The 134,279-nt window shown below is 44.3% G+C and overlaps 1 protein-coding gene across 3 annotated transcripts; it reads right to left on the bottom strand.

Moving 5' to 3' along the window:
• Window positions 1-15,064: 15,064 nt before the first annotated feature.
• On the bottom strand, window positions 15,065-124,436 carry Trim9 (tripartite motif containing 9). Of its 3 annotated transcripts, XM_052185711.1 has the most exons (10): window positions 123,468-124,436; window positions 64,216-64,311; window positions 62,192-62,314; window positions 52,137-52,247; window positions 50,875-51,028; window positions 42,769-42,926; window positions 38,857-38,995; window positions 21,461-21,764; window positions 18,809-18,971; window positions 15,065-16,950 (listed from the first exon to the last, which is right to left on the bottom strand). In XM_052185711.1, exons 1-10 carry the CDS (start codon window positions 124,287-124,289, stop codon window positions 16,888-16,890), a joined length of 2,133 nt encoding a protein of 710 aa, XP_052041671.1. In that variant the 5' UTR covers window positions 124,290-124,436; the 3' UTR covers window positions 15,065-16,887. The 3 variants fall into 3 exon arrangements, with proteins under 3 accessions (XP_052041671.1, XP_052041674.1, XP_052041673.1); XM_052185714.1 differs by lacking the exons at window positions 15,065-16,950; window positions 18,809-18,971; window positions 21,461-21,764 and adding an exon at window positions 37,190-38,323; XM_052185713.1 differs by lacking the exons at window positions 15,065-16,950; window positions 18,809-18,971; window positions 21,461-21,764 and adding an exon at window positions 37,190-38,047.
• Window positions 124,437-134,279: the final 9,843 nt, after the last annotated feature.

Raw genomic sequence — 134,279 nt, 5'->3', positions numbered from 1 at the left:
GTGCACAGACATGTAGAGGTCCAGGGTTGGGTCTCTCCTTCTATCACGATGGTTGCTGGGATCGAGTGGTCAGGTTTGGCAGCAGTGCCTTCACCTGCTGGGCCATCTAGAGCTACGTTTGCCTGCCTGCCTAACTTCATTCCTTCCTGTCGGTCACTCCTTTTCTTCTTTCTTTTCTTTTTTCTTTTTAAAACAAAGCTAATTATTTTGAGTAGATGCCAGAGTAGAAGTTTGGTTATTTAATTCGTACCAAACCAGCCATTACCCTAAAAATGAAAGTTCTACTCTCCCAGATCTGGCTGTGTTTTCAGATCCCGATCCTTCCAGCTTCCAGGGTTTTGGCTCCAGCCTTCGGGGCAGATGAAAACTAAGTGGCTTCATGCCATGACTTTGGGGACAGCATGGCTGTAAGAGGGTAAAAGTTGGATCTGAAGGACCCAGAAACACCCACAGCAAGAGTGAATGCGGAGTTTGGTCAGAATGCTTGACTTAAAACTAAAAGCCACATACAAGGTGAAGTGTGACAGGAACCGGAAAGAGCCGGTCCTTTGGTGGATTGCAAAACCTGCAGGGTTTTTGGTTTTTTTTTTAGTTGATGTCTTTGGAGTCTGTGGTAGTGAATCTTCCTTGTGAACTTGACTGGAGTTGGAATAATGGGTTACCAGGCATGCCTCTGGGCACGCGACGGTGTTTTCAGAGATGAGGAAGGAAGGCTGACTTTGAGAGTAGCAGGCGGCATCCCGTGGGAAAGGGTTCTGGAATGAATAACACAGGAGAAAGCAAGAGTGCTCGCCCCTCTCTGACTGTGGTGCAACGTGGCCAGCCCCTCATGCTGCCACCACCGAGATCGCCCTGTTGTTATGGACTATATCAAAAGTGTCCAAGCTTTGGGAGATTCCGAAGGCAAAGACAACTTTCTAGCTTTGCCGGGGATGTTCTCATGCAGGTGGATCCTGCTCTCCTGTCTGTGGAAGGAGACAGGATTGTTTCAGGAAGCAAGGATGACAATGGACAGATTATTTTCTTGATTTGGTATCTAGTCAGTGAGTCCACCCTGTCCCCGGGGTTGAACATTTCTTCTACATGGGAAAAAAGTAGACCTCATAATGTTCCAGCCAAAGAGTCCTATGTCCTAGGCTAGAAATTCAAGATATGAGAGTTAACTTACCAGACCAAGGAGATTACTATTTTTAAAGAACTCACCTTTAAACCACCAAGGTTTTCTAAAGTGCACCAGGTTTACCTTGCCCATAAGCTCACAGCAGCGACAAAGACCTACCTGTTTTCTGCTCTCTTCACTGCCTCTTCTACCGCCATTATGAAAAGGCTTCTGTGAATGGCTGAGCAGCCTCTCCAGACCTCTCAGGATAAGCACAAGTTGCTTATTGTCAGAACAGAACCACAGAACCTACAGTCTTCAGAGAAGCAGACACCAAGGGCAGGATTAGACCTGCAAGGCTCTTCCTAGGGCAAATGGCTGTGGGAGACCCAGCCAGGGGGGAGCCGGGCTGGCCAAGTGAGTGCAGTTCAAGTGTGACCCCATGGAGGAGAAAGAGAGGGGGCTTGTTCCAGACTGCTGAGTCCCAGGAAGACCTCCTCCCCTCGAGACCTCAGGGCAGTTCTGAGGCAAGCCAGCTGTAGAGGAGTGTTTGGAATGTGCTCAGCCATCGGCATGCAACCTCTGAAGCCCTGCCTCTGTGCAAACTCTACTGGGAGGGAAGGCTTTCAGAGCCCCAGGGTGGTTCTGCCCACAGTAGCAGGCCCATCCCAGAAAGACACAAGATAAATAAAGAGAACTTGATATATTCCACGTCTCAGGGCAGGGTTATAGACCATATTCAGAGCCACCAAAACTAGAACTAAAAGATTGCCAAGGACTCTGGTTTAGACAGCGTTTCTGTCTCTCTTAGGCAATATCTCATACACAGCGTACACTGGCCTGAGATGCATCGTTTAGACCTCCTGCCTCAGCTGCTCCTGGGGATGAAACATAGCATCCAGCTGCTACTCCCAGTGTGCCCTGCTCCATGAGATCTTCTCAGCAGTGCAGTGGGGCGATTTCTGCCTTTCTCTCTACTTTACCAACTGAGAGAACTGAGGCTCAGAGGTTCTCAGGTCTGTCAAGACCACTCCCTAAATCCACTGGAGAGATTTCAAATTCCTGAGTCTTTTGAGATCTGAGTAAGCCTGAGTTCTAACTGAGCCTCAGCTAACCATGTCCTCTCTTCACTGCTCTGTGCTCTAGATTGGCCTTTTGACCTGTTTTTAATCAGTTCTGAAGCCAAGGGAAATGGCCCGAAGTAGCCCCACATGCAGGTCACATGGCCTGTGGAGAAGGACAGGGTAATATCATAGCCGCACTTTATGCTCAGAGAGCAGAAGTAAGTACACTTTAATCCATGCATTCCATGTCTGAATGTGACAGCCAATGCTCATATCTACACCCTGCTGTTTTAAACACTTAGACTACCGAGAGCCTAGGTTTATTAGACTGCTCAATATCCCTTGGGCACACAGCGCAGGTGGCTGTCTGAATTGTCTTCTCTGTAATTGGCCGAGACCAGTCGTTGTTAAACTTGAGTGTATCTGCTTATCTTGGAGCAAACCCACTTCCTGGTGCTTTCATTTCCTGTCATATTTAATTTGCTCCTTAGTACAGGAGCTGGGCTTGTTAGATGTGGTCCAGTGGACATTTCTGAAAAGCTGGAGAGATGTACAACCTGTCCCTCAAATTATGAATGGTTTTAATATGTCAGTACAAAATTTGGTGACCCCCGGGGAATCAGGGTCCCAATGTCAGATGATGAAAAATCAGGAAATGTTCTGGCCTTTTATATTACATAGTCAAGACAGTTTAGTTTGGAGGAGAGATGGGTGGCCAAGGGCCCAGAAATGCTAAAGGCATTACTGAGATGGAAACTTGCCTTTTGTAACTCTAAACAGTGCTCATTTTCTCTTCATTGCCTTTCTGTGTCCCTTGAGGAGCTATGCTAGTGTGTGTGTGTTTGTTTGTTTGTGTGTGTGTGTGTGTGTGTGTGTGTGTGTGAGAGAGAGAGAGAGAGAGAGTCTGTGTGTTTATTTTCTATTTTTTGTCAGGAAGGCATGGCTTCCCAGGTTGGAATTGCAAGTTAATCTGTGGGGCCAAGCATTTGGAGAGGATAGGGTGAGATGACACTGGGCTGTGGAGGGAGTAGATACACTACTAGTTTCTGAGTGAGGAGTCTGGAGCCTGCTTAGAGCAGAATCAATAGGTAGTCCGGGCGTGCCAGAGAATCCAGGGACTAAATACTGAATTCCGGAAAAGCCTGAGCAGGTGTAGAACCCCAGGGAGGAACCTCAGGGCGCACGCACACATATACATACATGTATATATATATATATATATATATATATATATATATACTACTGCATGTCATGCACAGCTGTAAAACACACACAGTTTGGCTTTACCCTCTGTTATCACTAGGAATACAATAAGATTTGGACTTCAGAAAGAAAGAAAGAAAGAAAGAAAGAAACAAATAAACAAGCAAACAAACAAACAAACAAACAAATGAAATTAACAACCCCCTTCCCCCCAAACCTCACTTAACTGTGTAAGGGAACAAATGAGAAGATTAATTCTGGAAAAACTGTGCTAAGCGACATGATGAACAAATCCTGACCAGGGAAGGGAGCGGCGAGTGTGGTAAGCTCAGGGTTTCCACAGACCACGGTGATGCAACGCGTTCTGAGCTGACCTCCCTGTCTGCTTGTCTCAGGACCTTTGTGAAAGCAAACTGCCCCCGGACCCAGACCTCGACGTGATCTTTGCACTCGGTCACTCCTGGGGCTAGTGATGGAACAGCTGTGACTGAGCATGTGCCTAGCATGGGCTAGCCTGGAGGATCGACCCCTCACCTCGAGGAAACAAACAAAACAACAACAATTAAAAACAAGAAGCAGAAGACCTCTAAGACCCAGTGCTGCTGCATAGGACCTTGCTCCTCGGAGGGAGAAAATCTAAAGGCTTGAAAGGCCCAGATTCATTAAAATCAAATATTTTAATCCCGCTGGTTTGCTTCTCTTTAAAACCTTAACAGGAAAGGGCGTAGCTATGGAAGGGTCATCTTTGCTAGCTTAAAGGTTATAGAAATCCAAACAGAAAGTAGTTTCCTCTATATTTTCAGGGATCAAAGCTGAGAGTCGGAAGGGTCTTTCCCTATACACGTGCGGGATGTTTTACTTCTGAATGTGTCTGCTCGGTCGTGGACCTCTCTGCACATCTTGTCTTTGAGTTCCTTGATCTTGAATGACACTGACAAGTCGTTAATCACAGTGTATTTCCAGTTTAAGATAAAGACAAGAGGCTGCCTTCCCCTCTGCAGTTTCACCGGACATTGTTTTAGATTTTTGAGGAAAAGATAGATGATCCTTTGTGTGTGCGAGCTGCAGCAGCGGCCTGAGACCAGCAGGTGGAGGACTTTGTCCTTTGAACACACACATGCGCGCCGGGTTTCAGCCCGGATGTGGCTCTCATTTTAATCGCACCTTTTTTCCCCCTTTGTCCTGGATATTCACACCCACAAAAAATGACCCATAACCAGAAGAAGAGAAACAAGGCTTTCCTTTTTGTTTATTCCTCCATTCATGGCATACCGTAGGCGGCAGGCTTCCTCTCTCAAAATCTTAGATATAAATATATTGAAATCGAAAGAAGTAATTTATTCTAATGCAGGGCATGGGGGGGGGGAATTAAATAAAAATAAGAATTCGATATGTTATGCTAGACTTAGGAGATGCTCAACGTTTGATGTCTAGCCTGTCTGAACACATCTGGGAACGGGTCAGATGTGTCAGAATGACATCAGTGAGCTCAGGGACTCCCGAGGAAAGACATCAGGTCCCACCCGGTGCCGGGATTAAGAGCTGTGGGTGGCTGTGGAGGGTTCAGAAGCTTCTCTGGTGAGAACTCACCCTAAGGGCAGGAGTCTAATGACTTAGCCTGACCACAAGGAGGTCTTGATTGTCAGGGGAGCCCTAATTCCGGCTGCGGCAGTTTTCTTGATTCTGTTCCGTGGCTCAGCCGCCTAGAAGCCCCCCCAGGGCTGCGGGGGGCAGCCAGTAAACACCGAGAGACCTTTCCCACGGAGCCTTATAACAAATACTCGGATCCCACAAACGCTGATTTACCTTCAGTCAGAAACCGGAGGGGAACCGGCCTCCTACAACACTTTCTGTACTGTTTAGGAAAGAGCCCAGCCAAGCTGCGGGGCCAGGGGCCGGGCTTTGCAGCGGAGTGGGAGCTTATGGGGACACCTTCTGGAGATCCCTGGAAATGCAGCACATTGTACGCCAAGCTTGGAAGTTTGTCAGAAGTGGGAGCAAGAATTGGAGATATCCAAACCCATACGGGGAAGTGCTTGTGGATGGGAACCCGATATGGGTGCTTCCTGAGAGGCTCTCCCAGAGTCTGACAAATACAGAGGCGGAGGCTTGTAGCCAACCATTGAACTGAACGCGGGGTCCCCGATTGAGGAGTTGGAGAAGGGACTGAAGGAGCTGAGGGGGTTTGCAGCCCCATGGAGGGAGCAACAGTGTCAACAGGCCAGACACCTCCCCCCTCCCCCGCCCCCCCCCGAGCTCCCGGGGACTGGACCACCAACCAGAGCGCACATGAGGGACCCATGGCTCCAGCCGCCTATGTGGCAGAGGATGGCCTTGCTGGCATCAGTGGGAGGAAAGACCCTTGGGCCTGAGGGTGTTCGATGCCCCAGTGTAGGGGAATGCCAGGGCGGGAAGACTGGGTGGGTGAGAGAGCACCCTCATAGAGGCAGGGGAAGGGGGGATGGAATAGGAGGTTTCCAAAGGGGAGACCTGGAAAGGGGAAAACATTTGAAATGTAAATAAAGAAAATATCCAATAAAAAAATCATGCTATAAAAAAGAATTGGTGATATTTGTGCTGGTATTAATGGGGTATCCTTATCTTTGCACTCATAAGGACTTAATAAATATACAATATATATATATATATATATAATATATATCAGGTGTTAAATATCACATATGTTATCATCTAGGTTCTTGATATTTCATTTAATAATGTATATTTATTTGTAAACTCGCTTTTGGGAGGCAATTCTTATCAGCAAAGTGTGTCTTCAGATAGCTGTAAAATCTTAGGTTTGTGTCACAGTGAGTATAGGTTAACTCTTAACTAATGTCCCGTGGCATCTCCTTCTAGTCACTGTCCCTTCTATAGACCAAGGCTACCCCAGTCTCAAGTGCTACACATGATTTTTTTCAGAAACAGGGTCTTCTACTCTAGGATGGCCTGTAACTCATTGCAATCCCCCTGCTTCTGCCTCCTGAGTGCCAGAATCACAGGCATAAGCCACCGAACTCAGCATAAATGACTTTTATGCCCATTTTTTGTTTTTCTCTTTTTGTCTTGTATAGCTGGACTCTCTCATAGCATGTCTCTCTTCGTCTGGCTTAATGAATTCGGTATTGTGTGTACAACTTTTGTTTCCCTGTTAAATTCATATGCTCTTGTTTTATTGCATAGTTTTCTATATATAAATGTGGTGCGGTTTTACTGTTGTTAGACATTTGAGTTGTGTGATGGTTAGTTTTGACTGTCAACTTGATGCCAAGGATGTCGGCTTCCAGGCTCATCTGAGAGGGACTGGTTCTCAACCTGTGGGTCAAGACCCCTTCAAGGTCATATATCAGATATTTAGATTACAATTCGTAACAGTAGCAAAATCACACTTATGAAGTAGCAACAAAATAGTTTTATGGTTGGGGGTCACCACAACATAAGGAACAATATAAAAGGATCGCAGCGTTAGGACCTAGAGAACCACTGTTCTAGATTAAGGTTAGCTGTGAAAATGTTGGCAAGAGATTGTCTTGACTAAGACAACTGATGTGAGAAGACCCATCTTTATTGTGGGCAGAATGTGGAGAGGGCTTGCTGAGTGCAGAAATGCAAGTATTCTAGAGAGACATGTTCTCAAGGTGACGACATAGCCTATGGAAACAAGGGATCCCAAAGAAATGGAAATTTCCTCCAGAAACCTCATGGTGGGAGAAGAAAAAGGCAGCTGCAGGGTGGGGTGGGGTGGGGTGGGGTGGGGTGGAGGGTGGGGGTGTGTGGGTATGTGTGTGGGGAGGGTTGTCTCTCAGAGAAAAAGTTTCAAGTAACTTGTCAGCTCCCCTGAGTCTGAAACCCAGACAGGAAGTGTGCGTGGTGGGTGGGCCCACACTTTGACAGGGACTGCCTGGCTGAGCAGATCCAGTCTCAGTTCCAGACTTGAGGGATCCACTGGATTTCTTTGTTCCTTTTCCCAATGCGGCCATGTTGGATGAATCTCTTTTATTCCACTTTCCACTTTTAATTGGCTTATTGAGGACTGGTGGTCAGACACAACTTGGGGCACAGTTGTAACACCCCCAAGACTGATAGCATTAATTCATCACTCTACTCTCTTAAGCGTGGATGTAATGTGACCACCGATCTTAATCTCCTACCACTGAGCTATCCCTACTATGGACTGTGACCTAGGACTGTGAGCTCAACGGAACCCTTGCCCTTAGGCTGCTTTTTATCACAACAGAAGAGAAACTAAGGCAAGTTCTGTCTATGTGGGGTTTTAGCAAAGTTGATGTGAATACTTTTGTGCATACTTTTTTTTTAATTGCATGCATGCATTTATTTCTTTGGGGACTGTAGTTGCTAGATTTGATATATTTGAATGAATTTTTTAAAAAATCTTTTGTGTGGAAAATATAGTTTAGTGTTGTAATTTGGACGTAGCTTGAGTGTGTCCCTCAAAGGTTCATGTTTTGGGAAGCCGGGCCCTCTGTGTGGTGGTGGGAAAGTAGGGGAACCTTTAAAAGGCAGGGCCAGCGGGTGGTGGCCAGGCTATTAGGAACGCTGCCTGTGGAAAGGACCAGTTCTCTCAGGACCCCGTTAGTTCCTGGAAGTGTCACTTTTGCTTAAAGAGGCAAGGCTGCCCTCTGAACCCCTCTTAACTTCCGTAGACAGCGTTCTTCTTGCAGAAGCCAAGAGGGCCTTTACAGGGGCCAAAGAGATGGAGCTGGTTAATCTGGGTCATCACGTCCCTAACCTGAGCAAACGAGCTTTTTAAAATTTATAAATACCCGGGCATTTTGTTAATAGAAACAGAAAACTCACTAAAACAGTTTGATTGAGATATTCAGTCTTCGGAAGGAAAGGAATTAAATAACAAAGGAAAAAAAGCAGTTCGACCAGGAGACCAGAAAGAAAAAGTGTGTCGCTTAGAATAGCTGCATAATAGCAATCTTTTATTTGCCAGTGTTAAATCCTTGTCAGTCACCCTAAGTTAAGTGATAGCAGTTTAAATAACAAGTTGCACATCTAAGTTAAAGAAAAGAAAACTGGTAGGTTGGTTTATAATTTTCCAGTGTATGGCCACTTGTTCTAGGCCTTCACACGGTCTCTTTTTTGTTTTTTATGTTGCATTGTGATGGAGGGTGTGTGTGTGTGTGTGTTTATGTGTGAGTGTGTGTGCACATGTATGAGCACACATGTGCTGACGTATGCTGTATCGTGATGGAGGGTATGTGTGCGTGTGTGTGTGTGTGTGTGTGTGTGTGGGCATGTGTGCATGCATGTGTGCGTGCATGTGTGTATACACATGCATGAGCACACATGTGCTGATGTATGCTGTATCATGATGGAGGGTATGTTTGCGTGTGTGCGTGTGTGTGTGTGTGTGTGTGTGTGTGTGTGTGTGTGTACACATGCATGAGCACACATGTGCTGACGTATGCTGCATGTATGGAGGGGTGTCTTCCTCAATTGCTCTCCGGCTTATTTTTGAGACAGTCTCTCACTGAGCCTGTTCATCTCTGCCTCCTATCCTGCCACTGGGATTATGGCTGCACACCACACAGCTAGCTTTTTATCTGGGGCTGGGGTCCAAACCCATCTCTTCCTCATGCCTGTGCAGCGAGAACTTTATCACCAAGCCGTCTTCCCAGCTTCATAATGGGACGCTTTAGAAGCCCCGTTAAGTGGCCGTTAGGAAGTGAGTTTAGTCGTCAGCCATCAATGCAAATGACACAAGAAGAGTGACAGACTGATGTAGCAGCACAGTCCTGTTCTGCTATTTTTGTAAATCACAGGTGGTGATGACTGCTGCCAAATGCATGTCACCGCTCAGTCCTCACCAAGAGGCCTGCTAGCAGCGTGTGCTACTCAACCCGCTGGAGGGACCTGCACGGCCACAGACTCTCCGATGGTCATATTGCACTCCAGAACAGTTAAATTGATGGTGTGGCATTAGTGTCTGTCTGTCTCTGTCTGTGTGTGTGTGTGTGTGTGTGTGTGTGTGTTCATGTACATTCAGGTGCTCGTGCACGTGTGTGGAGATGGGAGAATAATCTTAAATGCTGTTCTTTAAGACCCTGTTTTATCTGAGCTCCTTGGCTCAGAGCTTGCGGACGAGGCTGGATGGGCTGCCCAGTGAGCTCAGGGATCTCCCTGTCTCTTTCGCCCCAGTTCTGGGATGAGAAGTGCAGCTTGTGCCTGGGTTTTTCACACGGGTTCTGGGGCTTACATCCTGCTGCTGGCATGGCTCAGTACTTTGCCAACTGAGAATCCCCCTGCCCCAGCTTTAATCTCACAGGTGATTTCAAGGGACAGCACAGGTTGAGAACCAGGGTTGGTTTTTTTTTCCTGTGTGTGTGTGTGTTTCACTGGGTATCCCAGATTGGCCTCAAATTTATGATATCTCTGCCTCAGCCTTTCATGGGCAGGGATTAAAGACATGGACCACACAGTCCAGTTGATAAAATGTGTCTTCCTTGGGAAGATGCTAAATATGAAAAACAACAGGAAACACACATGTTCTTTACACTTGGGAAATAATGAAGCACAGGAGTCTGGGGTCTGGGGTCTGAGGTCCTCTGGGGTCCTCACTACTGTTGTGTCTGCCCCAGGAGGTTTTAGACCACAGCAAAAGTGACATGGGGGCAGACAGGTCTTGTGGGAGAACCAGTATTCCTGAGTTTTTCTATTTTATGGTATCTTTGAATGAATGTTTCTAGTAACACAGCCCAGTGGTTATTAAAGTTTCTTGTTGGTACTGTTGAGCCTTGGATGAATGAAGCCTGATCCTGAGACTCCCAGATGGTAGGGGAACCAAATAAAAGAGGACTGTGCAAAATGAACGTGAATTTGTCACCGTCTATGCTCCTGTCTCCTGTCGCCTGTCGCCTGGTGCTTCCTTTGGGGCCCTGGGTTGACATCTCAAAGCTTTGAGGTCAGGTCTTCAGTGCTTCATCTGATTTACTGTTCTTCATCTGCTATCAAGACACACTGAGAGATAAGTAGATGCTCTGAACATCAAGGGAAGTCCTCTCAGCTAGAAAGACGGCAGCTCGCTGACCAGAAGCATATGTGTCCAAGGTGAAAACTGTGTTGTCCTTCCAGTCACTCTTTTTTTTTTTAGACAGTTTCTCTGTGTAGCCCTGGCTGTCCTGGAACTCACTCTGTAGACCAGGCTGGCCTCAAACTCAGATCTACCTACCTTGCCTCCAAGTGCTGAGATCAAAGGTGTGCGCCACCACCACCCGGGCTGTATTTTCATTCTGGGATGAAATTTCTGAGTTGAAATCTTGATGTGGAGTTTGATTGAGGCATGGAGTTGTCTTTCCTTCTGAAGGACTGAGGGCTGACTTGTTTCTGATGAAGCTGTTTTTACATCTTTCTGCTATGCCTAGGTCAAGCTTGCATAGTCTGCAGAACTGATCACATCTGCCACATGCTAATGATGAAACCAACCTCTTGAGAAGTGGAGATTAACCTTCGCTCACTCCTCACCTTCTGCCCATGAGGCCAGAGTCTTACTTCACACCAACAGCTGGGGGGGGGGGGTTCAAAGGCAACCAGAAAACGTGCTGAGCTCCTGGGACACGCACACCCCGCTCATCCTTTGCTGCTGCTCCCGAGCCCCTGGTTACACACTAATTACCCACTCGATTGAGAACAGTCTAGAAACACAATGCATGGTGGCTCGTATAGAATACCACAGCCTTTCAGAGTTTGTTCAGTGCTCAGCCGGCTGGGTTTTTCTCTGTAGCCCTGGCTGTCCTGGAGCTCTTAGTAGGCCACGCTGGCCTTGAATTCACAGAGATCCACCTGCCTCTGTCTCTCGAGTGCTGGGATTAAAGGTGTGCACCACCACCGCCTGGCTAAAGTTTTCAATATTTTATATTTGACATCTTGATATCTTAAATGTTATGTGGTGAAGAATACGGGTTTGCTTTCTACTTAACCAAATGCTAATTTTTAAAAAGGCCATTTGTTTATTTAGAGAGAGCATGGATTATTTAGAGAGATCATACCGTGGGTGCCAGTATTGATGTCAGAGAACAAGTTGTGAGAGTTGGATCTCCCCTCCAATGTGTGGGTCCTAGGAATCGAACTCAGGTCTTCAGGCTTGATGGCAAGACCCTTACATACTGAGCCTTCTCTCCCATCCTAGCCGACCAATTTCTGAATATTTTTTCACCTTTTGAAATAATCTTTATTTTCTCCTTTTGTGATTCTCTGTTTAAACTACTTAAAAATTTCAATCAATTTTTTCTTTTTAAAAAGTGATGCTGTAGTTGTTTTTAGGAATTATTATACTCCTCTGATTACTATTGTGAGCACTCTCCTCGGGTATGCATTTTGTCAGAATAGGATGGTAAGAATCGCTACCAACTCTCAGTTGAGATCTCACTGATGGTTGAGAGCTTTGAAGCGTGTGTTACAAAGACATTAGTGAACACCTGTTCAGCAACAGATAAGGTGTGAAGGAAACGATTCCAGCCAAGCCTACTCCAGTGAGGCGGTGAGCCGGTGAGTTTCTCAGGGTTACTTTTAGAAGCATGAATGACTCCAAGGTCACTGAAAAGCCCAGTAACCTCAGAGCTCCAGGCAGAGCTGCCAAACGCTTGGCAAGGGAGAGAGGCTCAGCCCCTCAGCCCCTCAGCAATTGTTCACAGTGTGTATACTCAAGTATAGTCTCAGAATCTTGGGACCAGCTCTGGGAATCTTTTGTTTCCCCATTTTTTGGACTTGCCAGTTTTGTTTACTTCTTGAGTCTCAGGAACACCCTCCTCTTTCCAGGAAGTTGTTTCACTTTGCTAAGAAACAGCCTGGCACTCTTTTGAGTTTTGTAGCTAACATCATTTCATTAAACCCTCAGAACGATTACATGATCATTGCCACTTCAGGGATATGGACGCTGTGGTGAGGGTCATCAGTTGCCTGGGCATGGGTAGCTCTCATGATACGAACCAGAGCTGAAGCAGTCACCGCTGGTGGCTGCACCACTGCCACTAGACTGCCTTACTCTCCAGTCCTCTGAGGGCAGAGGGTAGTGGCTACTCAAGAATTCACCTTCTGCTTGGCTGTCTTTCCTCGTACCGCTCGAAGCGCTTTCTTAAGCTTTTCCTCATATCCCTTTGCTCTGCAGACACGTCCGCCTCCTGCTTGCTATTCACAGCTTTTTCGCCTGTGCTTTTAGTCACTTCTGACCAACCACAGTCTGAAGATACCAGATAGAAGCTTTTAGAAGCAAATAATTCATAAGTTGGAAATTGTCTGGCCTGGGCATGGTTCTGTGCGCCTGTAAACTTAACACTGTAGAAGCGGACGCAGAAGGATCTTTGCAAGGCCAAGGCCAACCTCGTCTACAGAGTGAGTTCCAGGCCAGCTAGAGAAATATAGTAATAAAACTGTCTTACAAAACAAAGAGACTGAGAGCTATGTCCTCTGAACACTGTGCTAACACCACAGGCCCTCCTAACCCACCCTCCCGGTGAATTGTCTCTTTTCTCAGGGCATCCCACACTGTTTCGCCCCTGTTTGTTTGCCCATTACTCTCCTACTAGCTGCCTTAGACAGTCAGACACACTGTCTCAACGTACTGCAGTTCTTCTGTTAAAGTAGGTTTAATTTTCCTCAACATCAGCCCCCAAATGCAAGAGTAATGATTTGGGAAATGCTAGAGGGAAGCCATGGGGCTTCCTTTGGTTAAACACATGGATTCTCCAGGGCATGCTGGGGTGGCTAAGAATGAGCTAAACACGGTTCTCCTTTTTGTCAAGCTGTCTGCCGGAGCCCTGGGTTTAAATGATGCTGGAATGGAACCCAAAGCTTTGGGCTTGTGAGAGGGGCACACTTACTGATGGAGTGATACCCCTAGGCCCTAACGATTCTCCCCCAGAGTGTACATCCTCACTGCTCCTCAGACAGTGACGTGCTTGAACAAGTTTGTCGCTCTCTGATTCCATGACATCTAATTTTAGAAAAAAAATTTGACAGAACTTTGGTCCCCTCACCCTCACCTCTCCCCACCCAGAGAAACAAACCGCATGTATTTTCAGTGTCCCTTAGCACAGAAGAGTGGTGACGTCTCAAATCAAAAGGCCTGGGTGCTGTTTTCCCAGGTACTTGTATTGCTCAGCCATATTCAGCACTCGAAGAACATGGCTATCCCCAGAAGCTAGATCTTCAGATACACAAAAGACCTCAGTAGTCAACGCTAGGATGATTCACTACAAGATCTGTGACTAAGTCCCAGGCATGACAGGAACAGCTGCAGTGCATACCTGAGAAATGTCTTCAGTTGTCCTCAGTGTCCATGAAGTCTGTTAAGACATGTGATCTGAAAATGTATTGTCCTCTATATTCTAATCAGAAATCTGGATACAATAGTGACCCCCCCTCTTCTACTTCTGTGAATTGAGTATGTGGATGAAAGATAAACATATACATTGGAGGCAGAAGAAAGGACACCATTTCTGGAAAATAGGATGATTTCTAGCAAGTCACTTTGTCATTCCTGTGAGAAAACACTGGGAAGAGAAAGTCCATTAACCTTAGCACCAGAGAAGAAATGGGTGTCATTAAGTAGTGAGGAGAAGAAAGCCTCGCAGGGATGGAGGGGATGAGTAAAAGAAGCGGGGAAAAGGTCCCCTACGAGGGAGCAAGGAAAAGTCAGGCAGAAACTAAATGGACCAAAGGCCACAGCTGCTGGCTGGGCGCCTCATGCTGCTCTGCGAAACTAACTCAGACCAGTGACTTTCATAATCTCCCCATCCTCCCAATCCTCAGTGTGTGTGTGTGCGTGTGTGCGTGCGTGCGTGTGTGTGTGTGTGTGTGTGTGTATGTGTGTGTGTGTGTGTGTGTGTGTATGTGTGTGTGTGAGAGAGAGTGTGTGTCTGTGCGTGTATGTGTGTGAGAGAGTGTGTGTATGAGAGAGAGAGAGAGAGTGTGTGTGTGTTCACACATGTGTGTATGTGCATATGTGTGCAGGTGCACGTACACATGTGTATATATCTGAATGGAGACCAGAGAACAGCTTCAGGAATCATTTTGCAGGGAGCATCCAGCTGTATTTTTTTCTTTTTTTGAGATGGGGTCTTTGATTCTCTTAGAACGTCAAAGCAGGCTAAGCCCTCGGGGACGCTCCTATCTCTACCTCCCCTACTCAGGGGAGTAGACACTTATCAGACACTGATAAGCCACCGTGTCTGCCTACTTTTAGTTGGGTTCTGGGGACAGGACTCACTCAGGCACTTCACTGACTGAGAAATCACTTTGACTCCTGCTTTTCTTTTCAGAAGAGCAAGGATGATAGTTCACTGAACAGGGTTAATAATGATGCAAGGTGATCAGTGATGTCACAGTTACATGGAAATAACTGTGTTGTCTAACCACTTAAAAAAGTCATGGGCGCCAGGGACACTATTTTATTCTGCAGCACAAGTTTGTGGCCATTTGAGAAATCTCAGTGTTTGGAGGCACACGCCAAAGTATTCCACATGAGCACACTTCATACCAAGGCCGGCTGGGGCATGTGTAAAACCCAGAGCAGATGCGTGCTTTCAAGGAAATGGGCAAAGGGTGGGCTCCTCCAAGATCTCTGGGGGCTTTACACTGGCACTTCCTTACACTGCCCAGGGGAGGTGAATTGTGTCCCCAGATGTGTGCAAACTTAGAAAGAACTTCTCCAGAGACCTTTTTTTTCCTCTCATCAAAACGCTTTATTGGCATACCACGAATGACCTCTTTATTCTAGTACAGTAGTTGTATGCATCTATAGTTGTAGTTCAGTGTAAACTATTTGTTACAAGTCACTAGAACTCTAACCTGGGGGGTGGATTTAATAAAGAGTAACTAGCGGCCCAGCCATGAAGTCTCATTGGAACAATGAAAGATCAAACTAGTATGGTCTCACAACAGTGTTCTGTAGTTACAGCAACCCGAGACAGACACAGACAGGATAGCACCCATTCAATAAATTAGGTTCTAACTAGAAGACCACGAAGACAGTGATGATCTAAAGGAAGCACTCGAGCAGAGAAGGAGCTATCTACATAGATCACTTTTAGTCGAAGCCCTGCCAGCTCCCCCATCCCTTCTCTGTCATTTACTGTTATTCTAGTGGGTTCTCGGCTCAGTGGAAAGTATTTACACAACTAATCAGAGGTCCCCCCCCCATACAGGTCCTACATTCTCTAAAAGTTCGTGTCTAATGGAAACATCTGAAGGGTGTCTACTCCGTGAGGAGTCAGTCGTAAGTGTGGTTGTGCCAGAAATGACAGCCATACTTACACTTCTCCAAACCCGATTTGAGCTTCTTTAGAATGTCAAGCTGTGACAGCAGTGAGCGATGGAGTCTCACTTGTGACAGGCACAGAGTACACGTGGAGATGGCGTGTTTGTCCTGAGGATGTAAATGTTGTGGCTTGAAACTTAGCAGGCCCAGGGTTGTGACTGGGTCCTGCACCTTCTGGTCATTTCGGGTTTTGTTTTAACATTCGATTTTTTAAGGCTTGTTATGACCACAGCACTAATGAGTAACAATGCTGACATCAATTCTGCCAAGGAAGGGCTCTGTGGTGAGTGACAGCAGAGACCATAGTTGAGATAGTGCGGTGGCGAAAGCATTGGGTTGATTCTCATCTGGTGTGACGGCCAGAGTGTGTGGGTTCAGCATCAATCTCGGGGTTTGTCAGTGACACCTTCTCTGATGTGTTTCCTTACTTAGAACAACTTGAAGTTATTTGTTGCTTTATTACATAAGAATATAGGTTCCAGGAAGACAGGCTGTTCATGAACACAGCATTCTAGTGTCCTGAACAGTGCCTGGTCCATAGTAGTTCTTAATTAAAAACTTGTAATAGTCAAATAAATCAAATCATTGAATCTCCTGGTTTTCCCAGTGCCTAGAGCCTGTTTGAAAGGTCCATACCCTGCTGGGGGCCAGTGTAGCTGATGCATTTGTGCTTCAGGGTGTGGTAAGACTTCTGGACCCCAAGTGCACTCTGACCACCTTCTAAGAAGTAGCCACAAAGAGCTAACATTGTTTGACAAGAATCAGGGCAAGAACATTCTAGGAGTCAAATGGCAAATTCTAAATTTGGTTTCTTTCCTATCTGCTCTCCTAGAACATCGTTGTCCAAAAGCTTAAGAAAAAAAGTTTCCAGGAGAATTTCTTCTGGCCGTGCCAGGTAGATAGGTAAGTCACCAAAACATAATCAGAAAAGAATTAAAATTAATTCAACCTACATTAAAACAAAAAGCAAACAACAACAACAACAAAAAGCCACTAAATTAAAGAAAAACAACCCGTGGAAGTGGGAATAAAGGGGAACAGTGGGCTGCAAGTTTCTGGGTGGCGAGGAAGGGAGCCTGGGTTCAGTGATGCAGAGAGGCTGATGGGAAAGGGCGGAGCCTTTAAGGGTGGAGGTGGCTGAGGACCAGCTGTTCTCATTCTTCTCTGACTCTGTCCGCCGAGGCTGCTGGCTCCAGGCTGTCCTTCCCAGGGACAGCTAGTGCCTCCACAGCACACCCTTAGGCTATGGAAGCTCTGCTGGAGTAGAAGTCGGGGACCGGAAGCCCGGTGTGAAGCGTGACCTGGGGAAAGAGACTGTGAGCTACACAGGGCACCATGTTTACCCTTGCCTCACCAGCGTGGGTTGTGTGCCCTCAGTTCAACAAGGGCCTGATCACTTCTCTTGAACATCCATCCTAGAGGACATCACAGGGCCTTCTAGCATGAGCCTCGCTGTGATAAAAGCCTGGCCACCATGGTGGGCCTCCAAACCCAGGATATACAATACCCACTTGTTTTTGTTAAAGGTTCTGGGTGACTGCATTTCTTACGGCTGAAGTCAGGGTGCTCTCTGCAGGGAGTGAAGCCTTTTGCCTACACACAGTGATCACTGCCAAGTCTGTAGATAGAGACCAGATTAGCTTGTCCATGAGTTCTAACTGTACACACGACTCTCTGGGATTGCATGAAAGGCTTTAGAGTGGGAAGAAATATGGGCACTTATGCTATTTCAGCAATTTCTAGACTACCTCAAACTATGGTGGAGAGTTATGGGAAGCACTAGACGCATTTCATAAACATGACTGTTTCTACCTTCTTGTCTGTACCACCTCCATCAAGAGTCTTTCTAAAGGCACTAGAACATTCTCAGAAACCCCGAAGCATGACTGGTATAATAGGCTTTGGAAGGGAGATGGCTGGAAAGTTGGACAAATTGGAATGAGGTTTTCCTTAGATTGACTTCTAAAGAACTTTAAGGTTTCCTATCTTCTGATGTGCAGGCTGATCTCTGAAGAATTAAGATTCCAGCCCCTCAGACAACCCCGCCTACTTGCAGGAAACTAGAAAGCACGGGCCGTTGGGTTATAAGCAGTTTAACTACATCTACTCATAGACGATAATCATCTTAAAAGAGTTTTCAAGACTGTGGCTGTAGCTAGGGCATGGACTCTCTATGGTGTTTGACTCTCAAGTCCTATTTCAAGGCTAGTGAGGTTTACATTGGGTAATGAGAGGCCCAACTCAGGAGGGCAGTGACGCCCTGGATTCTAACAGTGGTTAGCAGGGCATCGTCCACATCCTAGCGTGCTGTGAACCCTCTCTGTACTGCTCCCTGGCCCAGCATTCTCTGCCCACTCAAAAGCTGCCTTAGAAAAGTCTAAGTCTGGCTTTGCCTTCTGTTTGGGAATCTCCACACGGCCTGCTGCCTTCCCTCCTTCAGAACTCAGATAAGCAGCAACTATAATAAGACCACCTGCTTAAGCCTGTGGCTGTTGAGTTAGCATAGCCTCAGCATGGTTGACCCGTTTCCCATACTCTGACCCTCTAACGTTCCTTATAAATAACATGGTTATTATCTGTAACTAGAATATAAGCTTCAGAAAGGTAAGATTTGTATCTGTTTTTTTCTCTCCCACTGATGGATAGCAAATATTGACAGGAGAGCCTGGCATGTTAAAGGATCCCTGCAGATATCTGTTGAATAAAGGGGTAAAAAGGACCTGTTGTTCTGTCTGTCTCTACAGGAAGCTGCCGAGTAACTAGAAGGCAGGCCTACTGCTTCCAGCCTGCCGCGCACTGCAAAATGAGTAACAAGAAGCAGCTCCAACTTCTGACAAGTGTCTAACATTTGCTTTTCTTGGGCATTCCTGGTTCCTGGTAGGAGTCATCTCAGTGGCCAGTCTGTTGAAGTCATTCAATTCTACTTAGAGATGAAACTAGAGCAAAGGATAAATAGACAGAGTAGAGAAGGTTTCTGTCTCCTTTGGGTGGCTAACTAGACTGTGGCAGGCACATGGGAAGGAGGCTGCAGTGTGTCTCACTCTGGGCCTTGTATCAGCTTCCCTCTTAGAGCTGGGGGCAGGGAGGGATTTTACTGCCCCTGGGCAGACTTTGAAGCAGCATCCTGAGCAAGGCCTTAGTCCTGGGCCCAGGACTTACCTGCACATTCCTGTTCAGGCTGACTGCAGGAAAGAACAGGCCCTCCACGTTCTCAAAGGCTATGGGGCCTTGCTGTTCATTGTTGACGAAAAACGTTAGTGTCTTTCTGTTTAAGTCGAGGAGGACCCCGATGGTGGCCCCTTTTGTGATCCCTCCTTCAGTTCTGTGGGAAAAGGAAAACAGTGGAGTCTCATCTGCTTGTTTTCATCTTATATCTCCCCCTTGAGGCTCTCTGAAGCATTCTGCATTTTCCCTTTGCTTTCTGGTATTGGGGACTGAATTTAGGGCCCTGTGTATGGTAGGCGAGAGCTCTATCACTGGGTTTTACCCCCAGCCCTTTTTTTTTTTTTACTTTTTATTTTGAGACAGGGTCTTACCAAATTGTTCAGGCCGGCCTTTAACCTCCATGATAGCCTAGGCAAGCCTTAAACTTGCAGTTTTCCTGCCTCAACCTCCCAAGAAGATGGGACTATAGGCCTGTCCCAACAAGCCCAGTCAAACCAGAATGTCGTAACCTATTTACACCCCTCTCCACTTTGGTCAGCTGTTTTTAAACACATTTTTTGCTCTAAGAATCACTTTTCACATAAGAACTTAAAGTCTTAGATACACTATATACTATTTGTATTCTGTGTATCTATGCTCTACATAGGAAAATATGACTTAGATTTTTTTGTTCCCCCAAATTCCCACCCCCTGCAGAGACAATCACCCCTCATGACAGTCCCTTGTTTACTGTGCCTTGCTGAGAGAATTGTTATAAATGGACTTTCTGCTACTGAGCTACAGCAGAAGATGATAATATCAAAGACTGGGCCCAAACAACCTTTTTGTTACCACAGACATCAGCTGTGCTGTGCACTTAGCATATCCATTATGACTTTAACAGCATTAAATGCAAAAATAACTTAATTGGAGAGTCACAATAAAGACGCACTGAGGGCGAACCAGAACATATGATGAGGTACTGGACTCAGAGCCTTCTGCTTCCCGTGAGGCAGGGAAACTCACTCTGGAAAGAGGCTAATCCTTCAGCACATTGACTCTCAATGAAGACATTAGATTCTCTCTGTAAAATGACAGCATTGAAGGCAATACTTCCCCGAGACATAATTACACTACAGGGAATTCAGCTATTTCCAGGGATCCAAGTACAAATAGCATCTTACAAAGAACAGTGCCTTCTGATGCAATTGATGGTTGCACAGAGCACCATCAGACACAGATCAGCAGACTGTCTTCTCTCCTTAGTGTGAGATCTAGCAAAACTGAATTCCATCTCAGCAGGGCACAGACCTTTATAAACATCACTCCCTTCTCCTGCATGCAGAAGGCAGACTGGACACTGCCACAGGCAGGCTTACAGACTACATCTTGCCATTTACAAGTTTGTCAGTGACAGCATGCAAGTGACATTCAGTTTGCATGCAAGGAGATGTGTTCAGCTTCTGAAATGTGCTTTTCTGCATCGTGCGATGGGGGTGCTCCTGTTTACCCCTTCACTCCAGAAACAAGAGGTAAACACAGTGCATGGGTGATGGTATCAGGGAGCTAGTAGCAGAATCCCTCCGCTGTGAATTGCTGAAGATAACTGCTATCTGTAGCCACTTGGATTTGATACCAATATAAAATGCTTTATGTGCTCACTTCAAGGGGCAGCCAATCAGACAGACATGAATGGAGCAGGAGAGAGAATCTACTCTGGGAATCTACTGGCTAGAAAAGCATCAGTGGTGAGCTGACAGGAGAAGCTGAGAGAGTGAGGTCATTATTCTCCTGCTGGGCCTGCTTTTCTTTTGTTCTCACTGAACATAACTGGATTTTTTTTCCCCCTAGAGACACCAAAGAGAATGTATCCTGGGGGTGATTAAGACAGACCAGTGTCATCAAAAAACACCTTTGGCCCAGAAACCATGAGGGAAATACAATGAAGAGACCACAAATAAAAAGGGAGATTATAGGGTATATTAAGTTAAAACTCTCTATATCTTGGTGATGGAGGTATTACTTAAGGAGATACTATATTCCCTTTCTTCAGCAGACTGGGTGTTCTAATTCTCACAATACCAAGTGAGTCTTTCTCATCTAGCGCTATCTGGACTGGCATCACTAGCACCAAGTTTCGTTAATGGCTTCTATTCTGAGAAGCGGTATTGCTGATAATGACAGAACAATGGCTTCCATTTCCAGGCACTTCCAACGGGAGACATTTTTGCAAATCTCATCTCATGTAGTCTTCAGACCTCTCCTGCATGGAAACATATTATTATATGAATTTGGAGAATTGACAAACCAGAATTCAGAAAAAAAATGAAGTACTTTGGCCCAAAACACTTTTCTGGTAAGTCCTAGGTCTGGGTTTTCAAATCCTGGGTTATTTGTCTATAATAGATATGCCCAGGGGTTGTCTTTTGTGACCTGGGTCGAATTTAAGAAGGAAGGGCCAAGCAGAAGGTGCACAGCTCTATCTCTATGCAATGTGGAAAGCAGTAGAGTAGACTGAGCTAAGAGATTACTCAGCACAGGATCTCATACTCAATAAAGATCTTCCGTCCTGCTTCCTAATGCTGTCTCTATAATAGGCTATTGGACTAGGCTCTTCCTCTTCAACCCAAGCCACCATGAAGAAGGCTTGGTGGGGCTGCAGGGTACCTGTTGGTGTGCGAGTTGTTGTGCATGAACCAGCTCCGGTTATTGTCCACATACATTGCCCAAGCTTTGTCGTCCTTCCCTAACATCATATCCTTCATCACATCGATGCGAGCCACACCAAAAGCTGGATCAGGGTGGTTGTCATAGCGATCTATGGTCAGCTCCCAGTAGTGGACGCCCTTGGAGAAGCCGGTTTTCCCCAGCACCACCCGGTCATCGTAGCTACTGCACGTCACTGTCAAGTTGTCATTGGAGAAGATGATGTCGGAGTGTGCCGAGCCGGGGTCAAAAGCAAACCAAGCCACTGGGAACAACAGAAGGGAGGTGAGTTTTCAGTAACGCCTCAGGATTGGAGCATGCTCCCGGGCACTGTGGCACACAGTGTCACGTTCTCATGCTGCCATGCATGAAGGAAGTATGTGGGGCCAGAGTCACCGTAAGTGAGCAGGTGGGACACGTCCTGGGAGTTGATACTCTGTATCAGGAACAGACAGAGGACACACGACCGATTCAGCAGAGGTTACCTGGCTCAGACTGCACTTCCAAACCATCTGATCCAGGACTGAAGCGGCATCAAGTCCCTTCACCTGGCGACTGGCAGGATAGTGTGCCAGAGGCATAAAGGGTGAGGGGTGTGCTAGGGTGCCTGTGTAACCCTGAGGCAGGGAGGCTAGATCTACAATCCTGAATAGAGGAGGGATAAAATACACTGTGTGAAATCAGGAAATACGCTTAGGCAGAAGCTCTGGAAACTGCCCCAGCTCGCGTACCTGTTCACGGGCCTTGGAGCTACAAAGAAACGCAAACTAGTTTTCATATGCAATGGTGACTTGAATGTAGGGCAGGCTGCTCCCTTTCTAACGGGCACATAATACACATGGCAGAAGCAGTTTGGACACTGGGTGCAGAGATGAGGTTTTTATACACACAGCTGTGCCCCAGCTGCTGCATATTTTCTACAAAGAATATTCCTTTGTTCTCTGGGGGAGTGAGAGTGCGGAGCCTGTAGCCACTTCACATGCACTTCCGCTCTGCTTTTTGTAAGAGAATAATGGTGTTCCATACCTGCCAACAGCTTTTTAATGTCAACTGTTGTCATTCCAGTGAAAGGCATGGGGGAGAGAAATAGGAAGCGAAATTGACATTGATAAGAAGCATGTTTCCTTCCATAGACTAATATCAACAAGGGCTCCATTGAGAACATTGCATACACAACAAGGGCAGGCCTGCCTTGTGCCTCCACTGACACTCCCCACTCGGAAAGAGTGGATTGCGTTGATGCAGAAGAAAAGGGGACGGGGTTGAGGTATAACATAAAAAACAAAAAACAAAAAAGAAAGAAACAAACAAACAAAAAAAACCCAAACCGACAGGCGTTTTTCTAAGAAATTGAAAACAGTTATAATGGAGTTAGAATGACGTTTGGAGAATTTTATTGACATGACAAAAGCCACCATTTATTTTGCAAAGGAAACTGAGCACAGCAGCCACACAGGCAGAGGTAACAATTACAGCAGGTATACTTGCCTAATTGAGAGTATGATGCAGATTGTGTCTCAAAATTGCAGCCTATAAAAAGAGACTACACATCAAGGCTATGAAGCGACAACCGGGTTGATAAAAATTATTTGCATTTGTTTAGAAAGCACCAACTGAATACAGTCCCCAGAGGCCTGATTCATGGGAAAAAAAGACAAAAACCCAAAACCAAAGCCCTTCTTATGTTCATATTCTTCGCTGGGTATAAATTGCTTTTGTGCTGTATCCAAACAAAAAGGTCATCTTTTTTACATATTGACAAAAGCTTTGTCCAGTTGACTGTAAATGCTGGGGCTTAAATTTTCATTATCTTCCTGGTTCAGCTTTGTATAGTAACACTTGCAAACTGAGGAGGTGGGCTCTCTTAAAGATGAGGACAAACGTGCCCAGTAGAAGTGGAAGGAATCACCAGGTAGGGACAAGTCTGCTCTGTGAAAACAGCTTACCAATGCGCCCTATGTTTGCTGGGGTGAGCCGAAGGCAGATGGTCCGCATATAAAGAAGAGTGCGACCCAGTGTGCCTAACAGATGCCTCACATTTAGCAGTGGCAAGACATGAGCATTATAAAAACAAAGGTATTTCTTTTCCCTCTTAGCTTATAGCTGTGCTACAGCACCTCTTCCCACGGGAAGAATGGGAGGAAGGCTAGTGTAGGGGTGGAATATGGGCTTAGAGCTAGACAGGAATCGCTTCTTGTGGGACTTTTTCTATTCTTGTCTTCCCAGTAACCCGGCTGCTCTACTGATGAGAAGCCGTGTCAAAGCAGAGGAAAGAGATTCAGACTTAAAATATCCTCAGGTGCGTGACCTACAGTTGCCAGTGGTACTGAGGTTGGTCTGGGAGATGTGAGTCTTTGGGGGAGAGAATCAGGTTGCTCTGTTTTGTTTCCAAATTTAGTATTGCCTTTTTAAGTTAATTTCTAATACAGTTGAAAGGACAAGGTGCTGACTTGATAGGATTTTACAAGAACTTAGAAGGCAACGTGCTAGCAAAGAGGACCGAGTAAACAGATTTAAATATCAGAAGCACCTTGCTTAGCTTTCTTTATTCTGGGATACATCCATTTTCTTCCAGCTCATGGCTGATTTTTGTTTAATTTCTGTGAACTATCTTTTTGATTCCTCCGTATGAGTAGGAACACAGTAAGTGTGGAATCGAAAGAATTTTAAAACCAAATTTCATATTCAGGTTTGGAAGTAAATTGTGGAATCTGAATAGGGCTTTCAAGATTTTTTTCAAATGAATCATGCCTTTTGGAGTCTTGTTTATAAAACAAACATTCTGAACTCTTTTCCCATTAATTCAAACACAGCATGGTACATTTAAGATTCAGTGAGATACAACTAGATAGAACATGGCTACTCAATACACCTGCCCACACCCAGACCCCACATTTCATTTCATTTCACTTTATTCTTGAGACAATGTACATTACAAAGACGGTCACAGTATTTTGATACATTAGAGACAAGCGAAGGGCTCTATAACAAAGCGTGTGGAAAAGCCAGTAGTGCACAGAAAAACAAGGAGAAACGTAAAACACAAGAAAACATGTCACTTTTTAAGGGAGCTTGAAGTCCCTGCATCCTTTTTTTTCCACTGTCATGCTGTGGCCTTCTTCATTCCGGGATGGGGATGAGCCAAAGGAATAAAATAAAACCCAAAAGAAACACTTGGAAACGTGAGATGTGCACCATGTGTGTCCGTGATTACAATATAGTCCTGAAGAGATCAAATGGGTGTGCGGTTTAGGAATTTGAAGATTCCGCTTGCTAGACAAAGCTCACTGCAAAGTAACAAAAGTCTAGCTTCCCAGGAATCAGCTATAAGCCCTGTTACATCTGGGTGAGCAACTTCCTGGGGCCACGTGTTTTGACTCTAGGATCGTTCGTTGGCCATAGGTATCACGACTGAACGGTTTCTAATTTAGCACCGGTGGTCCCTGTCCTTTTGCTAGGAAAGTGATCTGCTGTAAGCCTGCAGTTCTAGCAGTACATGCACTGCAGGCTTTTGCTTTCCCTGCTTTGTAGGATGTATTCTGCTATCTGGCATGTTTTTGCTTTTAGTTTTGTTTTTATTGGTAAAGATCTCTTGAGTCTATGTTTAATCAGACCACTCCAGGCTGGATGCGCTGATCCAGTCTCCCAGACACAACTGGTTTCCTGGATACAGACCATTACAAACCTCCACACTACCGCCACAGCCTCTGCTTAGCCAGTGCCTGGGCCGTGCTATGCTGTTGCATGTGATGAGGAGCAAACTTTCCATGGTGGTACCAGCTGATGCAAAGAGAACAGCTTCCCACATCCCATTCCAACACCCACCACACATGGACCACTGCTCTGGGATGGGTTGTTCCACCATACACACAAGAACGCCCGGAAGCTCCCTCAGCCAGATGCCCTTCACATTGGAAGCCACAGACACAGATGTGGGTCACCCCGTCACCACGCACACGGATGGTAAGAACAACACAGGCATTTCAGAGATGCCTCCAAGACACAGAGATGAAGAGAAAGATCTGGCAGCTCAGCTCACCCGGTGCATTGAGAGACTGTAAAGAAGAGTGCAAGCTCAGCTGGTGGGGTGAGGACCGGAAATCAAAGTAGGATCTCCCGGGGAAGCTGGGTTGTAGATTAAGGGTGGAGGAGAAAGGACTCATTCTACGGAGCGGCAATCTTTCCGAAGGCACTGGAAAGGGGAGGGTCTGTTCTTCTGAGTCTGTGTCTAAATGTAAGATCAATGCAAACCAGAGATCAGAAATCTGCTGGCTGCCCGTGCCAGGTTCCCAAAGACGACCTAAGCAAGCGGTCACACAAAGCTCATCCGGCCCGAAGCACCACCCACAGGTCTTAGCAAAACAGTATTTCTGAGGCCCAGTATTCCCAGAATACTGGGTTTGGACCCCAGACCAGACAACCATTCCAGCACCACTGGCAATCATTTCTTATTTTGCTATAACTTTTAGTAATAGAGAAGCATGCAGGAGGTTTTCTTTGTTAAGTGAACTATGTTGGGTGAGACTCATGGTCCCTTTTACCCACTGATGAGAAATTCAACATTTCTTTTTCCTCCAGCTATTCCTCAAGTTACTGTGCATTTACCATTCGTTTCTTAAAGGGTTTCTATTTAGGCAATGATAACTTTGAGAAACCACAGGATAGTTTTCTTTTTCTCTACCAGTACATGTCTCCCATTTCTAGATGGATGAGATTATTTTAATCCTAGTACACTTAAGACTTGATCTTTGAATAGAGGAAGAAATGCAGAGTGTCCTGGGAAGACAGGACTGACATGCCACTTGGAAATAAGACCTCTCTTTGTTTCTGAAATAGTCTCATCTCCTGTGAGCATTATTTAACTTACCCAAGTTCTCTAATAATGATCAGAATGTGGGCAGAGGGAAGGTGCACGGGTGTGAAGTGTCTCTCTTCAGAGGGCCTGCAGCCATGCCAGTCACTACTGTACTAAAGCGAGGGCTTGGTCACAGCTGGAGCCCCGTAAAGCCCTGTCAAGCTCAGGTTAATAGTGAAGGTTCAAGAAGCACCGATGCCAGTTCAGGCTCCAGACGCCCAAGGAAACATTTTCTCCTTGAAAAGGTAATTTTGTTTTGGTGACCAGTGGGTACTATTGGGATTTGTTTTGTCTTGTTAGCAGCTTGTCTTTGTGCATAACCCTTTCTGATCAAACACTGTGTAGGTTCAAGTCAGTGTGTGTGTATGTGTGTGTGTGTGGGGCATGTGTACATGTGTGCCTGTGTTTGAGAATGAGTGTGTGAGTGTGCATGTGTGTGTGTATGTGTGTGAGTGTGTGCACACATGTGTGGTATGTATGTGTGTGTGGGGGCATGTGTGCATGTATGTACATGTGTGCCTGTGTTTGAGAATGAGTGTGTCAGTATGTATGTTTGTGTGTGTGCATGTGTGTGTCCATGTGTATGTGTATCTAGAAATCTTATAAGAAAGGCTACTGCAAGTTTTAATACTGCAAGGAAGGCTTTTCATTTCTGAACTTACAATATTAATGTTAGCTTTTCAGGCTTTAGTCTTATCCCTGAGGGAAGATTTGATTTTTTCTATAAACCAAATATCAGAGAAAAGGGTATGAGGCTAAAGCTTTATATCCTGAATGATAATAATATATTGGTTCCTATTTAAACTTTATATAGTTTGGGTGATGTGGCTTGTATGGCCATTTCTTTGCTCAGATACAATAAACTTAATAATATCATTATTCTTCACATCTATTTACTTGTGTGTGTGTGTGTATGTGTGTGTAAACACATATATGGATTCTAGGGACTATCCTGACAGTTCTAGGGACTGAACTCAGATTGTTACAGTTGGTGGGAGGGCCCTATATCAGCTGAGATGTCTCATTGGCCCCCATATTATTTACTTAAAAGAAAGCTAACCTCATAGCTTAATGAAAAGACTTGAAATGTAACCACAGAGCCACCAGCAGACACAAGCTCTTTTGAGTTTGAGAAGACATTTGCCACTGTATATGTCAGGAAATGATTTTTAATTCACAAGAATTTGCTTAAGAAGGTCTCTTTCACCAGATGGGACAATCAACCCATTATATAGCAGATACACGGTGCCTTAAAAATTAAGGAAAGGTGATCTTTGGAATATATTGAATCTCCAAATAGTGATCTAAACACCCGTAGAAAGATGTGCTCTATATCCATAATTTAAGGATCAGATCAAAACTATCATGAGGAACACTCACCCGTTTTATTTTTAGGTGAGACTAAGTATAGCCATGAACATTCCTGGGGTTAATAACTGGGCGATAAGACAGGGTTTTACCCCTAATTTTATGTGGGTTGATTGATTGCCTATCCATAATAATATATTGTTATATATTTCTTTTAGTCTTGAACTTGCCGTCTACCCAGATAAAGAGGTCTACCAACCCTTCCATCTCTGTGTTTGACCTTTCATGCCCAACCAGATGGGCTCTTACCCCATTTTTCCCCAAGCAAAATGAAGCAAAAAAAAAAAAAAAAAAAAAAAACCATACAAAATCAAACCTACCTTGCTATGAGAACTTTCCAAACAAATTAGAGGAGGAAGAAAAGATAATTTCTACCCAATTCCAGTCAGACTAACAGGCGATCCTCCCTCCAGTGCTCTCCCTCTTATGGGCACTCCTGTGTTTGGTCAGTTGTCTACAGGCATTTAGACTGTTTATAATGATTTTACACTGTAGTAGTCTTGGTGGTTAGATACTTAGAAACATCTAGGAGGAACCATGAAGGTTCCTATGAAGTCCCCTGGAGGACAAATCTCTAGTCAGCACCTTGTATTTGGAGTTATTGATTTTATGCCATGGATATAACTCACTTTGGGTTCCTCTCACTGGGTACTAGCCAGGGCCAAATGAAAGAGACCACTAGTCCTGCAAGGATTTGATGTCAGTCATCAAACCCCATTAAATCATTCCAGCTCTGAGCTAAACAGATATTTATAACCACTTTTTAACATATGGATTGTCTTTCTGGTCATGCTCCTCTGGACAAGTTCATGTTGAGATTGAGAACAGTATTATCATCTCCTGGTTTAGCCAAAGCATCTTTAATGCACATCGAATACACATACAACTACCTGAGTGTGTTTTCCGTGTTGTACTGTGGGATGCGGGGAGAAAGCACAGCCAGTTTCCTCACCCTCTCTTTCAGGCACAACTATTGATCTCAGTAGCCGTCAGAGAAGGCTCCTTGGCTGTTAACTATTGCCAAGACAAGGAAGAACGAGGCTTTTAGTTGTGTTTTCTGGAATACCGGATAGGAAGCTAACATTTGTGGTAATAATCACCATTTTTATCTGACAACCACTAGAGAAAGACAGGGGCATCCTAGGACATTGCTACTGTCTCAGCATGGGCATCTGTTGTCCTGCCTGACTGGACTTTACTGAGTAAGAGCAGTTTAGTGGGAAAGATGGACAGAGCACTGTCCACAGGGCTGAAGGTGGAGACTGCACTCACTTGGGGAGAGGCAGTGTGCTCACATGTTTATGTGTGTGCATGTACACAGGCCAGAGGGCAACTACAGATGTTCCTCAGCCCCTATCCACCTTATGTTTTGAAACAAGGTCTCTCAATGACTCGGAGTTTCCTGCCCATCAGGCTACTCTAGCCAGCCTGAGACAGTTCCCCTTGTCTTCTCTCTCTCCTCAGTGCTGGAATTTCAGGCACTGTCACCCAGCTTTGTTTTTCTTCTTTAAACTTGGGTTCAGGATCGAGTCAGGTACTTCCAGGGTAAGCACCTTACTAACTGAGTCATCCCCTCAGCCCCACCCACTCATATTGGTAAGTCCAGGATGAGAACTGCATTCCAACGCAAATGTGTCCCTTCACACTGTCCATCAGCTCTGTCAGGACTGATGGCTTCCTGTCCTTCCCTGGGCTTCTTTCCCTTCCTACTGGGTTCTGGGATGGTGACTCAGCTAATGGCAGGGGCTCTGCTCTAAGGAAGCAATCAAGATTTACCAAAACAAAGATCTACTGGGGACCACTTATGGTCTTCGCTGACTTCTGGGATCAAGAAGAAAATATCCAAGTTGTATGCCCTATTTATATTTTTCTCTTTTATTTTTTCACTATTCGACATGTACTGAATAATTATCATGTTCTGGATAATGCTTTAGAATTTAGTAGTTGAGTAACATGAAGCTGGCAGGGGAACTGACTATAAAAAATGTGTCAATTATTATTAATAAGTATTATACTTTTGGGTGTGGTATTTCTTTTATTCTAATATGAACAGAGTATTAAAGATTTCTTAATGTTTGAAAACTTAAAAATTAAGTATTAGAAGATGTAGAATAATTTGTATGTGAAAATTATTCCATCTTTAAAAAGTGTTTGTTTGTATACCATGTGTGAAAATACCCACAGAGGCTAAAACACGGAATTTGGATCCCATGAAACGAGTTCCAGGTCGTTGTGAGCAGCCTAAAATGGGTTCTCAGAATGGAACTGGGGTCCTCTGCCAGGGCAACAAGTGCTCTTAAGCACTGGCTGTCTCTCCAGCCTGATGAATTGCAAGCTTTAATGTGCTATTTTGGGGACTCAAAGGGAACAAGTGAAGCTTCTTATGCAATGCTGCTCACTAATTCATCTTCCTCTGTGTCCCGGGGAAGCCCTGGGTGTCTTCCTGTCTGGCAGGCACAGCTTTGAAGCTGAGCAGCCATTGGGGCATAGTCTAAGGAGGAGAAATGCGTTTTCAGAGTACAGCAAACAAGAGATACCACAGGGAGCTGCTGCAGGAGCATGACAGTGATGAGCTCTGCTGCAGCGCCAGCCAGCTGTGAGATGCTCTGCTCTCCTTGGGAAGACTTAAAAAAACAAAAAAAAAACAAAAAACAAAAAACAAAAAAAAAAAACAAGGAGGAGCATGGAGAAGGAGGGGTTTTCCCCAACGACCAAGCAGGAATGTGAAGTCACAATTATGTCCAGCAGGTGTGTAATTTATAACAAAAGGTGGCATCTCAAGCTTCTTAAGAGTGGCGGTAATTGCTGTCGAGGGGTAAGAAACAAGCCTGTTTTGAAAACCCCTTTAAAAAGAATCCTGGCATCCTGAGGATGGCTGTGTACTGCCTTGCCCAATCTTCCATTCTAATTTAGAAGAACGTCATAGAATTATTTGTAAGCAACTCTCATCAGGAGACCTGATAGTTCTTACACTTTAATTAGATACACACAATCCCAAAGGACAGAAGAGCACATTTCTCTAGATCAACATAGAGGCCTGTAGATCCAACTCAGTCTCATGAAAAATTTTAGGAAACTTCTTGAGATGCCACATGTCAAAATTAAAGGGATAAAATATTTGTTTCTTCTGGGCTCTGAAATGTATCCCTATCTTTCTCTCTTTTTATGTGTAAAATTTATCCAAATTTGGTCAAATACAATTTACCTACCTTGAGGATTTTGTCCTAGGAATGAATGTTCTAATTAAGTTACTTTTTGGAAAGGCTGGGATGTTCTGAGCCAGGCAAAACAAAGTAGAGGCATGGAAAAAAAACATATCCACAGGATACTTGTTTTTCCATATATGATAGTTTCCCAAAGATTTAATTTAGTGCAGAGTATTTAGTATTATAGACATAACGTTTAGACCCACCAAGACCTTGCAGGAGGCACGTGGGACTGGCCTCCGACCTGCATTCCGTATACAGTAACAGTGCTTCCGGCCAGACTGACGATAAAGACACTGAAGCACTAATTGAAGGAACTTCAGAGTTCTGTGGCTTTACGTATAAGAGAACTGAAGCCCAGAAAGGCAGGAATACCTCTAAGTCTCATGCTCAGCCGTGGCAGGACTGGAGGCAGAGTGGCAAGTTCCTAGCGGATAAAATGGAGAATGACAAAGCTGGGTTTTGTATTCTTTTGCTTTGTTTTGTTTTTGATTTTGCTTTTTTGATGTCTTAGAAGTGTACAGAAAGGCAAAGCCCATGCCATGGGTCATAGGGTGTATTCTAATGACATAAGAGGGCATCTGGGACTAAGGGGACAATTCAGCACCAACCATAGACCCTGTACCGTATTGAGGATGAACCTTTTATTCTCTAAATAGGGTTGGTCACTGGATGGCAGTGGTGAGGAACTGAAAGGCAAATGTTTCACTATCCCCTGGGGTGCTGGCCACAAGAGTAGGTGACTGTGATGTCCCTTGACACACTGTTCACCTGAGGGGTCTCTTCCTTACAACTTTAATGGGATGGGGGAAAATCTCAGTATACTAGGGTTTTAAAAAGAAGTCCTTAGGCTCATCTACATTATATTCACAAAGGGATTCTAGACATGGGTACCTGAGGCCATTTTCTGTTCAGATGGATGGAGGCAGATTCAATATTTCAGGGTGGTTTCCTTTGCTGTGTGGGAGGAGAAGCTACTACCATGGAAAGGACAGCATGAGGCAGAACGTCTGCTCAGGCACACTCTGGGAGGAAGGCTACTGTGGGCATTCCACCCGGGATTCTTCAGAATCTTTTCCTTGGTGCCCAGGGCCCACACTTTGTGGAAGTGCTGGATAGACTGTACAGCCTTGGGTAAAATGAGGCTCTCTCACATCCCTCATTTCTTTCTCTCTGCTTGCCTTTCGGAGATGAGATCTAGAGGGCTGGGAAGCTTCTATTAATCAATAGTTTTGTGATGGTTTCAGTCTACATTGGCTTCAAGGCCCAGACCTCATGTGCAGAAGCTTTAGAGGATCTCATTGATCCTTGACATTCTTTCCCTTTGCCAGTCAGTGACTGTCACCTCCTGCCTAGAATATCCCTAGCAACACCCGGGGAGAAGGGCCTCCTTAGGCCGGGGCTCTTAACCTGTAGGTTGTGACCCCTTTGCAGGCTTCAACAAACGTTTCACAGGGGTGGTGAGTCAGACTTCCTGCCTATCAGATATACAGTAGCAAAATTACAGTTATGAAGTGGTAACAAAATAATGTTGTGGTTGTGGTCACCACAACATGAAGTATTAAAGGGTAAGGGAGGTGGAGAGCCACTGCTTTAGGCTAAGTACTCGCCTGGGATGGGGGATGGGGGTGGGGGATGGGGGTGGGGATGGGGGATGGGGGATGGGGGATGTGCAGAGATGCCTGGCTGCAGGGTTTAGATATGCTGGAAATGAAGCCACTTCTACATCTTCTTAAAGCAAAGAGGCTATATTCTTTTCAACAAGAGTCATCTTTGACTCTGGAAACATCAGCATCCTGTTTCTGGCTAGGGGAGCAGACAAGGCAACATTATAAGCAGCTTCACATTGCAAGGATGCGGTCACACACCAGGCGGACTCAGGGTAGACGTTTTTCTCTTTCCCAGGCAAAGGCAAACTTCATCACCATAGTGTGCTGTGCCACTGTGTCTGAAAGAGCTGGGCCTGAAGTGTTACTTCACTTCTCAGAGCTGAGCTGCCCTAAATGGGGTAGGACAACTGCTTCCGCATATGCGCAGTAGCTGGGCCTGAAGTGTTACTTCACTTCTCAGAGCTAAGCTGCCCTAAATGGGGTAGGACAACTGCTTCCGCATATGCGCAGTAGCTGGATTAGTGGTCCACCCAAAAGTACCCACATTCGAATCCCTGATGGGTTACCCTTCAGAGGGAAAAGGACTTTGCAGCTATTCTGTTAAGATTCTTGATATGTGGAGACTATCTTGGGCTGCCCACGTGGGACCACAGTTATCACAAGGGATCTTATGTAAGGAAGGCAGAGTCGGAAGGAGGCTAGAAGATGCTGTGCTGCTAGATCTTAAGATAGAGGAAAATGCCTTGAGCCAAGAAAGCCAGGTGGGTGCTGGAAGCTAGAAATTACAAGAAAATAGATCCTTTTCTAGACTGTCCTAAAGGAACCCAGTTCTGCTGATGCCTCATTCTTAGCCCAGTAGGATTCTGATCTCAAGAAGTGTAAGGAGATCATGTGTGCTGTTTTACACAATTAATTTTATGGCCACTTGTTACAACAGTAGAAGACTAATAATATATTAGGTGCATGAGGTCTGTTGCCTCAGCAAAGCAAGCTCTGTGTGTGTATGTGCATGCTCACTCGCGCACACTCGCCGGATCTAGACATCAGTGACAGGCACAGAGATGCAGTGTACACTGCAGTCTAACTGCCATGGGGGTGGGTAGTTTTTTTTTTTTTTTTAAATATATGAATTTATAGTAAAATGCACCAAATGTGTGTGCATGTAGTGTACATGTATGTACAAGCATGTAGAGGTGAGCATGTTGTTTACATTTTCAGACAAGATTTCTTAATGAACCCGGATCATTAATGGGCTTAGCTGGCTGGCCAGCGAGTCCGAGAGACCCTCATGTTTGCCTTCCTGTGTCAGGCTTACAGGCATGTGCCACTTTGTGCTGTTCTTTATGTGGGTGCTGGGAACCTGGTCCAGGTCTTTATGCTTGTTCAATGCATGGCTTACCAGCTAAGCCACCTCCCAGCCCCATAATAAATAGTTTTTATATGATTTCTCTATTATATTTCACTATCCACAAAGTATTGTCATTCTTCATGGAGAGTTTTCGATGGACAATGAGGGAGGTTCTCAGCAGCTTGGCATAAAATGAAGTAAAGTCTAAGGTGAAGGTTTCTGGTGGGTTTGTTTGTACTTACTTCGTGGTGTGATTCTACAAAGCCTTCTGGAATATGCTCGACATCCACTGGGGGATTTGGGGAACCTGCTGACTTTTAAATGCTTTAGATGGAACTCTTTCCAAAATGCACTACATATTTTTTAAAAATTTCATAGAAGGCACTCTGGATCTGTGGGGGCGTGCCTTTTTTCCCCTCTTCTGGTTAGCTTCCTCCTTGCTCAATGCCCTCAATACAGCTTCAACTTCTGTAACAACAATTTCCCATCTCCTTTTCTCATGTATATATATTTATATACATATATACATATATATATGATTTCATGTAGCGCTCACTTAACTCTCCTTGTGGCCAAAGAAGATCCTTTCTCCTATCCCTTGATTCTTCTGCCTTCCCACCTAGAAGGTGTGGGCTACCATGCCTGGCTCCTAGCCTTTTCTCTAATGTGGCTTCTAGGGGTCATAGCAATGAGTCAATGCGTCCATGCAGACTGGGCTCGTAGGAACCAATGAGCCTGGACTTTGTATCTTTTCCCCATGCTAACCACAGATGGCATTCTAGACTAAAGGGCAGACAGCTTAAAGAGGAGCAGTGCCACACACAGATCTCAGCAAGCTGCCAGGGAGTGTGCAAAGGAGCAGTGAGGCCCCCAGAGTAAAGGAGAGTGCGGTACTTCATGTTATCCCTGTGAATATGGGGTTAAGTTGGTTTCTGGCATGACCGAGATTCTCGGCTGGTTGGAGCTTTGGAATGATCAAGTTTCCTGTTGCTGTCAAAGTATATTTCAGAGGTTTTTGCCTCATGTAAAACAGTTCAGTCTGCTTGGATTTCTCTCCCACTACATCTTTTCTAGGAAGTCCTCTCCCACTTCCTTAGATCTTGTACCCCCCCCCCCCCATGCAATGTGTTGTAGCTTATTTCATGTGGCTATTAGGCATGGAATAATCATGGTAGTGATTCTATGAACACATATGGCCAAATTCTTTTAGAAGCATTTTTATTTTTTAGAAGTGACTATCTATTATTTTAAATTAAACCTTAAGATAGAAGAATTAGGGTGATACACTAATCAGTAATGATCCACATGCTCCAGGTATACAGTCTATCTGGAAAGCAATTTGGAAACACAGGTCAAGGGCCGCAAAAAAAACGCCCAGAATTAGTTCTATGCCCACGAACCTGTCCAGATGAACCTTCTGCAGAGACTAGAGATAAAGAGGAGGCTTTGTGTAGAGGTCTTAATCCTATACTTTGCTCAAGGGTCAGCACCACCTCCTCTGGAAGACTGCCAGGCATGAACACTGAAGAGTTCCCCAGCCTTGGGAGGCTCAGCAGAGCAGAGTCCCAGGAAACCCTTCCTTACAGCGAGCTCACAGCTCCAGGGTTATCACCTGCGCTACACCTCAGTCTGCTACACCTCAGTCTCTCCAGATTATGACAGACAAGCAGGCTCAGGCAGGCAGAGGGAAATCACAGGAAAATAAACAGGAAGTTCCTCATCAGTTCTCAGCCTTGCCTGAGTACTTTTGGTCAGGGTACAGTCTGTCACACAGAATGAGCCTCAGAACAGGGTGTGTTAAGAAGGCCTCGTTACATAATAGCTTCAGGACTCTTTGCAGATGGCTTCAAAGGCAGTGCTTAGTCAGGAGAGCTTTTTGATGAGTTAATTAAAAAACAACAGCAAACATAAACAACCAAGTGTACGAGCCTTCTTGTAACATGTCATTAAAATACTTCACAAATTTTGTCTTTTATTTATTTACTTATTGAATTACTTGCATATGCTGTGGGAGAGCCACTCACATGCCTGTGTGGACAGAGGGCAACTTTCCCAAGCTGGTTCTTTCCTAGGTATGGGTCCTGAAGATTGAACTCAGGTACTCAGACAGAAGGCAAGCCCCTCCCCCTGCTGGGCTACCCTGTCTCAGCCATTTCATTAACATTCATAGTTGCTTTTGTTTATATTTCTTCAGGAGAGTTTGGTTGGGATCTGGGTCTGGTCTCATTCATGTCTATCCTGGACACATCCCCAGAACCCTGCATTTGGTGGAGTAACCTAACCTGAACCTATGTAATACTGCATTTTCTATTGGCTTCAATTATTGTGTATTTGGACCAATCTTCTCATGTATGTGTTGTCTTTCCTTTGTAGCTATGCATCTGTTTCTTTAAGACCCATCTCCCTTACTAGCCTGTAAGCTCCACCCAGCAATGGAACAGGGGCTCTACACTTCCTACCCACTGTGTATCACTGTACCCACTTATTAAATGCTCTCTGATAGACAGACAGAAATGATCAGAATTCACAACAATGCACACATTTGACCCCCCCCCTCCCCCTGTGTAATGTCACCTGTGGGTTTTGTGACACAGTATTAGTGACAAGTGACTTAAACACATACTTCATGTATGCCATTAGCTTGAACTTGCTGTCATGTATGAAATGTGCCCTTCTGAGATACAGACCTGTTATTCTGAAGTTTGGAAAGATGTTGATCGTTGCTAAGGAGAATGTGAAAGACAAAACAAGAGCTAGAACAAACCACCCACCCAGCCCAGCAAAACAACAATGAGAAACCCCAAAGTGAGCTTTCCAGAAACTGTAGAAATAACAGGAGAAAGAGTAAATGCAACAGACTTCTCAGTGACTTTTAGGAAACCGAAAAGGATATAATGAGACAGGCTTTCTCCATTATAACAGATTGATCAAGTCTTTGAACTGACAATTTGCTACGTGTCCCCTCACTTCCTAAATCTTGTGTCACTACTTAAATGAGGGAGAACAAATAGAACAAACCAAAGTGTGGAGAAAGAATGTGTGTGAACTTTATTTCATCATGAGTGAATCACTTCTGGGCAGTAACAGACAACACTGATATATCTACATGATGGTTAGGGGGACTCATAGTCACATACATATCTTATATATATATATATATGCACATAATATAATATGCTATATAAAATTCATGGAGGAATGGATGTCTACAAGACAGTTTCTTTGTTCGCAGAGAACGTGGTCCATTAGTTTCATTTAGAAAATGACCCCCAGTTCTGTAACTGTGGTACCAGGGGTCGCAGGTCCACATCCTGTAACTACTAATAGACAGCGGTATCTTGTGAACATTGAAAAGAGACTAAGAAATGTCACCTTCCTGTGGGGTGAAAGGACAGACAGAAGCGCTCAGGTCGTTAGTAGCTGATTTGAGCGTGGTAATCTGCATTCTATAATCTAGTTCGAAGAGAAACAGTTTCTGTGTGGTTCTGGCGACAGATATCAGTGCCACTGCCACAGCCTCCCCTGCCCTGCTTCGGATCACTTCCCGGCTCATCAAACCACCTCCAGCACACTGGGGCAGTGTGGCCAGCACCATCTGGGCCTTCTGCGGTGCTTTTAGAAAGAACTCTTGGAGGCCCTTAGCATTAAAATGGTTATTTCAGGAAATGTGGTGACAGCTCTCAAGCTGGTAGGTCATCCCAGAAGGAAGGTACGAAAATGTTAAGTCTGGGGAAAGAGCTAGAGGTCGTGCCACTGTGGTCTCTGTGGGTACAGGTCATGTGAGTGTCTCATCCTTAACAAACCTCATCCTTGAATTGCTTCGCTTAGACTTAAGACCACTCCCCGCAAAGCACTGCGTCCCGCTGTGGGTCTTTCGCCCTTGCTGTGGGATTCAGAGTTGTGCTTGTTTTGAACCATGTGAAGCATGTTTGGGGTGAATGACACATGCTGAGGTTTGTGGAAAGGTAGGAGAAGCCGCCACAGTTCTTTTAACTAACGTCTTGAATTTGAACAAAGACGACATCAGAGATTAGCTGTGGCGGATGCCAGTGGGGTAGGAGATGATTTAATCCACGAGTAAAACAACACCCAAAAGTCTCAAAATGCTTTGGCACCAGCCACACATACCCTTCATAGGTTTTGTCTCATGGGCTCCCGCTGCTTGTAAAATAAAAAAACATTAATGCTTCAGAGGTTATCCCAGGCCATTGGATGCAAACCTTCTTCTAGACAGATTGTCTCCAATGACCAGAATATTTATCGTACAGCCAAGAACCATATATCCTCTAGAGAGACAATGTCGTACAGCGGCACTAGACAGCCTAACCACCCCTGGAGGGACTGGCAAAGACCCACATGACGAGGTAAAGCAGAGTTGCTGGTCTCTTCCTGTTTGGTGCCCACAGGAAGTCTCAGTCCCGGTGCTGAAGGCCTGGGCTTTGGGTAGGAAAGGAAGCAGTCCGAGCTGGTTAAGCCAGAAGTGGTCAACAGGCTCTAGCACCCCACACCCACCGGACACATGTTCACGTCACACAGATCTACAGTGGAAAGACTCTAAATTCCAGCCCCGTTGGGGCAAGCAGGAGCTACAAAAACACGGAGACTCATTTGGGCAAAAGTGGCCACTGTGTGGCTTGGTGGAGAAGGGGAGCCTGCTCTAGAGCCTACGAACCTCCATCTCAGACACCGGGGGCACATTCAGGCTTGCACGGTCAGCTTCTTCCACTGTAGCTTAGAGTGTTAGCAAAGGAAGCCACTGGAGCTGCTGATGTGGGGTCTCTGTTTTGCTCACATCCACATCTCACGGGCCTTCTAAAGGCAGGAGAGGGACACAGTGGCTCTGGGGCCGGAGCAGTGCAAGTCATGGAAAAACTTGAGGGATGTGGTACTGACGGGGTTACCTCCAGGCTGCCAGCCACGTTAGACGCCGCGTAGTTCCCGCTCTGAGGGATACTGCTGAAGGGCCTTACCCTCAGACGTCTGGAGGACCAGTGTCTTGCTGTAGGGGCTGACTCCTGTTTTGTTGAAGGCCTTAACTCGAGCATTGTATGTGCTATTGAAGTGAAGACCGTCCACTGTGCACATTGTTTCTTTGCCAACATACACTTCCTGTCAACAGAAAACAAGACACCATTAAAGGTGAGTCGTCTCGTGAGGAACATGGTGGGAGTGATGTTCAGTGGTTAGGTGGCAGACGCCATGCAGGAAGAGCTACAGTGGGCAAGTTGCGCTCCCCGAAGAGATGGTTCACAGCCTTGCTCTACTGGGATACTGTTTACTGAAATGTCCAGGCGCCTCTGGTGAATAGCATCTGTGGGCCATGTAACCATACCTGGTTACATTTTTTCCTTTCCTTTATTAGTAAGATACTGAGCAGTGGTCTGACCTTGTAAGGGAGCGACCCCAGCACAAGCTTTAATAAAATCAAAAATATTTCCAGATTTTTAAAATGTCCTCAGAGGAGACTGACAAGTGGGTGTGTAGCATTCTCAAAGACCAGTTGCTTTAAAAGAGTATCTTTTGACTCAGAACTAGGGACCATTCTTTCTACTGCCTCTGTCAGCTGAGCAGTGAATTCCTCAAAGGTTCCTCTGATTTCTTTACATATTAGCAGGCTCTTTGCTATTTGTGTCTCCCGATAGGCAGGTGCCTCTATGCTTCCGGGACTGCAGCTGCTACTTTCATTAGAACTTTCTTAGTCAACATTAGCTGAGCTGCTGTTCAGAGTCATTACCCTGCACCCACAAACACCACAAACTGTACCGCAAACAGTTAACATATGTTAACTCTTTCTTTCATCTCTTTTTCCTCTAGCCATCTTAGACAACTATGAGCCAAGGTCTCATATATAACCAGCCATAGGAAAAATAATTACCGTCACCTAGGCAGGCTTTAGCCATTTGAAAGCAATCCTGAGGACTCATACTTTAATTGGCAGGGATTCCCACACGGGGTCTGTATTTCCTTCATCATTCTTTATAATCACCAGGGAATCAAGTTAGGAGCACAGCTTTGATATCCAGACTTGAATCTATGAGTTATTGGGCTGCTTAATCTATCGCTTAGAGCCTCAGTCACCTAATCTCTAAATCAGGGATGTTAATACCTACTTTTCAAGATGGGCATGAGGGCAATCTAACTTTATATATGTAGTTATTATAGTTTAAAAGGTCTCAGTAGCTTAATCGTGATCAGCAGCTAGGATTTAAAAAGCCATGATTGGGAGTGTGTGGCTAAGGTTATTGCTTATAGAGAATGCAACACCTTTATCCAACTGTGTGGCTTGTAAAACACATTTTTTGAAAAACATAAAAACAAGAGGTTAGTCTGTATGCTGTGTTTCCAACTGACACAAGGATTATACTCAAAGCCGGCCGTTGGCATAGACGTTCGCACCACGGTATGGTGGGAAGGGGGAGGAAGGCAGAATGACATTTTAAAGGCTTAAAATAAAGTCTCCCATAATGCACTTTCCACGCAGACTGGGGACTTGCTTTCCCCCTCAGCCCCACACTTAGCAAAGGTAAGGCTGATGTAATGGGTGGGAACATCTACATTGAAAACACAGCGCTAAAGAGGCAGCTTTCTGCTGTGGTCCTGGACCAGCAGCAGTTAGGAAAACCTGCATACGACACGATTGCATTCAGAGATTCTGGACATTGGTGCACGTGAATTACTTAATGAATCGTATTACAATACAGTTTTTGTTCCCGTAGGTCCCTGAGGTCAAAGCATCAAAGTGGAAAATTCTCCACAGGTAGAAATCTGGGCCTGACTATCAGAAAAGATGTGGAGATGAAGAGACAGACAGGGAAGTGCTCAGCACGGTGGTAGGCAGGCAGCAGAACAACGGGAGCCCTTGGAAGGGAAGGAGCCTGAGATGATTTCCAGACATGGTGACGATGGTGCAGCTGTTCCAGGGAATGGGGAAAACAAGGAGAAAAGAAAAAAAAAACAGTAATAAAAAAAAAAAGGCCAAGAACACGAAACAAGAGCTGAAGGGGCAAAAGTGGAAGACACTGACCAGACTGACACACACACACACACACACACACACACACACACACATACACACACACACACATGCACTCACATGCACACACGCAAAAGCACAAAGGCATGCAGACAGACATGCAACCCACAAGACTCTTATTTTTGGACAGGAAGAAATTTGATTTTCCATGCCAGTCCGCACACATGTAAAGAAGGGAGGGACTCGATCAAGGGAGAGCATCTTGAGGAGAATGTAGAAGACACCTCCTGTTGAAGGTATGTATATCTAAAGAGCAGAAAACCAGTCAGGAGGTGGTGTCTTTGTAGTCTTTGCTCTTTGAAGCTAGTGGACCCTTGGCTAGTGACTGGAAGAAAATCTCATCTTCTGGGGCTGGTGGTGTGTTTTGCATAGGTTCTCCTCGTTAGCAGTGCTGACGTGGGCTTTGGTCCCCAGAAAGCTGCTCCTTTGGGTGGTCCCAGCACAGGAGCTTTCTAGGACTGAGAGCTCAGACTGGGTGGGTAGGTGGAAGTTAAGCTGAGAGAGAGAGAAAGAGAGAGAGAGAGAGAGAGAGAGAGAGAGAGAGAGAGAGAGAGAGGAAGAAAGCTCTCTTTGTGTGTGTGTGTGTGTGTGTGTGTGATAGTTATTTTGGTTGTCAACTTGACTACATCTGGAATTAACCAAAACCTCAAAATGGCTGGGCACATCTTTGAGGGATCTTTTTGCTTAATTAAATTATTTGAAGTGGGAAGGTCCACCTCTAGTCTGGGCCATCTATTCTGCTGGAAGCTGACAGATGGACATGGAAGAAGGAAGCCTCTCTCTTTGCCTGTCCACACATTAGTAAGCTCATTCCTTCCCTGGCATTACCACCTACTAATTCAGGCTTCTAGCATATAATGGAGACGAGCAGAGACATCCAGCCTCATGGATTGAATTACTACTGGATTCTTAGACTTCCTGTTCATAGTCAGCCATTGTTGGATTAGCTGTAACACACACACACACACACACACACACACACACACTCATACACATTTCTGTAAGTTCTGTCCCTCTAAAGAACCCTGACTGATACAGTATGCTTGGGACAAAAGCAGACACACAGTCGGGTAGCCACATAGAGATTTGCCCACAGAATAATATGGGCAAAATAGCTATGTCTTGTCAAGAGGCAGCTGCCTCATATCCAGGGGGCACCAAGACTTCCCAATGTGACTAACACTTCCTTGCTTTGTGGAAGTAATGCTTTTTGGACACCAGTTTTGTCTGACAAAAGGCTCATGAAAAAAAGAAAGGAAGGAAGGAAGGAAGGAAGGAAGGAAGGAAGGAAGAAAGAAAGAAAGAAAGAAAGAAAGAAAGAAAGAAAGAAATTAAACTGGATAAAGATTTATTAGAAAAACTCACTACAAGGATGTTGTAATGGGGTTTGCCAAGTAAGGAAAGTGTCAGTCGAAGACGTTAGAATCTATCATTGTAGACACAAGGCTCAGGCATACTTAACGGCATTATTAGCAGTGAATCAAGATGGAGCTGCAAGCTAATGCTGCAGACTTGTCACTGATACTGCACCATGCTGACTTTACAGACTATCTAGTGGAGTCTAAGCAGCAGAGTGCCACACATGCTGTTGTCTTTGTCCCCCTCACTGGCACATAAGGACCCACAGGCTCAGAGAGACAATACATATAGGCTGTCACACAGCTACACTGTCTTTCTGAGAGAGTAGGATGATTTGAGAGACTCTACCCATCTTTGATGATATGAGACAAGAAATCCCTGCAGAGCAGCCCACCTCCAGGAGAGATGGGAAAACCAAGTCGGGACTGCACAGTGGGTCCTCGGAGGGAGCCCCCGGCATTGCTTCATAACGGGTAGGTTACCTACTTACCCGGAACTGACCACCGCTGCCATCATCCAGCTCCAGAATGTAGCCATCGGCGGCCACAGTGGACAGAGGGGGCTGTTTCCAGGACAGCGTAGCACTGTTGTTGTGGGTGCAACACTCCTCCAGTTGTAGTATGGGGGTTGCTGGGACTGGAGAGGAAGCTAAACAGAAATTAGCACAACTCTAGCTTCTGTTGAGTTACAAGGGTTTCACTATCTTATAAGGACAAGCTTCCCTCTCATAAGCAAGTAGTCTCAACACACACACACACACACACACACACACACACACACACACACCCTGCCCATCCAACAATCTACCCATCCATTCAAGTTCTTCCAGATCTTGTGCCCATCAACAGGAGCTGCAGCTGTGGATTTTGAAATTTGGTATCAAGTGACACAAGCCATGTAAGACTGGAAACTTCTGAAGCATGTGACATTGTATTCTCACAGTGGCTGTACCTTGGGACAGTGAGAGGTCAAGTCCATCTGTTTTTCAGGTATGGAACAATTTAGCCCAGGGACACAGGAGCAGATCTGAGTGTGACAGGAGGCTTGGTGGTGTTTTCAAGTCTTGTGAGAAATAACTAGCAACTCATTATAACTTAGACTATTTAAAACCATAGAGTAGGGAATCTTCAGACACATGGACATAAAAATTCTAGTTGACAACCTCTGTTCCCAACATAGTAACTCAATATACGTAGCTGAGAGAACTGTTTTTAGCAAATATTTTTAAAATTATTTGGGTATTTTTTATTTTATTTTATGTGTGTGAGTGTTTTGCTTGCATGTATATGTGTGCACCCCTTGCATGTCTGGTGCCTGTGCAGGTCAGAGGAAGGTGTCCAGGTATCCTGGAACTAGAGATACAGACAATAGTGAGCTACTGCATAGATTCTGGAAACAGAACTCAAGACCTCTGCCAGAGCAGCAAGTGCTTTTAATCACGGAGCCATCTCTCTAGTCTCTTGTCAATATTAAAAAATACAAAACCCAAACTGAAACAACAAAAGGCACCAGAACATGCGCTAAGGCTCCATACTTTAATTACAGCAGAGAGCACACTGGAATTCAAGTTTAGGGACATTTAGGTGATGCACAGATGTTAATTATGGGACATGCGGTATGCTGCACCTACATGGGACTTGGTGTGTCATGCACTGAGTTAAATGTATTCCTGTCAGCCATTCCAACCAGGATGTGTTGATTTCACAGCAGTTCAGGAAACAGGGTCTATGGTGGGTGACCTAGAAGACACAAGCAGCTACAACGTCCATGATGTGAAAGTGAGAGAGACTACCTTAGGCTTAGGAAAGACTTCCAATGAAACCGGACTCGAGCTGTTAAATCAAGCATTCAATAAAACAAATAAGGGAATAACTAACTGAAGGTGACCATTTCAGAACAGGAAGTCCTGCTTCAAGTTTCAGTGGTGTAGGGCAGAGTCTTCTAAGAGACCAGTGGCTTCTGCAGCCACTGGTTACCCAGAGCATCTGAATTTGGAGGAAAGTTAGAAACGAAAACAAAAGAACCCTCTTGCTTTGTTTCATAACAAATTCTAGGACTGCATGGCAAAGGGGACAGAAGACATAACTTTAAAAGGCTGTATAAGTACCACGCAGAGAAAGGCATTACTTGGGTATTACTACTGAGGTCTAGCTTGAAGTCTATTTGTATGCGAAGCTTTTGTTATTAAAACTATGTTTCCTTTATAAATGGAGTACATATTTTATATTTATGGTGGAATTTAGCAAAACAGTTGACATAGAGACTTGGGTGAATCTTCCTGGGATATTTATTCTGTTGGGTGTATCCTGAACCCATTCCTTGAACTGTCTGTCTCATCAGCTCCATATCAACCTTTCATTTTAATTCGTTCATGCCGAGAGCAAGTGTACACTTCATCAATTACAAAATCAAAGAATAAGACCATGAAATGATTTCAACTTGAATCATACAAACGCCTGCAATGGCTGAGAAGAAACACAAATATCCCTGTTAGACAAAGACATAATTGAAAGATTAAGTGAAATGCATGATACATGGAATTAAAACACAGCAGCTTTATTTTGAGTCTCCAAGAGGTAGACTGTAAAAAGAAACAAATAAGTTATGGGGGAAAAAAAACCTGTCTCTAATGCCCAGGTCTTGATTTTGTCTCATATTCAGACAGTAGGAAAATGAGCAAAGTGGGTGGGGTTGGGCTACACAGAGACAGTGGCATGTCTAGATTGGGACTTGTTGCTTGTCTAAATCTGTTTCTCCACATGCTAAGAAGTAGTTTTTCTTTTTCCATATTTATCTATTCCTTATTTACCACAGATGCTGCTGTATATAGAAAGCAAGTATGTCAAAGTTACAGCTTTATTAGCTAAGGGATGGGTTGACATTTATAAAAATAGATTTTTTATGGTGGGAGTTTAGTTATCCTATTTTGTTTTATTAGATATGAAATGGGTAGTCTATAAGAAATGGAAAGTATTTTCAATCAAATTCTGTAATTTATGGATTGGCTGTGGATATAGCACAGCAGTTTCTGGGATGATGTTGAAGAATGCTTTATTTTATTGAGATGTTTATGTCTGGGGCTTCCCTGACGCTGTTGGTCTTTGTATCTTGTGTTCATTCTAAGACATCTTTGGTTTTCCCTTTATAACGGGTTTCTCCTTATCTGATCACAATTGCAGTACTTAATATTCTCTTGGCCTATAAACACAAGCTACAAACTGAAAGTTCTTGTGCTGTGACTTGTGCTTCTGTGGCGAGTCTGGTGGAGGTATGGCTTGGGGCTATGTTCTACAATGGCGCTTTCTACCGATGTCTTCAAATTTCATCCTTTGGAGGCTGCTCTCTCCTTATTTAACTTTTCCTCCAACTCCTCGGGTCATGAACACTGGCAAGTCTCCAGAATTCCTCTGTGGAACAAGCTGGAATGTGGGGAGGGAGGAAGGAAGCTGACCCCTCACCCCCACACAGACCACAAGCCTTAAGGGGTGGTTATCAACACTCAGGTGTTGGTTAGATGCTCACAGGCACTCACCTATGGTATCTTTTCATCGCCACTTTCTTCTTGTCTCTGTTTCATAGACAAAGAAGCTGAAACCCAGAGAGGTTTCATGGCTAACAAGAGGCGGGATTGGGGTCTGAAGCCTAGCAGGATGGTTCTGAGGCAGCGGACTTGGCACACGCAGCTGGGGCTCAGGATTTCTGAACTAGGGCAAAGTCTTCACACCTCATTCAAGTTTGACTTTGGATGGCAAAGGTCCCTCCCGAGCATTACTGTAGTCATTGTTGCTCCCACTCAGAGCTACCATGGCAGGAGTGCCATCTTACAGCCTCCCCTTCTCCAAAGGTTTACCTGTCGACCGACCATCCATTCGTCTCTACAGTGCCCAAACAATACAAATAGCATTTAAGCTTAAGAGCAGACGTTCTCAGCCTGTGGGTTGTGACCCCTTTGAGATTATATATCAGATATTCTGCGTTATAATTCATAACAGTGGCAAAATAACAGGTATGAAGTAACAACAAAATAATTTTATGGTTGGGGTCACCACAACATGAGAAACTGTATTACAGTATCACAGCATTAGGAAAGCTGAGAACCACTGGTCTAGAGGGAATGCAGGGCCTTTCTAGAAAGTTATCACTGGTCCACTGGGAAGGATGGAAATCATACATGTTCTGAGGACATTCATTTCAGCCCCCAAACCTCTGCATGTGAGCAGATTGCATGTTCATATGGTGTTCACCTGTCCCTGCCAGCCGTCTCCTGCAGCTCTTTCCTTGCATTACAGAGGAGAGTCAGCTCAGATCACTCTGTCCTTGCCTGGGACCTTGGAGTGTATCAAGAGATGTTGCATTAAAGAGGAGTTAATGAAGGTTAATAGATCCCCAGGGGAGGAGAGGCACTTAAAGGAATGAACAATTATTCGGTCTTTGAGAGGTGGGTGTAGCTTTAGGTCACAGCTTTGTCTTGGTACGCATTTAACATGCAGGCATTTGATTTAAGCAACTTGACTTAAATGCTCTCTGTGCTCATCTAATCCTAGGGTAATGCTCTTCAAAGAAAGTGGATGCTCAAAACCTATTCTTGCCCCATATGGCAAAACCCCGGGGGCAGACTACAAAAAGACTCAAAACTCTCTTCCCATGAACCCAGGAAGGAGTTAACATTACCAACTGAGAATTCAGAAAACTATTCCTAAAATGATCCCTAATAAAAGTGGCAGATGAAATGTGGTAGGTCATTTTATACAATGAAAGGAAAGGAGCTCAAACATCACTCAACAGTGGTTTGGAAAGGAGGTGTGGCTTTCCCCTTAAGGTACAACCAGAAGCATGCCGGATCATTCCAGCATCTGGAGAATCATAAAGTCCAGCGTTCTCTAGATAGAGATCACCTGCTGAGGGTGGGGGACCTGAAAAGAGACATGCAGCTAAGCCCTTAGCGGTTGAGGCATTGACCCCAGAGGGTGCAAGTGTGATGGGCAGCGGCTGCCTGGGCAGAAGCCCACGGACACTCACAGCAGACTATCTTCCTCCACAGCAACAAAGAAATCTCAAAACCAGAAGGATGCGAACATTTTTCTGTCAAGAAACAGGCAGATATTTTCTGCATAAAAAAATTACATGTATACCTGAAGATACTTAAATTTTTTTTTTATTTTACAATTTCTACTGTGTCCATGTAACATCATTAGAAAAACCTATCTTCTGACATTGTTATTTCATAGTGGTCAGATTACATTAACACGACAAATGCTATTTAATTTGCATCTTTTGCACTTGGACTTAGAATGCAGTTTGGGGGGAATATTTTTTACTGACAAGTTGTGAAAGGGTATCTCATCAAGTGGACTGAGGATTCCTTTAGAAAATGACCAAGCTAACAATAGACGAGGAACAGCTGTCCGTGTGCTAACAAATATCCCAAAGGCTGGGGAGAGGGTCAACTGCAGCCAGTCAACTGCTATTCCAGCACAACCCTTGGCTTTTTGTGGTATCTGACAGGTAAAAATTATTGAGACTGAATGGAGCAGGCTGCCACTGAATTGATTAAGTTTAATGAACACAAAGCAAGGCACATAAATTAACAAGGCAGGGAGAAAATAATCAAAATCAAATTAAGACAAAGGAAATTTACTCTCACACCAAATGGTCTTTCCTTTTAATGCCACCAAGGATTGTTCTGGATCTTCTGTGTGCCAGGTCAGTTGCTGGACTTAGGGTGCCCTGCACTTCAGCCCTAGTGTGGATGGCATTCTCCGCTGTGTATACAGATTGTGCAGTTCACACATACAGCTTTCCCCAACTCCTACCTCTGTGTGAGCAGCTAAGTGAGCACAAGTCTGCTCTTGGATATGTGGTCTGTGATGTCAGCTCTCTCAGACCTCAGTATTCATACCAGCTGAAGGAGCCGCTGGCTCTAGCTTCGTCCTGCCTCCTGGCCTGCACTCCACAGGGGGCAGGTGGAGGGACCAGACTCAGCAGGGCAGCGGACATGGGAGCAGACTGCTCTGCCAGCCCACCAAAGCATTTCAAAGGCACGAGGCTTCTGTGTTCTAATTCCCTCTTCCTCCTGCCCTAGGATCATCAAGGTGGACTGGGGTTTCTCCTCTTCCACCCAAAGCCTTTCACTGCTTTTTTATGTTGATGTATTTCCTCCTCCACAATACTTGAGACATAACTTTTAATGGTTTATTTTGTTGAAAGGATAGGAGATAGGCTGTCTGGGAGGAATTAAGCTGTATTCTTGCAAGGAATGGTTTAGTGACTATGCCATGTAGGTATCAGAGAAAGACTTTTAAACAACAATAAAAGATTGTGCAACACACACACACACACACACACACTCTTAAATGTATAAAAGGAAATTGGCTATTTCTCAAAGAAGCTACACTGGAAGGTGCTAGTTTTGTGGAACAAATTGGAAATGACACTAGTGTGACCTGAAACTACATCCTGGAGTGGACCCATGCCCCACCACTTGTGGTAACAGCTTCCTGTACCCCAGTGTCCTCAGCTGACTTCTAGGGCTGTGAGAATGGAGGCGACAACAAAAGTACCACACTTTGGATAATGGACGGTTTGGTTAATATTCCATAAGTGCTCCTATTTTTTGTTGCTACAACATGACATTTTAATTTACAGCTTACACATCACTTTAGACTTTGGTTAAGGCAGTATTTCAAAGCAATGCCTATCAACTAAAAACCAAGGAAACTTGAGCCAGCAAGAGCAAAAGGTCATGAAAAGACACAAGAGTGCTTAACACATACATGACCTCACCCATGCACTGTCAGCCCTAATGGTATTAAAACTTCTCTGGTTATAGGATTCTCTGCATGATAAGCGGAAACAGGTAGATTTTTTTTTCTAACATATATAATTTGCAAAGCATCTACTTTTAGAATTTATTTATTAAGTGGATACTTAAAAGGTGAATAATGTAAATTAAGTTCTCCAGTTTAAAAAAAAGATTTTACTTTTATTTTTAACTATGTGTACATGGGTGCGTTTGCAATCTGAATGCAGTGCCTAAAGAGGCTGGAAGAAAACGTCAGATCCTCTGGAGTTGGAGCTTCTGGCGGCTGTGACCCACCTGACTGCATCCTGGGAACCAAACCCTGGCCCTGTGCAAGGGCAGTGAGCACTCTTAATTGCTGAGCCTCCTCTGCAGCCCTGAAAAGGATTGTTTTCATTTTTGAATTGCTCAAAAGGTTTTTATCTACTTTGTTTGAGACAGTATTTCACCATGTAATGCCTATCGGCTTTGAGCTTGCTATGTAGACCAGGCTGGCTTGGAGCTTGCTATGTAGACCAGGCTAGCCTGTAACTTGCTATGTAGACCAGGATGACCTTGAAGACACAGAGATCTGCCTCTGCCTCCTGAGTGCTGGGATTAGGCAATGTGCTACCACACCTCGCCCTATTTCTCCAGTTTTCAAGTGTTTTATGGTAGAGTTGGAGGACAGAGCCCTAGTTGTCAAGGGTTTGAGTGGGGGTGGGGTGACTTGTGGTGCAGATTTCCTTTCTGTTTTGTTCTTGAGATGAACTCTTACTATGTAGTTTGTGCTGACCTGAAATCAAGATCCCCCTGCCTTCGACTCCTCATAGCTGGGCTTACAGATCTCCATCTTTTCAGCTGGCTTTGGAATTGATCTTTGTCTTGACTGTGGGGATAGCTGTAGGAATCTACATATGCCATAAGGTGTCATAGAATTATCCATATACTCCAGCCATGTCAACTTTACTTATTTTCCTACTGTATTGTAGCTATATAAAAGTAACCACGGGATGGAAGACAGGAAGGGCGTAATTGGTACCAAGGACCTCTTCTTACTATCTTTGCAGCTTTCTATGAATGTATTTAGAGACATGAAGCTATAAAAATCAGAAATGGTCCTCAGCGGATGACTCAGTGCCATAAATGCCATTGCATAGCTCGCTTGGATTTTTAATTGTAAGCACTTCATTTCCTTTTGGTGCCCAACATAAAAAAATTACAAGAAAAAAACTTCAAACAGATCTTGCCCTCGTCTGTAGTCCCACAGGCTAACCTTTAGTTTCTCTCAAGTTTCCGTTGTTCCTCCCTGAGGCTTGCCGCCATCCTCTCCCGCTCTGGCTCGTCCAGAGTCAACTCCTGGTGCACTCTCCACCCCACCAGAGCTTTCATTTCAGATGACAGAAGTGGGCACTACAGGTAAGCCACCTGAAGTGGGCACTGGGAACTGAACACGGGTCCGCTGCAAGAGCAGCAAATGTTCTTTTTCCTTTCTTCCTTTTCTTTCCTTTCTGATTTTTGATTCTAAGTCTTCTTTTTTAGATAAAGTCTTACCTTGTAGTCTTGTCTAATCTGAAACTTGCTATATAGACCAGCCTGGTCTTGAACTCACAGAAATCTGCCTGCCTCTGCCTCCTAAGTTCTAGGATTATAGGCAGCGTACACACTACACCCAGCAGCAAGTGCTTACAACTGCTGAGGCCATTCTCCTAGTCTCACTCTGGATGGAATAACCTTCATCACAGGGTCATCCATAGTACTTCAAGTGGCAGCACCTGCTCAGGCCGGCGTGCTGGCCCCGGGGACACAAGGACGCACCTTTCACTTGCACGAAGTCCAGCTGGTGAATGGACTGCAGCAGGGGGCTGTTGTCCAGGCTCAGGTCGAAGTCCGTGGTCATCCTGGGAGTGAGAGTGCCCTTTCCCCACTGGTCCTCAGTTAAGTGAACGCGCCTTATGAGGGCATCTGAAATCTAAGCACGTCAAAGAAACACAATGTCACCTTCAAACCACAACACTGCTCCCGGACTTTCCATATTACCACCAAACCGGGAGGACCTCAAGCTCTTCCCATCTCATTGTGCGTAGGCGAGAAAGACTGGTGTGACTAGTGGCCACAGTTTCTGAAGCAAGGCGGAACATCTTTCTCGAATTAGAAAGAGGGAAGTAGAAACTACTAGCTGCTGTTAAGTGATTTTACATGAACTATGCTCGTGCATATATTACTGAGCTTCCAAAAGCTGCCAACCCTAAAGAACTGGGAACTAGTATGTCCTATAGAATCAACAGTTCCACCCTTCTGTTTCAAGGCGTGGGCAGCCAGACAATATTCCGGACCGAGGCCTGCAAGCCAGAGAGGCCGGACCGAGGCCTGCAAGCCAGAGAGGCTGTTCCGCATCCCTTACAGCTCACTACTCAATCTTCATGTGCCTCCCGCCTGACCCTGAGGGAGAGACCTCTTTAGTTTTTAGTGTTTGGTTCCAGCTGTCACTCTTGGCTGGTTGCGGAGTGTGAACTGAAAGAGACCTTCATGTGCTAGCTTAGTAAAGAAGCACCTCACCTGTCATTGGTATCCAAGATGCAATTAAACACAAGCTTACACTATAGCACTTTACAACTGACAGGGAAAGAAAAGCCCCAAACACAGCAACTTCTCTACTACCACTGGGGAAAATAACTGGTTTCCTGAGCAGGAGGAGGAGGCAGCAAGGGGGGACCATTCACACAGACTTCAGCTGACAAAACTGCTCAGAACTATGAGGGAGAAGGCCCAATTCTCAGGCAAGACAATACTCTCTTCTTTGGAAGAAAAGTACAGAGAATTACGTTTTCATGATTAAGCACCAGAACAAATGCCTCCGGTACCCCTCCCCCTTCAGCCCATGCCCCTCTTAGACTTGAAGCAGAGGATGGCGGAGAGTTCCAGGAAGTCAGCAGAGTTCTGCGCACTCCCTGAGTATGCAGGTAGGTTCCACTCCTGAGCGGCACACTGTAAGCCAGACTGCTAGATGTCCCATCTATGTGTCCTACACTCGGTGCTATGGGATGTCTGGAACAGGAAGCAGAAGCTAGTAAACTGACCTGCAGAAAGCCGCTGGGGTCATTCTCCTTAATCACTTCCAAGCAGTACTCCATGAGGCCCGTGGTCTGGCGCAGTTTCACTGTGCAATGAGAGATCTGATCCCGGACCACCTAAAGTTGGCGAGAGAACAGAAAATGGCAGAGGGAGACCCTCCCAGGAGAAGAGAGGCACACTGGGACTTGGAAAGCTCCCTCAAAGCAGAATCCAAGCGTGTCATGGAAATGGATCCTCGTGGAGGAGAGTGGTCTGTGCTGCTCTCTGCATGGACCAGGGATAGAGATGGAGGATAGATGGGTGCTGTCCTTACAGGACACTGCTGACGGGACCCTTCAGAAAGGTTACGGAAGTCAGAATATCGAGGTTAGAATTCTGTGAATCTGGTGACCTTGGTGCGGTAAGGTCTCATATAGGAGGACCCCGCAGACATTTTTCTCTGTTAAGTTGACACTCCTGTGACCTGCTCTTAGGGTGAAGGGAGGAGCTGTCAGTAAGGGAGGTACAGCTTCCACACAGACAGCTGCTTGGCCGCACTCACCCTCTTTCCTGACCTGCTGTTTCTTCTAAATGGTTTCCCCACCTGAGACCCTGGGGCATTTTCCTGGTTGCTACCATTGGTAAATGTTACTGGCTGTGCAAGCATCCCAGTTAATGGGATAATAACAGGAATAATAACAATCACTCCTGCTCCTTTCTTACAGGGCACTCAATGCCTTCATAGTTGTCTCTCTGTCCATTGCTCACTTAAGGCCTTTTTCTGTTGTATTGTGAGAATTTATGATGTACATGTGCTGGATTAAGGATATCATTCAGGGCTGGTAAGATGGCTCAGCAGTTAAGGGCACTGACTGTTCTTCTGAAGGTCCTGAGTTCAAATCCCAGCACAACCATCTGTAATGAGATCTGACGCTCTCTTCTGGAGTGTCTGAAGACAGCAACAGTGTACTTACATATACTAAATAAATAAATCTTTTTTTTTTAAAGGATATCATTCAATACTCTAAAGTTTTCTGTCTGCTTTTAAATTTTCCTTCTTAAGGAAAGTTGATTTGGGGCTTGTTGCAGTCTGAGTGTGGGGCTCTTTGTCCACTCCTGGGAAACCTTCATTCTGCCTGAGAGCTGTCCCAGCATGCGGGACAGGATCGGCTCCTCAGCGACCCTTCTGGGGTATTTGGGTATACTGTTACTGACTTCCACTTTCTGAACTGCTATTTCCTACCTTATGGAGATCAGGCAAATAATTAGATCTCTTAATCGTATAACCACTTTGTAAGGTCTAAAAAATCTTATTTAATTTTTAATTAAAAGTTTTGCAGCCAGGCAGTGGTGGTGCACGCCTTTAATCCCAGCACTTGGGAAGCAGAGGTAGGCAGCTCTCTGAGCTTGAGGTCAGTCTGGTCTATAGAGTGAGTTCCAAGGCTACACAGAGGAAACCCTGTCTTGAAAATCCAACCAACCAACCAACCAACCAATCAACACCCCCCCCCAATTAAAAAATCCCAATCCCCCCAAATGCATGGATGTGTGTGGTATATATGCATGTGTGCATATATTCATGTGTAAACCTGTGCATATGGAAGCCAAGGGTTGGCACCAGGTATCTTGAGCCCAGGGATCACCAATTCAGGAAGTCTAGCTAGCTTGCTACCACAAATCCCACTGTCGGCCTCCCAAGTTGCTACCTTTAGGAGCCAGCCACCACACTCACCCAGCATTTTATGTGGGTGCTGGGGACCTGAACTCTGGTCTTAGTACTTGCACATCAAAGTACTTTACCCATCACATCACCTCCCCAGCCCAGTGAGGAGTGTGCATTGACTGTCTGGTCAGGTCTATTCTCAGCCTGCTGCCTGTTAGCTTTCTGCTCAGGCTCTTCTTCCTACTTTTTATTTCTTGCCGTTTTATTGAAGTTGGTTCCTAGGAAGCAAGGATACCCCGCTCCTCTTTGAGATGCACATTTTTTTGGACTTTGATGATAGTGACCCAGAAAACCATTTGGCACCATGTTTGTAGCTGGCAGCAGTCAAGTCCCTTTCCTTGGGTCCTGTGCAAGTCACAGGAGTGACAGAAATAGGTCCTGGGAGAACAGTCCCCTGCTTTCATCTGCACTAGAACCTAACCCAGTTCCCACGGGTCAGTGGATTGGTCTGTAGCCCATGTAGCCCAGGGGAAGCTTTGAGAATTTTACCAGAAGATCAATTGTCTTGGCAGGGACCTATTGATCATTTGACCAGTTTTATTTTGATAAGCGGCAAAAGTAACGAGGATCCCTGTTTGGGTCAGGGCATGACAGCAGCTCCTGTCTGGAAAGGGACAGTCTAATGAGGGTCTGTAGTTCCCCTGAACTCTCGGGCTTTTTCAGCAGCAGAGAGCCACCCAGGAGACGTTACACACAGGTAGAGCTTGCTCTGACCACTCTACATCCCCACTAATGACAGGCCCATTACAGTCCTCCATCAGCTCACTTGGGTAACCCACAGCGAGGCTTGGCGTTAAAGAAGACAATTCTACTCTTGCTTATCTAAGATTGGACAAGGAAAGTTTCCACTCTGACTTCTGTTTAGTTCTCCATTCTTCAGGTGTCTATAACTTTTTCTCTTTAACAATAAAGAATAAACAGCTTTGAATCACGCTCCTCTTGTGGATGCTGGAGGGAGATCACTCACGAGTCACCAGTAGGAGTGAATGGCAACGCTCTTTCTATTTCACCCTTTTCTAACTGGGATCTGTAATTTCTGCCCCAGTTAACGCCCCGCCACATAGGGTGATCCCTTAGCTCATCTTGTTTGTTCTCCTCTACCTAAGGCCCACGTGCTTTCAAACTCCAAGCCTGAAGGATTTGTTCCCGGGTGGATTTTGCTCCCAACTGTTGGTAGGGAAATTTCTGTGCACACAGCCAGGTTCTGAAGCACAGCGAGCAATTGGCCATGCTCTGAACAGCCTCACGGAGAGTCACGGGGAGTCACGGGGAGTCATGGGGAAATGTGCTGGTTTGATTTCTTTGATTAAACAGAAAGCTCTAGGGTTGCCCCCCCCCAAGTGTATTATTTATAATTTTATTCTTTAAAGAATAATGCATTCTTCAAAATTTGGAGAAATGTAAACGAAAAAAGAATTCTGTATACCCTTCCTTTCTAACAGGGTCTTAGACAAACAGGTTTCCTCTTTCTCCAATCCCACCCTCTGTATGAAGGGTTGGATTCACCTAACAGCAGTTTTTACAAAGACAAGTTTGAAGCTTTGAGAGTTTTTACTTGAGAAAAGAATCACTTAGGGCTATTAAACAAGCAAAATACAAACACGTTTTAAGGAGAGCTTGGGATTTTTAACAGCAAAGCTGTGAGTTGTCTATTCTAAAGTGTGGATGCCAGCAGCAGGCTCGTCGGTGATCACTGCGAAGCCTGGCTCAGAACAGACTGTATCCCAGCACAGAGCGGCTAATGGCGGAGGAAGCCCACACCCTAGGAAGAGCGGAATCTGGCGGCATTCTGTCCATGCAGGAGAACATTTACCATGAGGTGGGGTGGGGGGGGGCATCAGAGTGCTGCCACATGGACCCCTGCAGGATACGGAGCAGAGCTGTACAGGGTCATTCTGTTATCCATGGAGTGAGTCACGTGGCATCTAGAGGAAAGAGGCTCACGCGTATCTGGCTGAAGGACGTTAAAGGCAGTCTGAGACTGCCCTTCACTGGCATTGCCAGAGTGAGTTGGGGTTAAAGTGTGCCTCTTACTCATGGGGAGCCCTCACTGTGTGTGCTGGCATCTTGATGGTCCTTTGGGGACAGCGGCAACTCTTATCTCCACAGATTTTTTTTCAGATTTATTCACATATGGGAGGCAGAGGACCATAGAACTTACCAAATGAAACTCTGAAAGGAATTCTGCATTAATGACAGGCTTAAATCAGTGATGCTTGCAGTTACACTATTAATGTTGACCCCTCTCAACTTTGGCTGAGGGAAAGTGAAGGTTTCACGCTATTCCAGGTGTTTAGGTTTTGTACAAGTCTTCCTCCCAGTGTCCAACCAATTCTCTGTGTTCATTTTTATTGCATTCACCAGGCTGGGCTGGTGCTCAGCTGGAATTAATCTCTTTTTCTTGATGACACTAGCTTCATCTAATTGCTTAAAATTTCCTTGTGAGTGTGGTTAAATTCTTTTCTTTCTTCCATTCCTTAATCAAAGTGTCACCTGCCTGCTGGGCGGCAGTCAGGAGAACGCATATTATAAGCCAGGAGCACTCAGGATGTTTTCCGTTTAGTGAGATGACCATAGGATAAATATATATTTTTTAATAATGGGATGTATTCTAACAAAGTACGATGGTACAATAGCTCCAGAAGGGAGCATCTGGCATATAACCATGGTGGACATATGCAAGCTACCCACTGATATGGAGTCTGAGAACCAGCAAGCTTTATTATTACAACTTCACTGAGTGGGTTTTTTGATACATCAAATTCATCAACTGTACAAGCACATTAAAGATTTGATTGCCCCTAAAAAAATTTGAACAACTATCTTTGTTGCTTCCAAGGGATCTTACTGTTGGAAGGTAACAAGGTGCATATCAGCTTGAACTAGTCAACCTTGGATCATACTAAAATGCTGGAGAGAAAGAGAGGGGGGGGAGAATATAAGGTGCTTTTAAGAAAGATTTCAAGTTTGAAAGTATTATAGACAAAATTAATTCTCAGGCAATACTTTGAACTTCTCAAAAGAAAATGGAAATGATGTAATTTTTGTAAAATAAAAAAAACCCATACATCTCATCAATGGCAAACTTTAATGCTGTCCGGACTCCCTGTAAGGATGTCAGGGGCAGTGGGGACAGTTTGGGGCTGTACCCAGCAGAGAAGGACCTGGGACGGATGGTAACATATTATCTTACGTCCTCTGCTGATCATTAGAACTTTATGCAACTAATTCACCAATTCCACACACAAACTAGGACTATTTCTTGGAAGTTCACAGGTACTTTTCTCTAATGTCTTTTGGTAACTTGCTTCAGTTTATAACATCCCAAAACTAGACTCACAGCTCCCTGCACGGTTTCAAACCACAGAATATCAGGAACTTCAGAACTTCAATTTATGTTTCAAACGGGCCCAAAATATGGGACTGTGCTAAGTACTCATGTAATTTCTTATGCTGGCTACTGTGATAACTGCTTTTCCATGGCTCACAGGTGAGAACAATATTCTTTCTATCTGCATTCTTTCTCACACACAGAATCTAGGCTTTTCCCCACCTGACTCCAACTTGTCTCCTCAGAGCCCTTATCTCTGTGCAGGCTGGCAGTGCTGTGAGAAAGGGGCATGAGAGAGTACTAAGACTCATAAACCCACACTGGCTTCCCAGCATCCTGCACACACACACACACACACACACACACACACACACTCTGCCTCTTGGTCAGTCAGCAGCATTCCTTGGAAATGGAAGAACATGAGATTCCTGCCGCACAGCCAGCAAAGTGCTGTGCTTGATGAAGATGTCTTTAAATGGCCAGTCTTTCCTCACGAGTCTCGGTAGTGAAAAAAACAACAAGGAGAACAGGCAGGGACAGAAGAAGAGAGTCCACAGGGGCTGGTGTCAGTAGCTATGGTGGCAGTGGCACTGGTGGCTGTTCTTAGAAGTGGTGAGAGATACAATTAGCTGAAAATGACAGATGAACCGTAGAGACAGAAGACAGAACAGTTTTGCTGCTGAGGGCAACGGCCAGCCTCCTGTCTCTTTCCATTGTCCTCCAGAGTCTGAGCAGGGTGAAATGAGGGCGCCAGTGTCCTCTGCCCTGTGGCATCCATGTGGCCTTTAGCACAACCCCCCTTAACAGAAGGGCTTCCAGGGGGAAGATGAGGACAGTGGGAGGGAATGGAGGCCTGGGGTGTGGTAGATGCCATTCCTGAGCATCTACTACATCCTGAGCATCATCTACTGCATCCTGAGCATCCACTGCATCCCAAACATCATCTCTACTGTGTCCTGAGCATCTACTGCATCCCGAGCATCATCTACTGCATCCTGAGCATCCACTGCATCCCGAGCATCCACTGCATCCCGAGCATCATCTACTGCATCCTGAGCATCATCTACTACATCCTGAGCATCCACTGCATCCTGAGCATCATCTACTGCATCCTGAGCATCTACTGTATACAGAGCATCATCTACTACATTCTGAGCATCATCTATTGTATCCTGAGCAGCATCTACTGCATCCTGAGCATCCACTGCATCCCGAGCATCATCTACTGCATCCCGAGCATCATCTACTGCATCCTGAGCAGCATCTACTGCATCCTGAGCATCATCTACTGCATCTTGAGCATCATCTACTACATCCTGAGCATCCACTGCATCCTGAGCATCATCTACTGCATCCTGAGCATCCACTGCATCCTGAGCATCATCTACTGCATCCTGAGCATCTACTGTATACAGAGCATCATCTACTACATCCTGAGCATCCACTTCATCCCAAGCATCATCTACTGCATCCTGAGCATCCACTTCATTCCAAGCATCATCTACTGCATCCTGAGCATCCACTTCATCCCAAGCATCATCTACTGCATCCTGAGCATCCTCTACATCCTGAGCATCATCTACTGCATCCTGAGCATCTACTGCATCTGAGCATCATCTACTGCATCCTGAGCATCCACTGCATCCTGAGCAGCATCTACTGCATCTGAGCATCATCTACTGCATCCTGAGCATCTACTGCATCCCAAGAAGCATCTAGCTAATGCACAGGCCATGGTGAGATCCTAGTCCTGGCCAGCAAAGGTGGAATCAAGTAAGGGGCAAAGGTGCTGTCCTATACTCTGCTGTCTGCTGACATGGCATAGATCAATGAGCTTTTCCAGTCTTGGATTTCTTCTTCCATAGAGATGACTGGCATCTGTTTATACAGGACAGGGATAGCCACCTCTGCAGGGACTGCATGGTACCACAAATACTCACCACAGTCACTGCTATGGTTCCAGTACTTACAATGTTTGGTAAAAGAGACTCCATTGAGAAAAAGGTAGGCACTGAAATGCTTGCCTTGGTTCTCAGCTGGGCGACCCCAGCTCATGCTTGAAGCACAGCCAGAGTTTTATCTATTCATCTCTATGTGACTTGGATGATATTGTGAAGTCAGGCCTAGTGACACAAGTTGTGAGCATAAACATTCTAGAGACTGAGGCAGAAGTGTCACAAATTCAAGGCCCTCTTAGACTAGAGTGTTTTCAAAGCCAGCCTGGACAATTGAGCAAGACTCTGACTCAAAATTTTAAAAGGAGGGAGTGTGGGCAGTGTACAGTGCTTGGTTAGTGTATGTGAGGCCTTAGGTTCAATCCTCAATAATACAGAAACATACACACACACACACACACACACACACACACACACACGCACACATGGAAGCAAACCCCTAAATCCTCATCACACACACACACACACACATTCACACATGCACACATGGAAGCAAACCCCTAAATCCTCATCACACACACACACACACACACACACACACACACACACACACACACATGCAAGCAAACCCCAAAATGCACAAGATATTCCAAGGATTGCTGTGAAAGTAAATTTCTGCATTTCTTTCAGGAACTAAAGGAAGGGCTACGTGACAGTCATTGAGCGGAGGATGGCAACAGAAACTATCAGTCTTGAGGACTGACTGACTTATCAAGATCACCATCATCTTCCCTGGCAGGCTTCCTGGTGCAGGCAGGAATGCAGTGGCCATGAGCACACACCTACAGGCATCTATGATGCCAGCTCTCTCATGAGGCGATCGGTGACATCATAGCTGTTGGTGGTTTTCCTTATGATGTCAGTAGCACTGACCACCTCCTCCCCAGAAGCTTGCTGGTTGCTTGTGCTGGAGCCATCTGTGGGTAATGCTCATTCTTTCAGTGTCCCTGCCTCCCCTATACCCCTTCGCAGCACTGTAACCCCTTGGCTGAGAAGTGCCTTGTCTGCATGCAACTTCTGCTGTGAGCAGTGGGAACTTTTATTCAGATTTTGGGCTCTGTGGCTGTGGCGCCAGTCCTTAATTCATGGTGTTGTCATTCCCTCCTCTCTGGAGCAGAAATAATGGTGACAGTGGCCCCTTGGAGCTACTGTGAAAATGAGTGAGGCCATCCCTATAATATAACTTGTATACTCTCACCACAAAATAGTTTCCAGACTTTGACTATTGCTGTTATCAAAGGCAGGACCTGCTCACCCAGGATACTCTTCTGTGTTGCTGTGGGATGACTGAAGAATCATATACTACATGCAAGCTGAGACAGAACATTCAGATCTAACCCGACTCTGAGAGAAAATGTTTACCAAGCCATGCTCTCGACTTGGTAAACCTGTAAGAGATACTCACACTCTAACCCTTTCGTAACAGCTGGCGGCGGGGAAGGAGCACAGCATGTCCATGACTTCCCTCAGCTTCTCCTTGGATTTAAGGAATTCACACACAGTTTGCCATGAATCACAGCTTGAGTTCATCCTAAGATGAACATGAATGAGAGAGGCTTCTCATGAGGCCCACCATCAGGAGTGTGTCTGGCTGCTCTCAGATGATCATGAGGGTTGCCAGGCTTGCTTTGCTACCCAAATCCACAGGCTCGGTAACATTAGCATCTGGGGACTCTCCATCCCCGTCCTAAATCTAAGTGTATATGCTGACTTCAAGATCGGCTATTCTCTTTACCTGAGAACCTGGCTCCTTGATATCACTGTACCTTTGCTCTCTGCAAAACCGGAAGACATATGGCATCAGGGAGCCCAAGCTGGAGGTCAGGCCCATCGTTCGCTAAGTGACAAGGTTCTCATGAGCCCTTCCTGTTTGGAAGCATAGCCTGCTGTCTCAATTCTCAAGTGTCCCCTGAGTCACAATCCAAGTCAAAAGGCAGCAGGGAAAGGCCTTTGTTCCCACTACATTGCCTTCCTGACTTGGTCAGGGAAGCAGCAGCCATGCATCTTTGAATGTACCTTAAGGAGCTGCAGATGGCAAGAGAGGGAGAGAGCCTTAGGGAAGGAGGATATAGTTGAGGTCTCCTTCACCCTTGCCATGAACCTGAAACCATCATTGTTGAAAGTTCCTTGGTTTAGCTACTGGATCTGAATTTAGAAATGATATTTCTCTTGCTCTTGATATTTCTCTGGTGTTAGGTAACTGACCTGCTGGGTAATATTTATCACTGAGACATTGAACCACTGCTTCCTTTGAAGTGGCTCCTGCATCTCCTGATGCCAATCCAATAGACAGCCTTGAAGGCGCTCGCTTCTTCTATTTTAACCCCAGGCCATAACTGCATATGCCTCCCCTCACCAGGCCTGATGATTGTTGACCACGTGTGTGGTCCTTAGCTGAGCGCCAATCACTAGACTCCCTTCTGCTCCCACTTCCCATCTTGTTGCTAGTGGATGACAGGTAGGTTACCACACGTCTTCAACACCAGTCCTGTCAATGGGATCCCAGACTTATAATGCACTAATTTTTACATTCTAGTGGTCAAAGTCTATATTGAAAAGTCTACATTTTTTAAGAAAACATGTATTCTATTTATCTACTCAAAACATATTTTTTGCCTATGTGTGGCCACCCTTAGCTAAGCTTTCTTTCAATCCTGTTCCCAGGATTCACTATCCCATTTTGATTTTTGCAAAAAAAAAAAAAAAAAAAAAAAAAAAAAAAAAAAAAAACCCAACACCAAACCAAAAACCTAGCCTATGATATATTTCCCCTCCCCCCACGCTTTTCTTAAAATTTGCCCCTCCTGAGAGAGTAGAACAAATACAGATATTTTTATTTATCTTGTTATTTCCATGCCTATAGCATATTGTGGTCCAGAGAAGTCACTCAGCAAATTTTGGTTAGGAAACTGAAGGAGTTTGAAGTAAATTGAAGTAAATAGAGAATGAAGGGATGTGTCTGTTCCTGTCTGGCCAGGCCATGTGGGTGAGGAATGAGATCCTCCTGTGGCTGCCACCATTTTCCCGGGAGATTGGATGGTTGTCCTCCGCTGTCCCCAGTGAGCCGCTCACCTTTAGCTTGTGCTCATGCTCCTTGTTGACCCGGGCCAGCAGCTGAGCCTTCCTTCGGTTTAGAGCATCAATGAGAGCATCACACTGGGCCACCAGGCAGGCCTCGAACTCCACACTGTTTTCCTGAACAAGAGAGCACATTTCTCAGGCGCGTGTATGGGGAGCTCAGGTAGCCAGGGAACCCAGAGCATCCCAGTTCTCCCCACTGAAGAGACGGGAAGGAACCTGCCCATAGAATACATTGAGTATTTCCAAACCACTAGTAAACTGTACTCTATAGTGTAAGCATTTTGCTTTAAATGTATCTGAAAGAAGATGGGTATTTGTTACTTAAATTATTTTTTATTAAAAGAAACCACCTCTTCAGTTTGAATTATAATAAGTACAATAAAGCTTTGGTTGTAGGGTGGTACAAAAGTCTTTCGATGGGTGTCTCTGCTCCATTCTGCAGGCTGGAAAGAGGAATCTAGAAGGAAGAGGAGAGTCAAGACAGGAGAGGGAAAGGCTTACTAAACTTAACAGAAGAGAGAAGAAGGATGACAAAGGTTCCCCCACATTAAACAATGATGCAGTGCTGCCCTCCAATGCTAGCAGAAGTATGTAAGGTCTAAGAATAACAGACAAAAGTACTTGTCCCTGGCATGAAGAAAGACTGCAATGGAGAAAAAAAAATCATATCGGTTAACAGCATTTTCTGGCTATAAAAACCAGAAATGACAAAATAGCTTGCTGAGGCATGGGAGCTACACAGAAAATGGGAGGAGCATGGCCCCATGGTATTAAAATTAAATGCTGGGTATAACATTTTTACTTGACTTGAAACCTATATAGTTCTTTTAACTAGCAATTCTGATTTATAGGTGTTTATTCAGGGTAATACACTGTGATACTTAACTCTGCTTCTTCAGATACAGGGTCTTTGTCTCAGACAGCATCAGATCGAGCACCAGCTCCGTGGATACTGACTGATTTCGGCTCTCCTGGCAACAGTCTGAATTCCCAGAGAAAGGCCTTCAAGAGGGCTTTCATCATTTAAGAGCTTTCTGAGCCCTGTGTAGGGTGCGGGTGGGGGTGGACAGGAGGGATCCTTCCCCTTGAAGACTTGGCTACTGTTTTCTTAGGGAAAGAATACTTTGCTCTGATGGAGAGGCAAGGCCAGGGGCGGGACAGCCCGGGGCCGCATCGTTTGTGCCATCAAATGCAAAAAGAGGGCCGACTGATAAAACTGTTGCGTTGGAAAACAGAAGGAAGTGTATAAAACTGCTAGGGAATCAATGGTTCTAACACGGGTATGCATGTAAAAACAGTGTGTGTTGCTGAGAGGCTGGCTTACGCTGAACACCCATTTCTGCTTTGACACTGGTTAAACCGTCACTCAGAAAGCTGTTTCCCCGCAGGCAGAGTTAAGGTTATTTCTATGAGGCAAAGCTCAAAACCGTGCAGAAAGGTAAACAGTGTGGAAGGTCACTGTTCTGCTGTCTCCGGTCTTTTGTGGTTTCTCTCTTTCAGCTATAGTGGGAAATGTTTGCATTCTCAACTGCTGGCTGACCTGCTGGTCACTGTGTCCACATAAACCAACCTAAAGTATTGTTGTCAGGGGATTGAGGCTAGACAACATCCCAGCAACTGAGAAGAGAAGGAAGAAGCTACCGATTCCTGATGGGCCAGGGAGAAAGGAAAGAGGAGAAGTGGGGGAAAAGGACGGAGAGAAGACAAGAAACAATTCATGTCCAGTAAAATGGGGCTTGGGGACCTATGGGGTTTTAGAAACTCAGGAATAATCTGGGTTCACAAGGAACTAGGCCTCTGTCTAAGTGCACTGTAGTAGTGGCTGGACCTCCGAGTGGAAGGCAGGAAGCACCTGAGACAGACAGCACTGGCGTGAGGTCAGAGGAGATGACTCAGGACAGGTCACGTATGAGGCTGGCCACCGTGCATGTCAGCCAGTGTAGAGCAGATAGGGCAGAAAGAAAGAGGAATTTCCTCGGTGCTCCACCCTGCCCCCACCCTGTCCCCTGCCATACCTGGATTTGTTGCACCATGGTGCGGAGTTGTACCAGAAACTCCTTGGCTTCTTTGGCCCTGTCTGACAATCCATTCAGCGCCTGGGAAAGCTGGCTCTGTGGGGAGAAGGAAGGAAAACTTGAGCTGCCATCACACAGGGCCACGTGGGGGTTGCTTCAGAGTAACAGGCTCCCAACCCAGGAGCCATTAGCTTGCCTTGAGTCCTCTTGTTTGGGATTAGGCCTTGTCGGGGTGGGTTCTGCTAGGCAGGCTGGCAGTCCTTCCCTGGGCTCCTGAGCATTTTCTTCTCTGGAGCAGTAAAGGTTCCTGGCCACAGGGTACTACCTAGAGTGCTCTTACTTCATTGGTTAATTCATCATTTATTTCATTTGTTAGGCATTAAAAAATAAACTAGGGAGTCAACTGAACTGATGCCTATCGATAGTACTTAGCCCATAGGTCCATTGGCCTGGGGAGTGGGGAGTTCAGCATGAAGAAGGAAGGGTTGGGATGCTGTGATGCTCCAGGGCCACAAAAATCTTAACCACAAAGAAAAAGGGCAGGAGGGCATCCCACCTGACCAAGGTCTCTTCCTTCTCCCAAGTGCACTCAACTCTAGTCCATGCCACACCAACCTGCTAGCCAAGGCCAAGGCCAAGGCCTACACTCTTCCTAACTCCTACACCACCAAACTGCCTGGCAAAGTGTGCACAGGCAAGCACTGCTTCCCAGACTTGGCGACTGCTGGGACAGCCAATGGCCAAATGGTCAGTGGGGCTTGGGGAAAGTCTACCAGAAGAGGAGGGTCAAGGAAAGCTGTCATGGTGTAGCTTCTCCTCATTGTTTTCTGCCTTTGAGGCAGATCAATATCTTCTGAAGAGGAGGTCAGGGCAGTAAGGATGGAGGGGTGAGGACTCTGGGTTCTGGGTCCACATCTAAATGCTCTCACCTCTGTGCTTCCTGGTGGGAAGAATGAACTGCTATTTCAGTTCTGTACTGAAGCGTCCATCCTCAAAGCCATTAGCAAGATATTTAGATTCAAGATGCCTTCTCCCAGCAGACTGGGCAGACCCCTCTGTCCCTCAGGCAACCACAGACCTTTCCCATTCCTCTTCCTTCCTGTGCCTTGTTGAAAGTCCAAAACCCATTTGTTTCCTCCACCAGTACAATGCCTTACTCCTCCTTTCAGCAAAAAGGCAAAACCCTCAAAATGATATCTCTTGGTCCTGGGGTTTCTTTCTCTTATATCTGTCTTATTAAATATGAAATGGGGGAATTTTCTTTAAAATAGGCAGATCAAATACTGGGTAGAAGCAATATGGGAGGGTAAGAAGGAAAACAGGATTAGAAGGGGTTAAATTCTGGCCTTGCTTTGCTAAGTGGCCCTGAGAAAGCCACCTTTGTCTGAATTACTCCAATGGGGGTGGGGGAAGAGGTTGAAATAATACTTTGTGGTTGGGCTCTTGTGAATACTGGGCAGTGCATAAAGGAGCGTTCATTATGTCCCATTTCATAGATGCTGCCAATGGCTGGCTGTTTAAGAACTGTACACAGTTTAACATCCTGCATAAAATGAGAAATCTACTTATTCTTGAGTGGGGCATTGCCTGTATTTAAATGCCAGGACCCTGTAAGTATAGGTACATTCTTCATAAATGTTGGGTGGTTTTAAGCCATGTGTACTCTCTTCATTTCTGTGCACATAAACACCTGATGATGACAGATTCAAACAACAGACTCCTCAAAAAGGTCTGCTGGAAAACACCTTGGTTCACCTTTCCTTTGCTGTGTGTTCTGACTTGTAGAGGGTGTCCCAGAACAACCCAAGGAAGGAGCACAGCCAGCCCACCACTGAGAAGGGGCCATGCGTCGCTTTGTCACTGTGTCTTAACGGTGCCACCATTTGGGGGTAAATTTTCTCCTTAAGAACCATTTCCAAGATCCCAAGAAATAGAAGAAGAAAGGGGTTCTCCTTTCAAAAGCACAGCAATAGAATGAGAGACCCATTTTAAAGGCAAGTTTGGTTTTCACTGTTATCCTTAGTACTCCTGTTTCTCCATGTCCCCCAAATGAGTGGAAGTTTGCTCTGCTACAGAGATCTTTTTCCTGTCTCCTTAGTAAATGTACTTAGAAATTTGGGAGAAGGAGTCAAATTCATCCAGCTACACACACACAATAAACTACCTGGTTTCTTACATTTCAACCTTAAAATTTATGTCTGTGAAATGTGTATTATTATATAAAGTAATAAAGATCTGTTGACTGGCTACCATTGCATACTTAGAAGAAGCTATAGTGGGGCTTTGGAAGCACTCAGCCAGTGTAAGCATGTGCTCAACATCTACAGAAAAAGCCAGGCTCAGCAGCACATGTCTATAATCCCAGTGCAAGAAAGCCAGAGATAGCTGGGCTGTGGTGGCACATGCCTGTAATCCCAGCACTCTGGGAGCAAATTTCTGAGTTTGAGGCCAGCCTGGTCTACAGAGTGAGTTTACATGTGGGTGTGCACTCATAAATGTGGAGGTCAGATGTGACTTCCTCAGTCATATCTCAGCTTATTATTTGAGATAGGGTCTTTCACTGAACCTACAGCTCACCACCTCAGCAAGGCTAACTGGCTGGCAAGCCTCAACTCCTCCTGTCTCTGTCTGGCTTTCTTTTCTTTTCTTTTCTTTTCTTTTCTTTTCTTTTCCTTTCTTTTCTTTTTCTTTTTCCTTTTTTATTTTTATTTATTTTATTAATACAAAATCAGTGATTTCATTTATTTATTTATTTTTTTATTTTCTATATTCTTTTTGTTTTGTTTTGGTTTGGTTTGGTTTTTTTGGATTTGGTTTTTTCGAGACAGGATTTCTCTGTATAGCCCTGGCTGTCCTGGAACTCATTCTGTAGAATAGGCTGGCCTCGAACTCAGAAATCCACCTACCTCTGCCTCCCAAGTACTAGGATTAAAGGCATGCACCACCACTGCCCGGTGCACACGTATCTTTTAAATATTATTTAGTAGCTGACAGAGAGTTCTGTCTTCAGTCAGGAACTTATATGTCAGAGCAATAAGTGAGCTGCAAAACAATCATTTTTCCTCCAGATTCAGTCTTTTTGTCTTTGTTAAAGGCTGAGTGTCCTCCACATGGCTACCTGTTTGATATGTGATAAACAGCTATGTTAGAAGATAGAGACCTTGGGTATACAATTCACAGACCAAATGAAGCTCAAGAAGAAGGAAGAACAAAGTATGGATACTCTGGTCCTTCTTAGAAGGGGGAACAAAATACCCACAGAAGGAGATACAGAGACAAAGTGTGGAGCAGAGTCTGAGGGAAAGACCATCCAGAGACCGCCCCACCTGGTGATCCATCCCATATACAACTACAAAACCCAGACACTATTGTGGATGCCAACAAGTGCTTGCTGACAGGAGCCTGATATAGCTGTCACCTGGGAGGCTCTGCCAGTGCATGACAAATGGTTGGCATTCTCAGCCAACCATTGAACTGAGCACAGGGTCCCCAATGGAGGAGCTAGAGAAGGGACCCAAGGAGCTAAAGGGGTTTGCAGCACCATAGAGGAACAATAATTTGAACCACCCAGTACCCCCAGAGCTCTCAGGGACAAAATCACTAACCAAAGAGTACACATGGAGGGACCTATGGCTCCAGCTGCATATGTAGCAGAGAATTGCCTTGTTGGACATCAAAAGGAGGAGAGGCCATTGGTCCTGAGAAGGCTAGATGCCCCAGTATAGGGGAATGCCAGGACAGGGAAGTGGGCGTAGGTGGATTGGTGAGCAGAGGGAAAGGGGATGGGTTAGGGGATGGGGGGGTAACCGGGGAAGGGGACAACTTTTGAAATGTAAATAAAGAATATATCTAATAGAAACAGAAGATAGAGATCTATAAACCTTCCTCAAGCTTTGTCCACTTGCAGAATTCAGCAGCAGACAATGAAAGCCCCGTAGCTATTTGTCAGCAGAAAAAAATGCCATATTGTAAGGATTTATATGCTGTTGTCACAGGACAAGTTCCTGAGCACATTTAGAAGTCATGTCTGAATAAACATTATTACTTATTGATCTGGTTTCCTTAAAATGTTTTAATGCTAGCCTGTGCTAGCAGAGGTGTTCTGTATTCAGCACCATAGCGAAGTGCCACGGATTTCCTGCCTGTGCACTGAAGGTCCAAATCCATGATGTGAGTGTTCCTCTCCGCATCCTTGGCTGGACATAGTCTTGAGAGGGAGAAAGGTATGGTTCTAAAGGCTGTCTATAATTTTGGATTTCTTGGATATTTGTTTTCTAATTTGAGGTGGTTTCTGAAAGTGAAGGATATTCTGTGACAAGGCGGCCACAGCCCCTTGATGGGTCTCTTGGCTCAGGACAGGCTCGGAGCAGTCAAGGCCTCCCTAGAAGAAGGCACATTGTTTGAATCTTAAACAAAGGAGAAAAACCAAAAACAAAACCAAAAATCCAAAACCAAGCCCTATCTCCTTTTTCCCTCCCTACCTGCCTTTCCCTGATCATATGGGATGTGTGTGTGTGTGTGTATGTGTGAAATGTTTGCACGTGTGAGCATGTCAGAGGGGGTGAGAGGCTCTTGGCTTTGGGAGATGTTATAGTGACAATTTTGACTTTTTTTTTTTTAAACACAGAGATGTTATAAGAATATGTTTTCATTTTAATCCCATGTGGCTGCTTTAGATTGTCCATAGCTGCTGACTATGATTGGTCTCATGATCTAACACAGGTGTGATTTTTCCAGCTGCAGATAGTTTGTGACATTTGGAATTCTGGGGACTTTTCAGAGTGTATATAAATGCTAGGGCTCCAGATCTGGGGTAGGTTGTCTGCTAGGTAATTGCAGATCCTGTCCGGTTCACAATCAACACTGAACCTCATACCAATCTTCATTGCTAATTTGGCCTGACAAAGATTGTCTTCTTGCCTAAACTTTAGTAGGGCTTCCTGGAACCCCGTTTTCATTAGACCTCAGCCTTGGTCTTTAGGACTTGGACTAACATAATTATGTCATATTCCTACAATGAACCCCTCGCCCATGAACTGTCTCTTCCTACTTTTTACAGTGTTTTGTTTACCTTGACTATATTGCACTCCTGTTCACCCTGTCTGCTCCCCCATTCTCTGCCTCTAACACCATCCTTCAGTCACCTTGATACAAACAGAAGTTTGGCTTAATTCTTGCTAGGCTGTTTTCTCTGTTGCAAGGACAGACACATCTTTTAATTTCTAGTTTTGTTTATTGGTGGCATCTGTTAACCCCGGCTGTGATCCAGGAAGATCCTGAAGTTCTTGGGTGATGAGCGTCCCTTCTTGAAGGCACCTGAAGCATGTGTGATGGACCCTCAGAGGGATCTAGCTTCACATCAGGTCTCCATTCTCCTCAGACATTACACAAGGCTTACCACGGTTATTAAGAACCTGGCCCTGACCTGCATATGGAATAGATAGCTGGAAGGCTTTTAGCCTGATATAACCATATACACAATCTTCTAACCTTATTGCTAAACCTGCATACATTAACATACAGCAAAAGCTAGTGAACACAAGGTCGCATTTTTCCCCCTTTCGTCAACAATTCATATCCAAGTATGCCAACTTTTACATATTTTTTAAGCCATAAAAATGTATCAGAAAGTTACCGTTCTATCAGATAGTAGCAACTAAATCAGATAGATAGGGCATCGGGGACCAATATAGTACTAAAGTTAAACAGACACACTTTAAAGTCAGATGGACCAGCATTTGAATTCCAGCATTTTGCTAGTGATCATGGGCACATTTATAACTGTAGTGCACAATGAGTATCATTATGTGATCATGGGCACATTTATAACTGCAGTGCATGATGAGATGCTCTGCCCAGAATTCTCTCCTAGTGGCTATGCATCCTCAGAGCTGCTGGGAGCACTGGATGCTGTCAGATGGCACTGGAAATTGCTCTTATGTGGAGGTAACTGATGTGATAAAGGCTATCTCCCATCCATAAGTGTCCCAAGGCCAAAGGACTCTCCTAACTGGAGAGAGAATTCCTATAGACTGGCTGAGGTCACTACAGGTCAACTCCCAACTCTGCTCAAACCTGGCTGCTTCAGTTCCTTGCAGATGGAGATGCCAAGAGTGCTAAACCATTATCTACATCTAGGAAGCTGTGGGAGTCTACGCCTAGAGAATCCAATCTAAGCTTTCACTCCTCCTCTTCAACAAGAAGACAACAACTGTAAGTGTATCAAAACAGTATGACCAGGATAATAGGAAGGCAGGCATGGGAGGCATTTCTAACCATGTTGATTGAGCACATCAGAGCATTTACTACATCACGTTCCTGTTATAAGGATCATATGAAACCCATATATAGAAGTCACTGGATACTTGGACCACATCTCTCTATTTGGGTTTTAGTTAATTATAATTCTTTAAATGCTGAGGTATGTTGTGGGTCTTTTGTCACATGATCTGCAGTACCTCCTGTAGAGTCCTGCCTGCCACACAACATGAAGAAGAAATGAACTTTGTTTGGAAGGGCACTGCAATGTTTGGGACTGAAACAGAACTAATTCAGAAAGAATCATACTTTTTTTTAATGGTTTATGAACTTAACCACTGTCTACGAAATAAAACCATGGCAGATAGTAATTTGTGTTAGCGGGAAAAAAACAAGAAAATGGCTGGGCTTGGTAGCATAACTATCAAACCTTGCTACTCAAGTTCAAGGCCAGTTTGGAATATAAAATAAACAGGGAGCACGTGGGCAAATTAGTAAGACCCTTAAAATATAAGGGAAAAAATAGGCCTGGCATATTGCCTAGCATACTTGAAACCCTAGGTTCAATCCTCAGTACCACAATACCACACACACACAGACATACACACACACAAACATACACATATAAACACGCAAATACCCAGTGTACTGGCTGGTCTTGTGTGTCAACTTGACACAGGCTGGAGTTATCACAGAGAAAGGAGCTTCAGTTGGGGAAGTGCCTCCATGAGATCCAGCTGTGGGGCATTTTCTCAATTAGTGATCAAGTGGGGAGGGCCCCTTGTGGGTGGTACCATCCCTGGGCTGGTGCTCTTGGGTTCTATAAGAGAGCAGGCTGAGCAAGCCAGGGGAAGCAAGCCAGTAAGAAACATCCCTCCGTGGCCTCTACATCAGCTCCTGCTTCCTGACCTGCTTGAGTTCCAGTCCTGACTTCCTTTAGTGATGAACTGTAATGTGGAAGTGTAAGCTCAATAAACCCTTTCCTCCCCAACTTGCTTCTTGGTCATGATGTTTGTGCAGGAATGGAAACCCTGACTAAGACACCCGGAAACACAAGAAACACCCATACACACAAAACCACAAACATATATAGACACTCACACTCACACACACACACACACACACACACACACATATACACATACAAGCACACATATACATGGAAACACTTACCCATACACACAAAACCACAAACACAGACACACACAGACACAGACACACACACACACACACACACACACACGCTTGGGTGATGAAGCATAGCTGTTCAGTCCTTGGGAGGCAGAGTCAGTAGACTCCAGAATTTGAAGCCAGACTGGGCCATGTAGCAAGTTGAAGGCCAACCTGAATTACAAAGGGAGACCCTGTTTCCCCAAACCATGAGCTTGGCATATAGTTCAGGGATGGAATGCTTGCCTAGTGTATACAAGCCTTGAGTTTGATTATAAGCACTGAAAAATGATCATAAATAAAAATAAAAACAAAAAGTAAATAAAAGTTCTATTTATTTGGATAGTCTAATAACCTCTCACAGAGGTAACAGCTTCTCTACCTCTCAGCAAAACCAAGAAATATTATGAATAATTTCACTTTTCCAGCGAGATACAGTCAGTTTTGACAAACATTGAACATTAGATATACTCTGAGAAGTCACAACCCACCAAAGTTTAGAAATTTCTCTGCCCTGACATCAGGTTCTCAAACTAGAGATTTATTTCTACCTGATGGGTTTTTTCTGTAAGAAGATAAAAGGAGCCAATTCTGGCCTCGGGAGACAGTAAGAACAAACCGGCACCTTGGCCCAGGATTACCGTTCCTTAGGAGAACCTGATGGCTAGTCTCCGTGGCTCCTTGCTTGGTGTGCTTGGGACAGTGAGACTTCACACAGGGTCTGCTGTGACTGAAGGAAGGCAGGAGACTTTATTAGGTGTCAGGGTGCAGGCTGTGATGGCAGCATCACTCTGCACAGGACTGGGCAGAGGACACAGAGTCTGTGGATAGTCTAACGGGGAAATGTGCAATGCTAGGCAGGTGCCACGGATGCACGACTCAGGCTCAGAAATGGCTTACTTGGGCTAAGCGATACTTAGATACTGGATCTTATTGAAGAGAGGACGTCACTGCCTTCACACACATGCTGCCTTCTCCTGTGGAGAGCTGCCCCCTGCAGACTTCGAGTCATCTTCTTTGGGGCCCCTGGGCTGCCCTTGCTGCATTCTTGCAGCATCACACACACTTTTCCCGCTGCTAGGGCAGCAGTCTGCTGTCTGATACTGCCGGGAACAGTTTTGAGATGAGCAAACCGGTTGGGATCACGATTCTTCAGCTCTTGAGAGGAAAAATTTCTGTTACACAATGAGGACATTTGTTGACCAATTAAAAGCATACTATTAGAAATCAGTGTAACATGGTCAATAAATCATGGAAATATACTTTTTACATAGGAAGGTCTTCACTGATTCCTTCCAGACTCAGAGTTAACTGTTAAAACAGGGAAGCCCACTTGTCAACAACTCGAGTTTCCAGAGAGAGAAAGGGGTAGCTAGTGAAGACAAGCTTCTATTTAAGAAATAACTTTTTTCTTATTTCAAAAAGCAGGATTCATTTCTGGAAAACTAGGTAATGGATTTGGAAGGACAACCTAAAACACCTTGATATTTGCCTTTGGTAACTTTTATACATCTATATGCAGATCCACATGTCCGTAAGTAGTGAATATCATCAAAACTGGGGTCATGCCAGGTAACAATCGCTGCCTTGAAATCTACCTTCTTCATTTAAAGTAACACAAATATCTTTCTACTTTTCAATAGCTACAAAACACTTAGGCAATACTCACAAATGCCAGCTACTGTTTTTAGTATTTTAAATATATTGTCTCACTTGTTTTTTGTGACGATTTTTGCAGCTGATAGAATCTAACAGGAAGATTGAGTTTTGAAGTCATAATACTGTTATGAGGCATATCAGGGTTTCCAAGGCAGGTATCCGGGCCCAGGGTCCATGCTATTAACTTCAAAATGGCAGTGTAACGCACTCTACATCATCTCGATCTACATAATTAATCTTTTATTTCATAATTAAATTGCTTTCACATTATTGCAAAGAGCTGAAATGAAATTCATGTTCTAACTATTTGACTATATTGTAAATTATTCCTATTTCTAGAGTTTAACATGCTTGATCAACAAGCACTCATATTTAGAGAGTTTTGAAAATCAAGTTGCCAAAACTTCCCCTGGGGAATTATCATTTATATTTCCAAAGAAGGTGGTAAGAAAATTCAAATAGTATCAACGGCACATTTGTTTTTGTAGTCTGTTAGGGAAAAAATAACCAATTAATCAATCTTTGGACTGGATTGATGCTCACAGATTAAGAGCACTGATTGCTCTTGTAGATGACCTCATTCAGTTCCCAGTGCCCATGTAGCTCACAATTATCTGTAACTCCAGATCCAGGAGATCCAACACTCTCTTCTGGCTTTCAAAGGCTCCCTGGCACACACACACACACACACACACACACACAGAGCCCAACACAAATGTACATAAAATAAATCATATACAACATTAGAATATAGAATCTCAGTTTTTCCGAATGTGCACTGAAGCATCGCCAGTGTGATATTTAATATTTAGTTGGGGGAGAGATAAACTTTGCCCCAGGCTTCCTAATGATCTTTTCCCGGCTCAGGGGAAAATTCTCACTGGTGGTATTTGCAAAGCATTTGGAAGACGTGCTGGCACGCAGAGAGCTGGTTAAAGCATTTGTTAAGCAAGCTCTTTCCCTCCCCTGGTACTGCTCTTAAGGCTGGCTTTTTGTGAGCGGGTGGTGGTGGCACACATGCCTTTAATCTCAGTTTTCAAATGTTCTCTTAGCCATCACCAGTGTGATATTTAGTATCTAGTTGGGGGAGAGAGAAGCTTTGCCCCAGGCTTCCTAATGACTCAAACACTCCTCCTGAGTCTGGGGCCACATAGAACATCCTGTACTGAAAAGTTAAAATTGACTGAAAGTAAATGTGGTTAATTGTTTCTTCCCTAGTTGGTTGTCATCTTGGGCAGACTCAGTTTTCTACACCAATAAAAGTCCCAGTGGAGAGACTGAAGCACCAGCTTCCTGTTTATCTCCTAGTGGTTTTCCTTGGCTGCTGTCTAGGTCTCCACGCTATTTAAAACCCCCATCCTTTGCTCTGGTTTCGAGTCTTTGGGAATGTGTTACAGGAGAGGAATCCTGATCCTTAGGTACCACTGCTCAAGAACCAAAGCAATGCTCCAATTTCTGGGTGCACCTCTTCACACCAAGCTGCCAGTTTTCCTTCTGCTGCTGAGACCCAGAAACATTTAAAACCTAGTCATGTGGCAAATGCTATTTCTGCGAGGCAGAGTCTCTTCCACAAGCACACAATTTTACTTATGCCTAATTGGAAACATGGTTGTGATCCTTAATCTTGACTGTCAACTTGATGAGCTTTAGGATTGCTATGGATACAAATCTCTGGATATGCCTATGAGAGATTCTCTAGATTGAATCGAGGTTGGAAGACCTTTCCTAAACAGTGGCTCCATAATAGGCTGAGAAACCTGGTTGGAAGGGGGTATGGGAGAGTATTAGCATTCAGCTTTCTGTGCTTCCTGACTGTGGACAGTGTGACCACCACCTCCTGCCCTGGCCTCCAAATGTTCCTTTTCACTTGGGCAGTGTCCCCTGGGTCTTCAAGTTACAACAAATCCTCCCTTAGGTTGTGTTTGTCAGCTGTTTTATCACACTGATGAGAAAAGTAACTCCGGCAGAGGTGATTCTTCAGGGGAGCGAGAGATCTAGAACCCAGAGTGAGGAATGCCATGACAGACCATCTCTGCACACAGCTTCACCCATCCTGAGAAGTATTCTACAATTCAGAGTGGGACAAACATGATAAGGCCTGTGACACACAGGAGTCCCTCCTGGCCATATCATGATGCCACTAGTTTGTAAGGAGAACATGTGGGCACATGTGGTTCATTCCTGCCTTCAATTGTGAGTTTAAGACATTTGTTTCTTTGGTATCAATGGCAAAACACAGAGACTTCTCTGATAACCCTAACATTGCATTTAAAAAGTTCAAACACAAAGAAAGGCAATCATGCTTAACACAGCTCTCCCTCTTAATACTGTTTCACAAACAAATTAAAACACAATCTTAGTCTAACAGCTGACAAACTTTGGGGTATCTTAGCTAGTGTCTACATTAGATTTAGATTTTTGCTTTATCAGGACTGATGGCTTTGCCAGGATCCAGGCTTTACAGACCAATTTGTGTCTATAATAGCACAAATAGGGATGATCAATATTACCCACGAAAATGAATTTAACTGCGTCTGATTTTTTTCATCCTCTGCTCAATATCTTGATCAGCCTGTTCCTTTATCAGCTGCAAGTGAACTGCAGCTCCATCTTAGTGAAAATAGGAATGGTTTCCATGACAACAGTTTTTTCTCAGTGAGGTAGAATCTAAGGTTTGATTCCCACAGAAATACATCTTGCTACGGAACCTGGCTGATCTTGTAAGCGACTAAATAATTGTGTGATAATTTCCTAAGAAGAGTCTGCAACAGGGTGCACAAGCAGGGTGCACAAGCAGGGTGCACAAGCAGGGTGCACAAGCAGGGTGCACAAGCAGGGGCAGGTAGCTCAAGGTGACCGAAGGCTGGACCTACCACTGACATCACACAGAGAAAGAGGCCTGATGTGTTGGCTAGGAGGCACTCAGACTTCTCCCTTCCAGGACCTGGATTAGAACCTGGCTCTCTCAGGAATAGTAGGGATGGTTCAGTCCAATAGAGGGAAGGGGTTTGATCTAAGGACATGCTACCTATAACCTGCCTTTCCTCTTCTTTTCTTGAAAAGAAGAGGTTTCCAGAGCTATTCTGAATGTGGCCAGGACACAAGAATTTCAAATTATCTGCTGCTCAGTTAAGGCTATAAGTTACTACCATGCATTTACCTATATTTCTCCTCCTTTGCAACCCTGTTATTTTATTATGTTACTTTAAAAATGTATCAAAACATCTCAAAATTGTAATTGAATTAAAGGTCAAATATAAGTGTTTTAAATAGTATTTTATAAATATATTCTTGCCAATATTACTCATAAAAATGAACAATTTTTACATGTGAGTATGTGTATTTTTAAAAAGCTCTCAGTCTAGTAGACTATAATTCACCAAATGAATTCCATGTGGCCTCAAATCCCTGAGGACGCTGAGGTTAGGGGGCTCTTCTGAATAGGGCCTTCCCAGCTGAAGCAGCAGGCTCGCCAAAGACGGTGATATCAGCACTGATTTGAGGGCAGGGATGCATGCACAGCTTAGGCTGAGACTACTCCTCATGCCTCTGCAGAGGGCAGAGAGGGAGGCTGCTCTGCCCCCAGCATGGTGGCACATGGTGGCACTAAGAGAATGGTGTTAACAGCCACGGTGCAGTCGCACAATACGTAGCTTGTGCTGTCCCCACCCAGCAGAAGATGGTGGCTGCCACTGGTGACAAGTTCCGGCCTCTCCATATGGCACCTCATCCTCTTAGCCCAGTCCTTGGGGCCATCTCTACGGCTCCATCAAATACCCATTTCCTTCCACAGAAATCCGTTCACATTCAATTTTTATCCAAACTAAAGATTTGCCTTTTAAATCTTTCATTTCTGATTGTCAAATGCAACTGTAGTTTGAAGGACTTCAGAGTGCAGGAACAATGTTGGTGAAGGGGGGGGGGGAGGTCTTGAAGCAACTTTAACGTCACTGCAGGCTAAAAGGCAAACTGGAGCCAGTCTTTCAGGATGACGGCTTTTTTTCTCCTCTGGGCATCTTCCTCTTTGCGATAGCAATGTTCCTCTGGTGCTACCAGAAATGGTAGAGGAACTGATGTCCCCATGCCATGAGCCTTTCCCAGGACACTGAGCGTGATCTTCTTGGCTGCTGCTGGCGACTCCCCATGTCCAGACCTGGTCCTAGTGTTTTCTGCATGAAGTATAAACATGGGGCTGACCTTCTCACCTCCTGCCTTTAACCTTGGCTTCTCTCCAATGCAGGTGTGTGTGGTGTGTGTGTGTGCGTGCGCGCGCGCGCGCGCACCCCACAATCCACCATCCCAGGCTTAAAACATTAAAGGACTAGTTGTACATCATTCAGTGATAGAACACTTGCCTATCATGTTCTAGGCCCTGGTTTTAATCTCTTGAACTGCAAAACTAAACTAAACATAACAGGACATGGCCTAAGCCTGTTGTTAACACTGCTCACAACACCTTGCTTAAATGAGGCCCTGGTGCATATATTGCATCTGCTATCATGATAGCAAGCTAGCTTTCTACCTAGAAGGCTAGGTAGTGTTAATGTAAAACAAACAAACAAACAAACAAACAACAACAACAGCAACAAAGAAACCCAAACCAGCCCCAAGAAAAAGCAAAAATACAGTTTTCATCTTAAAGGGAACAAGGGATAATTTATTCTGTAGCCATTTTGGGTGACTATGGCCCAGGGACGCAGATTTAGGTTATCCCAAATCCCATATTACATGGAAGCAGTCATGAAGTTGTATCAAGTTTTGCAGAACAAAGAAAGTGATAAATCAAAGTAAGCTTAAAATACATTGGTGAGCACATAAGGGTGGATCACAGCAGGTCAGGGGATGCTCTTCCCAAGGTCTAAGATTCAATCTGATGTCAGTTTTGGGGTTGGTAGAAGCCAGTGAGCCTGTTGAGTGAGTAGATTCCAAAAAGATTTTATCTATTAGTGACAGGATGTCAGTTCTAACACAGAGGTGGGCAAGGGATGGCTATTGGGAGGTTACTGACTAGCCCAGAGTTAGGTGGATGTTGGACCTGTATCATTCCCATGTCTCTGTAGCACTGCGGTAGTAATCCATCAGTCTCTACAGACACAGTGCTTTCTCCTTCATTCTCCCCTGGGGTCTGATGCTCAAGAGTCAGAGGAGAAAGGAGATTGGTGACACAGAAGCTTCATAGGAAACGTGCTGGGGGAAAACACTATACCAGGTGCATGTAAGTGCCTGTGTGCACACATACACATGCATGTGTGCACATGCATGTCTCTGTACACACACACATACATTTGAGTGTGTTCAGTTCTACAAAAAAGACCCCAGAGTCTGCAAGTCATTTTTATCATATCACCAAAGGGCAGGAAGTGAAATGGGGTTTAGTCACCCTCCAGGGTCCAGCTGGTGTTTGTGGCTTTTAGCTTTCTCTTACTCTCCTCCACACCACACTCATCTTTCTTGCTTGCCAACACAGCTACCCTACAGCCTGTAAGCTTGCAAGATAACTTGTGGGGACATTATAGAGACTGCAAACAGTTCCGTCCAGAGTGGCATAAAGGAAATCCTCATAAGCCCATTACCTGCGCCCCTCTGTCTCACTCCATCTTTTCATCCATTCATTTATATCTTTTAGTGGTTTCAATTTGACTGAACCCTACCCAGCACAGAAGGATGAGATGGTGTGAAATGCTCCAGTAGATGGCCCCACACCTAGGACTATGTGGGTAGCACAAATCAGACGTGATGGGTTATTTAAAAAAAATAAAAGAAGACATGATGTTGGTGGGAGGTAGAAAGGTGGAGGTGGATCTGGAAAGAGCTAAGGGAAGAGTCGTGGGTAAATATGATCAAAATACATTGTATGAGATTCTCAAGGAATTAATAAAAATATTATGGAGTTTTTAAAGGGACGTGGAAGCCATCTAATTCTAGAATAAGCAAATTAAGTCTCCTTTGATGGCAAAGAACACCATGTACATAAATAATCAAAGCACGAAATCCGCCAAGATGCCACTTCACACCCACTAGGATGAAGACAAGAAAGGAGGCAGGCAGGAAGAAGTGTCGGTAATAAGATGCAGTTAGAATGCTTGATCCTGGCTGGCAAGTGTGTAAGATGGTACAGCTCTACAGAAAAGGGAATGGCCTTACTCCGGGAGCTAGAGCTACATAGTAACTTAGCAACCCACTCCTAAGTTTCCAGAGGGAAGTAAAAACACATATCCATATAAAAGTTTTTAAGGCAATCCAAATGACCACCAAGTGATGAATGAATCTGTAGACTGGGATGCTCTACCATCAGGAAGGAGGTGCCCATACATACAGCGCCATGGCTGACCCTTAGGAGCATGCCAAGATGAAGAAGGTCACAAGTCCCCTGGTATGAAGCAAATCAAATGTCCAGGATAAGAAAAGGAAATGCCAGTGGCAGGAGAGGGTGGGAAGTGGAGAATGATTGGACGATCGATTGCTAGCTTTCTCTCCAGGGTGACTGAAAAGCTCCTCGTTGAGATAGCTGTGCTGTTCATCCAACGCAGTGACTATTCTAAAACCTACCAAGCGGGTGACCCTTTTTTGGTAAATGAATCATATCTCTGAAAAGCCACTACAAAAAAAAATGTGATATCTCCCTGGTAAATATAACAAGCTCAGAGACAGAAAACCTAAATGAGATTGGACACATGGGAGGCTCCCCTTTCCACAGGAACTATTGAAGTCACGAGGCCTTGAAGTCATTACTGCAAATAGAGTTCTGTTCACTTAGTATGAAAACTGCAGTTCCTGGAAGCCATTATGAGTTCACATGAAATAAACACCACCAAGTCAACTATCATGCAGTCATACAGAGAAATTAATGAATCTATCACAATGTCCTTGTGGAAGAAAGAAAGATTTAGCCAGATGAGTGCTTTTCTCAATAGGTTACAACCTTTAAAATGGCAAGGGGTATTTGTGTGTGTGTGTGTATGTGTGTGTAGCACATGCATGTTAGTATGTGGGTACATGTGCTGGTGTGTATGTGTGTGTGTGTGTGTGTGTGTGTGTGTGTTCAGGCCAGAGGAGGATGTAGGATATCTTTTTCTCTTCTCAACCTTCTTACCTTAAGTCAGAATCTCCTACTGAACTCAGATCTCATTGGGCAAGACTAGACAGCAGCCTCCAAGGATCTGTATGTCTCTGCCACATTGCCTTAGTCAGGGTTTCTATTCCTGCACAAACATCATGGCCAAGGAGGAAGTTGGGGAGGAAAGGGTTTATTCAGCTTACACTTCCACATTGCTGTTCATCACCAAAGGAAGTCAGGACTGGAACTCAAGCAGATCAGGAAGCAGGAGCTGATGCAGAGGCCATGGAAAGATGTTACTAGCTGGCTTTCCCTGACTTGCTCAGCTTGTTTATAGAACCCAGGACTACCAGCCCAGGGATGGCACCACCCACAAGGGCCTCCCCCCTTGATCACTAATTGAGAAAATACCGTACAGCTGGATATCATGGAGGCATTTCCTTACCTGAAGCTCCTTTGTGGTAACTCCAGCCTGTGTCAAGTTGACACACAAAACCAGCCAGTACACACATAATGCTAGGGTTATAGGTACACACCACCATGCCTGGCTTTTAACATGGTACTCGGGATTTGAACTCAGGTCCCCATGTTTGCACAGGAGGTACTCTTACCTATCCAGCCAAAGGGAAGTTTCAAAATAATAAGAGATATGTAAAACACAGCATTGTAATAGAATTTTAGAGATGAAAGCATTTAGTGGCTGCCAGGTGTAGGTGGGGGTGGAAGCAGGTGGAGCAGGTTGCTTGTGAGCTAGAAAGGGAAGGGGGCAATAGAAAGTGCTTGTGAATTTGGACTATTTATTATCTTGACAGTTATAGCTACACAAACTTATACAGGTGATAAAATTGTATCCAACAACATATACACAGAAGGATGCATGTAAAATTGGGAAATCTGAACAACATTAGTAGAATTTACCAATATCTATATCTAGTGGTACTGTGAGACTTTGCAATTATTTTTCAAAATGTTACCAGTGGGGGAAACTAAGAAAACCATCAAGGACTCTCTATGTATTATTTCTTACAACTGCATATGAATTCAAAATGAATATCACTTCAATTTAAAAAGAGAGTGGGATGGCAAGATTGCTCAGTGGGTAAAGGTACCTGATGCTCAGAATTTGGTCCCCAGGACCTACATAGTAGAAAGAGTCAGCTTTGAACACACACACACACACACAGACACATGCACACACACAGACACACACAGACACATGCACACACACAGACACACAGATACACAGATACACACACACACACACAGAGTGGGGGAGGGAGGGAGAGAACACTACTTCAAAAGCGAAAAGCCTAGAGCATAGCCTTGGATTTTTGTTTTGCAATAGAACCTTTTACTCTCACAGAAGACCTGGAAGGCCTGGGAAGCTTTCAATAAAAATTTACATTTAGGGTCAAGGAAGAAGCATGCAAGTATAGGTGCCTGGAGTAGAACCCCAGCTCTCTGATGTAATGTGAGTAACTCTGGCCTTGGGGAACCTTGGTTTCTTCCTTAGCAAACTGGGCTAATGAGAATGCCCACAGTGTGGGATCCTGGCAATGAACTAGCTCAACATCCATGCAGTGTTCGTGACAGCGTTTCAAAGCACACTGAGCATCCAGGACAGTGCTGGATTTTACACTGTGAAGCTTGAAGACAATATCACTACAATAGGGTAAGTATAGTCAAAGGGAGATTGCCCAGAAAGGCATGGAGCAATAAGCGGTCTTAGACAGAGTGTTCGATGGCAGACAGAGATGGTGTCATTGTTCGAGCCCTGGCTGGCACTGCCTGTGGGCCAGCATCTAACCTGCTGGTGCTAGCCGACTTGAGGCTCTGGACCCCTGCACACTTAGCCTCTTCCCAGAGTCCCCGGTCCCCTTTCACTGATACTGTCATGGCTTGCCCCAGGTGTGAGGTGGTCATCCCACCAACAGTGCCTGCCTCTGCTGCCACATGCATTTGCCCATTCTGTCTCTCTCCAGAGCTCCTGGGTGATGAAAGCCGTGCTGAGCAGTGGCTGATGCAGAGGAATGGACATGGCTCACAGCTTAGAAGATCATTCTGTGGGTGTGGAAAGTCACTGTCCCGACAAGGGCGCCACAGAAAGTGACCGGCTGCCTCTGCTTCCGTGTTCATGACACACCCAGCACCAGCAAGGTCAAGAGGTCTGGCCTTGAAGTGTGAAGAGAAACAGGATGGGGTATGACTCAAGGGTTACAAGGCCTCATTTAGGAAAGGCACACATAGAGCCATCTGTATCTGGTAAGAAAACACCACAAAGGGGTGCAAACCAACACTAACGGGGAAACCCGGGTCACTTATATTTTTATATTTGTTTTTGCAAGTGAGAATAAACAAATAAAGGCAAAACTTTCAATTCGGAGGTATGTGGCTTTTAGTATATAATTTTACTTATCATTCAAAATGATAGAACAATTTATCTTGAATACGTAAATAGATATATATGCACATGACATATATGTTATGAGAATTGATACATATATGACATGTGTGAATGACATATATATGTACACACACAAATAGTGAGAATTCCTGTGAAGAAGCTGTGTTCACAAAGGCTGGTGGATTAAACCTCCAGGGACTGGTGACAGTTTGGAATGGCGCAGTTCTGGGGCCTAATTACACTTTTCCTGGGCTACCTTTAGCTCCCCTAAGGAGCCATTCCTTGCCCATCTCTGAGTCAGACATAACATCCTGATAAAAAGATAAAGTCTGTTGGAATGTATTAACTCAGAGAACCCTATTCTACTCCAATCAAAGGGCAAAGGATGCTCTAAGACGGCATCTGGGGCCTGTCTGCCTGCCTGTTACCTGCCTCTCTAATGTTTCCACCAATGTATTTTTAAAAGGCCTTGATCTGTTCTGCTTCTATTTCCACAAAAGCTCCAGGAAACATGGGCACTGGGGGTAACCCAAATCTGTGTCCCTGGGCTACTGTCACTCATATTTGGGTCCAGAATAAACTACCTTTTATTGTCTTTGAGGTGAGAGTTGTGGTTTTTGCATTAAATTTATTCCAATTGAATCCACTTTAGAGACCTTGTATCTGTATGCTATATGCTCCCATCCAGACAGCACAGACATTATTTTCCTACATTGACATCTTGCTCCAAAATGCCATTTCCTAAATTTTATTCACCCTTGTTAAAGTTAGGAAGATGAAATTTCAGCTGTACCAAATTACACCCACCAACTGTTTTACAAAGCATAAGGCTTTGGGGTTAAATGATTTTCTAGCAGCGTAGGGGGAAACTGTTGTGTTTTGGAACACTCTCTGCCTTTTGAATATTACATGTCCATGAAGTTCAGGCCACACTGAGTGCAAAGACCAGGCCTGGGGATTCTCACCTCCCAGGTCTCACATGCAGAAGCAGATTCACTATGACAGTCTAGGAAGAGAGCCACCGATCCTCTTCCCAGTACAGTATCAGGATGCTGGGGGGAGAGGTTTTCATGCTTTCTTCCTGAAGAGGGGCATTTAGGAAAGCTCACATGTGTCTGACTGCCTGTCCATTTGTCTGGCATGACAGTCATTGGCTCATTACTGCAAAGCCCAGCACAACCCAGGATCTGGTCTTGAGAAGCCATATTCCGGGAGGAGAGGCAGGCAAACAAACACAGAAGAACATTACAGTGGCATGTTACTGTAAGCATCAGTGAGTGATCAAGAGGGGTCATGTGCAGTGTGTGCACAAGGAGCTGTAGGGACAATGCAAGGAAGCAGCAGTGACTCTAGTTTGGGGACAGGGTTTCAGAAGAATCTCAGAAGAGCTCAAGAGATGGAGAATTCTCAGTGAAGGAAACTCAGCAGGAAGAGTAGCCTAGCTAGGTGGGGCCTGTGGACAAGGCCATGGGAATATATGGTGCAGAGGTATCTGGGTGCTGTGTTAGCTGTACCATCGCCATTAGTAATTTGTTACCAAATTTCCCAACTAGAACCCACACACAGTATTCTTGGTTTGTATTGTGCTAGCTCAGGGAAGGTCGGGAATACTGTCTCACTAGCACACAGGGCTCCTCAAGGCAAACCTTAGGGCCCATTTGTGTCTATTTACCTTGAATGTGGAGTCCTTTGATGTGTCATTACCTTGTTAGCACACCACTATTTCAGAAAGCTTTGATTTTTGAGTTTGGCTTAAGTGGTTGAGGAATTTGAAAGCAAATGGGTTGGATCCAGAAGCTGTAAATTAATACCCATCCCATGCCAGCATGGCGTTTCCATGAACACAGCCTGCATAAGTCCCACGATAGACTTTTCATGCTCATTTATCCATACTGAGATCACATCAGGGCTCACGGTGATGTGCAGCACAGTGAGAGTGTCTAAGCGGTGGCACCTGGCTAAGTGTGGTCCTGCCTTCCTCGCCTCCACATGTGCTTATCCCAGTGCTACTACAATGCTTGGGCAACTTGGAAATTCCCCTAGAAAGATTGATCACCAGTGCTTGTTCATTTATTAAAATCGAGTATGTGGGTATGATAATATAATATTAACATAGACATTTCAACTATTATTTATAATAAAAAGGGAGTCTGTCTGGAAGAGATGATGGGTAAAAAGTCTTCATCAGGAGCCTGGGGTATGACCTGAGTTAATAGTTATAAAGGTCTGACTGTAGGAAACCTGCCCAATGGAAGATTGTGTTTTCTGAAGATGCTCATATTCATGTATTAATCCTTTTCTAAATGTACTTGTAATAAGGTGACCCACCATCAGGAAGGGGCGGCTGTGTTCCTTCTTCTTGAATTTGTTCCAATCCAACAGACATGACAGAAATGATCTTACATGTCTCCTAAGCTTGCTCACAAATCTCTCTCTAGGAAGCTACATATTAGGGTGCATTAGAAACTTCAGTTCCAACATGAGGGATGGAGCAATTAGTCATGCCTTGTGGGTAAGGCAACTGGACAGGGCGTGATACAGCCCAGTGAAGCCTTATTAATCTGAGAAAGGGCCTTCCACTGCAGCCCTTTCGGGATTGGCCTTTGCTACACAGGAGCTCAGCTTACTTCTATTTGCTTAAGTTATTTCTTACAATAGAACTCCTTTTTAAAAACTTGCCTTTCTGCAACAAATGGTGATGGTTCAACTGGAGGTCAGCATGCAAAAGAATGAAAATTGATCCATTCTAATCTCCTTGTACTAAGCTCAAGTCCAAGAGGATCAAGAACCTCCACATAAAACCAGACATACTGAAACTAATAGAAAAGAAACTGGGGAAGACCCTTGAGGACATGGGCACAGGGGAAAATTTCCTCAACAGAACACCAATAGTGTATGCTCTAAGATCAAGAATTGACAAATGGGACCTCATAAAACTACAAAGTTTCTGCAAGGCAAAGGACATTGTCCAAAGGACAAAACGGCAACCAACAAATTGGGAAAAGATCTTTACCAACACTACATCTGACAGAGAGTTTATATCCCAGATATACAAAGAATTTAAGAAGGTAGACTCCAGAGAGCCAAATATCCCCCTTAAAAATGGGGTACAGAGCTAAACAAAGAATTTTCACCTGAGGAATATCGAATGGCTGAGAAGCACCTAAAGAAATGTTCAACATCCTTAGTCATCAGGGAAATGCAAATCAAAACAACCCTAAGATTTCACCTCACACCAGTCAGAATGGCTAAGATCAAAAAGTCAGGAGAAAACAGGTGCTGGTGAGGATATGGAGAAAGAGGAACACTCCTACACTGCTGATGGGGTTGCAAGCTAGTACAACCTCTCTAAAAATCAGTCTGGCGGTTCCTCAGAAAACTCAGAATGATACTTCCGGAGAACCCTGCTATACCACTCCTGGGCATGTACCCAGATGATTCCCCAGCATGTAATAAGGATACATGCTCCACTATGTTCATAGCAGCCCTATTTATAATATCCAGAAGCTGGAAAGAACCCAGATGTCCCTCAGTTGAGGAACGGATACAGAAAATGTGGTATATATACACAATGGAGTACTATTCAGCCATTAGAAACAATGAATTCATGAAATTCTTAGACAAATGGATGGAACTGGAGAGTATCATCCTAAGTGAGGTAACCCAGTAGCAAAAGTATGCCTTCACTGATAAACAGATATTAGCCTAGAAGCTTGGAATACCCAAGACACAATTCACATATCAAATGATGCCCAAGAAGAAGGAGTGGCCCCTGGTCCTGGAAAGGCTCAGTGCAGCAGTGTAGGGGAATACCAGGACAGGGAAGTGGGAAGGGGTGGATTGGGGAACAGAAGGAGGGAAGAGGGCTTATGGGACTTTCGGGGAGGAGGGATCCAGGAAAGAGAAAATCACTTGAAATGTAAATAAAGAATGTATTGAATAAAAAAAAAATAAAAAACTTAAAAACAAACAAACAAAAAAAAGCAAAAATGAAGTATTTTCCCTGTGAAAATTCCAAAAAAAACAAAACAAAACAAAAAAACAAACAAAAAAACCTTTGCCTTTCTGTTCATAAAATTCCCTCTTCAAGTTTTCAAGATGACGGACCTGGAAGCCATTGGTCTGGATGGCTTTGGTGGCTGTTGATTGCTGGAACCCTAACTCATCCCTTGATGCTCTCCTAAAGCAAGAAAACCTCCACAGTGCTCAGAGGGCCCTGCTTTCCCCCATGATATCAAGGGACCTGTGTTGCTCTTAATCAAAACTACGGCAGTGGAGACAAGTTATGCAGCAAGAGCTAGCAGGCCTGGCCTGTGCTGCCTCCACTACACACTGAAGGTGGGGGAGGTTTCATACAGAGCTCCCTGGAAGACTTGAATTTACATAACTCCCATCATGGGTGTAATTAGCAGAGGAACATAATACAAATAGCTCAGTCTTCCTAAACCACCATTGTTAATGAGCTATAAATATAGACCTACTAAAGAAAAGGATGGAAGAGCCAAGCCGGCCACATTCAAGGTCTTTGATACAATAGTTGCAAGGATCCAGCTACTGGATTCTATTAAAACTCTTGACCTGGCTTGGTGTTAAATTAATTCTCTCAACATGTATTTTTTTTCCAAAATCACCAGTATGGTTTTAAAGAGAGTGATGTTTACCTATAAACATTGTACAGCAAATTACCTGACTCCTTAACACTAAAAGAAGCCCCTGACGATGGCATGATCTGAGGTCTGTGCCAATAATTAGGAAGTAACTTCTGGAGTTAATAACTTGTGTTCAAAACCTTTTCTATTTGGACTGCATGCCTGCTAGATTTTCTCTTCTCCTGGGAATTAAACCTGATGATCAACAGCTTCAGCCCTTAGAGTTATTTCTAGTTACTGTTGCTATTGGCAACATGAGATTTATCTTTAATCCCTATGGATTTAGTTTGAGAAGGAAGGAGGAAATGGTTGTTATGACCTGAAGCTTGTGTTTGTCTAGCCTGTCATCACTCTAGCGATTAGTCCTTGATTTCAAAGTAAGAACTTGGGTTTGGCACAGTGGCCACCCAGACACAGACTGTCCATTTCAGAAGCTGCCACGATGTGCTCAGACTCCCTTCCTTCAGCTCATTTCTAGTCAGACCCCGTGTTTGCTCCACATGTGGACAAAATTACCTAGGATTCACTAAGAGTTGAGAGTTGGAGGTCAGTAGTCACATGATTTCAGTCATATGATCTCATGGCTGGTCATGGAGTGAATTGTCAATTTACTACCCATAAAGAAGCAACCAATAAAGATCACAAAACATGTTGACAGATGCTTTACAGGGAGCACTTGAACAATTAATTATGTGTATATGCATGTCCTTCTATGTACACATATATATGTGCACATGTGTATATACATATACATACACACACATATATATGTGTGTGTGTGTGTGTATACAGCTCATCTTCCTAAACCACCATTGTTAATGAGCTATAAATATAGACCTACTAAAGAAAAGGATAGAAGAGGCAAGCTGGCCACATTCAAGGTCTTTGATACAATAGTTGCAAGGATCCAGCTACTGGATTCCATTAAAACTCTTGACCTGGCTCCATGTTAAATTAATTCTCTCAACATGTAATTTTTTTTCAAAAATCACCAGTATGGTTTTAAAGAGAATGATGTTTACCTATAAACATTGAGCTGTGTGTGTGTGTGTGTGCCGTGTGTGCAGGACCCACAGAGACTAGGAGGGGGTGTTGGACCTACTGGCACTGGAGTTATGAGTGGTTGTGAGCTGTCTGACGTGTGCTGGGAACTTAACACAGATCTTCTTGAAGAGCAGCAAGCACTTTTAATCATTGAGTCTCTCCAGTCCCAACACAGAGCATTTAATCATTGAATCTCTCCAGCCCTAACACAGAGCATTTAATCATTGAATCTCTCCAGCCCCAACACAGAGCATTTAACCATTGAATCTCTCCAGCCCCAACACAGAGCATTTAATCATTGAATCTCTCCAGCCCCAACACAGAGCATTTAACCATTGAATCTCTCCAGCCCCAACACAGAGCATTTAACCATTGTATCTCTCCAGCCCCAACACAGAGCATTTAACCATTGTATCTCTCCAGCCCCAACACAGAGCATTTAACCATTGTATCTCTCCAGCCCCAACACAGAGCATTTAACCATTGTATCTCTCCAGCCCCAACACAGAGCATTTAACCATTGTATCTCTCCAGCCCCAACACAGAGCATTTAACCATTGTATCTCTCCAGCCCCAACACAGAGCATTTAACCATTGTATCTCTCCAGCCCCAACACAGAGCATTTAACCATTGTATCTCTCCAGCCCCAACACAGAGCATTTAACCATTGTATCTCTCCAGCCCCAACACAGAGCATTTAACCATTGTATCTCTCCAGCCCCAACACAGAGCATTTAACCATTGTATCTCTCCAGCCCCAACACAGAGCATTTAACCATTGAATCTCTCCAGCCCCAACACAGAGCATTTAACCATTGAATCTCTCCAGCCCCAACACAGAGCATTTAACCATTGAATCTCTCCAGCCCCAACACAGAGCATTTAACCATTGAATCTCTCCAGCCCTAACACAGAGCATTTTATTCATACTTATGAGATGGTTTATTAATAACATCACAGTGGGATTTATTTTGGTCTTTCCTAATACTAATCAGAGCCTCAAGAGTCTTGAGATAAGGTAGCATTTACTACCCATTACCTTACCCCACCCCGGGGTCTAAGGGAGGCCCCCAGTCTCTCCCTGGTACTCTCCCCAGGGTCTAAGGGAGGCCCCCAGTCTCTCCCTGGTAACTCTCATCAACCATTTCCTGCTTCATATGAGGTGTTGAGGATTGCACTGTGAGGCTACTTGTCCTTTACATCAGTGTGATGCCCAAGTTAAGCAATAGAATCTTATGGGCCAGCCATCACACATACAGTCCACTGTTGACTTCAATCCCACTCTATGACACACAGCTGTCTCCTTTAGAGTCTTGTGGCAGTTGAGTCTCTGAAGAATAGGGAAACATTATGCAGTGTACACTGACCATTGGGGGTGCTGCCAATCAAACGCAGAAAGTTTCATTCAACACTCCCTAAGAATCTTTCAGATATGCAAGTTCAATGGAAAATGACCACAGCAGGTATTCAGAAATGAGAAATTATTATCAAAAGATCAAGATTGTCTATAAAATGTAAAAAGGGGCTCAGGCAATAGTTCAATCAGTCTATGGCTATGTAAGAATGGGGCTCTAGGTTTGATTATCCAATGCCCAGCTCTTGAGGAATGATTCCCTAGACTGACCTCCAGACTCCTCATATGTACACACATGACCCATAAAAACAAGCCATTCCCCAAACATGCGTGTGCACACACAAAAACCCTAAAAGAAATATTACAAGCCAGAGTGAATTTACAAGGACTCTATTGCCTTAAAAGTCATTTATAGTGGACATCATCAATTTAACTAGCTAACCTCTCTAAATAGTGTCCATCTGAGGTTTAAAAATGCATTGCTTTAAGATTTAGTAATTGAAGTCCAGGAACTGATCACAGAATTAATTTATCTATCTGTGGAAATAAGTTTGACATCTTAAGAGGGTGATTTATGATTGGTGGAAAAAAACCAGATAAATCCTTAAGTATATTAGTTTGACTTATTACTTTGAAGTTACTGACTCACTGGATTTAAGAGCCCTGTGTTACAAGATTCAATCTTATTTTATGTTCCAATAAGAAAGAACATTGCCAATAAACTATGAAACAACATCTTAGCACATTGATTGTAAAGCATATCTTTTAAAATATTTATTAGTTTTAGTTCTCTGTGTGTTTGGGTTATGCACTTGAGTGCAGGTACTTTGGAGTTCAGAAAGGAATATCATATCTTCTAGAGTTGGAGATACAGGTAGTTGTGAGATACCTGATGGGTACTAGGAATCTAACTCTGGTCCTCTGCAAGAGCAGTACCTGCTCTTAACCACTGAGCCATCTCTCTAGCCCCTGTCAAACACAGTTTGATGGTGGAGATTATACAATAGGGAAACTGTGTGGCAGGTAGAGTAATGGCGTCCCGGACATGTCTGTATCCTCCCACGGAGTCCATGAATCTGTTACGTTATCAGGCAAAAGGGAATTAAAGATGTGGGTGAAATTAAGTTTCCTAATAAGCCGTCAGGGAGATCACATGGATGTCAGTCAGAGCGTTCACAAGGGCTGAAGAGGGAGGCAGGAGAGGCCTGAGAGAAGCCTGCTCTGGCTTTGAAGACTGAGGAAGTGGCTATGACAAGCAGGAGGAGGGACTTCTAGGAGCTGGGCAGGGGAGAAAGTAGGCTGTGTCCGAGAGTGTCCAAAGGGAAGGCAACCCCACAGACCCAGATGTTAGCCTTCTGCCCCACAGGATAGTGAGAGAATAAATTCTGTGTCTATTACACCACTCCATGTATGATTTATGCAGACAAGGAAGCCGAGACAAGGTGACCCCTGGAACCCATGCATACAATGACCACAAATTTGAAGTTACAACATTTATATTTCATTCGATACTTAAGTTCATGAGTTTTACTCAATTACTATTCACTAAGTATTTTAAACATGCATGAAAAGCTTCCTAATGCAGTCTGTAAGGGGCAGCATCTATAAAATCAGATGAGTGTTTCCAGAGACTAAGCGATGACTGACAATCTACTCATCTCTGGTGTTTAGTCCACTTTACTACAAGCATGGAAGAGAAACCCTTACAAGAGAACACAATTATGCCTATGGATTAATCATTTTGATCCAGATTAAAAATAGACTATTCTGGAAGGTTGTTTTTAAGCCTACTTCTTTAGGTAGATCATAAGTTAGTTTGTAATTAGAATCTATGCTATCAGGGAATTAAAAATATTAATATTTATTTGCTTTCCAAATTAAAAAAAAAATTCTTGTATTAACCTCGGGTCCCAGTACATTAGCCATTAATTCTATTCAAATATGCCATTCTCAAAGGCACAAACTCCAATGCTGAGTATATCAAAACAAAGGAATTTATTGTAAAATAATCCCTCACAGGAGTTGGGTTATATCAGATCCCTGTTCTCATAATCTCACATATAAAGTCTGGCATTCAGCAAACAAGGTCAGCATTTCCCCGCAGTTTGGAAATGGCACGGCACATGTGCAGAGCGAGCTGGCTGCCCACTCAGAAAATGAAGTAACTGACCCCGGTGCTTGGTTTGCATCCACAGCTTAGCAGAAGAGATAAGAAAACCCGGACTTCCCTCTTCCTGTGCCTGCTCCTGCTCCTCGGTTTCAGGGTTTCAACACATTAACTGCATGCCATCTCCATCTTGACTCTTCTGTCAGCTTCCTGTCTCCCTTCATTCCTTTGTTTCCTTAGCCACTACCGTTTTGCCCAGTTTAATGTAATTTTCTGCAGCCTTCTCTTATATTCTTCAAATTAAAAGTTCATTACAAGCCGGGCGGTGGTGGCGCACACCTGTAATCCCAGCACTCTGGGAGGCAGAGGCAGGCAGATTTCTGAGTTCAAGGCCAGCCTGGTCTACAGAGTGAGTTTCAGGACAGCCAGGGCTACACAGAGAAACCCTGTCTGGGGGGGGGGGGGAACAAATCCAAAACACTAAAAGTTCATTACGTTTTAGGATGAGGAAGCAGATATTCGTTAAGCAAAACTGAGATTTGTAGCCATGTCTTACACCTGTTAAGATGCATCCTGCTTCTGCCCATCAAAGAACAAAGAAAGGACCCATCTCTTATGCATTAACAAAATTACTTTGGAGCCGTCCGGGTTTTTTTTTTTTTTTTTTTTTTTTTGGAGCGGTCATTTCTAAAGCTCTTTGGGTAGCCAGTATAGGACATAAGAGTGCCATCCGTGTGGGAACACGCTAAGCCTCCCAGTTCTTACTCTCATCTCCTTGAAATCCTGAATCCTGAATCCTGAATGCAAAAGGCTGTTCCCCACCCTGCTTTCCCTGGTCAACAAATGACTCAAGTGGCTGACAGTCAGTGGATTATTCCAATACTGCTGCGCCGCTCATTAATATCAGCGATGCACTGGTTTTTTTTTTTTTTTTTTTTTTTTTTTTACAGAATTGAAATGTGTTCATCATTTAGAACAATCCAGAGTAATTTGTCAAATTCTCTGAATTGTGCATAGCACTTCCTGTGGAAGAAGGGCTTTGTTTTCTAGAAGTCACCATAATTATTATTACTAGAATTTGGATTTCCTATATTTTGTAGTAATATTCTACTCACTAAAATAGAGTATGCTTATCTTAAAATAATGATAAGTCATATTTGGAGATTTTAAAAATTTGATTGACAACTGTTAATTTATGACTAATTCAAACTGTGAGGAACAGAGGCAGAAATGGGACTGTGCATGAGAACATTTCAGAAGCCATGAAAAGCAGGCAGGCCGGCTTCCCTATTTTTATTGTAAAAGGTTTTTTTTGTTTGTTTGTTTTTTGGATTTGTTTTTTTTCAAGACAGGGTTTCTCTGTGTAGCCCTGGCTGTCCTGGAACTCACTCTGTAGAGCAGGTTGGTCTCGAACTCAGAAATCCGCCTGCCTCTGCCTCCCAGAGTGCTGGGATTAAAGGCGTGCACCACCACCACCCAGTGTAATTTTAAAAATGGTAGTTTTTAAAAATGGTCTTTTAATCTGAATTTACTTACATTTTTCCTAGTAATGTAGACTCAACAGTTTACATTACTAAAACTTAAGTCACACTTACAAAATCTGTATGCTTTAAATATTGTGACAGAAATCCATATGTCTAAAAGGTTAGCACCTAAAGTGAAAAATGACTGCAGAGCCAAGTGGACACACATATTTATCTATGAAGATGAACTAAAGATAGTTTACTCAGAAAGAGAGATCTCTGGGCCCCAACCTCCAAGCCATTTTTACAAATCCCAGCAACTATAATGATTAGGTTTTTAAAGCCACACCTAATTAGAAAGAGTGCTTCTCTAAATAGATTACAGCAAAAAGTGACACCCAATAAGTTATCAGTTGAGAATTTTGGAGGGTGGAGAATTGAGAAAAGGATCTGGGGATCCGGAGAGTGAGCTAATCATGCCTCCCTCCATAAGGATTTCAGCGCTGCTCCACACTCCGGAGCCCAGAGCCAATGCTCAAAGGCAACATTAGCACTTCCTGCCTCACGCCCTAGAACTAGGCCCAGGTGCTTTAAGCTTCACAGCCACATGGGGAAGAGTTAGTTCTGTCTTCCCAGCAGCAATGCTTCTAAATGAAGAAACCAAATGAAAGTACGTCTATAACTGATCTCCACACCAGAATGAAGACTGCATCTCTTAGCCTTGCTTCAGCCAGGTGTCATACTGGGATTAACTTCTAACCAAAGTGATTAGAAGCAAAAGTAGTACGACGTGTCAGCTGTGGGATACCTTCTCCCCCTCACCCACTGTGGAGGTAAGAAGGCAGATATCACTGTGAGCCACCGAGACCCTGAAGGTGACAGAAACAAGCCAAAGATGCTAGATCCCAAAGATGGCTTTAACAGGACACTCAGCTAAGTGTTTTAGGAAAGAAACCATATAAGCTCCTTCAGATTAGATGCTTAGGGTGCATCTCTATCACACTAATTCAAAATGGCGACTGTCCTGAAGATCATGGAAGGGATTTGTTATGGGATATTTAAAGAATATGGGACACTTTCTGATTTTACATTTAGTGACTCTTATTCTTATCCCTCCAAGCAAAAGAAAAATGTTCATACAGGCTGCATTGTCTTCCACGGTTGCAGAAACTGTTGTTCCCAGGTTTTGGCACCAAATGATGGGTTCATAAAGAGAGAAAGGCGTTTAGAGAATGGTATAAGGCGCCATGGGGAAGGGGGTGCCTAGACGGGCCATGCCCGGGCACTCTCCCCCTGAGGGACCACACACACACAGACATGGTATAGAGTAGAGTTTATTCTGGGCAGAGGATGGAAGCTAATGGTTTAGTGGAGGCAGAGAGAGGCAGAGAGAGAGAGAGAAGTGGAGGAGTGGAGGCCAGCCATGACCACGTGGAGAGAGGGGGGAGGGGAGGGGAGCCAAAGGGGCAGAGAGGTGAGAGTGCCAAGAGGCAAGAGCATGAGAGAGAGGAGGGGCAAGTAGCCCCTTTTATAGTGGGCCAGGTCTACCTGGCTGTTGCCAGGCAACTATGGAAGGGGCATACCTGGCTGTCGCCAGGTAATTGTGGGGTGGAGCTTAGACAGAATACTAACAGAAACTGTGACATGATCTGTTATTTAATGTGTCTAGGCCAGGTTAGACTGTGTCTGTAAAGCAAGGAGTGCCGATCAAGAGGCTGACACCAGTCCAGCCTCCCTCCCATCCTCCCACTCCTACCCCTGCTCCAGTGTCCTGGGAGAGGAGGATCGGAGTAGAGAATCAGATCACAGAAGAAGGAAAGATTTTTCATCTCTCTTAAACACTTCTGCAACATGCCCTCACGTTACTATGGTTACTACATACTTCTGAATTAGTTTCTACAGAAACAGCAATTGTGGGAGCCGATAAGCCTCAAATTTGCCCAGGTGCCTTCATTAATAATGAGAGATGCTGGCCGTCTGTTAATAAATAGCATTCCCACTTGAGGGAGGCTTTTCTTTCAAGATTATTTTTTTTCTGTGTGCTCACAAACACTCACACTGGGACATAACACTGAGAGTGCAGCGGGAAAGACTATTGTCCACTTCTCTACTGAGGACATCTAACCACCAGGGACCCTTCTTCAGGCTCCAGGGTGAGGGTGTGGCTCAGTGGTAGGGTACTTGCCTAGCGTGCACCAGGGCCTGTGTTCCACCCCGAGCAAAGCAAAACCAAACATCTAAATAACAATAAACAACAACCACAGTGTTCCAAATAACGCATTAAAAAGAAAACATAGAGTAAGTTCTGCATAAGAAATCTACCCTAATGTTAAGACATTTGTGGGTCTGTCTGTCACTCATAGATGAGCCATGTTCTGTAATAGATTGTGCTTCCCAGCTCTGTGTCCTCCTGCCCCTCAGCAGACTTCGAGGATAATGTCGGAGAAATACTGTTTTCACCATATTATTCTCATGCTGACATCCTATTATCATTTTTTATTTGCTGTGTTCTTTCCACCATAGCTAAGTCTTCCAAGCCACATGTCAGTTTATCTTCTTGTCGCCATTTCTTAGGTCACTGTTGTGTTTTATAAGTCTCTGCATGTATCTTGCTGAAGAACCAGCCCGTCTCCACCTTAGGCTTAAACGCCATCTTATAGTAAAGACAAGCTAGGTTCATTTCTGTTTATGATTAAACCTGTTTCTCAAGGATTCTATGCCTCATGGTAACCTTGACTTAATGGTTCTGTAATGTCTGCTCCTGTTTTGAATCATGCCTTTGTTTCAAAAAAAAATTTTTTTTAACCATCTCGCAACCCTGCCTTTATTTCAAAAGGTTATATGACCTCAATAAGTTGTTTATGACTATCTTGCAAACCTAGCCTTGTTTCAAAGGGTTATATGACTACCTGTTGTTATGGCTACCTGTTGTTATGACTACCTTGTTGTGCCACCTTGCAACCATGCCTTTGTTTCAGGAGGTCATTATGACTAACTTGTTATACTTGTGTTCTGCCCCTGAACACCTGAAAACACCTGTCTGAAAACACCCTACCCCTGATCTATAAAACCCTGCTTTTCTCACATCCAAGGCTGACTTCTCAAAGCCTACCTTAGAGGAAGGCAGCCTGTGTATATAACTAAAAAAAGCTTGCTTTATTTAATTGCTTGTTTTAATTAATTTGGCCATGATGATTTGGGTTGGTAGTCTTTCCCCTCCCATCTTTGGGATTAACTATACCATCCTCATTTGTACAGAGCCAGGCACTGTGTATTGCCTGTGAGTTGCTTTCACACAGCATGATGCTTTTGAGATCTACACACCTGCAACTGTACTGTTACAGTCTTAACTGTTACAACCCCTTATACTGTTGACTAGCATGCTATTACAAAGGTGCTCCAGACTGAATTTTTTTGGTGATGGTCTTTATCTTCTATGAGATAAGACCTTTGGCCTTTAAACTGTATAATCCTTCTTCCTCCAGAGGGCTGGGAATACAGGTCCCATCATGCCTCACCTTCGTCCACTCTTCGTCTACCCATGTCCGCAGACACTTGGTTTCTCTAGTGTTAGGCCCTTCTATTAACACAGTCGTGAACACTCTTGCAACTCTTTTATTAATGCATAATTTCATCTTTCTAGGTAAGTTCCTAACTGTGGTTTTATCAGTTTGTTATATAATAAATTAACAGTTTTCCAAGATGCATTTCATTTTCTAGCAGCAGTGGCCCATGTCCTTCCTACCACTCAGACTTACTTAGTAATAATGACTAGTTCTGATAATCTGTTTTTGTGCAAGAGACATTACTATATATTTATATGAAGCATCTGTTTGTGTCAGCTTTAAAATCAAATTGTTTGTTGTTTATTATAGAAATATATATGCATATATACACATACATACATACATACATACACAACATGTGTATAACCCTTAATATATATCATATTTTTCCTAGTCTATATCTTCACATCTTTTTATTTATAGAGATCCTAATCTGGTAACACCAATATCAGGACAACCTTTGGCCTATGTTGATTTCTTCCTGCCTTGACCAGAGATTCTTCAAATATCTCACAGTTATTGGCTATACATCAAACACTGCATTGTAAATAACAATGTGAGTGCTTATGGGAAAACTAACTTTTATGTGAATAACACCTGTATAGATTTTAATCACAAACCCTAGGCAAAATAAGTATTTAAAAACTCATTTGAAGGCTCTGGAGAGTGATTGAGACAAGATTGAAGGAAAGCAGACTTTTACAGGATAGTTTCTGCTAAGGCAACATCAGCTAGAAAACCGAGGTCTCATGGCCAGAGATGTGGGAAGATAGACTTTATTCTACCCAAACAGCTACAAATTGTGGGGCAGAGCATATTATCCTATGAAGAAGGGCGCCAAGGACTGGGGACCCTCAAATATGCATTTTACCTCCATCCAAATCTTAGGGTAACTCCTGAATTGTGGGGGCCGAGGAGGCGTTCTGAGGGCTCTAGAACTGTGGTCCTCAGCCTTCCAAATCCTGCAACCCTTTAATACAGTTCCTCTTGTTCTGGTGACTCCCAAGCATAAAATTACTTTGTTGCTACTTCATAACTGTCATTTTGCCACTATTATGAATTGTAATGTAATTTTTTGATATGTGATTCCCCTGGGGGTCGTGACCTACAGGTTGAGAACCACTGGTCTAGAGGCAAGCAACAGCTGTGAGGATGAAGGAATCAAGTGGGGAGGGGAGTCGGGGGAGGGTCTACACCTGTCCAATTAAGAGGCACAAGAGTTTGATCCCTGATAGTTTGAAATTTTGATAATCACATTGGGATGTACAGAGATCACCTTGACAAAGGAGAACACTAAGACTCTACCAGGCCAAAGTGATTGCTGGCTCATTATATGGTAACACCAACAATCATACTGCCCAAGTTAAGGACGCAGAGGCTGGAGGGGTTTTGTTTTTTGTTTTTTTGTTTTGTTTTTTAAAGATTTATGTATGTATGTATGTATGTATGTATGTATGTATTATGTATACAGCATTCTGCCTGCATATATGACTGCAGGCCAGAAGAGGGCACCAAGTCTCATTACAGATGGTTGTGAGCCACCATGTGGTTGCTGGGAGTTGAACTCAGGACCTCTAGAAGAGCAGCCATCTCTCCAGCCCAAGGCTGGAGTTTTTAATGCATTGTTCAAAATGTTCAGAAAATAATAAGACATCATTGAAACATGTCCAGGAACAAAAAATGAGAGCCACAACTGAGAAGAAGAAAGGAGGAAAAGAGGCAATAAACATGGCTTCAAGCCAGACCCGTGTTACATACGTACCAGCTACCTCAGAGGTCAGGGTTAAACATTTCAAGACAGCTAAGTAACTATGTCCAAAGATGGACCCAGAATGAACACATAAGGAATTTCAAAGAAGAAATTGGAATTATCAAATATATATTAGGGCTGGAAAGATGGCTCAGTGGTTAAGAGCACTGACTGCTCTTCCAGCAGTCCTGAGTTCAATTCATGGTGGCTCATAATCATCTGTAATGGGATGTGATGCCCTCTTCTGCTGTGTCTGAAGACAGCTACAGTGTACTCATCATGTATATAAAATAAATAAATAAGCTCCTAAAAAACAAAACCCTGTTCACACATATATATATGTATATATATATGTACATATATACATATGAACCATATGGAAATATTAATTAGATCTGTAGTAAACATCAATTTACTGGGATTAACAGCACATAGTACATTTAACAGCACACAGTACATTTAATAGCACACAGTAGGTTTAACAGCACACAGTAGGTTTAACAGCACACAGGGCTTCTAAAAGTAGACCAATAGCAATTCCACAAAATGAAAGGAAAAAGGCACAAAAATGAGCAGGGCCACTGGTTCCCCAGCACAAGGAAGAAGGAAATGATGTCATTTCCAGAGATCACCATGTGATCTTAAAATTGCAAATATTATCTCTCATTCACATTTGCATAAACAAAATGAGGTTCAGCAAGATCAAGAAATGTAAGAATTCTTAACTACATTTTGCTATCATCTCATAGCCAAAGCTTTTATATAGACTTTACTTTACCAACACCACAGAAGGTCAGGAAGATTTAGAAAGAAAGGGTCATGATGATACTAGTCCACAACTCAGAACGTTTTGGCCAGAACTCATGAGTCTCCAGGGCATGCGTTCTATCTATCTCACAGTCTCTTCTGATAAGCAACTACACAGGATACTCAAGAAGGAGTCTTGTTAAATGAAGCATTGATTAACGTTTTTAAAGTGGGCTTGGAGTAAATGAGATTGAAACATGCCTTCAAAGCTGGCCCCAGGAAACACCAACTTGGCAGTGATAGTCTGTAGAGTACGGAAGGTAGACTGTGGGTGCTGAGGCAGGAGACCTTCCGCTGTGTATGACATGGGTGGGCTTAGGGAGGAAAAAGATGATTGAGGAACTAGAAGCGGGAGAAATAGGGATCTCAGGAGCAGGGAAAGCATGTGAGCCCCTTAGTGCGCCACTGTGGCCCCCGCTGGACTCTCCCTCTCACCTCCACAGGACATAGAGCCATGTCTGGAGGCCATTTTAGTTTTCAAAACTCAGGGATGAGTGATGACTTAATGGGTTTGGCACATTATGGTGTGTAGCAGGGATGCTACAAAAAAAATTACCCACCCCAGATGTCAGCAGTACCAAGGTTGAAAACCCCTGCTCCAAACCCATGGGAAGGAAGTATAAACAGGAGGTCCCAGGGCGAGTCAGACATAGTGAGGTGTGGCGTGTTTCACTGTTGGACCGTGAAAGGCAGTCTATGTTCTTGCTGAGCTAGGTTTGAACCCTGGCGACCCAGTGGATTTAATACACGAGGGACTGAAGGCTGTTTTCCCATACTCCTATTCGCCAGGCTGATACCATGAGCCCTCAACTCCATAACCCTGTGACCATCAGTCACATCAGTCACACAGGGCAATGCCTGCCCCAAGCCCCTGGTACTCTGGCTGAACTCCACCCCTACAGTTACCTGGCAACAGCTAGGTAGCCCGGCCCACTATAAAGGGGGCTGCATGGCCCCTCCTCACTCTTGCCCAGTTCTCTCTGCCTCTTTTCTTCTCTTACTCTCTTGGCCCGCCCCCATTCCCCCTTTCTCCCCATTCTCTTTCCACGTGGCCATGGCCGGCTCTCACCTCTTCTCTATCTCTTCTTTCTCTCTTTATCCTTCTGTCTCTTTTCTTTCCCCTACTTTTCTATAATAAAGCTTTAAAATCATGGGCTGTTGCTTCTTATCTAAACCTGCTATGATGGAGCAATGGAACAGGACTCTCAGTGTTCCCAGCTGACAGAAAGGACCAAGGACCTGCACCCACAGCCGGGTCTCCCTCGACAGGTACACGGGCCCACATTTGATGGTGGTGCTTCACTAAATAAGCGTTCTCTGTGTGTGTACAAAGGCATGGGGAATGCGTGTGCATGTGTGCACACGCAGAGGTCGTTGGAGAACATCGGATGTTCTGCTCTATTACCCTCCACTGTATTCCTTTGGCACAGGTCATCTCATTACCCAGACTAGTGGCCAGCAAACACTAGCCATCCTTCTGTCTCCGCCCTCACTGGGGTCCTATGTGCACAAGTGGCCACTCCACCTGGGAACCCAGACTCAGGTCTTGGTGCATACACAGCAAATGTTCTTCCCCACTGAGCCTTCTCCACAGTATAATAAACACTTTCGGAACAAGAGAGGCCTTATTCACATTAGCCAGACTTCAGGCTTCTCTCAGAAAGTCTGCACACTGAGTCCACATACTGCAACACCTCACTGTAACTGACCAGGTATCTCTTGGCTTGTAAGTCTTACAACCTTTGCTTTCTCTCCAATCACCAAGCCCCAGCACCACGTGCTACTTATCTTTATCCTTGCACTGTAATTTTCCTCTGAGTAAGAGAACAGAGTCAGTCTTTATCCCTTGCAGATTCTGTGTTTGCAAATAGCCTTCTTGTGAAAGGAAAATTTACATAACAGCACTTCCGTGGCATTCGCAGTAAAGCAGTGAGCCTCACTGCCCCATGAGTCCCTGTGAGCAGAGATGTGTACTCCGCCTTCCTCCCGGCTTCCGGTCTCCCAGCAGTGATTAAGGCTCCTGTGTGCAGTCAGTGCTGTGATTTTCGAGTTCTTGCCGGCAGTTTTGCTATTAAATGGCCCCATAGTGCAGGAGAAGCAGAGCTAATGGGGAGAGCCTGGTCTCCTCCCAGTTTGGCTGTGGTATCCGAGCTGTAAGCAGTGGGAGGTGTGGGCAAACGGGCTTCCAGGAGGACTCTTGAGATATCACGGGGGTCTGGGAATAGTCTGGGTTTTTTTTCCCAGAACATTTATGAAAATTTCTTTCTTTATCTTCATAGGAACAGCTATCTCTCTTGAAATACAAGTCTTGGGACTTTCATATTATTTCCTTCCATAAGAAAATTCAGGGAAGGATGCTAATTACTGACACTGTTGTGTGTGATTGACTTCCAGTCTTCAGGTAGCTTCTCTACCCTTGGATTTATCTAGAAAGTTGTTGATCTTGCCACAGACTCGGTTACAGATTAATAGGTTGCATATAACTATTTAAACATGGGTTTTTAAAACGAGACACCCACACAATACACAAGGGCAATTAACCTTTCAATGAAGAGTTGAAGACTTTTATTAGCATGTATTAATTATGAAAGCAGGTTTTGTTATGACTTTTCACATATGTACATAATGTATTTTATCCTCCAGTACCCTCTCTTGCCCATCCCCCCCACTAATCACCATTTTCTCCCCAACTAGTCATCCTCTTATTTAAGTCTTGTTATTTGTATTTTTTGGTGACTTGATGAGTTTAGTTAGGGCGGCTTACAGGAGCATGGCTGAGGTGCTCTTCACAGCATCAGAGGCTACTCCACTGCAGAAAAGGTCTCTCCCTTCCCCAATGGGCTGTCCGCAGCTTATAAAGCCCCCAGGCGGGAAAAGAAGGAGGAGCCACTTCCTTGGAGGAATGGTGACAACCTGGTGTTGTTATTGTTGGCTTTTAAAGAATTGCAGAGAGAAGAAAGGGTTTTTGTTTGGTCTAAGGGGAGCTATGGCCTACAGAAAGGGGTAGATGGCCGCGCGCATGCGCGCTGTGGGAGGGGCCCCGCTGTGAGGAATTGGATAGCATGCTGTACATTCACAGATTCTACATTGAAATTTTCTGACTTTCTTCTCAGCTGCGGGCTTCAGTAATTTTAGAAATAACTTTAGAAAACTTGCAATCTTTCCTATAAATCTGAAAGTTAACAACATTTAACTTTCTGTGCTGGGGTTGACTCATTCGGGTCCTTTCCAACTCCAGTGATCTCTGGCAGCCGACTGAGGCCAGCCAGGGCAGGAGTCAAGGGGCTTTTGGCCCTGAACATGACCAACAGGCAAGGGCAAGGGCCGTGAACACAAAGTCAGAAAGCAACAACCACAAGCAAACGCATTAGGCTTTTACAATGAGAATCAAACACACAAATCAATATCAAATATCTATTCCCCTTAGAAGCTTAGCACTGAACTGTGGCTCTTACCATGAGGTGAAGAACTCCAGGCCAGGTTCACACCCCAGCTCAGTCCTGAGAGTGCCCTGCTCAGAGTGAGAAGGCCGACACTTAGATACTCATTTCATATTCATTCTTCACTTCTTGTTTTAGGAGGTAAATCATCAAAAACAGTCTTTTAATTTCCCCCTTACCTTTCCTGTGCACCCCTGTCTTTCTCTGTAAGGAAAAGACAAAGGGTATGGTCTATCGAACAGGGCTATTGGAGTCAATACTGATCTGCCTGTTGGTTGTAATTCTACAAGGAATGGGAATCAAGGTCAAAGCCAGCCAGCAAGAGGCTTCCTCTGACACAGGGCTGTCTTTGTGCCTCTTCCCTTCCCTTCCCTCTAACGAGGATCCAACAGAGCTGTAAAGCCCTCTGGAGACTTCCAAGGCCTGGTAAGAAAGGGGGGGTGGGAAAGGATCTCTCATCCTTTGATTCCCAAGAGTTGAAGCCCCCACCCCCCACTGGGAAACATGAAACACTGCAGATGTGAAGGGTCTGCACAAAGACAGCAGCAGCCAGCAGCAGCCAGCAGCAGGCAGTTTTATCTAAGAGACTCCAAGACACATCAATACCCTAGATTCTAACCACCCTTGCCTCAGACTGAGATCTCTTCTGTTTGTTTCTTCCTATGGAAAAACATTTATAAATTTGTTGTTAATGTGTTGATGTCTTGGGTTCAAGATAATGTATTTATATATTATTTATATATGGTGTTTATTTACATATGAAAACATACAAATGGCTCTTCATACTGAAATTGTGTCTTTTATGCGTTTGAAACCTACTCCAGTCTACACCAAGGGTTAGGAACTCATACTCCAGAAGCTCCCTCCTACTCAGTCTACACCGAGGGTTAGGAACTCATACTCCAGAAGCTCCCTGTAAGGCTTGCTCCTGCCTAGCCTTTTGCCTATTTTTGTTGCTCTTCCTGAAGTCATGGGATGAATTTTAAGCAAACCCATTGGCTTATGTGAGTCGGGGTCTTGAGTAGAATTCAGGGAAGAAAACAATGTCCTTGGGGATGGCTGAGCTGTCTGAACTCTGAATTCTGGAGCTGGGTGGCTAGACTATCTGATTTTTCCTTGTTAGTGGCCAACTTCTGAATAACATGTCTACCTTCATTTGGCGCAGACCTACTGACTACACAATCTATTTGTGGGCTGTTTTGTCAAGTAAAAGCTAAAAGGATGTTCTCGCTGTCAGAATTCTGTCTAAACTCCACCCCTCAGTTACCTGGCAACAGCCAGGCAGGCCTAGCACACTATAAAACCCACTGCTTGCCCCTCCTCCTTCTCTTGTTCTCTTCATCTCTTGCTTCTTTCCTGCTCTTGCTTTCCCTTCCCCATCCCTTCCCTTCCCCCTCTCTCCTTGTTCTCATGGCCATGGCCGGTCCCTACTTCTCTACTCTCTCCTTCTCTCTGCCTTTCTCTGCCTCTACTACCCTCTTAACTCCCCTCCCCGTGCCCTGAATAAACTCTATTCTATGCTATACCTTAGTGTGGCTGGTCCCTCAGGGGGAAGGGATGCCTTGGCATGGGCCTGCTGAGGCACCCCCTCTCCCTCATACCTCACCACACCCACACAGAACATATTCTTTCTGTCTTTATCTTTTTATAAACATATCACAAGCAAGTGGATATTTAAATAGCATTTACTTGGTGGGGAAGAAGGACCTTAAAGATCCGTTTTGTATTGGCTTCTACTATAGTCTGAATACTTACAGGAGCACTGGAGCATCCATAAAGGGGCTGAGCAGTTTTTGAACATTAAGCGCTGCTATTTATTGTGACATTCCAATGTCTGGGCCTCCTCTAGCAAGCGCAGAGAACTCACCTGAGGCGCAGACCAGTTCAATCACTTGCCAGCACAGTCACGTAAACAAAGATGATGAGGTTTTCTGGCTTTGAGACTTCTAAGAAGTCCCCGGCCTCCTCTATTGAAAAGAATGGTCACACTCAAGTCCTGGCGTGGCCTTTTGTCTTTGGATCCCTTCCCTTTCTGTTTCTTCACCTTGTGTGTTCTCTGTGAAATAGACTCTGTGCCTGGCTTGATTTCCCCTCATTCCCAGAGGAGGGACTCATGCTTAGGAAACCAGTCACAAGCAGTGAGGGCATCTTCCCCTGGCTTAGTATAGATAGAACCGATCTATGTATTTATACAAACATAATGAATCGCTGGATCTGTTTCTGTCGTTCTCTCCTCAGTTATGGTTGCATTGCTGTGACGGACACCTAAGGAGAACAGCACCCAGGGAGCGGTATTTTATTTTAACTCACAGTTTCAGAGCTCAGTCTGCAGTAGTTTAGTCCCACACACAGCAGAGGGAGTGTGGTGGAGATTGTTAACTTCATGGCAGACAGGAAGCAGAGATCAAGGAAGGAACTGGAGGCTAGCTATAACTTTCAAAGGTGTGGCCCTGCAATCTACTTCCTGCAAGACCCTACCTTCTGAAGTTTCCATAAGGTTCCCAAATAACGCCACCTGCTGGTTACCTAAGTTTTATTGCATTAGCCTACAGGAGACATTTGACATTCCTTCTGTCTGGAAATCCTTGGAGGTGGGATCTGTTACAATTTCCTTATCAGAGCCAAGAAAAACCAAGAAGCCCACGTACACATGTAGCTAACCACCATATACAACACCCTTTCACGGTACTTTCCAGATTGTCATAGACCAGTAAGTAAATCTGGCTTCCCTACCTATGCCTGTCCCTTTTTTTTTTTTAAATCAGGATAACCCTCTTCATCGAGCCCTAATTCTTGGGCTCTGACTCTGATTTTTACACTTGCCATAAAAGGACTTAACCAGAGACTAACATTTGCATCCCTGTCCTGTCCTTTCTCTTCCATTTCTCACATTTTCTTGTGCATTAATCTGAATTCCTAAAGATGCCTCATATTCTCCTTACCATGTAAAGCATTAAAATGCTGGCTGTGACTTGTACTCCGTCAATAAGACCCTGATGTAAAGGTACTCCATGACTTGAGGTGAGGCACCTCTGGCCTGTCAAACTCAAGCCCTGGCCCCCATCAGATGCTGGTTCAACCCCCTCAGAGCTTTCCTAAGCCATGTCTAATGAGCGGAGCGGCCTTTCCAAGCCATAGGGAAGTCCACAGTAAGAAAAACAGCAAATGAGATCAGATCTGGCGGTAAAGTTCACCCACAAAATCCTGTTCCTGATCATAGTTTTAGAATAAAATGACAACAACAACAACAACAACAACACAGTTTTCAGAGGCATCTGGGATTGAAATTGCCATACACTATCACCTACATAAGCATTCACCATGTTTCTTCCTGGGCACATAAAAGTGCTTGCTCCTGTAATCAGCTCAGGTAGTTACAATATGAATGGGTTCCGAATCTAAGCCATCTAAATTCCCCAAGGAGCCTGGGAAATAAATGGCGGTAGAATGTGAAGGAATGGGGGGAAGAGAGCACCCCACTGGTCAACGTGGTCAAACCTCATAAGGAAATCATGAGTTCTAAGCAAACACCAAAGAAAACTGATTTCAGAGCCAGGATCTGCTGATTCGATGTCTATCTCTTCAGGTTCAATGCTTTCTCTAATAAACAAACTGGGATTCGCATTCACAATAACCAAGGTATGGAGATGAGCTAAGTTCATCTACCAGAGGATGAAGAGATAAATAGAACACGATGTAGGAACAGTGGGTCTGCCTCCCTCTGCTGCAGCTGGTTTCTTGAAATGAGAGGCGGCCAGGATCAGGTACCCACACTGTGAGACTCAAGACCAAGTCCCCGGGGCCTTACTCTACTTGAACCTGAGCTAACACTGGGTTCCTTGGCCTCTGTCCTGAGTGGCTGCCCACACTTATGACGGTCACTGTTTTCCATTACATACCTAAATCAAAAACTCCGTTTTAAGGATTAAGGTTGAAATTTCACCTGTCCATCTCTCTGTCCCAGCCAACGCCAGCACTGACATCTGGGTGTAGAAGGGTGGGTGTCAACCTTCCGCTCAAAAGGCACAAGAGAATTACAAGAGAGACATTTTAATGACTAAATATTTCTATTTTTCAATTTGTATTCTTTCAATTTTGAATTTAAAGTATGAACTCTAGTATCATACATGTTTGTGTTGTATTCCATGTGTTGTATTCCAGCTCAATAAAGATCCAATTTGATTTAAAAAAAAAAGAAAGAAAATGTGATGTAGAGACACACACACACACATACACACACACACACTATCACTCAGCCTTGAAAAGGAAATCCTTCCATTTGCCACAATATGAATGGGTCTGAAGACATCATTCTAAGTGAGATAAATCAGACACAAAAAGAAATATATTGACAGTCTCCCTTACACGTGAGATCTAAACCCTCATGTGTACAGAAACAGAGTCCATATGGTAAGGGAATTAGAATGTGTGGGTCACACGATGAAATACAATGGACTCAGAGAATAAGGGAGTCTTGGGATCTGGTGTGCAACATACAACCTGAGAGGGGCAGTAAGGAAGACTGTGCTCTACAGGACCTGTGCTAAGGGTCCTCATCACAGAAAAGTGACAGTGCGAGATGACAAGCGTATCAGCCCGACTCACTCCACTAGTTACGTAACTGTCTACAGGCGTCTCAGAACACCACACTGTGAGCCTTGAGCATACAAGGTAAAGTGTATCTGAAAAACAGAATAAAAGTCTTCGATGGCTATTTTACAATACAACCTTTTGTACTTACTGAATTTTTATAGAACTTTATAATCAACAATCCCAAGCTATATCATGCCAATTAAACAAGTAAATAAAGCTGAGACTGGTGGTGCATGCCTATAACATCAGCACATGGGAGCCTGTGGCCAGAGGACTGGGTGAGTTTGAGGCCAACCTGGACTCTATAAAGAGGTCATGACTCAGAATAAAGAGAATTTAAAACTATATTAATAACATTGTTATAAAATCATGACTTAGTGGAATGAAAATATAATTGAACTCTTGGCCCATACTCAGAAAGAATAATTAATTGGCCAGTCTTTATCAGCCTTCAATTTAGATAATAATGTTCTATTGGCTTAATTCAATCATTTTCCATTTGCAGATGAAATCTGTAAGTTATTTTTTACTTCTGGTTCTCAGTGTAAGCAGAGTGTCCTGGTTCTATTCCGTGTCTGTTCTCAGATGGATAGTGTAGTACATGCCGGGACTCCCAGCTACTCAGGGGGCTGAGACAGGAAGTGGAGTGGGAGGTGGTGGTAGTCAGAACAGCTTAGCAAGAAATCCGTCTCCAAATAAAGGAAAAACGACTAGGGATAAAGTTCAGTGGTTAGAGAGCTTGCTTAGATGGCATGAGCCCCTGGCTTTGATCTGTAGGACCACCACCACCACCACCAACAACAAAATTCTATCCTATGGCCTATCAGTAATGGCTACATGTCAATAGATTCTGTGTTGCATTTAGTTAAACTGTGTTAAACACCTCTCAAACTAAGATGTATGTGAGCGCACTTTAAACAGCCCTGATGTGTGTGTTGTAATCCTATTTTATCATTACATGTTGTTGGCCAAGCACATTACGATAATATACTGCTGGGGTCAGTGCCAGCCCTGAGGCTGCGGCACTAGCTATGATTTGAGGAGCTCTTGTCACTCAGTGGGAATGAAGCCAGGGCTGAGCAAGCCAGTGGCTATGTGAGGGCAGAGGATAGAAGCCAGGTGGGGAGACTTTCCAGAACTCTTTAAGGATTAGCAGCTGACTGACCCTATAGACATGCCAATGAGAGCAAGCCTTGGAGAGGACAAGAAGTCAGGCTGGAGTTTAGGTTACAGCTCAGGGCTACAGCACTGGCCTAACCTGCTGGAAGCCCTGCTTTAGTCCCAGCACCGCAAAACCACAGTGAGGAGGAAGGAAGGGGCGTAGGTTGGAAGCAAGCTGGCTTATGGACAGGTTGGTAGAAACCAGAAGATTCACAAGGACCACAGGGGAGTAGGGAGGAATGTCGGGTGGTCTAAGGCTGAAGCTTTTGACAAAGGTTGTGACGGACTGAAAGTTTTTGTCCACAGAAATAGAGTAGGTTATGATAATGAAGGAACATCAATTTAATGGCATAGACATACACAATTCCCCCTTAAAGAACAATGAAAACAATAACAGAACATAGTCAATAAACTTTAGTGACTATAGATATAGAATATGGAAAATCAACAATCAAAAAAACTCTGTGACTATGCGTGTCACAGAGATCATAGAAGAGTCCCCAAAGGAAAACCCCTGTTTCAATTAAGCATCATTGAATAAACAGGCTCATGTAGGTGTGTGTGTGTGCACGCACACACACACACATACACACACACATACACATATACACAGAGGCAATTAGAAGTAAGCTCTTGGATATTTAGAATTTAAAAAAAATTATTTATTTTTATTTCATGTGCACTGGTGTTTTGTTTGCACACATGTCTGTGTGAAGATTTTTGGATCCTCTAGAACTGAAGTTATAGACAGTTGTGAGTTGCCATGTGAGTGCTTGGAATTGAACGAAGGTCCTCTGTAAGAATAGCCAGTGCTCTCAACCTCTGAACCTTCTCTCCAGCCCAGGATATTTATAATTCTTAATACATAGTCCATAACATAAAATTTTTCCCTTTTTTAGTTTTTCATTTGTTTGTTTGGGTTTTTTGTCATTTTTATAGTAAAATGTACCACATAATTTTCATAATTTAAAAAGTGTTCAGTTGTTTTTTTCTAACCTGGGAAGAAGTTGGGCAAATGATGTGTAAGACCTAGTGCCCCAATTCTATCATCCTATAATTTTCAACTGTACAAGAAAATGCAAGTCCGAGTCTTGCATTTTAGCACCTCTTAACTTGATTTTTAAAAATACCACAGTGGTAACTCTGGATTAACAGAAACCAGGTGTTATAAACGTGAGATTTCATGGTGGTGTTGGTTGCACATCTCTGTGAGTAAATAGACTGAAAGCTACTGAAGTAAAATGTGAAAGGTTGAATATTATGAGATTTTTAACCTCTGAGAGGGAGGGGCCTGCTGTCTCCATATGAAGTTAGCATCCTTGCAGGGCAGAGGGACATGAATTGAGCAGAACTGGGGACCTGCATCACTGTCTTTGCAGTAATGAATATATAAAGCCAGCAGTACCTGAGCACTTGTTGGCCATGACTTGGGGTTTCTTGGCTTCTTGGTCTCGGTTTCCTCAATTGTAATGAGAAGGGCCATTGTATCTGCCTCATAATGTGGAGAGAAGTCCACATGACTGCAGAGGAAGTCCTTGCGCCAGCTCCTAGAGCACTGCGTGCTTGGGTGTGAGGCTCAAAGTTACTCAAGCTTTGTCCAGGACTCTCTAAACCTCATTTCCTTGCTTAATGATTCTAGAACTTGACACTTTTCTCTACCAAGTTGAGTCGTTGCTTGCTTTTCTAATGCTGCCTCTCTGAGGTATGTGCGGGTTTGAAGTGCTTAATCCGGTATCTTCAGTCTTGAAGTCAAGATTGTTCACTTGGGTACCAGCAGATTGGGGGAGAGGTAGGTGGAAACCTCTTGAGGGATTACCAAGTTAGTGTACCACAGAACTAAGACTTGGACAGCAACACACGGCATGCAGATAATATTGAGCAACAAGAACATGAGAGACTGTATTAAAGAATACGCTTCCAAGGGAGGAAGCAGGCCGAACACTGGCAGCCAGTGGTTCAGATGGGAGTGGGGACACACGGGAGCTTTTAGGGCACAAAGCACAGCCTTAGCTTAGCGCAGCAGGCTTTTCTATACATGCCCTGCTGCTTTCAGTTCTACATACAATTTCATGGGTCATCTGCCTCAGCATCTTAAATTTCCACATAGAGGCATGCATTTTTGTATTAAAACAGCCATAGGCAACTCTTGGACACTGAGTGCCTCTCTGCCTGGGCCAGTGGTGCCAACTAGTTTTAGTTGGCATGCACAAGGATTGGGATCGAGGGCTCAGCCCTCATTTTTTTGCCAACTTGCTTTTTTTTCACATGGTAATTTTGTCAGTCAGACTTTGGGATAAGGCCCTCTGGGTCTCATCCCGCCCCTCCTCTGCCCATTCTCTTGTTTTAATTTGATTCAACTGTAGAATTGTATCCTTCAGATCTTATCCAGAGTAAAAAGAGGCAATCCATGGTTACCAGTGGGAGAGAGATGAGGAGTTCTGCTCTTGGCATGCTAAGTGTGAGGTGATTGTAGTCCAGTCAAATGAAGGTTCCAGTGGCCTGTAAATACTAAAGTCAATGCAAATCGTGGATTGATAGCTAAACGCGAGCTCAACCATAAAGATTGTAAGATCTTGATAATTTGAATACAGTTAAATAAAAATAGTAATCGTGGTAACTTGAGAGAATGAGGCTGGAGGATCCCAGGTTCAAGGTCAACTTGGGCAACTTAGTGATACTTGTCTCACAATAAAATATGAAAGAAGCTGAGGACATATCTTGATACCAGCTGAGCATGTGAGAAGCCAGCGGTTCCATTCCCAGAAGGTTTCAAATAATCATGTCCTCTACTAGGTACACATACATGCACATGTTCCATTTTGGGTCTTCAGAGAACGGTCAAATATGGTACTCTTGAATAAAGAGCTTGTTAAAGTCAACCTGAAGTTCAATGTTCATGTAGGTTTCAACATTCTATTTTTCTTGTTCCTTAAACTGGAAAATGGAGAATGGTCTATTTTAACACCATTCCATGTTTTAGCTTCACCAATGTAGGGTGACTTACGTAGTAGCAGAAAATGGGCCAGATGTACAGGAAACTTGCAAACACAATACTTCTTCCCCCACTGATAATATGCTGAAAGCTGTTTATCGTATTTCCTTGCTATAACTTGGCTAGATGATTGATAGTCAATAAAATCGATAACAACTGCTTGTTAGAAGTTCTGTGGATTTGTCTGTGCAGCAGAAGATTTATTGGGTTGGATGAAAGTCTAATTTTATATCTCACTTTATGTGATGAAGGCTCTCGGGCTAACACTTCACAGGCGTGAGAGGGAGGATGGTTGAGCATACGCTACATGGCTTTAGAGGCGTCATGACTCATTCTGTCATGACAATGGCACAAATATCGGTGAGCAACAGAGGATGTGGGTGTGTGGTACAGTCAGCTGTTGGTCATTGGCTGTGATGAGTGGACATCACAGACCATCAGAAAAGGGAGATTAGGATGGAGTGTGTGTGCAGTCCTGATCAACTGTGCACTTGACTCTGCTCCGTAGTCTGTATATATTTGACTAACCAGGGCTTCACTCACTCTGAGGTCAGAGCCTGCTCTGAAGGCCTGTCTTAGGTGACCACCTCTGCCTGTCTCTGCTGTCTGCTTTGTTTAGAGGACAGATGATGTCTTGGAATGATATGCATGGCAGCTCACAAGCCTCCCTCATACTTTTCCCTGAGCATAGGACAGTGGTGAATACACACTGCCCATTGCTTCTCAGAAGCTTACCAGCTTCAGGCAAAGTAAGGGTAGAGAAGGGGAACAAAAATAATGCCAAACTATGGTATCGAGTTAGAGAATGAGCTTTCTGTGACGTATCAGTGGCAGATGAGAATTAACCACCAATGCACCCTGAATCGATGCCCACAGAGGATATTTCCACCCCAAAGAACAATGTCGAACAACACTTTCCAAAGTGAAGGCCTTAAGGAAAGTCTTCTTCTTTGATCAGAGCTGGTAGCAAAGACATGCAACTTTGATTTTCTGCAAGTGTCCTTATCTCTTTGTGCCACTATATAAAATACCACAGACAAGGTAGTTCAGAATGAATAGAAATTTATTTGGCTTACAGTTTTGGAAAATACTGCATCTGTTGAGGGCCACCTGCTGTATTATGACACAGTAGAATGTTTGTCATGGGTCAAAGAAAGTGAGAGAGAAGCCAGACTCCTCCCCTTAGCAGGAAGCCACATTCTCAGGAACTGGTCCAGCATCCCTTCACACTGCCATCCATCCCTCTGGAAGCGGAGTCCTCTGACCTGACGATGACCTAAAGCTCCCACCTCCCAACTGTGTGGCCAGTGAGGAACAAACTTCTACACATGGACTTTGGAAGACGGCCTCAGACCGGCAGGAAGGCTTGTGAACCACAATTTTATTTGGCACAGTTCCTAAGCCCCGACTGTTGCTGAGTGGGACTACCCACGACTCCTTCATCTGAGGGCTGCAGCTCCAGGTGGCACTGAATGGGGTGTTCCAGGAAAGTTGGGGAACAGTAAAAGGCTCTGAACGCAGGATGATTAGATGCACACAACGAATCTGAAGAGGTGTCTGTAATGTGTGGCTTCCCTGCAGCTTGGTCTGAATACAGAACATTCGAGTTTGGCACTGTGTGAGCAGTCAAGTCCAGCAGACTATCCAAGACACCTCAGATTAGAGGCTTCCATAAGTTGTATATTGCAGTGTTTGTTGTATACCTACAAAGTTTTCTGATATTATAGAAGCATGATAGTTTAACTTCCGAACCAAAAAAAAAAAAAAAAAAGACTTGGAAATATTTTCCCACTACATTCATGAGCATGCAAGTATCAAATTAGTACACTTTTAGATTAAAGTGTCTAATACCAAAAGTTGACATTTGAGTTTCATTAAAATTTGTTCCCTTAAAAATGAATGACTTGGAGCAGGACAGAATTTTTAGCAAATTCTGAAATGTCCCTGAACATGCTCCTGCCATTCTTTTGGTTATTTATGTGTTTTCAGCATTGACGATTACAAAAATATTGATCAACTCTGAAAGCTACTAAAGACACTCTATGACCAACAGTATCATAGCCAAGATTTAATTTCTTATGCAAAAAAGCGCACCTGTTTCATCAGTATGCAAATTTGCTTTTGTCCCTAATAAATAGTATAATCACACACACACACACACACACACACACACACACACACACACCAAGGATTATTTCCAATATTTCTTTACAATTCATTATCAATAAGTGTTTGACTGGCATGCCTGTTATGTGCCTGTATAGCCAACAGTGTCAACATTTTCTTGGGTGAGAAGCGACCATGGAAGAAGAGTTTAAGCTCCAAAGACAAGGATGTAAGAAGAAATTGACAGCAAGCGCAGGTCGGATTTCCATATTGAAAACACATATGTTCGTGTTTTCAAAATGCATTCATAAATATTTTGGATGCAGATACAAAGTATACATGGCCCCTTTCATTTTTAAAATCCCTTTTAATTCTTTTATGTTATCGTCATCTGTATATTTTAAGATGTGTTGTTTATTAAAAGAGGGCTGTGACTGAGCTAACAGAGAGGCAGGTGGACCTCTCAGGACCCAATCTTGACTGTTTAGCACATCGGATGATCTAGCCTACAGGATGCTCAACAAATCCATCTTTCCTTTCCCCTTGCGGTGTATTTTCCTCATGTAATGGATTTTGTCTCAAAGAAACTTAGGAGAAAAATTACTTTAATTCCTCAACATATTTATACTTGAAAAATAAAGGACCCCTGCAGCTCCTTAAGGCTCTGGGATTTGGAGACCAGAGCATTGTGCTTTACAGGGCCTGGTGTCTCCTGATTATCAGAAGGTACAACTCTATGAAATCAGATGCCCTAGGTTCAAATTCTGGCTCTGCCACACTTTCGGTTGTTATGATCTTATAACATTCCTGTATTCTTTTTCATATGAAGAATGGTAGATTATAAGAGTTTAAAAAGGGGGGGAGAAGAAAACCAAAACACCAAACTGCTGCAAATGGCTTCTACAGTGACTTGCATATAGTAAGTATTCAGTACATTTGGACAGTAAGTATTAAATACAAGTTTTAAATTCTAATGATTAGCGCTGGTAGGCTAATCTATAAACTTAAAATGCTGGGATTATATTGGTAGCAATTAATCTTCCCCTCACCAGTTTTTTCTTTCATTAAGTAAATCTTTATCTATCATCCACTAAGTACAAAATATGGGTGGAAACAAAGATGAACTCAGAAGAAGGAATCCACGGCACAGGATTATTGGGTTCCAGTGCAGGACACTCAAAGAACAGTTACTTAGTGGAGAATGTTTGTTTTAGAACACTGAGCAGAGAATGCTGGGGAGAAGAGTGAACCAAAGGACACAGACATGACTGGGGCTGTTTCAAACACCCAGGAGTCAAAACCATGATGTAGAAGGGTTTCTAAAGTTATTAAGAAGAAAGGGAGAAATGTTTCAAGACCAAAAACACTGAAGAATTTTCTTACTTTTTCAGCTTAACAATCATATCAAAATGAAGAGACTTCTCTGTCTATATTTTTCTGTTTGTTTTTAGAGTTCTGCAGGTAAAGCCATCTTCAGTGGTGGAGACTGAGGGTTCAGGCGTACTTTTGAAAGGATGTCAAGACATCCAGATCTGGGTGAGAACATGGGCCTGGGGCAAGAATGCAGAGCCCGTTCATTGAAGCTGAATTTAGCTGGGGATGTCAAAACCTGACCTACGAAGGTGGGGAAGGTAAGCCCAATAGGTAGGAAGATAGCTGGAAAGCCACAAGGTCAGATGGGGTGGGGGAGGGGTGGGTAGGGGGGGTGGGGGTGGGGAGGAAGAAGCTAAGTGGTGAAGAGGACTGTGACTAGTCCTAGGCCAACACACTGCACTTTCAACCGGAAGGGTAAAAGATGGCAAACTCCGGGGCCAAACAAAAACTGTGTTCATGTCCCTGATGCCACTGCAGAAGAAAGGGATGGTCACCTGCCAGCAACTACAAGTTGGCTCGGACAACTGTGCTGTGTGTGTGTGTGTGTGTGTGTGTGTGTGTGTGTGTGTGTGTGCAGATACCCTTGGAGGTCAGAAGATAGCATCAGGCTCCTCTAGAGCTGTGGTTCTCAAACCTTCCTAATGCTGTGACCCTTTAATACAGTTTTTTGAGGTTTATGGTTGTGATAATAAATAAAATTATTTTGTTGCTACTTCATAACTGTAATTGTGATACTGTTATGAATCATATAATCAAATAATGTAAGTATCTGATATTCAGAATATCTGACGTGATCTCTGTGGGGTTCGAGACCCACAAGTTGAGGACCACTGCCCTAGTGCCAGGCAACTGTGGGTAACAAGCTCCTGGGTATAAGTGCTGGGAATTGAACTTGGGTTCTCTGGAGGAGCAGTAGATGCTTTTAGCCATCAAGTCATCTCTGCAGCCCTCTACCTGGTAAATACTGCCTCTTTTCAGATCAAAAGCATTTTTAAAATAATCTATTTCTACCTAATATAGTTTACTGAGAAATTCGATTAACCTTACACTTGGTATTATGGATACAAAGCCTAACAGCAGTCAAAGAAGATGTGTAAGTTTTCATTATACAGCCTTAGACTTATGATGCCTACAATCATTTTAAAGAATTATAGTATTTGCAATAGTAAAGAAGACAGGGTGCACCCAGATCCTCATATATAAACATTACAAAATCAGGTAGTTCTATACCTCTGACTCTTAGTATTTAAAGAGTAACAAATTTAACTCAACATTTACTTATGAATTTAATATAAGATATATGGAAGGGGTTTTGGATATTCTATTCTACATAGACAAACAAACAAACAAACCAAATGAACAAAAACCCGAACAATTACCTTTAACCATGTTTTTGACTAATCATTGAACTAACAAGGTTTCCTCAATATTTCACCCACTCAAAAAAAAAAAAAAGTTTCCAAAAGTTGAATAAGTTTGAAAATGCTGGGCTAACAACAAGTAGCTGGTTTGCTGTTGACACGTGGTATTTCCTCTTCTCTCCCTACACTATTCTGAGGGATACAGACTAAGAATCTCAACTTTGGCAGCTCGCAACTGCCTATAGATGTCCCAAGCTCTGCTCTGTAAAATGCAAAGCCCCACACATATAATGTGTTTTTACATGCATATACATTTATGGTAAAAAAATTAGTTTCTAAATTAGAAGGAAATTAATGACAATTGCTTAAAGATGATAGTTATAACATTATATAATGGAAGTTATGTGCTCTGGTTTCTTTCTCAAAACATATTGTATTTACGGTTCTTGTGATGACATGTGCTGTACCTGGGTGATGACCTGCACTGAGGTGGATGATGTAGGCTCTGTGGCACAACGTGAGCTGCTACATAGGGGTTACTTAAACTCAAATGTTGCCACCCTGCAGCAGTGCACCTGAAAGCAGACCAAACCACCAGCTGAGGCTGTGTAGCGGGATACTTTGGAGAAAGGGCTGGACCACATCCTGAGTGGGACAGATCAGAATGATACAAGAGTTCATCATGCCACCCAGAATGTCAAGCAACTTAAAAACTTGGAAATTTCCATTTAATACTTCTGAACGCTGCTTGACTTCAATAACTGAAACCATAGAAAGTGAAAGTGTGGGCTAAAGAAGATCACCATATGGAATTATAATACGGCAAAATACAAAGGGAACTGTCAGGAGTGTTCAGAATGGGAGTTCCAAATGTGTTTATCTATGGAAAGCTACTGGGAATATAGTTTAAGACCTTGAGTATACTCTGACCTTGAGTATAGGTCAGTGGGGCTGGAGAGGTGTCTCAAGAGTTAAGAGCACTCGCTGCTTTAGCAGAGATCTAGAGTTCAATTCCCAGCATCTATGTTCGATGGCTCATAACTGCTTATAACTCCAGCTCCAGGAGATCTAGCATACTATTCTGGCCTTCACAGGGTGTTAATATGCATGTGTGTAACACACACACACACACACACACACATGCACACATACCAGGCAAACATACACACATATACTTGTGTGCACATGCACACCTACACCAATAAAATAATAAACATTCTGGATTTTTATGCGTAACAGGAGGTTTCTTGCCTATGAAAACAATGTTTATAACTGGCAGAAATTTGATTACTGACCCAGTACGTGCAGGAGATAGTCCTTTAAGAAAGTAGCATCAGAACACTCATGGATATTTAGAGTTCTTTTAAATAAAGCTTTCCTTGAAGTTCGACTTCACAATAAAAACAGCCAAAGAAATCAAGAAATAGGAAGGAACAGGTAGGTTTAATGTTGATTTTGCTTTGCCAAACCAATACTGCATCAGAATGCAGCCTTGTAAGTAGAGTGTTTTATAGACAATATCTGGAATTAAAAACAATTAGAATCCTCAATGCAAATGGCCCAGTGTTCTTGGAATCACACACATTTGCCACTCGGGATTTAACAGTTTGAAAGTGGGAGGCAAAACATCACAAAGAGCTAAAGAGAAAAACTGGGACCAGGACACCAAGGAACTAGTCACTCACTGAGGTTTGGAGATTGTTAGCATAGCATCTCTTGGTCCACGTTGACCAGCACAGTGAACCCTGGCATACTGGGGTCATCCCCCCACAAGGCAGGTTTTGTTGTAGTTTCCAAGAAATCTTCCTACATCACCTAAGCTGGCTCCTGTTCTTTAGTTTCTACCAGAAACTAGAAGTCTCTGGTAAAGTTGATCTTAAAATGATATTATTTGCAACTATTGTGCTATTTTACATTTTCGTTTCACACGAATGGCTCTTCTTCTTCCTTGGATGCCAAGGTTACAGGCTGTTTGTAAGTTTAAAATCTGAAAACACCTCAAAATTCAAACTGTTTTTTAGCTTGTGTATGACACCAGAAGTGGCAAATTCCTGCCTAACCTCAGATGAGCCTCAATCACAGAGTTGGTACTTCAAAAATCTGTATAAAATGAATTTGCCTAGTTAAATAGAATGTGTACAAAATGAACAACTTTCAGGTTTAAATTGGGATCATATCCTAAGATACCTTATTATGCATAAAGTATTTCAAAATCTCCCCTTCCTCCCAAATCTGAAATGCTTCAGGTACTTCAGAGAAGAGATAAATTGAAAGCCTGCACAGTGTCCTGCAAATGACTCCTATGTAGGTAAGAAATGTGCTGATAGACATAACTGTGCCTGTACATCATCTCCAGTTACCAATCAACAGACAATAGGACAGTTATCTTACTTTACACAAGCTGAAATTAATAACTAGTAAACATTTGTCCTACTTTTTTCAAATACATTTGAAAGTATCAGTGACGTTCTTTGCATCCTTGTGGGTGACAGAGAAAGGTGAGACTTGCTCAGTCTTGACAGTAGGGGTAAGTAAGTAACCTGTTAGTTTTGGAACCTGGATCTCCTGTCCTTCAGCTCCTGCACGCACTGTGGCCTAGTTCATTCTTAAAATTTTCTAAACTTTATTGCCACAAACTTGCAAATAAAGAAAACAACAACAACAACAACAACAACAACAACACACACACACACACACACACACACAGAAGAGAAAGAAAAAAAAGAGTCCAATATAGTGGTGCACACCTTTTACCCCAGCACTGGGAGGGAGAGACAAGCTGATCTCTGTGTGTTCCAGGACAGCCTGGTCTACATAGTAAGACAGTCAGCTTACTCAGTAAAACCCTGTCTCAAAATAATAATAAAAACCCTGTCTCAAAACAACAACAACAACAACACACCAAAATTAACGAGAACCCCCAATGTTGTTATAACTTAAGGAACTTCTCTACTGTAGAACAGACACTTGAAACTGAAGCTGTGGGACTTCGCATTAAACTTTGCACTTTTGGTTTTGAATATATTTTATACACTTACCTCCCACCAAACCCAAAATGTCCATGACAGAAGTAGAAGTAAAAAAAACAGAATGCAGGGAAACAGATAAGGGACACAAGTCATGAAAGGGGATACAAAGTTCTTTGTTTTTATTGTGCCTCAATTCAAGGAGAACAATTCTCTCTTTAGGAACAGTGTCCTACGACCTGTAAGAATGTTTATATCATACGCGCATATACACATACACACACACACACACACACACACACACACACACACACACGCATGCACGCACAGGCACACAATGATCTACATCTACTCCAGGTAAATTAATAGAAAGGAAAAGGCACAAATGTAAGCTACTAAGAACAGAGACCACCAGTACATAGATTGTAACACACTGTAATAAATACCAACAGAATGTTATTTTAGAGGCACCATCTAAAACATTTTACACACAGCTGCTACAACTGAGCAGATATTTTTCCAGCATAGTTTAGAAATAAAAGTGTAATCAACTGATGGCTTATTTAAAGATGATTACATTGTAAATCTTGATTTTAAAAAAGAAGGAACTTGGTTGGAGGTTGGGGAAGGAGGATCAGGAGTTCAAAGTCATCTTTGGCTACACAGCTAGTTAGAGGGCAGCCTGGACTACATAAGACTCAATCTCAAAACACCTAAGTTAATTAATTTAAAAGCAAAGTCATTTGAAAGTCCATTCTAGACAAGATCAGGATGAATAGCACATGTTTACAGTAAAAAAAGAAAAAAAAATCTTTGCTTAGCAGCACAAACAGGGAAGAAAGTTTGTGAAACATTTACTGATTCAGTGATTGGTAAACCATCAAGAGTTTAAGACTGTGGTGACTCTTGGGAACTGCTTAAAATTACAAGGTGGTGCTGCTAGCAGTGGTAGTGCGCTCCTTTAATCCCAGCACTCAGGAGACAGAGGCAAGCAGAGTTCTGTAAGTTTGAGGCTAGCCTTGTCTACAAAGCAAGGTCTAAGACAGCCAGGGAATGTACACAGAAAAACCTAATCTCAAAAACCAAACCAAACAAACAAAACAAAATTGCAAAGTGTGATAGTAGTTCCAAATGCTTATTTAAAAATGTCTGCAAACCCCTTTTGTGTTGCAAGGTTTTCTCTCAGCCTGACATGGGGAAAAGGAATAGCGTCAGTGCTGATATGGTATAAAGACGTTGCCAGATATTTAGTTTGGATTATTTTTTCATGTATTATTTATGGATTTGAAGGTCATAAATATCTAAAAGTTAACTTGGTAAACTGAAAATAAATTTTAACCACTATTAAAACTACTTGAGAACTATTTTGTCTTGCCTGTGTAAGCTAATGACTTGTGCCTAACAGATGTTTATTCACAAGATTTTCTTCAGCTGTAGAAATGGTTACTATCACAGAATATGAATGAAACCATTCATAACTCAATGCCCAGACTCTGAGAGAAGGAGGGAGAGCTTTTTGCTCGTCAGTGTTTTGAAGGTCATAGCAATTCTGGTCTGGGAGTATTTTCAGAGACAGAAGTACTAGGTCAGAGTCTAGCTGTGGGCAATGCAGCAGTACTGTATTAGCTTGTTAGGGAAAAAATAAATTAAGGAATGATGTTTAGTGCTTTTCTTTTCTTTTTCTTTTCTTTTTTTTTTTTTTTTTAGTGCTTTTCTAAAAATGAGTATTAAAATCTATCATTCCCCCATTCTACTTTTCCAGGTCATTTGGTTATGCTTATATTGACTAGATAAAATGAAAATGTGCCAAAATCCAGACATGGTCTTCTAGTCATTTTATTCCATTTCTCATTTTTTTTAAGCAGATATAAAAATGTCAACCATGATATCTACTCACAATTTCCATTATCAGGCTAACAAGCAGCTTGGCATTTCCACTGTGCATGGGGCTTGGCAGAGATCTGAAGGTTCCTTTTGGTCTTTGTGGATAGAATGTGGGCTTTTCTTCACGAACACACGTGTTGTTGTTCATACCATTCCAAATAGCATGTAGCACTAAGGTTTTTGCCCAGGCAGGGCCATTAATTTCTTTGATACTTTGTAGAGAAATTCTACTATAGACCAAGTATGTCCTGACTACAGTTATGAGTTTGAATGAGGAATCATAATATGAAGAAAACATGTCTGGGAACTATTTCTTTTTAATTTTCACAATTAAATTATTTTAAAAAGTATAATTGGAGAGCTGGGCATGGTAGCACATGCCATAAAGCCCTTGTCACTTGGAAGACAGAGACAGGGAAAGAGTTGAGAATGTTCCCAATGACTGCTGAAAACGCTGGCATTTGCTGCCCTTCCCCCCACCCCCCACCCCCACCCCGGCATTATTGCTGTTCCAGTCTTAACTGCAGGGTGGGCACCTCTCACAGCTTCTCTAGAGTCCAAGGAATGCTGGGAAATAAGTGGGGACACAGCTAAGGGCTGCAAGGCCATCTCATACCTTATTCTTGGGCAAAAGACCTTGTGGTGTAAAGACCCTTTGACAACACTGGGCAGCCCACCCCGACGCCATCTCCCAAATAAATGGAATACTTGAAAAGTAAAGTTGACTTAAAGCACATCTCTGCAAAGAGGTCTCCTTCCTTCTAAGCAGCACAGACACGCCATTAAAAAGAGCTTTATCCTCACGAGCTCACCTTCCTGTTTTGTTGTCGGAAGGAGCAATAGATAAGTACAGAGCCAGGATAATTAGCATGTGCATCTTATCGTGGTGCTAAATACTACTGAGAAAAATAAAACCGGGAACAAAGGCTTGTCTGAAGCAGGTGGTCATCAAATGGTCATCACAGTCTCCATCTGGACTTAATCAATGAGGTAAGGGAGGGTCTCACTGGGGAAGATAATCTCAGGAAAGAACGTACAAATGTAAAGACTGAGGCCAAGGGCAGGCTGGGTGCTAGCAGAGAAAGAGCAAGGAACACAGAAGCAGAGGGGCAGGCGTCAATCCGAGGAAGAGGACAAGAGGAACATGTCAAGTAGGCTTTGCTAGAATGTTCCAAGGATGGTCTGAGAACCACATGAAGCCCTCAGAGTAGAGAAGTCCCATGACAACATGTTAATATCATTCTTTTGTAGCCCAGGGAGAGACCCTATCAAAGGAGACACAAAAGATAATTCTGCTAACAGGTGCCTCAAAGTTTGTACATGCAGCTACTAAAAGGGAAAAGGTTTGAATAAAGGTTCAACTTTATCCCGGTGGAATAAAGGTTTTGGGGGAAGGATGGTTTTAGTACGCGACTGCTCAGAAAACTCTGGTCCTTCTGCTCCAGCCTTAGGTTCCTCCAACCCCGAGGGTTACGGCCTAGATTGTCTGCCACAGGACCACAGGAGTTCTGGGCACCAGGACCTGCTGCTTCTCTTCCAGCTGGTGTCAGTTCCAGCTCAGAACCAACTCATCAGTATTCCATCCATGGAGTCTCTCCCCGCCCCCGCTGTGCATCAGGGCTTCGGTCTCCTTCTCTGAGACAGTCCCCTGAGGTCTACCCGACTCCACCGCCCCGACCTGCCCTAGTCTCCCAGGCTCTCAGCCCAACCGGAGCATGCCCGTAGGCCTCTGCTACCCGCGCACCTCCTCCAAGCCATGTAGGTTTTGCCCTATGGTGGTGGCAACCATGGATAGACTACAGACTGAAGCGGGGGCGTCCTGAGCCCTGATCACGGGCAGAATGCCTGGGGAGGGAGACCTATGCTAAGGAATTCCCGCAACAGCTCTCTGGAGACATTCAACTTCCCTGCATCGCCTCAAACGTCCCTGGAGCCTCCTGCAATGCACCAGATAGCGAGGCAGACGCCGAAGGCACTTGCACTGCGCCCCCACTGGGATGCGCTATCACCCTAAGAGGGACCGGGTGCTGCAAATCAGGAGGACCCCAGGGCGCGTGGAGTCAGGGGTGGGTTGCATATTACTCACCTTGTGCAATTTCCACATAGCCCCCAAAGCCTTGACTTCGTGACTGGAGTGTTTGCCCTCCTCCAGGCACTGGTAGCACACCGGCATCTTGCATTGCACGCAGTACATGCTGTGGTTCTCCAGCTCGTGGTCTGTGCAGGTGGAGACCTTGCGCGGGCTCAGCCGCCGGCTTACGCGGCCCTGGGCCGGGGGCACCAGACGGTGTTTGGCTAGGGGACCCCGTGGCGGGTGGCAACGCAGACGGCAAGGGTCGCAATAGAAGACGTCGCACTGTTCACACATGACCGTGGCTTCCTTGGGCGCCTTCTCGCAGAGCTGGCACTTGAGGGCCGCGGCTTTGCTCTGTTGGTAGCGGTCGATGACCCCTTCCAGAACGCGGTTCTTGGGGAAGCCGCGGAGCCCCCGGTCATCCAGAATGAGGCTGCGGTGGCACTGGGGACAGGTGATGCAGGAGTTGCGGGGCACGGGGGCCAAAGCCGGTGACAGGTGGGTGGGCGGTGGCGGCATAGCAGGGGGGAAAACACGGACGCCGTTGGGCGACTTCTGGCACGGGGTAGTGGGGGCGCTGGCGAAACCTCCGTAGGAGCCATAGCCGCTGTCCGCCTCGCTGTACAGGCTCATCTTGTCCAGGTCCAGATAATCATAGTCGGAAACCCCAGAGCCCGAGGCCCGGCGGCTCTGGGGGGACTCGGACTCCGGGGTCTGCACCAGGATGTTGCGGGCGCACGCCTGACATAAATTGTGAGAGCAGGGCAAGATGATGGGCTCCCGGTAGAAGGAGCCACACACAGGGCATTTTAACTCTTCTTCCATCTCTTCCATGGGGACCTGGCTGGAAGCGAGGCAGCAGCGGCTGCAGCGGAGGTGAGGGCCTGACCTGGCGAAGCAGCCGATGGGCCTGTGGCGTCCAGCACCTTGGCCAGCGGCGGCGGCTGCGGTGGTGGCGCCTTCCCGCGTCTCCTAGGCGCCGACTCCCCAGGACGCGCGCTCGCTGTGAGCCGCCGAGCCTCCGCGCTGCGCGCCAGCCCAGGCCCGCCCCCTTCCCGCTGTTAGCCCCGCCCCGCCAGGGAGCCGAGGCTTATCGGACCGCGGCCGTGAGAGCTGCTTTCTCATTGGCCTCCCACCCTGTCCGTCTCCTCTCCTCTGCAGGCCGCAGGGGGCTCAGTGATTTGGAGCTGGAGCTGCGGCTTCGTCTGCGGGCTGCCGCGGGGTTTTCGGAGGGGGTGGGCGCAAGCCGAGAAGAAGTGGGGTGGGATGATTCATCCCTTCCCACCCCCTACACGCGCTTCCTTCTGAGCTCGGATGCAGTCACCCCGGAGCAGGGGGCGTGAGAACCCCTCCCGGTCGCGAGTGGGCTGCTGCTGCTGCCTGTCGCCGGCGCTAGCTTTCCAGCTCTGGTCTGCGCGCCGACCCACCCCTTCTCCTTCCGCTGCTGGCGTCGAGCCGGCACCTCCCCTGAGCCTTCCTGGAGGCTTTTGGGCTTTTCTCCAGCCCTCGGAAGCAGCTGGAGCGCCCGTATCTCTGGTGTTTAGGAGAAGATGGTTATGCACCATGGCTGCATTGTCCCCTTCCTGTGTCCCTGGTAGCTTTCCCCCTACTCCTAGGCAAAGGCTCAGTGTTCCTCCAAAAGCTGTGCCACCTTCGCTACATGCTTTAAGCGTGCGGAGGCCCTGTGCCATGGAGTGACGGTACATCTGTCCCTCTCACCCTCCCCAGCCTCTCGAAGCTCATCCCTCAGCGTCTAGCTGGGTTTTTGAGAGGCCCCAGGAACGTTAGTTGAGTTCAGGCAAGCAGAATTTGTGTAGCTATGTGAACGAATTGCAATGGGCCTGCAGATTCCCAATGTTTGATTCCAGACAATATTATCCAATGTCACATGTCCTTAGCATCTACCATAAATTCCAGAAAAGGGGTACGTGTTATTTCTGCTTCTGTGAGGTAATGAGGGATCTAATGATAGCCCGTATATTCTAACCGATTTCTCTTTTTCCCAAACCATGCTTGTGCTAAAAATAATGGGGTCCTGCCCCTTGCCTGCATAACACTTGAGTAGAACAACAGCAATAGAATCTTTGAATAAAGATATCAGCCTGTTACTCAATGGGTAGAAGCTTTTAATCGAGTGACATTCCAAGGAAGTAATTTACCTTGGGGGCATACATAGTTAATTTTCTGAGTGATTCATGAAGTAAGTGACAAAAATGGTTTTCAAGTTCGTGGGATCTTCCAAATTTTCAACTTCCAGAAGATAACAATTATTCATCGCTTACTTTATAATTTAAAAGCACTTTTTTTGCTCAGAGAAAATAAGTACTTTCTATAATCTTGATCTTGGAGAAATAGTACAAATAAATTGAATTATCTTGCAAATATATTTTTTAGCACAATGACTGCAGTAGTTGATCATTGGTTGTGTGGGAGGAAAAATTCATTGTTATTTAAAACTATGTTAGTCACAGATCCTATGGGGTTTATTTCTAACCCAGATTTTAATTAGTTGGGACCAGAGCTGCTAATGCTATATGCAATCTGTTTATAGGCAGTGTTTCTTAAGATTTGATTGGGGTATTATCTATATTAGTGCAGAATATATAGACTCTATTAGTCCAAAGACCCTTTGCTCATGTTAAGTAGTTAATTCTTAAGAGGAAAGGGACATCTGTACCCTGGTATGTTACAATCCTTTCATGTATTTTGTATTCACCTGCACAAGTCAGAGAAACCTTGAGTAGCAAAGTTAGGAGCTGACATTCTTCCTGAGCCTGGGTTTTCTCTACCTCAGTATGCCATCTGAGGCCTGGTGATTAGCACACAGGCTATGCTTGGTTCACAGGAAAGCGTGGGTAGTTTGAGGGAATGTCCAATGATATGATTCGGTGTCAGATACAAAGTCTCAATACAATGTGGATTTATAGAACAGTGCATCGATTAGGAAATAGCTTGAAGTGAATGAACTGTTAGATCTGTTTGGTCAGGAACTAGCACATCAATCACTCCTACAGGGTGTTCCAAATGACTGTCTTTTGTTGAGTGGCTCCTCTTCCAGGCATCATGACTTGAGTCAATCTCAGAACATGTAGGCACAGTTATCCCCATTTGTCAGGTTAGTGAACTGAAGCTAGGAAAACCTACTAGAGGAACCTTTCCCGATCCAGTACTGGTGAGGCTAGGATTGAAATCCAAGAGCAGGAAGGTTATAGATCCTTTTCTTCATTCACCAAGTAAATACCGAGTCCATATTTTGTCAGGTTCTGGGGTAGCAACCCTAAAACGTTAAACTTCTGCCATCCGGCTTAGCCTGTACCGTTTTTAAAATTAATTTCTCTCTTTTTGTTAGGCCTTTGAAGATGTTCTCTCTTGTTGTACCACATGACCACAATGTTCTCTAAAGCCCACCACTCTAAGTTATCTTTAAAGGGAAAGAAAAAAATCTGAATGCAACTGGTAGAAATCCCAGCCCACCGGGAGACTAATTTTTCTGTCCCAGCCAGTGACTGACCGAGCCCTGGAGTGTGGGATTGCTGGTGCTGTAGTTTCGTCATCCCTGGTAATGACTGCAGATGTTCTCAGTTTTGTAAATGCCGGATATGATCCCATGAAACTTACTATTCACCCAAATGATGCTCCGTAGCAATGAGTTGAGCAAATTACAAGTGCACTGCCAGCTTTTCCACTTGTAAAGGAAAGATGAATGTTTTCTAATGAAAAATACAATGGCTTTTGTATTTTTTTAACTGTGATGCTTGATGACTAATTCCATATTCTCTTTGAGCTAAAGAACAAACACAAAGAAGGAAGTATTTTCTCATTTCACTCCGTGTTCTCATTTGGAGCCATTTGTCTTTAGACGTATGGGTGTGGTGGGGGAGGGGTGGTTTTGAGGCTCCTTCTTCAGCACCACATCTGCCTGGATGCTGCCATGCTTCCCACCATAATGGACTAAACCTCTGAACCTGTAAGCCAGCCCCAGTGAAATGCTTTCCTTTATAAGAGTTGCCATGGTCATGGTCTCTTGGTCCTCAAGTCGGAATACTTAGAACAATAAGCTGGTAGTGTCCGTCTTCTGGATGAGCTCAAACCAGCTTCAGGGCTTCCTTCACTTGGGAACTGCTCAGAATACTCGATGATAGGGGTACTTAAACCCAGATTCATATTTATGCATGTCATACATCTACCTATAGCAGACTGAATCCTGGGTAAAATGGGCTTCTAAGAAACAAGCATACCCCTTTCCTGGAAGTGCTCATCCAGGGAGAGGCTGACAGTTCCTCCTCTGCCAAGGATGAGTCATCCCTGCTCAGCTCAGCTCATAGCCTTTTCTTCTTCTAAAGAGTGGATTCTTGCTTCCTTGCCCGCTCTAATTAAACTCTGGAGGTTTGGATCTACTGTTTCCCAACTGAATTCTTCTCTTTCAGGAGTGTGAGAGCTGAGTGCTACTGGCACAGAGACCAGAGAGAAATAGAGATGTTATACACACTGGATTAGGAGAGTGCCCACCAAAGATTGTTAACTGAGACAAATAGTCTGCATTGGAATTGTCTTACTTTTGTGTTGCTGGGACAACAATGCATGAGAACAGCTTACAGGAGCAATTATTTATTTTGCCCACCTCACCGCTTCTGAGGCAGCGGTCCACCATGGGTAAAAAAGTGTAGCAGAAAAGAGCACTCACATTATGGCTGACAGGAAGCAAAAAGAGAGACAGGAAGGGACCAGAGACAAGATACCCTCTAGGACCTACCAGTGGCTTGTTTCCTCCAGGTAGGTCAAACTTCTGAAATGCCCAGAACTTTAGAAAATATCACTGACCGCCCCCCCTCCCCAGTTTTAATGCATAGGCCTGGGTGGGGGTGTTTCATATTCAAACTATAACAAGAATCTATACAAGATACCAAAAGGTTTTGGTAGAGTTGACAATGCCCTCTTTAAAATCTCAATATTTGCATATATCTTCATATGGTTATGTAACTCTGTAAGAACGTATTAAAACATATATATCAAGTTGTAAATCATGATTACATGAAGATCCCAGGCTGGAGCTGGAGGGATGGGTAGAAGCCATTCCAAATACCCATTTCTGTTTCCCTAGAAACTGACCTGAGATAACCAGACATGTGAGGCTTATATGTTCCTGTAAGGCTGCCCAGCTTAGCACGGCTCATACAGTACTGAAGGGAGAAGACTGGAGCTAACATTGAAAAAAGCTAGGAGCATGGGTCTTGAAAGAGCTAAGTAGATACACAGTGTCTTAGGGCTTGTAGTTCCAGCCCCCATTAGGCATGACACTAATTTGGTTTCTCTATTAGATACTCCTGGACCTCTTGGTATTTCTACAAAAAAACTTTATTCTTTTGATTAGCGTAAGTTTGCCTTTCTTCTCTGTAATCAAAAGTCCAAAATAACGTTAGCTAATCCGTCATATTTTAGCTGTTTACATCTCTCCATCCCCACTGAGGCGGATTCTGTTGGTGCCCTGCCTGGTTTTTCTCAGCATGTGCTTTTTTTCATGATAAAAACTACCACAAAACTTCTGTGACCCTTTGAAGACTTTTCCTAGCCTGAGAAGCAGACTTGGTCCACATACCGGGCAAGCTGAGGCTTCAGGGAGGGAACACTCTTAGAAATAGCACATGAGGCCCAGGAGAAAGCTCGGCTTCGAAAGTACCTTCCATGGAAGGATGAGGGCATGAGTTTGGGTCCCCAGAACTGCCATAAAAAAGACAAGCACATTCTCCAACGGGAGCCCATCAGCTAGCCAGCGTAGCTCAACCTATGAGTTACAGGCTCAATGAGGGACCCTGCCTCAAAGATTGAAGTGGGGAGTGATTAAGAAAGACACCCAAGCATGTTCACACATAGAGTTTACCCAAACATGTAAACCCATGAATAACTCTCTCTCTCTCTCTCTCTCTCTCTCTCTCTCTCTCTCTCTCTCTCTCTCACACACACACACACACACACATACACACACACACACACACACACACACAGAGAGAGAGAGAGAGAGAGAGAGAGAGAGAGAGAGAGAGAGAGAGAGACAGAGAGACAGAGAGACAGAGAGAGACAGAGAGAGTAAGCCAAACAAGGTTTCTCTGGTGGTTTGAGTAAAAATGGTCACCATATACTCACGTACTTGGCCCATACAGAGTAGCACTATTAGGAGGTATGGCCTTGTTGGAGTAGGCGTGGCCTTATGGGAGGCAGTGAGTCACTCTGGCGGCAGGCTTTAAGGTCTCATAGATGCTTAAGCTATGCCCAGTGTGGTTCACAGCCTCCTTCTGCTGCCTTCTGATAAAGGTGCAGAACTCTCAGCTCTCCAGGACACTGCCGTACTTCCCCCCCCCTCCCCCATGAGGATAATGGACTAAACCTCTGAAACTGTAAGCTAGTTCCAATTAAATGTTTTCCTTTATTAGTGTTCCTTTGGTCATGGTGTCTCTTCTCAGCCATGAAGCCCATACAACAGTTGTTAAGTGGGTGTCTTCTGCCTGATGCCCCAGAGCTTTGTAGTGGAATGAGCAAGCTGCCCGGTGTGGCTTGCTAGTTCATCCTTAGCCTGATACCTTTTAAGCTTTTCTCACTTCATTTACATAATGGTGCTCTTTTGGAGTAACCCTAAATAAAATACTTGCATTTAAATTTGTTTCTCAGGGCATGCTTCTTGGAAAAGCCTAATCAGGATGAAGATTGAGCGAGTGGGGAGAGAACAGGTGCACGTTGAAAAGGGAACTTGGAGTCATCTGAGGATGTGGAGCAAAAGGAAGTCTCAGTTACTGCTGACAAGAACGTAAAATGCAGCATTTTGCAGAATTTAGCAGTTTTCTACAAGGTAAAACAAAGTTTTACTATGTAATCCAGCAGTTCTACTTCTTGGTGTTTACTTAAATGTGTTGATGCCTTATGCCAACATACTGTTTAGTCTGATAGGGTTGCTATAATAAAAGTCCATAAACTGAGCAGATTATAAACAACAGAAACTTGCTCTGCACGATTGTGGAAGCACGGAAGGTTAGTGTCAGGGTGTCAACATGTACAGTGTTTAGCAAGGGTTTGCTTGTTTGTATCATAAATGACACTTAGCAATGCTCTACAATAAAAGGGTCAAAGGGATTCTTTGGGGTCTCCTATGAGGTTGCAGATCCCATTCATGAAAGCAGAGTCTCCCAGGGGCTCCATTCCTAATGCCATAACTCTGGAAGTCAGCACATGAGATTTGGAGGACACAAACACTGAATCGTATATTTACAGCTGCTTTATTTATAATCTCCAGTACTTACCCTTTGATAAGCAAGAGGACAGATATTCTGTAATACATTCAGAGAACAAAATAGTGCTCACTAATACAAAGATGTGAACACGCAAATCACAGGAAGAGCCTTGAGTACTTGCTGCTAAGTGAAAGCAGCCAGGCTAAGAAAGGTTCATATCCACCTGGTCATATAGCTTTATACTATTTTTGATCACAAAGCTTCTGTGGTCTTAGTTCTCCCCTTTATCAGTTGCTTGAGTACCTTAAGACTCAGTTCATCCTTCTGTATGTTGAAGATACTCATCTGCGTTATGGTTTGGATCTGAAATGCCCTCAAAGCTCATGTGTTCAGTCTTAGTCCCCAGTGCAATGTGCAATGGTGATTGGATCATGAAGGCTTTTAACCTCATCAATGGGTTAATCCACCAACAGACTCAAGGCTGAACGGACTGTGGCAGCTGGTAGGAATGTAGGAGGTGTAGCCTTCTTGAAGGTCACTGGGTGTTGTTTTCTGGATATGCTTTATCCTCTCTCTCTCTCTCTCTCTCTCTCTCTCTCTCTCTCTCTCTTCCCTCCTTCCCTCCCTACCTCCCTCCTTTTCTCCTTTGCTTCTTGTCTGTCATTAGATGAGCTATGTGGCTGTACTATATCCCCCCCTGCCTTGACCATCAGCCCAGAAACAATGAGCCAGTAGACTGAAGCCTCCTAAGCTGATAAACCTTTCCTCTTTGAACTTGATTTCTTTTAGGAATTTGTCAAAGAGATACAAACTTGACCAACACAATAATTTGGTTTCTGATTCTTAGACTTGTTAAGAAAAAGGGGTTTTGGTGCCAGTATGAGTCAGGGCTCTTCAGAGGGGAAAAAAAAGCAATAGGATGAACACACACACACACATTATAAATGTTAATTTTAAAAATTAATTCAGCTTATGTTAAAGTAGTAACAAATTGTCTCATACCCAAGAGGTTGAGAACCCAGTAGTTGCTCAGGTCCTGAGGCTGGTCACTTCAGCAGTCCCAATCTGGTGCTGAGAATCTGAAAGGTTCCCAGAGAGCCATTGGTCCCCAGTCAAATATCAAAGCCTAGAAATGCTGCTTCTAATATCACAGAAGCAGAACAGGGTGAATCAACTCAAGAGACAAGAACAAAGGCCAGTGTGCAAACGGCAAACAGTCTTCCTTTTGCTGCACTTAAAAAAAAAACCCATCTGGGCTTTTGCCAGAAGATACCAACTACACTCAGGTGTGTCTCCCCACATAAGGCTATCAGAACAGTTTTTCAGAGGACACTCCCCACTCGGGCGATTCTAAATTGTGGCAGGACAAATCTGGGATTGTCATTATTGCCAGGGCACTGAAGATGAGCTTGGGGCCACCACTGGACCTCTATAGTATTTCCCTCTTCCAAATGTGGTCACACCAAATAAACCTCCTTTCTCCATTCTTCATGATTAGCCATGTGTTTAATTGGCCTGTTAAGGCTAGCTGGCTGAACCTTGGTTTTTAGGGCTAGCTGGGTTCAGGCTTTGACCTTGACAACTCCTGGATGCTGAGATAGTTTCCAGAACTCCAAAGATATTACCAGTCTCTCATTTTAGGACATATTTTGGGGAGGAAGAGGAAGATCTGCCGGGGGTGGGGGGTGGGGGGTGGGGGAGAGGTGTCTTCAGGGAGAAAGTTTCTCAAGTTATTCGTCCCTCTGCCTGCTGAGCCTAGGAGAGACTTGGTTAACGTAGTCCTGCAAACAGCTTACATGTGCACCCGTGCTAAGTGTCAGGCTAGAGACACTTTAAGTGACATTTAAGCAGGATAAAATAGAGCAAGTGCTCACTCGGGAAAGGAGAATTGGTAAGACCGGATAGTTATTCTGTTCTTTGTTACAGCATTTTTATTTTCAGTCTTAAAACCAAATGTAAGGTGATGGCATGCCACGTCCGCTAACTGAAACAGAGAAGGATCCTCGTGTGCAGCACCCTCCTTTACACTAATACGTTGTTATGTAGATCTCATTTGTCTCTCAGGGTCCCAGTGAATCCGCAGCTTTAGAGGAATGGAGGTTCCCAGACGTGACAAAAAGGCTGGAGAGATACAGGCTTGGGTCACCCACTGGGCCGGCCAAACCAATTTCACAAGGCAATATTCTGTTATCCTATGTTCCCTTTCTGACTTTAGAAGTTGATGGAGAAACACTGATTCCCTACAAGAGTGAGTTTGTTACGTGTACTTTCACCACTCTGCCTAAGCTCCTGGAACGGGCTATACTATCAGCCCCCACCCAGTTTTCCTTGAATCCATGGATAAAAGACAGACACACACAGTTGTTCAATTTCAACTTGCCTTCTGACACAATTGCTAGGCACTACTATGTCCTGCCTGGAAGAACATAGCCTTATCAACATTCTTACCTCCGCATCTCCCACCTGCCCTAACCTTTAGTTGCTCAGTTCCATCTAGTCCATGCTAAACATCCCTGACCACTCACCATTTGGTGTTCTCATGTGGCAGGTCAACTTTTTTCCATAAGAAGCATGGTGAACTCTCCTCCCACCTCCTCTGGTCTCTCAGTTTGCCTCTAGGGACCCGGAAGTCCCGCCTATCCCTTCCGCCCAGCAATTGGCCCATGGCTTCTTTATTGACAGATCAAGAACCAGTTGGGGTACAGGACCTTAGCATCAGCACCCACCTGAGTTTACATCTTTTTTTTTTTTTTTTTTTTTTTTTTTGTCTTTTTTTTTTTATTTGATATAATTTATTTACATTTCAAATGATTTCCCCTTTTCTAGCCCCCCCCACTCCCCGAAAGTCCCGTAAGCCCCCTTCTCTTCCCCTGTCCTCCCTCCCACCCCTTCCCAGTTCCCCGTTCTGGTTTTGCCAAATACTGTTTCACTGAGTCTTTCCAGAACCAGGGACCCTGAGTTTACATCTTTATGCTTCCGCTCTGGCCTAGAAACTCAGAAGAGTTCATGGTCCCCTTTCCAGAGTCTGAAATATTAAGTTTTTGTTGTTGTTGTTGTTGTTGTTGTTAAAAATTACAATACATGACACTTTTCAAAGATAGTACGTGATAGGCATTTTTTTCCTCCCTTAGTGATGCAGATATAGGCCAGATTAGAAAAGATTTAAAGTAGATAAAGGCAAGTTTATCAGGAGGCGCTCTTAGTAGGGGCGGGGTGGGGTCCACTGATCTCACAGGTGGAGGTCCTTGAAATCATGAATCCAGGCTAAAGCAAGGGGGTTCTGTGGAGTTTATGCAAGGATCTGGAATATTGCCCATACATGGTCAAAAACTGAGCCCCTGGGCGGGCACTCTTGGTGGGTTGCTGTAAACTCAGACAAAGAGTTATCCGGGAGTTTTCTCTGTGTAGGAGGGATTTGGGGAAGGAAGGCACACGGGGTTCCCAGCTTGTATAGGGGAGGGCAGCAGTCCCATCCTAACAGTACAGTCTAGGAATAAGCTTAATTTAAAGTTCCCTCTATTGTAGCAAAAACCCATCACCCTTACTAAACAGAACAGGACACATTTTGCTTTGAAGTGTGTCTATTCTGGAAAATGCTGTCTAT

The sequence above is a fragment of the Apodemus sylvaticus genome, chromosome 6, assembly GCF_947179515.1.
Source record: "Apodemus sylvaticus chromosome 6, mApoSyl1.1, whole genome shotgun sequence".
Taxonomy (NCBI): domain Eukaryota; kingdom Metazoa; phylum Chordata; class Mammalia; order Rodentia; family Muridae; genus Apodemus; species Apodemus sylvaticus.
This window is presented reverse-complemented; position numbering and strand designations above follow the sequence as displayed.

Bases quoted from the DNA above. Each gene is read 5' to 3' on its own strand.
- Trim9 (XM_052185711.1), bottom strand. From the start codon at position 124,289: ATGGAAGAGATGGAAGAAGAGTTAAAATGCCCTGTGTGTGGCTCCTTC. The intron at 18,972-21,460 runs GTACCCTGCAGC...CTTTTCCCACAG, and splicing joins AACAACTCGCACACCAACAG to AACTGAAGGAGGGATCACAA. The intron at 16,951-18,808 runs GTAAGTCCTGGG...CTCTTTCCCCAG, and splicing joins GCCTGAACAGGAATGTGCAG to GTCACGCTTCACACCGGGCT.